At 32.8% G+C, this 114,152-nt stretch overlaps 7 protein-coding genes and 2 long non-coding RNA genes across 11 annotated transcripts; 2 read left to right on the top strand and 7 right to left on the bottom strand.

The window, feature by feature from the left end:
* The first annotated feature begins 8,111 nt into the window (after nt 1-8,111).
* LOC112755131 (protein TPLATE) lies at nt 8,112-17,389 on the top strand. Its single transcript, XM_025803042.3, has 7 exons — nt 8,112-9,751; nt 10,054-10,650; nt 11,431-11,792; nt 12,064-12,367; nt 14,171-14,293; nt 15,776-16,231; nt 16,534-17,389. The coding sequence occupies exons 1-7, from the start codon at nt 8,618-8,620 to the stop codon at nt 17,035-17,037; spliced, it is 3,480 nt and encodes a 1,159-aa protein (XP_025658827.1). The 5' UTR covers nt 8,112-8,617; the 3' UTR covers nt 17,038-17,389.
* A 1,143-nt stretch (nt 17,390-18,532) lies between these two features.
* LOC112755130 (COP9 signalosome complex subunit 3) lies at nt 18,533-23,820 on the bottom strand. The gene is made up of 11 exons (XM_025803041.3): nt 23,273-23,820; nt 22,860-22,975; nt 22,504-22,750; nt 21,654-21,711; nt 21,400-21,489; nt 21,051-21,122; nt 20,212-20,301; nt 19,900-20,058; nt 19,695-19,816; nt 18,948-19,020; nt 18,533-18,864 (listed from the first exon to the last, which is right to left on the bottom strand). The coding sequence occupies exons 1-11, from the start codon at nt 23,455-23,457 to the stop codon at nt 18,799-18,801; spliced, it is 1,278 nt and encodes a 425-aa protein (XP_025658826.1). The 5' UTR covers nt 23,458-23,820; the 3' UTR covers nt 18,533-18,798.
* Nucleotides 23,821-38,885: 15,065 nt separating this feature from the next.
* LOC112755129 (mitochondrial pyruvate carrier 1) lies at nt 38,886-43,501 on the bottom strand. The gene is made up of 6 exons (XM_072221267.1): nt 43,171-43,501; nt 42,259-42,442; nt 42,074-42,187; nt 41,593-41,647; nt 40,991-41,126; nt 38,886-39,190 (listed from the first exon to the last, which is right to left on the bottom strand). The coding sequence occupies exons 3-6, from the start codon at nt 42,164-42,166 to the stop codon at nt 39,148-39,150; spliced, it is 327 nt and encodes a 108-aa protein (XP_072077368.1). The 5' UTR covers nt 42,167-42,187; nt 42,259-42,442; nt 43,171-43,501; the 3' UTR covers nt 38,886-39,147.
* A 2,286-nt stretch (nt 43,502-45,787) lies between these two features.
* Nucleotides 45,788-56,096, bottom strand: LOC112755126 (sister chromatid cohesion 1 protein 2). 3 transcript variants are annotated; one of them, XM_025803037.3, is made up of 13 exons: nt 55,810-56,096; nt 53,246-53,501; nt 53,121-53,158; nt 52,995-53,041; nt 49,927-49,985; nt 49,090-49,805; nt 48,873-48,984; nt 48,249-48,385; nt 47,741-48,144; nt 47,383-47,419; nt 47,260-47,284; nt 47,039-47,171; nt 45,788-46,171 (listed from the first exon to the last, which is right to left on the bottom strand). In XM_025803037.3, exons 1-13 carry the CDS (start codon nt 55,922-55,924, stop codon nt 46,061-46,063), a joined length of 2,190 nt encoding a protein of 729 aa, XP_025658822.1. In that variant the 5' UTR covers nt 55,925-56,096; the 3' UTR covers nt 45,788-46,060. The 3 variants fall into 3 exon arrangements, 2 of the variants coding, with proteins under 2 accessions (XP_025658822.1, XP_025658823.1); XM_025803038.3 differs by having other exon boundaries at nt 47,260-47,281; XR_011874575.1 differs by lacking the exon at nt 47,260-47,284 and having other exon boundaries at nt 47,039-47,201; nt 47,385-47,419.
* Nucleotides 56,097-57,717: 1,621 nt separating this feature from the next.
* On the bottom strand, nt 57,718-68,190 carry LOC112755124 (uncharacterized). The gene is made up of 4 exons (XM_025803034.3): nt 67,522-68,190; nt 65,323-65,598; nt 64,508-64,645; nt 57,718-59,547 (listed from the first exon to the last, which is right to left on the bottom strand). Exons 1-4 carry the CDS (start codon nt 67,822-67,824, stop codon nt 57,994-57,996), a joined length of 2,271 nt encoding a protein of 756 aa, XP_025658819.1. The 5' UTR covers nt 67,825-68,190; the 3' UTR covers nt 57,718-57,993.
* Nucleotides 60,546-62,831, top strand: LOC112755125 (uncharacterized). The gene is made up of 3 exons (XR_003178924.3): nt 60,546-60,629; nt 60,762-61,470; nt 61,545-62,831. It is a non-coding gene; the product is annotated as an uncharacterized lncRNA (long non-coding RNA).
* A 5,907-nt stretch (nt 68,191-74,097) lies between the features above and the next one.
* Nucleotides 74,098-75,791, bottom strand: LOC140180259 (uncharacterized). Its single transcript, XM_072220713.1, has 3 exons — nt 75,702-75,791; nt 74,494-75,593; nt 74,098-74,311 (listed from the first exon to the last, which is right to left on the bottom strand). Exons 1-3 carry the CDS (start codon nt 75,789-75,791, stop codon nt 74,098-74,100), a joined length of 1,404 nt encoding a protein of 467 aa, XP_072076814.1.
* A 17,574-nt stretch (nt 75,792-93,365) lies between these two features.
* Nucleotides 93,366-93,804, bottom strand: LOC140179857 (uncharacterized). Its single transcript, XR_011873683.1, has 2 exons — nt 93,572-93,804; nt 93,366-93,483 (listed from the first exon to the last, which is right to left on the bottom strand). It is a non-coding gene; the product is annotated as an uncharacterized lncRNA (long non-coding RNA).
* Nucleotides 93,805-93,873: 69 nt separating this feature from the next.
* LOC140180258 (zinc finger BED domain-containing protein RICESLEEPER 2-like) lies at nt 93,874-95,590 on the bottom strand. The gene is made up of 2 exons (XM_072220712.1): nt 94,030-95,590; nt 93,874-93,890 (listed from the first exon to the last, which is right to left on the bottom strand). Exons 1-2 carry the CDS (start codon nt 95,588-95,590, stop codon nt 93,874-93,876), a joined length of 1,578 nt encoding a protein of 525 aa, XP_072076813.1.
* Between the last annotated feature and the right edge of the window lie 18,562 nt (nt 95,591-114,152).

Genomic DNA, 114,152 nt, shown 5'->3' with positions numbered 1-114,152 from the left:
CGTTGCGTCCCCCCATTGCGTTATTTCGAAAGAAGTCATCATCGTGTCATTTAGACTATTTGTATAAAATCTTGCAGTTTTTGTATAAGATAGATACTTGCAGCTCTATTCATATGGAAATTAATAATTAGTTAGAACTATTATGTAGATGGGGAGCAATATTCTCCCACGGCGGAGAATGGGGCGGGGATAGGGAGCAAATCTGAGGGCGGGGATGAGGAGCAGGGAGGCATCGCTCGCCCTCGCCCTGCCCCATTGACATCTCTAATTTGGATCCAGAAATGAATTCAATGTGTTTTTGTTGATGATTGAGTCTTTTTTACTACTTGTTCAAATCTGAACTAATTTCGGTTCATTTGTGAATTAACTGAGATTCACTTGATGCTGCTGTTAAGTATTAACCAAACTTTTTATTTCTTAAATTTCTCTGGTGCCATCATTAAATAATTTCATTTCATTTATTAGTTTATTTGAGGTTCATTTTGATCCAAAAATAAATTCAATGTGTTTTTGTTGATTATTGAGTCTTTTCTACTACTTGTTTAAATCTGAACTAATTTTGATTCATTTATGAATTAATTGAGATTCACTTGATACTGCTATTAATTATTGACTAAATTTTTTATTTTTTATAGGTAAGTATCATTAAACATAGTTGATCTTCTACTTCTAAATTAATACATATTAATAAATTTTTTTTAATTGTAGGAATAAATTGATGCTTTTAGGCATGAATATGGTTCAATTATTCTCTTGGACTAGATAAATAGATTGAGAGAAAAAATTATTAAAGGATCTGAAAGCATAAAAATCTCAAAGCCATCTAGTGTTCTCTCAAGTCTTTTCTTTAAATTATTATTTGGGGATATTAAAAATAAATAGGTTCAATCTTTTAAATTGTAATAAATTTTTGTTGACATTCTTAAATAGTATTTTGTAAAGAATTATAAAAAGGCAAACACTTCTTTGACTCTTTTTAAGTGTTAACATATATATATATATATATATTTTTTTTTTTTTGAAGGTATCTGATAACATTTATAAAGTAAAGTATTATTTTTTTTTTATTTTACTACAAATTTATTCTGTAAACTAAAGTTTTATAGTCAAAACTTTGAAGTAGCAGTGAGAAATGTTAATACGTTGGTCAGCCCAGATCGTAGTCCCAGTTGTAAGTCCTAACTTAGACAGTGAATCCGTTGGTTAACGAGGGTGGTTCCGTAACTCACAAAGTTCTAACCATAAAATAGCTAGTTTGTTGAGAACGATGAGTAGTTTAAATCTAGGAAAAAATAATTCTTTAGTAATAAGAACAGATAATGATGAAGCATCCACCTCTGGAACTAAAAATGAATTAGAAATAGCTAAGTTAGAAGAAAATTTTCATAATTGGAATATACCTATAATAGATAAAGATAAAGTATATAAAAAGAGAAACTTCTGGGAAGGAATGAATTATGAAATTCATAAGTTAGAATATTGCAAACCAGGTACAAGTAGTAATAAGATTATTACCATCTTAGAAGAGGATAAGTTGAAAGAACATAGCAGTAAAGGATATAACTTCATCCATATAGGATTAATACAAGTAGCCATAAAACCTAATTTTAGAATAGGAATTAATTTGCCTACATTATTAACCTTAAGAGATACCAGATTCTAAAATTTCAGTGATTCATTAATAGGAATATTAGAAAGTAACTGTCATGATGGACCAGTTTTATTTAATTGTTACCCAAATTATGCTATGAATTTAAAAAATGAATACACATGGCAAGCCTTAAAACTGCAAGTAAGATCTGATGAGACAATTATAAATGAGAAATATGATCCATTCGAAATAATCTATAGAATATATTATAAAATTACTAAGGTTAATTATGACTTTAAAGTATTAAGACAATCCTCAAAAGAAGAAACAATAATTATGCATGCAAATCTAAAAAGATCTAATATACAAACCCTTAGAAGGTTAAGACATGAAGAATTAAAAAGTAGAATGTCTGAAGAATGGGTAATACCTGATGGTATTGAAGAACCACAAATACAAAATACTAGAATAAGAGAAATAATAAGAGAAGGACCAGATATTAGAATTAGGATAAATAGATCCCAATCATTAAGAATTTCTGATAATGTTGAAACTATTAGTTATAGAAATTTTATAGATAACTCATCAATAGGAAATATGAATAATATTTTAGGAATTGACAACAGAAGGCCACATATAGCCACTGTTGTATACAAATTACCTTCAGAATTTGATCCAATAGAATCACAAGTTTTATCAGTAATTATTAAAGAAGAACCATTTGAGATTGATAAAGAATGGATAAGACAAGATTTTAATGCTGATTATAATAAACTATTAAGAGATTGGTATTTTACCAACCATTCAGAAAATGAAGTTATTAGACTAAGAGAACTATTCTATGATTTTATGAAAGAAAATAGAATTAGTTTATACTTTTTTGATTGGTATGTTAATTATTACTCTAAACCCGATAAGAAAATATGTCCTTTAACAAAATCAACTGTTGTTTGGAAAACAAGCTCAGGATCAGTAATAGAATCTGAATATCCTCCTAAAGAAACTATCAAAATACCAATTGAAAAAGACCTAGAAGTTGAAGCAACATCCTATAAAGATAGCAATGCAGAAGAAAATATAGAAAAAAGAGATATTAAGAAATTACATCAACAATTAAACTTTACTAATACCATGTTAGATATAATGAAAAATCAATTAGGAAGAATGAAAAATATGGAAAAAAGTCATTAAGGTAGAAAAATCCATAGAAAAACCTATATATAAGTTACAAAGTTTAGATAATATTAGTTTAAAATCTAAAGTAGAAGCAAAAGTTGAAGAACTAAAAGAAAAACTTAGAAGTATTAGTTTAGAAAAATTGACAATTAATACATTGCAAAAGGAAGAAGAATTAGAACTAAATAAAATATCACATAAAAGAGATTATCCTAAAACAATAAATTATTATTCTAGACCATCACCAGTAGATGTAGGCCTTGAAGAGCGAACACAATTAGTGCAACATAGCTTCATAGGATCAGACTTAGTAGAATGGAACATAGATGGATTAAGTAAACAAACCATCTTAGATTAAATGTGTAATATGACTATGGCTGCAACTGCCTATAAAATGAAAAAAGCCTCCGATAAAGAAACAGCAATTATGATAACTCAAGGATTTACAGGACAATTAAAAAGTTGGTGGGATAATTTTCTCAACATCCAAGAAAAAGAATTAATTATTAATAGTATTAAACAAGAAGATCAGTCACCAGATGCTACATCCACATTAATATATACCATTATTAAGAACTTTGTAGGAGATCCAAGTACTTTTAAAGATAGGATAGGAACTCAATTAATGAATTTAAGATGTCCAACCATGTCTGATTATAGATGGTATAAAGATGTCTTTATGTCAAAAGTTATGATAAGAGATGATGTACATACATCTTTCTGGAAAGAAAGATTCGTAGCAGCTTTACCAAAGTTATTCTCTGAAAAAGTATTACAAAAACTACAAACACAGTTTGGGACCCAGATTCCCTATAACTCATTAACCTTTGGACAATTGCATAATATAATAGTGTAAACAGGTATAGAAGTATGCACAGATACCAAGATACAGTAGAAAATAAAACAAGAAAGTATCACGGAAAAAAGAGAGCTTGGCACTTTCTGTTATCAATATGGAATAACTCTTGAAAAAGCACCTAGTGAACAGCATAAAATTAAAAAAAAAAATTTTATAAAAAACCTAAATATAATATAGACAAACTCCTTTATTATGAACAGAAATATTATAAAAAATTCCATAAAACTCCTAAAGAAAACCCTAAATCTTCTAATAAGAAAAAACAAGTAACATGTTGGAAATGTAAAAAATAAGGACATTATGCTAATAAGTGTACGACAGAACAGAAGATAAATAAAATAGAAAATAAAGAGATTAAACATGCTTTAACAGCAATATTAATCAATTCAGAATCAGAAGAAGAATTAATTTATGAGGATTCTTCTGAAACTGGAGATTATTTTATACAACAATTAGACCTTATGTCAGAAGAAGAAAGCTCATAAGGAAATAGTGGAAAAGAGGAACAGAATAATTTTTTAGGAATATGATTATGTAACTGTAGAAATTGTGAAAAAATTGTAAATGTTTTAATTAGAGAACAAACCTCTACACTGGTCAAAATAATAGACAAGTTAGAAGACACTCTATTAAGAGATGAGTTCATAAGGCAATTAGCTGAATTAGTTAAAAAAGAAGAAGAAAGTAAGTAAGAAATAAGACCGATAGAAATAAAAGAAATTTATAATCGTTTTAAAAACCCACAAGAAGAAGTTTCTCTTAATTCTCTCAAAGAGGAGATAAAAAAGTTAAAAAGAGAAATTTTAGAATTAAAGCAACAAAATATCAATATGGACTATAGATTACTAAAAATAGAAGGAAAAAATATAATAAAAATCCAAGAACAAACTTTGAAAAATAATGTTAGAAAAACAGAGGAGATTAGTAACATAACAATTCCTGAGAATTATATTAACCTGGGTACAGAAAATTACATAAATATACTAACTTTATTAGTAAGCCAAAAATGGTTCACTATGATAACCTTAATAGTGGGAAAAGAAAAATTTGATTTTATAGCTATGGTAGATTCAGGAGCTGATGTCAATTGTATACAAGAAGGATTAATACCTACAAAATATTATGAAAAAATTATAGAAAGAGTCCTAATGGCAGAAAATGATAAAATGACTATAGACTATAAGTTATCTAAAGCAAAAATTTGTAAAAATAGAGTATGCTTTGCTACTACATTCTTTTTGGCAAGACATATATCATCAAGTTATATTAGGAAATCCTTTTACTTTATTATTATAACCCTTTAATGTTGACATTGATGGAATAATTTGTACACGAATCCCCAATCATCTTGTTCATTTTGAATTTCTCACTAGACCAAAACAACATGAGCTCAATATGTTACAACACCTATCTATACAAGTTAGTGGTATGGAAGCAGAAGCAAAATAAATTAATTGTTTGAGTCAAGAGAAAATTTTACAAGACCTATCACTCCAAATTAATATTATAGAAAGAAAGATAAGACAAATTAACTATTTAAATCAGGAAGTTACACATAAAAGAATATAAGAACAATTACAAACTCCAAAAATACAAGATAAAATAAAAGCAATTGAAGAAAAAATTAAGAAAGAATTATGTAGTCTAAACCCCACAGCTTTTCAGCATAGAAAATTACATGAAATATCTTTACCATATGAAGATGGGTTTAATGAAAAAAATATACCAACCAAGGCAAAATCAATACATATGAACAAAAAATATCTATAATATTGTAAAAAAGAAATACAAGAATATTTAGATAAGGGACTAATAAGACTTTCAAAATCACCCTGGAGCTGTACAGGCTTCTATGTGATGAAAGCATCTGAAATAGAAAGAGGTGCTCTAAGGTTAGTTATCAATTATAAACCTCTAAACAAGGTATTAAAATGGATTAGGTATCCCTTACTAAATAAAAGTGATTTAATTAAAAGATTAAATAAAGCAAATATCTTTTCAAAATTTGATTTAAAATCAGGATATTATCAGATTGCAGTAAAAGAGGAAGATAGATATAAAACAGCTTTTATAGTACCCTTTAGACATTATGAATAGAATGTAATGCCTCAAGGATTAAAAAATGCTCCAAGCGAATTCCAAGAAATAATGAATAATATATTTTACCTGCATATAGAATTTACCATAGTATATCTTGATGACATATTAGTATACTCAAAAGGAATAAAGCAGCATATATATCATCTAGAAAAATTTATGGATATTATAAAAGAATAAGGATTAGTTTTATCAGAAAAGAAAATGAAAAATTTCACAACTAGAGTAAGGTTTTTAGGATATGAAATTTATCAAGGAACTATAGTACCTATTAAAAGAGCTATTGAATTTGCAAATAAATTTCCAAATGAAATAACTAACAAAAAATAACTCCAAAGATTTTTGGGATGTTTAAATTATGTAGCAGAATTTCTACCTGGAATAAGAGTCACATGCGAGCCTCTTTATAAGAGATTAAGGAAAAATCCACCTCCATGGACAAAAGAAATGACTTCTATAATAATAAAGATAAAAAATGCAATAAAAGAAATACCTTGTAAAAGTATACTAGATCCATCGGCTAAATTAATTATAGAAACGGATGCATCAGAATTAGGACATGGAGGAATTCTTAAACAAATACCTCCTAATAGCTCAAAAGAACAAATAGTAAAATATCATTCAGGAATTTGGAACCAAACTCAAAAGAATTACCCAACAGTAAAAAAAAAAATACTTGCCATAGTATTATGTGTTTCAAAATTTCAAGAAGATTTATTTAACAAAACATTTTTAATAAAAACTGATTGTAAAGTAGCCCCAAATGTTTTAGAAAATGATGTCAAAAATCTGGTTTCAAAACAAATATTTGCAAGATGGCAAGCTATTCTATCATGTTTCGATTTCACTATTGAACATATAAAAGGAGAACTAAATTCACTTCCTGACTTTCTTACTAGAGAATTTTTTCAGGGAAAGAATGGATCAAAAACCAGCCTCCAGTGAAGATTATGATCAACCTTTTACCAAATAAAAGAAACAAAATTACCTATTACTCCTGTACCAGCAAAACCATTATCATTAAGACCTATGACTATGTCACAGGTTGTAAAAGCATCATCATCATCATTACCTTCTAAGAACTCTTTAATTACTACTAATAATAAATTCACATTATTGCAACCATCAGATCTCTATAACACTCAACCTTTGAAAGAACAGTTTTCTTACTATGATATATATATATATATATATATATATATATATATATATATATATATTCGAATTTTTTAAAAAAGTTCTTTTTAATTTATTTATTGAAAATGTCTAGACTATATTAAGATCACATTAATTTGAATGAATCTAGATTCACACTCAATAAATTGAATGTATTTATTAAACCTTAACAATAGCAAAAATATAAATGAATCGAAATTTATTCTAATAAACAACTAAACTACCACAATACAATTGCAAAAACTGAATTAAAAAACTAAAAAATGACTATTCAATAAAACATAATACAAATCAGGAATTAACCCTCATTTTCATCAGGTGTCTTGAAAAGTCATCCCAATTTTTGGGATAAATTATTCATCGACAACACACCTGGACTTCAAATGAAATGAAATATGATTATAACAACACCACTCTATAATAACAAGTGAATTGAAAATTGTGCATCACATAAATCCAGAAACTCTTGCATTCTATCCAAATTTAAATTCATAAACAACACAGATTTTAGTAAAGAAGAACGAAATTATTCATGATCACTTTATTTAATTGTATTAGATTCCATTCAATTCTATTCAATTTGTCTTGGAAGTCATCCCAATCTTTGGAATAAATTGTTCATCGACAAGACACATGTACTGCAAATAAATCAAAATATGATTATAACAACACCATTATATAATAACAAATGAATCGAAAATTGTGCATTCTATAAATTCAGAAAGTCATGCATTTTATCCAAATTTAAATTTATAAACAATACTGATTTTAGCAAAGAAGAATGAAATTATTCATTATCACTTTATTGAATTGCATTAGATTGCATTTCATTCCATTTAATTCAAATTGTTGAAAAATAAAACTAGATAAAATTAATAACAATCCAAATCGCCCTTATTCAACCGATTTAAATTTGAATTATTTATTATTTTAGAACATGTAAAACCAAAAACGATTTTAATTATACGGTTTGATTTAAAAAAATGCAGATAAAAAATTGAAGAGAAAGAGAATAAAATTCGAGAAAAACACAAAAACATTAAAGAAGAAAATGAAAATTTAAAGAGAAAGAGATAATAATCAGACGAAAACATGGAGAAATCAAAGAAAAAAAAAACATTTACGTTGAAGAGAAACGAATAGAAAGATTAACGTTAAAAATCTGTTATAAATGACGCATGACTATAAATCACTTAATTAAATTTAGTTAGTGAAATCACTTCAACATAGAACATTTTTGTTTTTTAAATATTTTTTTGGTGACTATATTTTTTAAATATTTGTTATAAAAACATTTATCCCTCCAACTAAAAAAAATAGTAATAATGGACACAGAAATGGTTAGTTTTGAGCAGTGAGCACACTTTCAAGCTTTAACTATACAGTTTGCAACGTCCACCACCCCGGGTCACTCCCTTTCCCAGAGATCATCTCCGATTCTGTGTTCAAATTCCAGTCCGACACGGTGAATTCAAGCTTCAACAAATTCTTTTGAGCCTCTTCACACTCCAACACTAACCAATTACTATTATTACCAACTCAACCAAACCTTTACATAACTCCTTTCACCTTCTACTTCCAGAGAATCTCACAACCTTCTTACTCCCGATTCTCACAGAGAAAATGATATTCCATTTCACTCCCTAACCCTAAACTCCAACACTGCCCAATTTCATCTTTGGATCTGAGCCCCTCAATTTCTCAACCGTCCAGCGGCCATGGACATCCTGTTCGCGCAGATCCAGGCGGACCTCCGCTCCAACGACGCCCTCCGCCAGTCCGGAGCCCTCCTCCAGGCTCTCCAGCAGTCCGCCGCCGGCCGTGACATCGCCGTCATAGCAAAGACCGCAGTCGAGGAGATCGTTGCCGCCCCTGCCTCCGCCGTCTGCAAGAAGCTCGCCTTCGACCTCATCCGCTCCACTCGCCTCACTCCCGACCTCTGGGAAACCGTCTGCTCCGGCATCCGTGCCGACTTCCGCTTCCCTGATCCTGACGTCACCGCCGCCGCCGTCTCTATCCTCGCCGCCATCCCTTCCTACCGCCTCGCTCGCCTCATCGCCGATTGCAATAAGGAGATCTCCGAATGCTTCGATTCCCCAAGCGACAATCTCCGATTCTCCGTCACAGAGACCCTCGGCTGCGTCCTCGCCCGCGACGACCTCGTTATCCTCTGCGAAAACAACGTTGGACTCCTCGACAGGGTGTCCGCCTGGTGGACCCGGATCGGCGCCAACATGCTCGACCGGGCTGACGTCGTTTCCAAGGTCGCCTTTGACTCTGTCGGCCGCCTCTTCTCCGAATTCAGCTCCAAGCGGATGAGTCGCCTCGCTGGCGACAAGCTTGTTGACAGCGAGAATTCCCTCGCGATCAGGTCTACTTGGGTGTCCTCCATGGTTGATTTTGTCTGGAAGAAACGAAGGGCGCTCATGGCGAGGTCCTTGATCCTTCCGGTGGAGAATTTCAGGTCCACAGTGCTCCCCATTGTGTATTCGGTTAAGGCTGTGGCTTCTGGCAGCGTCGAGGTTATTCGGAAGCTGTCAAAGGCCTCCAGAGGGGCTAGTGGTGGCAGCAGCGATCAGATTGATTCCAATGCTGAGAAATTGGTGGGTGTTTCGGATGTCGTTACACACTTGGCACCATTCTTGGTTTCGTCATTGGAGCCTGCTTTGATTTACGAGGTTGGGATCAATATGCTGTATCTGGCTGACGTACCTGGAGGGAAGACAGAATGGGCCTCGCAGTCTATTATCGCAATCCTAACGCTGTGGGACAGGCAGGAGTTTGCCTCTGCTAGAGAGAGTATTGTTAGGGCAGTTGTTACCAATCTTCATCTCCTTGATCTTCACATGCAGGTGATGCCCCTTTTAATTATCTAATGTGATTTGGCTTAACGGATTTTTACCTATGAATTGTGAATAGCCTCATGATTTTACTAGTTAATGTGATATTGGTCACAATTGATATAAGTATTGTCGTGGCTATACTAGGCTTATGGTTCCTGATATTAATCTTATGATTTTTAGTGTTTAAAATGTGCTTTGTTTTGGATATTGTCTTGCATTATACTATATAATATAAATATAGCTATGTTTGATGTCACAGTTTGTTGTGCTTCACATAGCAATGCTTATTACCTATAAATGGCTGCTGGTAGGTGTCATTGTTCAAGAGGCTACTTTTGATGGTGAGAAACTTGAGGGCAGAATCAGATCGGATGCATGCTTTGGCATGTATATGTAGAACAGCTCTTTGTGTTGACCTATTTGCCAAGGAAAGTGTCCGAAGAGGGCAGAAACCTCTGGCTGGAACTGATATTGCTTCTCTTTTTGAGGATGCCAGAGTCAGTGACGATCTTAACAGTATTACAAGTAAAAGCATATTTAGGGAGGAGTTAGTTGCATCACTAGTGGAAAGTTGCTTTCAGCTGTCCCTGCCTTTGCCTGAACAAAATAACACGGGAATGGAGAACAGGGTTATTGGAGCTTTGGCATATGGAACTGGCTATGGTGCATTAAATTGGACGGAACCTGCTTTAGAAGTGGTGGAAGTTTGTCGGCCTTGTGTTAAATGGGATTGTGATGGCCGAACCTATGCCATTGACTGCTACTTGAAGTTGCTTGTTAGGTTATGTTGCATTTATGACACAAGGGGTGGTGTAAAAAGAGTCAAAGATGGAGCTTCTCAAGACCAAATTTTGAATGAGACTAGATTGCAAAACTTGCAACGTGAACTTGTGAAGGACTTGCGCGAGGTACTTAAAATTTTATACCTTAACTTCAGCAGCACCGGAATCTATAAAGATTCCTTATTTTGACAATTGCATGCATGTAGCTTATACCATCCAAATGATGATTATTACAGGTATTAGAATATTTTACAGAAGACTGATGATAATAACAAATCACCATTTTTCCTCTGTGTAATTCCCCTAAAGCTTTTCATCCCTCTCTTTTATATCTGTCCTTTTACCCCTGAACTTGATGCTGAATTTGCTAGTTGATGATAATAAGTTCTTACTCTGTTTTCTCATGAATTTCATCAGAAAAAATGTTTGGTTTAAAATGTCTTCCATAATGTAATTTTTGCATCAGAGCATGAACTCTCTTGTAGGTGAAATATAATTCAGTAAGTAACTAATAATGAATCTCTGTGGCTTTATTTAATAATATGCTTTGCTGTTACACGATGTTGTGAATGTTTTTGTTTTTTTGTATCGACTAATAGGATTGTTTAGTATGATATGATGCTTCAGTTATTTTTCTTGAGCAGAAATAATCCAAGCTGAGACCACATTTTTTCTTGTAGAGAGAAAAACAAAATTTTGAAGAGGGAAAGAAATGTTGGTTGATTGTTGGCAGGAAAAAGAAAAAATTGGTTCCCTAGCGGAACTGGTAATACTGAGAAAATACACACCTTTTTCAACTATACCTGACTTGAGCCCCTTGAAACACGTGAAATTTCATGATCTCTTTTATAGTCATGCATAAATCTGGTTTCCACAGTTGGATGGTTAACGTTTTGAATGTAACAGGTGACTACCCCAAGAATATTGGCCCGTCTTATTTGGGCTATTACAGAGCACATAGATATAGAGGGACTGGATCCACTCCTAGCAGATGATCCAGATGATCCTCTTAATGTCATTATATCAAATATTCACAAAGTTCTATTCAATGTTGATTCAACTGCTGAAGCAACCAATAGAATTCAAGATGTACAAGCAGTTCTAATATCTGCTCAGCGGTTGGGATCACGCCATCCTAGGGCTGGGCAGTTACTTACCAAAGAACTTGAAGAGTATAGGAGCCATGCTTCAGCTGATTCTGTCAGCAAGCATCAATGCCGTTTTATATTGCAAAAAATCAAATATGCTTCAAGTCATCCAGATTCTAGGTGTGAATTTTTGTTCAAGTTTACCTTTGTATCTGCAGTCATTGTTACTGTAGTGTTTGAGTAATCCATCAGTCCAACTTTTTAAAATCATGGAATTTTCTAATTGTAATTGGTATTGGTTTTAGAAAAGATTCTTGCCAGTTTCTTCCTATTTCAGAATATATTGGAATTTAATGACCATTTTGATTTTTTATGTTCTTTGTTAAATAATAAATTTTAATTCATTGTGCGGCTGTGATGACTTAGTTTGATTGTCTTGTTGTTTTTCCAGGTGGGCAGGTGTTACAGCTGCTAGAGGTGACTACCCATTTAGCCACCACAAGTTGACTGTTCAGTTTTATGAAGCATCTGCTGCTCAAGATAGAAAGTTGGAAGGATTGGTTCACAAGGCTATTTTAGAGGTGTGGAGACCTGACCCCAGTGAATTAACCCTTTTCCTCACGAAAGGGTTTGATTCTACTTTACTGAAGGTTCCTCCAACTGCAATTACTTTGACTGGAAGCAGTGATCCCTGCTATGTTGAAGGTTATCATTTAACAGATTCAAGTGATGGGAGGATTACTCTGCATTTAAAGGTTAATAAAGCCTCATTTTATTTCTTTAGGTTAATAAGGCTTCAATCTATTTCTTTCTTTCTCAATTAAGAAAAGCAAAAAATAATCGCTTCACATGATATAATTGTTTTGATGCATTGTATTGAGACAGAATAGAAAACACTAAACTCTATTTCTAATAGCACTAGAATTCTAATTCTATGCAAATGTAAAAACCATGAAATACAAGGAAATATGAAAACCAACCAATGGGAAAATTATTCTAAAGGACCGTTAGAAAGATTTAATTATTAAAAAGGACTTTTAATACCAAAATTATTAAGAAGGATCACATTTTTTTATAATATTTAAAAAGAAAAACTAAATCTTTTTGTAAGGAGATAAATATGTTTTTAACTATTTATTTATTTATTTTTTATAATCTTTAATATATGCTGTTTGATTCTCAACATTATATAATATGTATGAATATTCACTTGGGATTAATTAGTTAATTAATTTAAAAAAAATTACTTTAAAAGATCGTTAGGGAGATTTAATTATTAAAATATTGATTCTTAACTATTTATTTATTTATTTTTTATAATTTTTATATTAACAATTTTTATTTTTTCTAAAATTTTAGTAATTTTTATTATTTATTTATTTATTTATTTTTTACTTTTATGATCTTTTGTCTTTTTTTCTCGTTAGGTAAAAATCACAGAAATAAAAAATAAATAAATAATTAATAAAAAGGATTATTCTCTACATACAAGTCATTTACACATACAAGTCCATACAAGTTATTTATATTGTATTGTTTAAGAATTTTTTATGTATGTGTATTAATAAGTTCTATATAATTCAAAACTCTTCCTCTCCTTCCTTGCATTATAAAAGTGAATTTTATTCAATTAGGATTAACTTGTATAAACTTGTATGTCAAAAAGACTTGTATGTGTAGTAGGTCTCTAATAAAAATTACTAAAATTTTAAGAGAAATAAAATTTATGAACATAAAGATTATAAAAAATAAATAAAAAAATAATTAAAGATATATTTATCTCCTTATAAAAAAATTTGATTCGTCTTCTTAAATATTATAAACAGATTTGGTCCTTCTTGATAATTTTAGTACTAAAAGTCCTTTTTAATAATTAAATCTTCCTAACGGTCCTTTAGAATAATTTTCCCAAAACCGAATCCTAAAGATCAACTCTAATACTCCTTAATATTCTAAGGTATAATGTTAGATACTCTGTATATCATAAGATGTACTTGCATAGAGTACATAGTAGTGGTCATATTGTTTCCCTGTGAAAAAGGATTAGTGGTTTGACAGTTGTTATCAATTGATCTGAAGCTAGTATATTAATTAAATATATTTAACGAAGATTCACTTTACACGGCACATTTGATTTTACATACTGTTTTGTATCACTATGATATAAGCAAAGTTTCGGAGTTTATCTTTGGTGTTATTTTGTGAATGCTAATCTTTTGATATATTGGTGAGAAAGTTACTTCAGTGTGGATACTATTCTGGTGAACAGTACAATACAAATTTTTTTTAATAAATATGTTAAGTATCACATCTCATTAGGTTCCTAAATTTGGATTAATGGTTTCGTGGTAGAAATACTGATGTTAATTATGCCTACCATTATCCAGTACCTGAAAAATTAAACTATACTTCCTCGTTATTTCATGTTAGAAATGCTTATTTCTTTCACCTCTAAATTATATTGAAGAATAATGTTTTTTGGTTTTGGCTCTCATTTTTTCCTTAAAAGATCTAATCCCCAAGTGTTTCTCATTGTCATCTCAATGGAAATGCTTCAGGTCTTAAACTTAACTGAGCTTGAATTAAATCGGGTGGATGTACGTGTGGGATTGTCAGGTGCATTATATTATATGGATGGTTCTTCTCAAGCAGTGCGGCAGTTGCGTAATCTTGTTTCACAGGTTGCTTCTCCTCTAAATTGCATATTCACTCCAGTTTGATATTTTTCTAGTTTGCATTTGCATCTTGGCTGCTTTTCCATCTTTTGTTACATGTCTGGCAAGCTTAGATAGGTACATCTCTACTTTGAGTATCTCATGCTTGTATTGGATTTAGGCTGAAGTGTCAAATGGCAAGGCTAGATGAGATTGAACTATTTTTATTGTTAAAAGGATTTACATCCTTCGACCTTTGTGCTAGTCCAACCACACTTCTGAATTGCCTGAATTTTTGGACTTATGAGAACATGGCCGGCCACAATTGTTTTCCAAACTTGAGGCGCTGGCTTTAGTTGGATTTGCCCAGAAAAAAAAATGTTGGTCTAAAAAACTTCAGGTGATAAATTGTTACCTGCAGTGCAGCTGACTGTCATGATTAATAAAAAGGACACATAAAGACATTAAGATGTATGTTATAAAATTGATTGGATAATACAGCATGGAAGGATGTATTGGACAAAATTATGTGATCGAGTACAGTACAGAGGCATGCATGACATTCAAATAATAGGTTTTGCTAACCAGTTTATTTAAGGTTTCCATGGTAAATATGGTAGAAAATTTTTAACGAAGAACAAACCCAAGAAACAATTTGTTTCTAATGCATTGAAAGCTTCAACACTTTCTCCATAATTAGAAACCATACATAGTGTCCCAATGGCTAATGGCATTGGTTAGCAAAACCCTTAAAGAAGGACACTGAACAAGGAAAAGGGTGACAATGATGCTACTATCTGGTCGTATGATAGGTTTTCTTAGCACAATTCAAGCAGTTTGAGTTTTGTAGTCTAATCATTGAGATGCCAAGCACCTATATTGGACCAAATGTTTGAGCTTTCCTTTAAGTTCTTTTCTGTTAAATATTATATTATATGCAACTTTATTTTTTAAATAATTTGATTAATTGTTGTAGAAACCAAAACCTGAAATGAAGTTTTGTTTTATTTACTGGTTTCTTTTTGCAAAAGCTAGGAGGATTCTTTTTTTTAATTGATAAAAGCAAAGTGTCATTTCTTGGGTTCTACAAAAAGTGAAAAATGGAATAATCCTGAAAATTTTAAAAAATAATGTGAAGAATAAACATATAATAAACATTTGAAATGCTACTGTCCTAGAAGTAATTGTTTAGCATTTCTCTCTTTAAAAATGATTTATTATATTTGCTTCAGTTGTTCTTTCCTTCTATCCTTTCTCACAATTCATAGTTTTATATATAGAAGCGCATGTTGATCATGAACAAAAAACTATTGCTGTATTGCCCATTTATTTGGGGATAGAAAGTTTGAAGGACATTATGTAAATTTTGCTATAGATCAAGTTTGATGTTCATCTACATAAATGCATCTAACAATTGAATTTTACAAGCTTTGTTTTCTTTATTTCTTTAATATTCTATTTGCTATAGTTTCTTAATCTGTGGTCCTCATTTTATTGTTCCCAATTCAGGATCCAGTACTGTGCAGTGTCACAGTTGGTGTTTCCCATTTTGAAAGATGTGCCCTGTGGGTTCAAGTTTTGTATTACCCTTTCTATGGTAGTGGTGCTGTTGGTGACTATGAAGGTGACTATGCCGAAGAGGATCCTCAAATCATGAGACAAAAGAGAAGTTTGAGACCTGAATTAGGCGAACCTGTGATTTTGAGATGTCTTCCTTATAAAATTCCATTGACTGAGATGCTTTTGCCCCATCAAATATCGCCTGTTGAGTTTTTCCGACTGTGGCCCAGTTTGCCAGCTATCGTAGAATACACCGGTACATATACATACGAAGGAAGTGGCTTTAAGGCAACTGCTGCCCAGCAGTATGGCACTTCTCCCTTCTTAAGTGGACTGAAATCCTTATCTTCCAAGCCATTCCACAAAGTTTGTTCTCATATTATCCGCACAGTAGCAGGGTTTGAGGTGTGAATTTTTTATTTGTCATCACTCATTGTCATCATCATCTATTTGGAATATTCAAAGCATGTTCATTATTTGCCTTCCCTGAATATCCCTCAGTATCACATAGTCCTCTTAGTATCATGTATTACTAGTGTGTTTCTACTTCGATGGGTACCGTAAATATATACCCAAAGTAACAGAACAACAAATAGGATGAAGCAAGGGTGCAATTGGGATTATGTACATTGAGTTGTTAGACATTGCATCATTCATTGTATAATTTTACTGACAACTTTTATCCTGTTTCTCTTTTGCTGGCATAGTTGTGTTATTTTGCTAAAACATGGCACGGTGGCTTCTTGGGCATGATGATTTTTGGTGCCAGTGAAGTGAGTAGAAATGTCGACTTGGGTGACGAGACAACAACAATGCTGTGCAAGTTTGTTGTGCGAGCATCGGATTCATCTATCACCAAGGAGATTGGATCAGATCTTCAGGGCTGGTTGGATGATCTTACAGATGGGGGCGTGGAGTATTTGCCTGAAGATGAAGTGAAAGCTGCTGCTGCTGAGAGGCTTAGGATATCAATGGAAAGGTTAGCATTGTTGAAGGCGGCCCAACCGCGAAAGACTGCAAAATCTGATGATGAGGAGAGCGAAGATGATGACAGGAAAGAAAAGAAAGATGGCGAGGATGATGACAAAAAGAAGGGACCTTCAACGCTGTCAAAGTTAACTGCTGAGGAAGCTGAGCATCATGCTCTTCAGGCAGCAGTGCTACAGGAGTGGCATATGCTATGCAAGGATAGAACCACTGAAGTTAACTAACATTTTTATGTTACATTATTTTTTGCGTTTTTTGTTTCTTTTTCTTCTTCCTCTGGGTTGCCCGAGAAATGAATGAGTATATTCCGTGTTCCCTGATTCCATTTTAGATGCACCAATCAGGTAGAAGTAAAAGTTTGCTCGAGAAATTGTTGACTGTATTCCTTTGTTATCTTTTCCACCACATCTTGAGGAAAGTGCTTTGTATATGTACCGGCTATTGTTTGCTTTGAGAAAATGTAGAAATGTTAGTAGTGTATTTTTCTTTTATTTAAATGTATTCACATGTTAAAATGATTTTGTATTCAGAATTTCAGATTCATTCATGTTGGAAATCTATATTATTGTGGTATAACTATCATATTTGTCAATAAGATTTCCTACGTGGTATGCCAATCCGGCCTGTGTCAAGTGAAGGCCAGGATTAGAGTGAATAATGATCTAAAACTTTGTGCTTTCGAATAAGGGCCTCAATAAAAATATTACTCCTTCACATTGAGTTTTTGATATTATGTTGAGATAGTAACGCCTGACTTTTCTGGCTACATTTGGTTCATATTTCTTCCATAATGATCTCTGAATCCTATATTCCTTAGCATGTACATCAACAATTACTAAAATTTAAATTGGCTTCCCAAGTTCAATTGAAAGGTTGAGTTAGATGACTTGTAGTGATGATGAAGCAACAATAACAAATCTCAGAAGGAGGAGCTTGCCGAAACTGACAAGATGGATAAGATATCCATCAGAACAAGATCGAGAGGGAGAAGGACTAGCCAAAGGTAAGTAGGAGACAACAACTAAGGCCTTCATTTACATAAAAAGTGAAGAGCTGAGCTTTTGCAAAGGAAAGTCTTTATTTGTGGGTGTTATTAGCTTTATTTGATTGGTGTTTTTGTGAGGGGTTGTGGATTATATGTTGCATAGTTTATGATGTGTCTCACCTGTTGTTTTTGTAGGATTTTAAGCCAAAATCTTCTCTCCCTTGATTTGGATGGTGGAGTCTTTAGTCTCATTATTGAAAAAAAAAAAAAACAAAGAGAAGACATAAATTCCATTTGCAACCTTCTATGATTCAATCGTACCAAGTTACACCCAAGTGGTAGCTTCCAAGGGTCCCAAAACTTTGAAAGAAATTTTCTTGTCTCAATTGCCATCATCCCGTACCAGTCCCAAAGCCTTTCCTTAGCACCCCTTAGAAACCATCTAGCCAATACTTCCAGAACCATCAAAGAAAAACCGTCAGAATGTTTTCACATAGTCACTCCCAAGCACCTCTTCATTTAGCAGTTTTTCTGTGCATATAGTGTTCAGATGACCTAACGGTTAATATAATAGCTCCCGTTTTTTCCACAATACAGAATCCATACTCGTTTTAATAGACATTGGAACATTGTATATTCATCAGTCCCGATTTAGTTCAAGATTTAATTATTTAAAAAATAACAATGGAAACTTATTTTTAGCGACAAATAGTACTGGAGAAATCCGCAAAATATATGCCCCGTAAATTGAATTTTACTATGTAAATATGATATCACTAAGGAAATATCACAAAAATGGAAAGAATCTAGAGATAACAGTCAACAAGTTCATCAGCAAGTACAATTTAACATTCCCCAAGATAATTCAAAGATGAACTACTTTGTTCTTCCAATTGGAGGCAAAATAAACAAAAACCCCATTAACACCAAAGGGAGAATGATCAACTGAACAAATCTACTAGCATCATTCCCACCATATATAGTCTTCATCTTTAAAGCCTTAAATGTTGAATTTTGTTGGAACATCAAAGTCATCAAAGTCGTATCTCTGCCGCTCCCTTCCCACCTGTGGATGAAGCTGCTTTTTGTTATCTATTCTTACATATAATTTCTGATGACAGTATGAGAATAATTAATTAACACACAAACCTTAGATAAGTATAACTGGTCGCATGAAATTTGTTCATCCATTGCACTTAGTTTCCTTGATAATGCCATTATCCTGTGGGGCAATTAAGAAAATTGATTACATGAGGAACGGCAAATGAGACAGATCACCATCAAATCAACAATAACAATATACTGCTTGGGTAGCATATTTTCACTTTAAGTCTTCAAGCAAAGATTTAAAATATAATATAGAAACACGGAATAGAGAACTGGAATTTGAGATGAGCATCTCAATTTCAATTTTCATGTTTGAAATAAAATATGGAATTAAAATTAGTTACACATAATTATATGACATTGAAAAGTAAATGAAACAAGCTCTTTATAATTCCTAATCTATACCCATATGATTAATATCAATTCCAAGACTCATTAAATCATTAAATGTCTCTTTTCTCATTACTTTGTATATGATTCTCCCTTTGTTTTTTTTTGGAATATTATATGCTATCTATCCTATTTGTCAAAACATATTATGACATAAAAATTTAAAATCTTCATTTCATTTTGAATCTGAAGATATACTAGTAAAACTAACATTAAACATAGAATTACAAGTCATCTAGATTTTCAATGACATAAAAAATTTAAACAATTCTAATTCCAATGAATTGGAATAGAAATTGAAACTCTATTGCAATTCCAATTCTACTATCCAAATGGCAAGTTAATCTTATGAAAAATATACAGGAACTTTTTATTGACTTTACATAAAAAAGGGCTTACCTCTGGATTGATGAATCAATATTCTCAATCATCTCACAAGTTTTATACTGTTCAGGATCCTCTAAGAATCTAACCATTCCATCCCTCTGGTTAATTGTTGCATATATTTCACCATCTTGAATCTGCAATTCACGAGTGTGAATAATAAATAACAGAAATTTAATGCTACAAGATGGGCGAAAACTGAAGAGTTTAGGAGCACCACCATTTGTAGTACGTGCATCTCTGCTTCCTTGGGACTATTTAACTGAACTGTGTTGGCAATATCTTGGAGAGAAAGGGTCAAGTATGTCTGGGTCAGTCTTTGAATATTTCGCTTATACATGGACAATACAACCTGCTTAACCAACCCAAGATTGTTGTCCTGAAACCAATACGACGTGATATAATCAGTGTTCACAGAGACAGTTAAGGAGAAAGCTACCCAAAAATGAAAATTATTAGTTCGACATGGTGTAGGACTTGCTGTTTCAATGCAAATGCTTCAAGTAAAGGATACGATTGTGAAAGCACTCACATTTTCAAACTTCTCTGTATTTGTCTGGACATAAGCCTCTAATTCTGCAATTTTCTCTGTGCCATAACTACTTGCCAATTCGATATAAGGCTGCTCAAAAAAAAAGAAAAAATTAAGTTATTATTATTATTATTCAAAAAATACGTCTCAACATTCTTCAAAAGCATGTACATATATCCAGCAACGTGAAGTATATAACATAATTACATGAACTCAACATTAGGTGATGTACCGCATACCAGTATGCGCATACCCATTCACAATTTGTTTGCGTACTTGGATGCGATGGGTATACTTCCCACATAACATATATTACCTATGGCGCACCACGTACATGTTCCCGTACCAAAATGTATTGCATTTTGGGTAACTATGATATATAATAGCAAATCTATTTTGCCACACAGAAATGAGTATCTAAAATTCTTCAATGATTATAATGGAAAATCACATAAATAAACCCAGACAAGGAAATTCTCTTATCCTTCAGAAAAGTTTAAATTATAAAAAAAATCTAGTTAAACAGATATAAATATAAAATATGTAATACTCTTAGCAAACATCAAATATGTAAGCTGTCCATTTTTATCTTCTGTGTTATGTCTCTATTCTTAGGTTTTTTTTTTTGTTGGTTTTTTTGGGGGGGGGGGGGGGTAACCAAATATTTTAAAAGCAAGCAATGCACTAACACCGTATTCAAAGGAGGAAACAAAACTTAGTAGAATAAACAGTATTCTCCAACAAACATGCTTAAAATATAATCAAGTAGTCATTCACATAACATTAGGACAAAAGTTTGTCAACTGATTTGCATCCTTCCTGACCTCACTAAGTTATACCTGACAGAAGTTCTTTAGGCTTCTCTGAGCAACTGACGAGGCATATTTAGGAAGGCTTGTAGATAGCTGCCACTACACATAATGATAGTTCAGGTGATTAGTTACAATGATAAGACCTCACTTAATAAAGACTAAACTGATAAGAATGGAAAGCCTATTCGCAATGTTACTATCCTGATCACAAAACTGATAAAGCTTGACACTACAAGTGTGATCTCTTAAAAATGTGAAAGATCTAACTGAGCACTTCTTTGATTTTTCCTTCTTTATTTTTTTTGTGCTGCTATAATGTAATTTCATGCCTTCATTATGCGATGTCACCGATAAAAACAAGAATATAAATGCTTACCTGTCCATGATGAATGAGAGAAACCAATATATATTTTTTATAAGCTTCAACAGCTATAGCATTCAATGTAGACATTGGAGCAGTTACTACCTGGAAATATAACACACAAATTACTACAAGTAGACAAACTGGGAAGGTGGTGGTGGTTGTTGTTGTTGTTGTTGTTATTATTTTATAAAAAATTGGGAAGGTTGTTAAAAGAACAAACCATCACAGATATAAGCTGCAGTGATAAAAGATAAAAGATTACTTACATTATGCAGAAGGTCCAATGCCTTTTGAAATCGTTTCAGTCCAATGCATATCATGCCTCTGTCCAAAGGTCAAGTGTTAGACACAGTATACAAATTCCTCATGTTATAAACTCATGACAAGAAGCATAATCTAACAAGGCTGCAAAAAATCATTTTAAATTACCTATGTGAAGTTCAATTTAAACATGATCAACATCATATAAGAACATAATTTCCAGGTGCCAGCATGCAATTGTATAGTAGGGAATTTATAGCACAATACAAACTTCGAGAAGATGCAAGTAAAAGAGAAAACAGAAAATTAACCAACATGATTCAGGATGGGACAACCAATGACAAGATGGAAAAGGGGGTAAGAACCAAAGTGATTCATGCTAGTTACTTTGAGGGACCAAATTGAGCATATACTTAATGTCAATTTGTCAATGCAGATGCTGATTGCTGAGTACAGGGTACAGTCTTTCTGTTGTTCACCTTGAAGGTGTGTTTATTAAGAAAAAAAGATAATGAGTGAGAAACTTACAAAAAGTTGTGGAAAAGATTGGACAGAAGGATTTAATTTCTCTCACACTGTTTATATTAGTGAATGACAGGGTTGAGAGGACTGAAGCTAACTACTCATCCCCATGCTTTTCAGATTAAAAGCAAAAGAACTATGCATAAGGAAGATGTTCAAAGTTCAAACACTACCCAGATGTAAATTGAGATGAGAACAACTTCAATAAAATATTATCAAAGTCAATGGCATTTAAGCATATATTCCATAAAGTAAATTAAAATAGTTATGGACAAATCCTCACAATCCTTTTGTTTTCCCCTTTCAAAAAGCAAAGGGACGAGAGGAACACACCCATAGTAACAGTAGAGGAAAAGGTCTCTCGGCTGATCAACTTCAAAAATGTCATCCTCCAATATTGATAGGCCAGTTTTATAGCATTTTGCCAACACACAAAGCATAAGAAAGTCCGAGTGCAAAGGAGTCAAGTGTTCGGTGGACAACTGAAGTTTTCTAGCAGCGGTTAACAAGGGACCAGCGCCACGAATGGGAGCTTCAAGCATCATTACTTGGTCTTTCAGTCTCTTGCATACCAATACGACTGCAAAATTTTCAACACAACATTTTACCAAACCAAGCAATTATATATAAATAAACAACATCAGCATTGCTCAAATGCAAATTCAAACTGGGGTAACAAAGGTTAATACACTTTTCCGGCGCCAACCGAATTTGCTCTGCATTGCAAGCATTAATAAACCCAGTAATGATAGGAACTGATGTCTCAGCTTGCTGCTTTGAAATCTGACCAGATGTGAACGCATCTCTGACATTATATCATAAGCGTAACCCAAATCAGAAAAAGAAAAGAACCATATTTCACTTACATACGCACTAAAATTAAGTAGACATAAGTAAGTCATGTAATGCAACAATATCCTTGGTTCCCATAAATAGGGCTTTCAACTTAACATCGATAGTTTCCTATTCAAATAAGTTGCAACCTTTTTACTCCCCCAATTATTTCAGAAACCCTAAAGAATTTGATCAAGTGATTTGAGGGTTTTACAGAGCGAAAAACGAACAAAAGCGGAAAGAACAACTTGTGAGAGAGAGTAATTACAGGACATAGAGAAAACCAAGGGAGTGCTCGGAGGGAGCGAGTTGGCCGAGAACGGGGGACAACCGAGTCGACTCAGCACGGAGCGAGTCATCAGCTTGCTTGAGAATGATGTGGAGGCGTGCGATGTCTCCAGGGGTGCTCGACAACCCTTGGATTTGGGCAACAAGGGCTTCCAGAGGGTCCATTCCTCTCACTAAATCGTTCCAAGGATCCCAACTCTCAGTGCATAGAAGAAAATAATTAAACAACACGAAGCTCAATTCAGGGGGATTTTGGTGATTTTTTGCTTCTTCCCTCTCTGTTCCTCACTAGATCACTGGCATATTGCAGTGCTTTGCATCGTTTTAGGAATCAACGCGGGCGCTTCAACTCAGTGAAACAAACCGCTAACCCATGTTACGGGTCACCTTACCCTGGGCCTCTGGTGCCATCATCAGAGACCTACATGGCCACCACTAAGCCCAGCCATGTGTTTGTTGTGACATTGTGTACCGTGAGTGGGATAGTGTCCCAGTTATATCTTGGGCCTAATTGCAAATGACTTGAGGCTGTGGAAGGTGGCATCGCATGGGAAAATAAAGCTGGTATCTAGCCAATTGGATCAATTAAAATTCTTTGGTCCATAAGAAAATAAATTATAAAATATCGGTAAAAAAATTGGTAAGAAAATATTAGTAAACTAATTGAATTGGTCCAATTTTTTTATTGAGAAACCAGTTAAAAATTTAATTTTCATAAAAATTATTTTTTGAAAAATATATATTTTGTTACAAATATATCATTTTATTATATCTAATTTAACCACAATTAAATTTCAATAAACATTTAAATTTTTTAATTTTTAGTTTTGTTAGTTCAATAATTAATCTAATTTTCACAAATTTAATTCTCTAATAAATAGAAAGTTGTCTATTATTCTATCCTCTTTGACTTGTTTTAATTTCATTGGATGGTTTTTGTCTAGTCAACTTTAATAATTGATATAACCAGAGTTTTTTTTTTTTTTTTTTTTTTTTGGGTATAGATTGATATAACCAGAGTTCTTCATGTTTCAGACTTCAGTGTAGCTCTTGATACAGTTCTTCCTGTGCTAAGTTTCATCATGCATAACTCCCTTGACGTTGTTGCTGAAAACATGGACCTTGTGTCAGAGATCCTTCTTCAATTACCAGTGAAGCTTTCAGGTCATATATTGCACGAAGAATACCACGACGTTGTAGTTCCTATGTATGCAACCCAACCATTAACCACTCTGTTGTTAATAGCAATGAAAGTTTGGATTCTGCGTGCACCTGCTTAAAAAAAGTAGATGCTATTTGTTTTTTTTATATTATTGTTTGTCCCTTGAATTGGTGGATTCTGCGTGCACCTGCTGCTCAAGTTTTTTGTTTTTTTAAAGGTGGTTTGGGAGTTCGATGCTGAAATTAGATTAAATATAGTTTAATTTTGATTGAATTTAAGTTTCATTTTAATCATGGTCCAAGAGGCAATTTATTTTAAGCATTGTTGAATTTTATGTATCAACTAATATGGATGTACATTTTAACATGTATGCCGACGGTGTTCAAATTTTTTGCGAATAGTTGCTATTTAGTTTACTCTACATGTATATGATCAAATGGGTTGTATTCTATATGCATGGTTTGAAATTTAACTACAAAATCACAATAAATTCAGTTATCTAAACATGGTGAAACGAGGCCTTTTTTTTTCTAATTTTTTGTTTACATTTTTCTAATCGTATTAAATAGATGTTCGTTTTAGTATGTATGTCGATGGTTCTTTTACTGATTTTGTGCATGTACATGTTCAGCTAGGTGTGTTCTATAGGGTTGTGTTTGTTTCTGAGAAAAGGACAATATATAAAAAACAGAGACACAAAATTTTGTATTCTTGTATCCAGTTTGGTGATAAACTAGAACAAATTATGAAAATCTAATTTTTTTTTTCATTCAAAAAATTTGAGAAGAAAAATATAATAATAAAAAATATAATTATAAAAAATTAACAAGAATAACGAAAGAAAAAAATAAAAAATAAGTTGTGTCCCTTGTTAGTGTCTCTGTGTCCTTCCTCTCAGGATGAACACAAAATACACTAATTCAGTGTCCCTGGACACAATATCTCTGTCCATGTTTCATCTGTTAAATACAATTTTGTGTCTTCGTGTCCCTGTCTCAGTGTCCCGTCCTTGAAAACAAACGCAGCCTAGGGGTTTAAATTTTGGTGAATTGTTGGATGTTCTCTAAATTCAATGTAATTACATCGTAAGTTTCTCTTGTGTGAATAATTACCCAAAAATGGATATTTACAGCTTATAAAATCACCTCATTTGTGTTGCTGAAAAGCCAAGCGAGATAGGAAAAAAGGTAATATGCTGTTTACCATTATCGACGTCTACTTCCACATGATCCTATTTGCTACTTACAACTACTTTTTGTTATTGACAGAAATTATTAGAGGCACGATGCTCGCCTAGATACTTTCATGATATGATGAGTCATCTTACCAAAAACCACGCAGATGCGAAGCTGGCGGAGATAAAGGCAATTGGCTTTGGATTCTTGAAACATATTCCATATTGGGCGGTGAAGTAAGACATTATAGTTCATCTAGCTCAATCCTACAATTTTAGAACAAGAACCTTGATAGTATATCTTAGCAACATCCGCCTCAACGCTGAGTTAATTGGGTGAGTTTTCGACATTCCTTCTTCCGGTGAGTTCCTCCTTATATATTAATTAGCATGCCATGGGCCTATTCGTTCAAACATTGTTGTTTATATCCAATTTTTTCTCAACTGACACACGGGCATGTTGTAGGTGATGGATTTCCATCTCTGGACGATAGGAATCCAGCACATGTGGCCATCAAAAGGCAGTTTCAGAGACGAACAACCACTGAAATCTACGATTTTGTTTACAACTACGCTATGGAAACGGAATCAGACAAGATGGAGTATAGAAGACATTTCATACTAGTGGTCCTAAAATTGTTCTTGTGTCCAACAACACAACAGGTAATTTCGCCATGACACATTTACCTCGTCTTTGATGTTTCTGATCCAAGAAAATTCAATTGGCCGTCACATACTTTAAAGTGGTTGGACATGGCAGTCGAGAAATATAAGCTTAAAACGAACAAAACCTGTGATAGCTGCATGTTCGTCAGGCTGGTAGGTTGCATTAAATGAGTATTAGTAAATTGAGCATATCATTTACGTTGTAGAGCATAATTTGCCTCCATCTTCTGTCTAGGTACTGTACTTTTAGCGGCTGAAACACGGTGCGTTGGATAACTGTCATGAGCCGTAGCCATGGATCGCTGCATGGACTGCCAAAAAACTAGAAAAGAATGCGACATATATCCTTTCTGAGGTACTCACTTATGCGAGTGTTTCTTTATGTTGAATTGTGAAACTCTCTGTCAATATCAATAACATGATTCCGATATTTAACATGTTTTGCCATATGCATCTTATGAATGGATGTTAATATAACTGACATTTGAGAAAGGTTTTCTCCAGATAATTTGATTTTGATGCTGGGGTTGGTAATAGTTGTTTTGTCTTCATACTAAATGGAAATTTCTTTAAATATTTTCCTAGTTTTCTTGTGTTAAACAGTTGTGGATGTCTCTATTTCTTTGAGCATTGCATGGCCTTTTATGTATTTCCTACCCGACAGGTTTCTTTGTGTAGGTATTGATTTGTTTATGCCTATATCTACACGGATGTTGCTTCTGTTAGGTATCAGCATGTTTCTTTTTTATACTAAATGGATGTTTCTGTATATATTTTCTGAGATTTTCTGTGTTAAGTAGTTATGGATGTCTCTATTTCTTTAAGAAGTGAATGGATTTTCTTTTCTTAAATATTCCTCGGCAGGTTTCTTGGAGTATGTACTTGATTGTTTTTGTCAAGATATAAGTGGATTTTCGTTCTGTTAAGCAGCAGCATGTTTTGTCTTCATACTAAATGGGAGTTTCTTTATATATTTTCTTAGTTTTTTTTTGTGTTAAACAGTTGTTGATGTCTCTATTTCTTTAAGAATTATATGATTTTTTAACATAAATCCTACTTGGCAGGTTTATTTGTGTGGTTACTTGATTATTTTTGCCAAGACATACGTGGATGTTTCTTCTATTAGGCACCAGTATATTTCATTCTCATACTAAATGAATGTTTCTTAATGAAATCCATGTAAGTGACAAAGCAAACAGCTATCCCACGTAAGTGAAACAACAAAACCAACAACATAAGGCACATCAAACGCATGTTAGTAAAAAAAAATGGTATCCAACTAGAGAAGGAAAACCACCCATACAAAAAACATGTACAACCCAACGAAAGAAATATTACCTATGCCCAAAAGAGTTCAATAGCGACATGAATCCACCACTATCCGATGCATTCCAACCGGTAGCACCATCAAATCCTTTCTTTCCAGATGCATCGTAATCATTATCTATCCGAAGGTCAACAACATGAAAAAAGAAACGCAAAAAAACAAAAACAACATATACGAATCAACAATACTATCTCAACAAATGATCAAATATACCTCAATATAGCACAAATTGGATGTGAATTTCTCTTCCTCTCTCACATAGATTTCTTAATTGACTTGTCTAGAACTGCTATAAGCATCTTACTTTTCGGTCGATCTTTAGTTGCAACTCTTGAAGGGCCCTGCATGTCATGTACACCAACACCACCTGCGCTCGGTGTGGGCATGCTATTCTGAGTCGCAGCAACATTATTGGAACGCATGATGGCGCGGTAATTAGTCAGCTTAGACTTTGCGTCCCAAAAAGCCAATTGCAATATGGTTGCTTCCTCATCATAAGTAACGAATTCCTGAGAAACGTTATAGAACTCTGCACACAGACCCCTGAACAAATTGTGGCTTTCATCGGACATAGCCACATCATGGCTACTCTTAATGTAGGTGTTCTTGCGTAGTACGTTCTTATTTCATCGAAGAAGAACATTGCAGCTCGGTACTCTGTCAACTCTATAGTATGAAAACACAACAAGGGTGTGGTAACACAATATATTGATGGATTCAAACATGTTGCACTTGCACCAAACCTCATGAGTCAAAGGGTCAAAATCAATTCCGTATATACGGTACACAGTCTTCTCAGAAACTATCTTCTGCATGTCCACTTTCACAAAAATAGAATCACCCTGGTATATATTTGACCGAACAACACAATCAGTTTTTTTTTCTTAACTCCAGTTGAATATCCTTGAACATATTACTAGTGTATTCCCGTTGAAATTGTCTCTCGATGGTAGTGCTCGATACACATGGGATGACTCCTTTCGAGTCTGCAGCATCATCTTTCAGCTCCTTCTGCTCCTTGTTCCCAAGCACATTGTTGTATTTATGGACGAATTGAACCAAACCACTCTTGCAATATAGAAATTTTCCGTAAAATGTGTGCATACTTTTACTCCTTTCCGTACTCCTTATACCAGCCCAAAATTCTCCGTTGATGAATATTGGAACCCACTTTCATTGATTGTCATAAAGGTCTACATAGAAATAATCCAACAAAAGAGTTTCATTTAGACACAACAGAATAACCACATCCAAATATCCTAGAATAAAACAAGATATGAGAAAAAAAATAAGAAAAACATCCAGTTTACTAATGACAGAAATATTCATTTCTTTTTTAAAAGAACATCCACTAACAAGATAAAAAGAAGCATAGACTACACTCCTAAAACAAAACAACAACTAAGATATAAAAGAAAATATTCCATAACTAAATAAATAAACATGCAAGAACTCAATAAACTATAAGCAACAGATAAACTTGAAGTAAGTTAATAGTAACGAACCTGATAACCATCTATTGTGACTTAGGTCAAAATCTTTGATAAATTCAGCCCAATCAACATGGAATTAGTCCACAAAAGGAGAATTTCACACAATGTTACTCATCTTAGCAGTTAATTCTCTGTACCGAGCGTAACCCTCGAGCTTTACAAGTGTCTTCTTCAGTATGTGCCAGATGCACCATTGATGGCGAGTATTTGGTAGGACCTTCCTAATAACACCATACATGGCTTTGCACTGGTCCGTGATAATCTCCCGTGGCATAGTTCCAACGCTTTTCACCTGTTGCGTGAACATCCATTCAAAAATAGGGTTCTACTCGTTTTCCAATACAGCATAACCAAGAAGAGTATACTTTTCAAGGTGGTTAATACCGACAAGGATGCAAACAATAGTCCATGCCTGCAAAAACACCAACCATAATTACGAACGTAAAACAAATTCAAAACATAAAGGCTTTCACAATTAACCCATACGTACACATACCTGTTTCTTTTGTACTTGGTGTCAAACGACACCACATCTCTATAATATTCATATAAAACCCTACACCTTGCATCAACCTTGAGTGCACCCCTAAACATATTAGCATCGTCAACATCTATCGCATAAAAGAAGTTTGGGTTAATCTCTTTCATTCGCACGAAATGATTCATCATCTCCTTAAAGTTCGCATTCTCGTCGGCACAGCAGAGTTTGCTTGTGATGTAATTCCTGACATCTTTTTCTGAAAAACTCAAGTTCGACGACCTACCAACCTCGTTAGCCAGTGTAAGATACATCTTATTGGATCTTATGCCAGCCTTGTCGTTATCCATAATCACGCACTTAGTATGCATAATCAACTCTCTGTACTCATGATAGTGGACCGATTTCTTAGCAGAACAGGGGTGGGATACCTCAATTCTAATATCGACACCATCCAACTTTCCTTCTCCCTGTCCAACATGCCATACATCCTTGCTCTGCATCTCATAGCTGTTATTCTGTTTGCCCGAGTTATTGCCTTCACTCGAGACTCCCGATAACCTTCTCGGTTGCAATGAATTAATTGATTAATGGTATCTTTGATTCCTTCCTCGTCTTATCAAAATTCATGTTCCTGACTTTAGTTACGAACCCAACTTTCTTTGCATAATTTGTATAAAATTTATGTGCCAAAGGCAACGAATCAAAACGCATTCCTATACTTGAGATTTCCTCTTCGCTAATCCCACTATGATCTGTCAACTTTAAACAATTGAAAAAACCAAAGATTCAATAGCACCAACAATTAAAAATAGCCTACAATCGCTCATTATCTAGTGGTAACAAAAACAATAAAGTAGAATTCAAACCTCATGACTCAATTCCTACTCATCATTTTCCAGTACAATCACTTTCGTATCTTCGTTGACCTTCAATCAAACACACACAAAAAAACCTTTATCAACTCATGATTATTAATATATAATGAACTACTTCATAAAAATTAAAAAGCAGTGCAAACACATATAGAGGTCGAACAAAATAGTTATTCAAGCGTTTGTACAAAGAAATATCCACTCATACCGAAATATAAAACAAGTGTTAACTAAATTAAATAAAAAAGATGCATTCGTTGGAAAGAGTTTAACTCGCTTTAATAGAAAAAAGTTATCAATCAACAAGGACAACAAAAAATCTAACTGTGTAATTAATGAAACAGGCATTATGTTCACGAAAAGAAAAATCTCTTCATTAATCTCTCATATAACAACAATACTATAATAGAAATATCCAAATAATTGAAAAAAAAAATCAACTTAGCATACATAAAAGACATTCACGTAACACAAACAGAATATAATCCACTTGCATGCAAAAATAAATACAAAAAAAAAAAAAAATCAAAACACCCACCCTCTCCCCTAACATACCTTGGAAACATGTTGAATAGCACCATCACTTACATTCAAATCTTTATTGCCTTCCGTTGAATTGCAGTGATCACCCAAGTCAAACAATGGGCTATTTAATCCTCTTTCTGAAGTTGATTGCTCTATCGACGTTATTCTCTACCAGCGACAATGGCGATACAATTTTGATGCAACAATACCAATTACTGTGCGATGGAAGGCAAGACGGTGGCGACTGGCGAGGATACAACAGCTTAGATAGAAGAAACCTTCAACGAGCGAGAATGGCAATGGGACGATTGTAGGGCTGGAAGTGAGTCAATCTAGATCAAACTCAAGCTTAGTCATGAAAATTGAGCTTGACTCACAGCTCGACTCATTAACAATCGAGCTTATTTCTTAAGCTCAAGTTCAGCTCATCGAAAGCTTACGAGCTGAGGGGTTAATTACACCAAATCCTAATTTTTCAAAAACGTTATTAATGTAAATTATTCAAATTATGATTTAATGAAATAAATTAAAATTATTAATTATTAATTAGGTTGTTCAAGTTGGCTGATTGAAGAGTTAGTAATTCTTTCTAATCCTAATCAACGTTATTAATTCTCTCATTCCTTCACTAATTCTTTCTCTCTTGTATACCATTATCAATGATTAATTATAAATTTGACAATAAAAATATATAACAAAATATTCTCTAATTATAATTAAAAATTAAATTAAAATTAAAATTAAAATATAGCTATATTATATTACTATTTAACAACCAAAATGTATCATATGACACTCTTTTATTAAAATTGAGATAAAATATTTTTTTTTCAAAATTAATAAACTTCCTTCCTTTATCCTCTTATCTATCTCTCTCCTCTCTTCTCTATTTCTCTCTACCCTTCCCACTTTATATATAACTTATAATTTATATTTTATATTACTAATTTGACAAACCAAAATGTGTCACGAGATATTCTTTCGTTACAATTAAAATAAAATTTTTCATTCAAAATTAACAAACTTTCTCACTCCTTCTTCTTCTTCTTTATCTTTCTCTTTTTTTTTCTCTCTCGTTCTCTATTATCCTCTACCTTTCTATTCTACAAAAAATAAAATTAATAAAATAATATAATTCAAATAAATTCATAAAATTATACGAAATATATTAAATTTATAATTAAATATAATTAAAATAATTCTGTAATAATATTCACATAAAAATATATTATTATTATTATATACATACTTTTTTAGTTTTTTATTTAGTTTCAATTTTTTACTGTTTATCTTTCTAATTTATATCTTAACTTCTCTTCCTTCAAATATTTATTATATATAATTTGGAGAGAATACTAATGTTGTGATTAATAATTAGAATCAAGATTCAATTCTTTCAAAAAAATTGATTTTGAGTTAATTTTATAAATTATAACTATCAATATAAATTTTTTATACTAATATCTAATTATATTTTTATATATATAGAGGGAGAAAATATTATTTTCAAATAACAAGTATATAAAAATTAATTATTTTTATTTGTGCAGTAGACTTAACACCTAATCAAATGTAAAAATATACACATTAAATTCTTTCAAATTTTAGATAATGAATGTTAAAATTAATTAAAATTTTTAATATAAAAATAATAACTAAAAATTTTATTATTTAATCTTTTTATCTATGGAGACCCAGGTTTTCTTAGTCGACCGTGACTTTTATCTCCTACAACCTTTTTGTAAAAGTAATTTGATTCTATAAATCTTTTGTGTCATAATATATAATATCAGAACAAAGTCAACATAATTTTAAAATATTTATATTCCCGTAATATTATTACGGGTAAAAATACTAGTTGACTAATAAAATCAAGTGATTTTGCAATTAAAGAATAAAATTCTACAATTTTACACTTAATAAATAGAAATTGCAAAAAAGATTTTAAAAGAAAAAATACACAATAAGAATTCTATTAAGAGGAGGAAGATGAGCACTGGAGTGAGCGGGAAAGAGAGCTTGAGGGTGAAACACAGTAAAGTAGCCGACAATGTTGGCAGAAGAGATAAGGGGGAGAGCGGGAGAGGACTTGCATCAGGAGAAAAGGAAGATCATGCTTTTGGAGGGGCTTTTAAGCCTTTGAAGATTTCTTTTAGGGACAATGTTGAGGGTTCTAAAATTGCTAAAACTTTTGCACTAGTTGAAACTTTGTCAGGAGATAACATTGTGGTGGTTTTTGGGAAGCAAGGAGGTTTCTTGCCACCTAGTGTAATGTTTACCAAGGAAGCTAAGAATTGCTTGAAAGAACCTTATAGGAATGCTATAGTAGTGATCAAGGTGTTGGGCAAACACTAAAGCTACAATGTGTTGTCTCATAAACTCTGAGTGGTATGATGGATTAAGGGAGGTTTTGATTTGTTGGACGTGCGTGGTATTTGACTATTTTTTTGTGAACTTTGATGTGGCTGAGGAGCGAAAAAAGATTCTCTTAGGAGGTCCATGGATGATTAAGGTAAATTATGTGACCGTGAAGCCTTGGGATCGAGAGTTCAGATCAAGTGAAAAGTGTTTTGGAAAAACTATAGTGTGAATTAGAATTTCTCCATTACCAATTTGGTGCTACCAAGAAGAAGCAACGCTCGATGTTATGACAGCAGTTGGCATCCCATCAAGGTTGATTTGGCAACAAAATTAGCGAAAAGAAGACGATATGCTCGTGTTTATGTTCAGATAGATTTAGAATTTCTGGTGACTAAGATGATTCTTTTGAGAGTGTTGAATATGAGGTTGAATATGAAAGTCTTTACCTTATTTGTGACTCCTGTCTTAAGTTTGGTCATGATATAAAGGCATGCAAGAATGGCGGCAACGCGGGAGGAAGAACTAATGCCAAAGTGGTCGAAGATATAGCAAAGTAGCTAAAAAGTTCAAATTAAAAAATTCTGGTGCATGTGAAAAAGACAAGAATCTTGGAGGTAATACTGTAACTGCTGCTGTCCCGGATTTAGTGGCGAGTGATTTGCATGTTGATCATGTAGAACATGCACAACATGAGGATTTGGAAGGCTGGACTTAAGTGATTAGAAAAGAAAAGTATAAAATGGGCCAAAAACCTTCTCTTAACATCCATCAGGTCCAAACAAAAGCAACGAAGACTCCTAACAAGGCTACCAATACTTGGACAAGGCCTAATCATCAATGTGCTAATGGGTCCAAATTAAAATGAAACTGGGACATCAATATTGAAAAACTGGTTAGTGTAGCTTCTTCGAGGACTCGTCATAGCATACATCATCAACAGAAGGATGAGACAACAAATGACACTATGTGCAAGCGTCTTCTCCCGAATTCTCTGCAGAATTCGCTGGCAAAGACAGAGGCATTATGTTGAGTCTTGGATTTGTTATTGGAGCTCTCTTTTTGATGTTCTTATGGATAGTTTTAATATCTTAGCCTGAAATGTGAGGGTGCATCTAACAAGATGGTCCGTGTGCATTGCAACAAATTGGTGAGAATTTATAATTCTCTTTTTTTCCTTTCTCTTTGAGACTCATATTGTATTTAATAATTTGAAGCAATTTTGGAATAAGTTGAATTTTCTTTGTGTTGGTGTTGAGAAAGCAATGGGATACAGGAGTGGCATTTGGTTTCTCTATTTTATTGCTAATTATTGTTGTGTGGTTACTGACTAAACTGACCAATGTATTACGCTTAAAGTGAGTGTGGATAACTTAGTTTGGTACTGTAGTGTAGTGTACAAGAGTCTTCATTCAAAAAAAGAAGTATGATTTGGGATTATTTGTGTTCTATTAATTTGTGTTGTAATGGACCGTGGTTGGTCATTGGTGATTTTAATGAGATTGTGGCGCCAGATGAGAGTACAGATGTCTATTTTTCTTCTCATAGAACTAGTCTATTAGCTACTACTCTAGATGATTGTGAACTCTTTAATCTTAAAGTTATTGACAGGAGATTACTTGGTATAGAACAGTGTGGAATGGCAGGAACTTGGCTAAAAAGTTAGATAGGGCGCTAGTTAATGAGGCGCAGATGATAATATTTTCTGGGGGTTATTCTGAAATTCTTAGCAGGCTTCATTCTGACCATTGTTCTGTTTTAGTTTGTTGTTATGGTGGCTCTAGAATGAAAAGTTCTCATCCTTTTAGGTTCTGGGCTGCATGGACAACACACCCTTCTTATAAATATGTTGTTAGTAAGACTTGAAATCAAGGGATTAAAAGCATTACTGAAAGACTAAAGATGGTTCAACAGGTTCTTTGGAATTTAACTCAAAGGTCTTTGAAAATAATTGTGAGAAAAAGTAAGTTGAAAAGTCAGATTGATCATATTCAACGGCATTTGGAGGTTACCAATGTGTTTTCTCTAAGAATTAAAGAAGCTGAATTGAGAAAACATTACACTAAGCTTTTATTGCAAAAGAAACCTTTTTGGTACCAAAAATCTAGAGAGCAGTGGGTCAAGTATAGGGACAGACTAAATTCTTTCATCTTCAGACTTTGGTGCTTAAAAACCATAATAAAGTGCATGAATTATATGTTAGAGATGGATCTTGGTCTACCGATATGGATGTTCTATAGGAAGAAACACTTTCTTTTTATAAGGATCTCTTTGATACAATGGAAGAGGTTAAGGTTGATTGTTCAAGGGATGCTCTGATACCCACTCTAGGCACCGAGGCTTATACTAAGTTAACTGACCCTGTCTCCTTTGCAAAAGTCAAGTCAGCAGTGTTCAGTATGAGTCCTTTTTAAGGCTCTTGGCCCAGATAGTTTTCAAGCTTTTTTTTAAAGAATATTGGGAGATAACGGGGACTGAGATTTGAAATATTTTCCGAAGCACTTTTTTTAGGAGAGCACTTGAATCGTAGCATCATCAAAACTCTGATTGTGTTTATTCCTAAAGTTGATAACCTTACCTTTATGAAGGATTTCAGGTCTATTAGCTTGTGTAATATTATTTATAAAATAATTGCCAAAGTCCTGACTAAGTGATTTTGTCTTTTTTTTTTTTACAGATATTGTTAGTCCTTCACAGGGAGGTTTCATCTCAGGTTATGGTGCCCCTGATAATATGATTGTGGCCTAAAAAATTCTAAATTTCATGAAGCACACAAAATTCAAGAAAGACATTCTTGCTTTTAAAATTGATCTTGAAAAGTTTATGATAGGGTGGATTGAAAGTTTTTGGGGAGTGCTCTCATTATTTTTGGTTATCCTATCATCACTGTTAATTTGATTATGACTTGTGTCCGTGCGTTATCTTTTTCTATTTTGTGGAATGGGAATAGAATTGATAATTTTGCTCCTAGAAGGAGGCTTAGACAGGGTGATCCAATATCTCTTTACTTATTTATGTTTTGTATGAAGAGACTTGCTTGTTATATATCTCATAAGGAGGTTGAGGATGTGTGAAAACTGACTTCTGTCTCTAGGAGTGGCCCGAAATTTTCTGATTTGATGTTTGTAGATGATCTCTTACTTTTCTGTCAGAATACAAAGGGTCAGATCCAAATGGTCATGCATTCTCTTAACATCTTCTGCAAGGTGTCTAGAATGAAAGTGAATCTTGACAAGACCAAAGTTTTTTATTCTAAGAATGTGACTGCTTGTAGAAGAGATATTTTTACTAGTGTTTTTTCAATAAGATTTGCTTTGAACTTAAGAAGATACCTTGGAGTTAATCTTAATCATTTCCATGCTAGTAGGACCTCTTTTCAATCGGTGATTAAAAAAGTGAGGGAAATATTAGCTAATTGAAAAGAAAGCCTTCTAAATAAAGTATGGAGACTTTGCCTAATCAATTCTGTTGCGGCATCCATTCTTGTCTATCATATGCAGGTATTCTTTTTTTCAAATTGGGTTTGTGATAAATTGTCTTCTATGATGGGGCAATTCCTTTGGAAGGGTCAAGTTGATAGCAGAGGCATTTCTCTTGTTAATTGGAGGACCATGGTCACTCTAAAAAAATTTGATGGCTTGGGTGTTAAAGATCCTACATGTGCTAATATATCTTCACTTAGTAAATTAGTTTGACAACTTTTTCATTGTCAGGACAAGTCTTGGGTTGCCATATTAAAGGTAAAGTGCCTGAAGAATGACGGAGTTTTAGATGGTCTTATGTCTTGCAATGCTTTTCATGTTTGGAAGAGTATCTTAAAGACTTTTGGTGCTCTTAAGGATGGCTTCTCATGATGCATTAGATCACTTGATCAATCTTTCTGATTTGACAAGTGGAGTATTAAGGGCTCAATTGCTTAGGATCTCCCTTATATCTGATTATGTTTTGCCTATTAGAGACGTTTGGCAAGGTGGCTAATGGAATCTCTATAATATTTTCTCTAATATTCTAGAAGATGTTAGATAGCGTTTGAACGCTTATATTCCGGATTTAAACGCTGGAGAGAGTCTGAGTTGATCGTGATGTGTGGCATCTTCTAGACTCTACCCAATTAGAAGTGGATACATTTGGCTAGTCAAAAGAAAATTTGACTGGAATAAGCATGATAATTTGTTGTGGGTTTGGGTCATTTGGCAACTACATATTCCTGAGAAGTACAAGTTCTTGATTTGGCTCAGTCTTTATAATGCTTTTCCTATGGCTGAGTTTTGATTTGATCATGCCTTAGCTTTACCAAGCACTTGTTATCAGTGTCAGAGTGGTTCTGAAACCATGCTTCATTGTCTTCGAGAATGTCCCAATGCCAAAGAGATATGAAACCTTTTAGTCATGTATTTAGATAATTCAGATTTAGGTGATTGGCTCTATAGAAGTACAAGGAGTAGGGATGTTTTTATTTTCTTTTCAACCATATGGTAGATTTGGAGAAGCAGAAATTATACCTTATTTAATACATACTACTCTTGGAGTGCTAATAAAGTAGTGAGTTTGATTCGTAGTTCAGTAAAGAAGCTCCACACCATTTTTGCTATGCATTAATCTTTGTCTCTTCTTTCATTTTGTTTGCATTAGGTTCCTCCTCCTGTTAATTCTGTTAAATTGAATTATAATGTTAGTTGTTTTGCTCTTTTTGACTATGCTAGTTTTGGTTGTATGGTTCGCAATTCTGATGGATGTTAGTTAAAAAGTTGCACTGAAAAAGTCAAATGTGTAGTATTTTTTTTTTTTTTGCTGAATTGTATGCTATTTGGAGAGATTTACTTCTAGTTCGGAATAGTGGATTTCATGAGGTGATTTGTGAAACAGACTGTTTGGAAGTCCTTTTCTTGATAAACCAAAGAATGCTTGGAAATAATACTTTGAAATGGGATTTGGCAAAGCATATACAAGAGGTTATGAATTGGAATTGGAGAGTCTCTATTATTTTAATTCCGAGAAATATGAACAGTGTTGCAGATTGTATGGTTAGAGCAGTTGCTTTTAACGCGAATATTTATTCGAATTTAATTCAACCGTAGAGTGAGCTTCAATATCACATAGACTCAAATATAAATCTAACCAATTGATTTGGTTTTTTTTTTTTTTTTCTCTGTCTTTTTTTGTTTAGTCAACAAAAATATTACAAAAATAAAGATAAAGGTAACAGAAAGAATGAGAAAATAAGATAGTCAAAAATAGAACCAAAATAAAAAAAAAAAGAAAAAAATCTTAGACAAAAGAATAATATTATCTTTTTAATTTTTATTTTTGGTATTTCTCATAAATATTATAAAAAATAATCATTCTTAATAATTTTAATGCAAAAGGTCACTTTTAATAATTAATTTAACCATTAGAGTAATCGTTCCTAAAATTTACTCTTGAAGATTTAAAGAAATTTTTTGTCACATAGATGTTAAAATACTTCGCTATTTTAACCAATATACTTGAATCTTATATATAGTTCATATCATCCTCTATTTCTGCAAAACATGCTGAATAAACTTCTGTTTTTCTTTTGAAGCAATGAACCTTTGTAACCATTCCAACTGGAGATTCTTATGGAAGTGGGTTTCACCATAGGTAAAGTTACTTCTAAAACATAGATCAATATTTTTGTCACACATCAATTATCATTAAGTACTTTTGCGATGTGGGCAAGCCACAAAACAAAACAAATCAAAAGAGAAAATGGTAGAGAATCATAAAATGACTTATTTTTATATGAAAACGACCTACAAGTCATGGTACAAATGTGTTACTCTTCACCTGCAGCTTCCTCCTTTTTCTGATCATAGCCCCTATTATACCATACAAACAAGTAATTCAAAAAGTAAAATATAAAATCCCAATTCATGTTAGAGCTTAAACATATCTTCATTTTCTCATTTATGCCCAGAATAAAGAATTTCACTATGTGGAGTGATAATTATTTTATTTTAAATACATCATTTTTATGAAGTACAAAAACTAACATAGAGACATGATATGACACGATAGAAACACACATTTTAATTTTTTATAAAATATCGTAATACAACATATATATATATATATATATTATATAAAATATTTTTTAGATAAATTATAATAATATTATTTTTTAAATTATTTTTAATATCTTTTTAATTATATAAAATATTTATAATTTTTTATTTTAATAATAATAATACTATATACTATTTAAAAATTTATTTTTAAGAATACAAATTAAAAGTAAAATTAGATATATTGACAAGTGATAGTATTTAAATATGTTTAAAAAAATATTTTTTTATTAAAATACAATTAAACACAAAAAATATATATGTCAAATAAATATCACATACAAAATATATTTTATATACAAATACAATAATTTATCAAAATATCTGTATTTGATAGGTTTTAACTCTAAAAAAGTGCCTTAGAGTGAATATAAATAATTTTTAACTTTAAAAGAATGCCTCGAATTGCATTTTAGATAAAGTAGTTTAAATTTTAGAGGATTTTAAATACATAAAAGTTTAAAATGGACAGTTGTAGGATTTTTCCTTGTAACAGATAGCATTACCCCATTAGTGATCCAACTTAATCGAGGGTTAACTGGCTATAATATTTTAATTTTAAACAATAAAAAACAAATATCATTTTTTTTTATCTAATACGATATGAAACATACTAGATGAACAAAAGTTATTTTTATAATAAATCTAATTAAGTAGTTTTTTTTATTCTTATGTTTTTTTTTCTCCAATCAAAATTTTTAGTTATTAATTTTTAAATTATTAAATTAATTTAATTACTAAAATGACTTTATTACGTAGCATTATTGATGTACAGCAGATTAAAATCTCTGGTTTGTATTCGCACCAACGTATTACGTATCATATAAAACAAAAGTCTTATTAAGGAAACTCGTTAAGAAACAAATTTTTTTTGGGAAAAGGTAACTTTTAATCTTTCAATAATATATATGTATATACACAAGTAAACTTTTTAAACCTATATATATATATATATATATATATATATATATATATGAATTTATTTTATCGATAATTTTTTTTCTTTGTTTGTTTACAAGAGTACTATGTAAGGAAATCTTAAAAATAAATATTGTTCTCAATTCCAATTCTAAGTCCATTGTTAAAACATGCTAATTTTTTTAAGAATAGATGAAGACAGTGTATTATCTATTAGAATGATTAGTTTGTATGTTTTTTTTTAATATGAAATGTAATTTTTTTAAATTATAATTAATAAATTAGATTATCTGATTTAAATGATAATAAAATTTATAAAAAAATTAGATGATTCGATTTTATGTAGACTAAATTTTAAAATTTTAGAATATACAAATTAAAAAAATTCAATTTTATAAAATATAATTTTAAAATTTTTTAAATTACAAAAACATTTTGATTATTAATAATTTTTAATTAAAAATAAAAAACGAATAGTCTGATTATGAATATATAAGTATTTGATTTACATGTGACTAAATAAATGGGATGATCGGACTCCACATGGCGGTGAAATCCACCTACTCTCCATGGGTTTGCACATCTCACTTTCCTTCCCAATACATTAAATAAGGATATGTGAATTAACAGATTTACCGTTGAGCTCTGATCCACCTTGAAAGCTGGTAGAGTTGCACAGTTTCATTGGAAACATGGCACGCAAAAAGATGCAAGTTACGTGGCCGTACCACCCAAGCAAACCTCATGAATAGCGCCGAATAAATGCACATCACTGCACTATATATCAAACTTTCACTATTCATCTTCTATTCAAATTTCAACTTAATGCAACATACCTTAATGATTCGAATTTAATTTGTATATTCTTACTTTTATGAATTTAGCTATCTTATCATTTAAAGACACATGTTAAAATTATGATTTTATCTATCATGTATTTTAAGAGTATAGGTTAAAATTATAAATTAAAAATTTTTGTATTAAAACACAAAAAAATTAAATTTTTAATGTATCCTATAAAGACATATTAACTAAAATTACATTTTTTTATTAAAAATATAAAAAATTAATTTTTAATATATTTATTTTATATTTATTAAAATAAAATATTTAAAATATTTTATTAATAGCCTTATCTTATCACATGTTAATTAAATTCTTTTTTTTTATATATTGGAATCTTTATTTTAAAGAAAATTACTACTCAAAGAAAAAGAAATTATAGTATTTAAAATAACCTGCAGTCATATTGACAGAAATCGCTTCTGGCGGTTTCTTTGTGTCCATTGCCGCCTGATACAAGTTGCATAGTCATTCATAAAGCAACTAATAATTACAATAAATTAATTGGAATTAGTATAAACATAAGGGGTTTTTTCCTTTGGGTAAGATATAAATGTAAGGACTCTCTTTTTTTTTCATCATGAACTTATACATATATATATGGTGAAATTTATCTATCAACTTAATATAAGCTAGTAAAATGGAATTAAACTCTTTTAATTTGATCTTTGAGATTGGCAGTTTACACTAAAATCATCTATGACTTTTAATTGCACCATAATAATTTTCGTAATTAAAAAAATATACTACATTAGTTTCTAACGTTAGTCTCTATCATTTGACAGAAAAGAATTTAGAGACCAAGGCAGTACAATTTTCTTCCAGTTTCAGGGACATTATGATACAACTGAAAAGTTAGGAAGCTGAGGAAGTTACCGCAAGTGGAAGACTCCAATTGAAGGTAGGACCCCAAAAATGAGTAGTCTTTGGGCCAATTGGGCTGTTCCAAAACGCTCGAAGGGTGTTCATTTTCCAAGATACTTTCAAGTCCTGCAGGGTATAAAGTGTGAAATAGTATGTAAATACCTGAGGAGTGATTATTAAGGAGAAATCGAGAGTACCTGGAGAGCAGGATTATTATTATTGAGGAGATGAAAATATGCTATCCTCACTCCTCTGGAGTCTGGAACACACCAATACAAGAGATAGAAGCCAATGAAGTCAAGAGAGGAATATCCTTTGATTGATTGAATCTAGATATCCAGCCCCATAAGCTATCAGTTCACTGATGTCACAGCTACCTATCTATGAGTTAAAATCACAACTTTATGGGCTTATTTGGACGAGGTTGCGTCAAAAGATTATTTTTTGAGTGATTATTTTTTTAAAAAATAAAAATAATTTTATGTTTAAATATTTTATTTAAAAATAATTTTTACTTTAATAATTATATTTGAATATTATAAAATATTTTTTATTTATTTATAATGTTAAGAATATCTTTTTTAAAGTAAAAAAAAAATTAAAAAAAATTATTTTTTTTAGTATTTTTACTTTTATTACTAAAATTTTATAAATACACTAAAAAATAAAAAATATTTGTTATTAAAAACAATATCTTTTTTAATTTAATAACATTCAAATAAATTTGATATAGAGAGATAAAAAATGTTTAATCCTTGATACAATGAATAAAAAATACAAAGATTTGTAGAAAGAAAAAGAAAAATTGATATAATTATTGAATATTTAATACGATTCATTTATTATATTCTTATTTTATCTTTTAAAATTTTTTTATTTTATATAATATATTATTTTATTTTTCACGTATCCTTCAATTCAACAAAATAAATATTAATTCGTTGCAGATAAAACTCTAGTTAAAAATTTATCGTTAACAAATAAATTACTATATATAAGACAAATTTAAATTTTTGACACTTATTAAAGTTGAGAATAGAATTAATCACTAAATCAACTTTATAATATAACTGAACACAATAAAATAAGAAAAAGATAAAATTTAATACCTATATGACCCTTGACTTTGTCTTCCTAATCCCATTCATTGAACACTACAGAAAGCAAGAGTATCTATATTGCAAGCTCTTCATCTACTACACGTCTTGGTCCCGCACTTAACAAATTTAAAATGAATGGTTGATCACAAATTTTGAAAAGAGATAGCTATGGATTGACAAAAGAGATAGCTATACCCAATAAGAATTCCATATTCAATATTGTTATTAGTTGGAGGCTTGGAGGTGACTAATGACGATCGATGCAGCTGTAATATTAAATGACAAAAGAGACTCCTCGCTCCAAGGCTGCAACTTCTCTCGAAATTCGAAAACTTACCCAATCCAAACACATCTGTAGACCTTATCCCTTTGTTTTTCTTGCATTAACTTATTTAAATAATAAGTTAATAATCAAATTAATCTTAAAAAAATGAGATATTTTTTAATTTATTTTTAAAAATTTTTATTTATTGAATTAATTTTTTAAATATTAAAAATTAATTATATTTATTTTTTAGTTATTCTATTAATAATTTTTTTTAATAATTAATAATATAAAATATTAATTAATAATATATATAACAGTTAATATATTCAATTGAATACTAACCAAATATGTTTATAGAAATTTATTATATTGAGAATAGGATTTATGCAATTTAAAAAAATAGCTAAATTAATAGATCATATTTGGTTGATATTTAATTAGATATGTTAAATATTATGTATATTATATCAATTAATATTTTATGACATCAATTATAAACAAAAATTATTAATGTAGTGATTGAATAAATATGATTAATTTTTAACTTTTGATGGACTAATTTAATTAAAAAAATCTTTTAAAGATAAATTTAAAAAATACATCATCTTTTAAAAATTAATTTAATTATTAACTCTTCGAATAATACAATATCTCAAAAAACTTATACTATAATTCAGCAGTTTTTCATGCACGAGAATTTGGTATTTGTCTATTTACACGAAAGTACACTTAAAATGATTATCCATCAAATATGATAGTATATCTAGTTTTTTTTTTTTTGGTGACTAATAGTATATCTAGTTTGTTTTTAAATTGGATTTTTAGAATATTTTTTTCTCAAATTTTTCTAATATTTCCCATTTAATTATTAACTCGGAATTTTTTATTGAGTGATACTAAATTAATAATTTATTATTTAACCAAGTTTTCAACAAAATCTTTTAAAATAATCCATAAAAAAATTACACTCACAAGTCACAACTCAATATTTTTCTACTTTTTCCTGTCTTCCTTATGCTACTAGATTTTTTGTTTCACATTTTCCTCTTTTTATCCTTCTTATTTTTCTTTTTGAGAAGAAAAAATATAAAAAGAAAAACAAAAAATTCGTGTGGTTTTATTCAAAAAGTTTCTATATTTGTAATAAGAATTTTTTATGTTGTTTTATAAATTTTAAAGTTAAAAAATTAGAAAAAACTTATTCACTTAATTTTCTTTTAAACAAAATCGGGATGCTAGAATAATATAATATGCTATTAACTCAAATGAATGAGTAAACCTGGCAACTTTAATTTGACAAAAGTTATTTGACTGAACAATCTTCTCTCTCAAAATAATAATGGCTGCTTAACCTTCGGATAAGCACGTGGATATTTGCTTGTCAGCGCCAACTAGATGCTTTATCGGTTTATTAACTTTTGTTTGCTTTCCTTAACTTCTTAAGAGAAGCAGCCAGGAAGGGGCCACCAGCTAGGGTATATTATAAATTTATAATTCCTTTACTTAAACTAATTTGTTTAAGATCCATTTACATATTAGTTTATTTCCCATCATAAGGGAACAAAAGAGTGAATTCTAAAATTATAAAATCAATTTGTTTTGACTAAAATACCCAATTCCTTGGTACAATTATAAAATAAAATAAAAAAATATTTCTTATATATAATTTTCAAATAAATATTATTTATATTAATCAAACATATACAAATTTGGAATTTAAATCCTCTAAAATATAGAAATAGATAAACTGAAAAGTTAATTACTATTGAATTTGTCACTTCTATTTACATGTGAGTTTCTATTATCTTAATTTAATAACTAGAATATAACTCGCACAATATAAACTCAAATAAATTATAATAGTGATTAATAAATATTATAAAATAATAAAAATTTAATCACATGAAAATATACATTGTAAATCTATAAAAAATTTAAGATTTTATAATTATTTATATAATGTCTAAGATTATTTTTACTAAAAATACTATATATACATAAAAAATTAGTTATTATGTATTTGCATATAAATATTTATGTCGTTTCATTCTCAATATGTATTTTGTACTTTAATATATATTTTGAGTAATTATTTTTTGTGTACACGTAGCATAGTTATATCTTTATTAATTTTTTGTTCAAAAATTAAAATTTCATATGTCTATATTATTAACTATTTTGATAAGTACAAATAAGATACATTTTCATTGAATAGAATTAAAATATAATATTAAAATAAAATAAAATAACATTAAAGACTACTTGAATCAATTCAAAAATTAGCTTTTTAAACTAGTAGTTACTATTTCTAATAATTTATTAAATGTGAATTGATTTTTTAAATATCTTTGCTAATAATTTCAACATAATATTTTTCATTCCTTAACATGCAATGCTTTACAATGTTGATTTTTTGAATTAAAAAACTCTTCTATTAGTTTAGTTATCTAAAAGATACTATATACATAATGCTCTGCAGTAAACATTAAGACTGATACAAGGCCAAAATAAAAAGCAAAAGAAAATTACAAGAACTGTCCTAAAGAAATATCTACCGGAGTCCTACAAACTTGGTATTTCTAAAACTAAAATTCTAAATTACCTGGCATGTACTGATGTACCTATGTCGCTTTACAAGTCAATAAGTCCAAAAGCTTGATCCAATTTTTGGAGTTTAACCATTAGTATGTCACCATAAGCACTATTTTGCTCGACACCCACATAACTTGTGGTTCTCAAAACCTGAAAGGCAATGGGAAAATTTGTAAAAGCCGTTAGTTTTGAGGCATAATCAGGTCACTGCAGTCTTGCTTTCAAAGCAAGAAAACTATGAAGAATCAACTGGTTAATTTCAGTCTGTTTTTTCTTCTACGAACCCAGCTTGTTTAAGTAAATACTAAATAACCAACTGGTGATTTCGTCGTCGTTGTTGCTACCCTCAACAATGACAACGAAAGAGCGAAAGGGCAAACATAAGTTTTCAGCATCATTAGATTTTATAATCCAGTTTGGTATGACAGCATCTCCCTCACTCAAAGGTTACAAACGTACACAACCACCAACACCAACACCAGCCAAATTGAACCCTAAGGTTCCATTTTTTTACTACTATTATTATAAATTAAATAGCTATGTTTAAAACAGAGCTTCCCCCCTTTTTACAAGAAATAATTGCATGCATGTGGAGCACATTTAATGTGAGCTCCATGACCATGCATAACTACTCGTTCTTTGTTTTATAGATAAATTTTGAATATTATAAATGAATGAGTGCTATGCATGTTTCTAGGGAAAAAAGACAGTCCACAAGCATCCCACGGTAATGCATGCTCCCAAGAAGGGCTTCACCCAAAGGGTGTAATGTACGCAGCCTAAACTGATAATAACATCAGTGGCTTTCATTCTACGGCTTGAACCCGTGACCTTGAAGTCACGTGGAGACAACTCAACCATTTCTAAGAGTACACACTAAATGTGCTCCAGGAGCATACGACAGCATCCGCCATCTATGGAACCAAAAGATTATTAAACATATGAATCCACATTTTTTACTGCTAACAGAATGTCTTCTAAGCATGGATATAATCTTAGAACCAAGAATGCACATACCAGTAATTCATAAAAGAGCCTTGCACATTCTTTCCTCACGCGTCCTTCCAAAACTTGTGAAAAATTCACAACTTGCTCGTGTGTCTGTTTCCTTAGGCCCAGATAACTCCGGTGCAAGTACCTCGCAACTCTCCTGTGCATTATGAAAGAAACCAGTCATAAACTAACATTGCAGACAAGCAATGTTTTGTTGACATTCAAAGAGCCAACAACCATCTCACCTGGTTCGTTCAGACCACCCAGCTACTGTATGAAAAGATTAAGGAAACCATGTAATATTAGGAAGAAAATAGTTTTTAAAAAATTATGATGAATTGTAAATGAAGATTTTGAAGAGTGCTCACACAAGTCTGAATTCTCCGTTTCACATGAATTTATCACCTGAGACAAACAAAGTACACACAAGGGCACATCATATTAGTCACATTGTGTGTGTGCGCATGAATGCATGTGTGTATAATCAGAGATCATGACATTTCGACCAATTACCATCATGCGCATGAATCATCATATTAAGATCTTCATCCCTTATCAAAATTTGCTTGCTAAGTTTTCATATCCACATTAAAATGCTTTATGGTTTTTCTTGGAGTAAGTTGTGAAGAAAATTAGGGATCTATAATATTGCAGACAAAAGTAGTAATATTACTCTCAGTACACTAAACAGAAGTACAGTACTTTTGAGGCATAGTCATTCTTTACCTCTTCCATCAGATTGAGTTCATCGTCCCTTCTCAAAGGTTGCTCTCTATCTATAGTTCCATGTGGAATTGAAGGTTCTAAATTATCACTGTGCTGAATTTCATTTCTCTCCAGTTGCTCAATTGGTCTAAGTTTTGTCTTTTGCAACTGAGGAGGCGTTCTCGGTGCAGTTTCTATCTGCTCTGGACTGCCAACATTTTCTGACACATCTAACCTCGCTGGAATTTCCAAAATTTGAAGGGGAACTGGGCGCTGACAAGGGGTTTGTGGAGCTATTGCTGTATGCACTGGACTGCCAACAGTTTGAGAGTTTGATACATCTAAGTTTTCTTGATTTTCCACAATTTTGAGGGAACTTGATATTTTGCTTTTAGAGAATAAGGAGCAAAGATCTAAGGAAGAACCTGCGGGGAAAAAAAAAAAACACAAAAAGAAAACGAAGATTAGTAAGATTGCAGAATTTATGAATCCCTTACTACCCAAAAATATAAATAAAAAAAAGCCTTACAAGGAAATAGAGGTCTGTGGAATCCATCACAAAGATTGGATATGCGAGATTCTCTCTGCACAGACAATAAAGTACGGCGGAATTTTCTGCGGTTAGCAATTAAGTCACTTGTATCATAGAGACTTTTTTTAAGTACCCTGAAATCCAAGAGTTCAAAGTATCACTTTGCTGAGGACAACAGTACAACACAAGGACTTGAAAGTCAAAAACTGAACTGAATTGACATTATAAGATGAGTCGAATGGCTGCTATTTATTTCAAATAGAAGGTAAAAAAAAAAACAAATATAACTTGGTGCAAATAAACGGATCATATATAGGATATTGCAGATTTTAACAGATTCTAAAAGCCTATATAGATTCTATGAAGACTATATAACAGTCAGATTATGCCATCAATCTGGTGATGATAAAAGTTCATTAATTAGTAAAATGTTGGTAATAGTTTCAAATCTTAGATACTTGACAAGTCTATCGTTTTGAATCACTCTTGTTCATAATGAAGGGTAAGTACCAGTTGAGATGTGTATCTATACATTGGCAAGACAGTTAATATATGAATGACTACGATAGAATAGTAAAAAATAATTGTGTCTAGATATTGCTTATAACTATTAGCACTCACTCATTAGGCACCACTACCATTCCATCAATAACAATTTTTCTTTTCCTTGAAAAGGATGCACGCTCCCTTAAAGCCGGTGTCGAAATATGCATAAACTCTGGTGAAGTAGCTCCTGTCCAAAATGAATTTTAAATAGAGAAGCAAAATTTAGATGAAGGAAATGTAACTACATGTCAAAAATGAAAAGGACAAAATGAAGTATGATGGTCTTTTATACCTTGTTTTTGTTTTCTAACTGAACTTCCTTGAAGCTTAGACTGAGGTGTTGCATCAAGATTTTTTGACTCCGCTGAAATAACCTTAAGCTTTTCACATTCAAGTAAAACCTTTACTTGACACATAAATTTGCTCTCTTTCTCATGCTCTTCAACAGATCTTTTAGTGTTTTCTTCAAGGTTTTTCTCCGCACCAGAAGATTTACTGTGGTCCATGCAAAAATCTTTCTGATGGGATTTATCTTCTTGGGGCATTTTTGTATTTTCTTGAAAATTTCTTATTTCATGAACTTCATTACTTTCTTTCTGCATTTGGCACAATGAGCTTGATGTCTCCAGAACCACACTCTGTTCTTCATCAACTTGATGAGATTCATTAAGTGCTTCAACAGATAGCACAGGTTCCTTTACTCTCCCAGAAAATATACTGGTATCCACCCATTCATCTCTAGATATTCTACTTCTTTCTTCAGGTAATTTGTCCTCGCATGATGCAGCTTCATGAATTGCCAGAATTTCATTAATTTGTTGATCTTGACCAAATAAGTCAACAGGTTCTTTTTCTACTCCTTCAGCTAACAAAACCATGTCAAAGTTCATTGGCTCACCCACATGGACTATGCTCTTTTCAGATATATTCTTGTCCTCCATTAAATTAGTAGGACTATTTGGCAGCAAAAATTCATATTCCACGTCCATCTCATGTGATTCACAAAAACTGCAAGACATTACAAAACTAAATTTCAGTGAAGAAGGTACCATGCAATGATTCTAAAATATTTCCCCTGGCAACTTATGTTGAAATGAAAATTAATATTCTAAATATTTGACAAACATACTCTTCCAACATAGCATGATCATCAATGCAGATATTTTGACAAAGATCAAACTTCTCAAACTGCAAATCAGAAAAACTAAGATGAATAAGAGGTGCAGAGGTAAGAACAAATAAAACTGTTTACATAGTGTAAGAAGTTAATGAATCCATACCATCTAGAACACGAGAATATCCATATCCAAAAGGCCAATAACTTTTCAAAGCAATGATAAAAAATTTTCACTGCAACTAATTTTTATACCAGTATTAATAGAAATGACATAATAATTAAATAAACAAGTGCACTTTACCGTGTTATTGTTGAATTCATAAAGAGTAAGAGGAGGAAAAGTGAAATAATATCTATGATCAAATAGCTTAGGTTTTAGGTTGCCTGTGTAAAGACATCCATCAGCGCTATACATAGTGCAATAGGAAATTAAACACAATTTACAGTTTCAATAACAATAAGATGTACTTAATTTCTTATAACTCTGTGTTCCAAATAGGACTCAATGTTATGTTTGATAACCAATGTGAAATTCTCATATTATACTAAAAAATGGAGTGGCTATTTTTATTAGGGAACTCGACAGAGGAATAGTGACAGATAGGTCACAAAGGAAAGTACAGATGATACCATGTTGAATATGGACACCCAACAGTACTATATATAGTGCAATAGGATAAAATAAAATTTACGTTTTCAAAAACTCAACGAATTCCTATTACTCTCGTTCAAATGGCATGATTTTATACTATTTTCAATGCAATATTCCTATTATTCCCAATACTGTACTCATCAAATGGCTTAACACACTAGTCACCATGAATCACAAAATCAGTTCTAACACACTAGTCACAAATCACAAATGGCTTACCATTTATTATTTTCTCTCTTCCTTTCTCCTTCTTACTTCACTGAAATTAATAGTTAAGATCTCTCCAGGAGCTTTGGAGCACAAAGCATTTAATCCATGGAGGATGAAAGAATGCCTTGTTACACAAGAATCCCTTGGCATTAAGAATAGAAAAACATAAACTGAAGTCCATAAACATCTAGCAAAGCAACTCAAAGATGCTGGATAAGTTCAGAAAGAAAAATTCACAAGAAAACCGTCAGAATGGACATCAACATACAGAGGTAGTATTCTTAGCGGATTGATTCAGGTACTACTTGTAATAGAAAAGTGTTCCTAAGTTAGTATTTGGTTGGTGTCCATATCTGCCAGAGACATGGTTACACACATCCACAGTTTGTTTTGTTGAGACACAAGGCTTTCGAGATCGGGGAGTACACAAATGGACACAAATACAGAAAATTTGTGTACCACCTTTGTAAGGTTTCTAGGTATAAGCCAACCCAGATCAAGATGCAGTTAGCAGATTGGGGAGAAGATGAGAATAGGGGAAGAAACGGAGAAAGAGAGGGTTGCTTGAGAGTGAAGAAACAATATTATTGATTGAATGAATAAATCTCTCTCATGTAGTTTACAATACAGCTATATATACTCCTTACACACACCCTTTAAGCAGTGAACATAACTACCTCTCTCAACTACTTACTCCTAACAACCTTAAAGATAAGACACTAAGACACAGACATGAGAGTTCTTTTCCACGTTTGTCCTTGACTAATTTTTAAAATTTAAATTTACCCAACCTTTCTTCTTCCGCCATTCTCTTCTCTTCTCTCTTCTCTCTTCCTTCAGTATTCCTCCTCCACTCTCTTGCCCCTGTCTTCTTCCCTTCCCTTTTCCCTCTCTCCCTTTTCCGTTCTACCTCCTTCCTCCACCCTCCACCTTCTGCCCCCCGTCGTCCGCCTCCATCTTCTCTTCCCTCTTCCTCTCCCTCTATAATCTCTCACGCCTCCAGATCTGAGACAATGCGAGCTTCCATTCGCCGTTTGTTTTTTCACCATCTTGGTCATGCTCCTGTCAGCCATCGTCTCATTGCTCTGCTGATGCTAGTCTTGCTGCCGATCTTGCCGCTGCTGCTTGTGTTGCCGCTTCTTGTCATCAAAGACCTTCGCCGCCTCTGCCGTGGATCTTTGTTCTCTATATTTTCTGGTTTCATTTTTATTTTTGAAAAGAAAAAAATGTGGTCAAGAAAAGAAAGAAGAAATACTGAAACAAATTTGATAATGGATGAATATGGGTGTTTTTTGTTGATTTTTTATGAATCTGGTTTTATATCTTCTGCTTGATTTTTGTTGAATCTGGTTCCTGATATTTTTTGCTGGAGGTTGAAGGAAGTGGTGAGAGGGGGAAGTTAGGGTGGAGAGAGAAGACGACAGTAGTCTCCTTTTTACATGGACTTTCTTAAGTTTTACCTGTCTGGCCCATCTATTTTACCAAACGCAATACATAGACAAATATTTTATGTCCATCACTCAAGTGTCTGATGTCTGTGTCTGTTGTCTCTGTCTACGTCTATGTCTATATCTATATCTATATCTATATCTATATCTCAGGGTAAACACTAACCGAATGCAGCCTGAGTTAAAGGAAAAAGATTTACACACAACTATAAGATTTACAATGTTATACGAAACTAAATGTTGGGCAGCATAAACCTAGCTAAATATTGCAGAGATGAGAATGTTTTATAGGGAAAGTGATAACTTATCAACTCAGATAAAAAAAGCTGTGGATAAGATCAATTATAAAAATATGGTAGAAACTACCGTTACATGGTTTGTTCAACTATGGAGGAAACATATAGAAACCCCAGTAAGAAATGTAGAACAAATAGAAGGCACTATTATAGTTAAATGTAGAGAAAGAAAAAGAATTAGAAAAAAACTAAAGGCAAACCATTAGGAATGACCTTGATTTATATGGTTGGTCCACAGACAGTTTTTTTCAAAGGGGAGAAAATAGTCTCATTTGATTAATGCAACTGAACCCACTTAGTTTTAATAAAGCTTTGATGAGGTAAAAGTATCAGTGAAGATCCCAAGATTTAAAAAAATAAAATAAAATAAAGAGGGAAAAAATTACTCGGTGAGGCAACAACAACAATAAGAATACGAATAATAATGTGGTGCGTAGTTCAAAAGTAGAACTATGGAACACATGGAAGACATACCTTGTCTAGAGAAAACAGCCCAAATCCCTCATTGCTACACACAACATCTGTTTCAGAACACAGCATATTACATAAACTAACATTAATCTTACTTTGACAGGAAGATTTTCAAGCAATTATAGGTACCTTTAAGAGTAATTTCCTCCTGTGAAGCAATATGGCCTCTGTAATGAACAGAAATAAAAAAAAAAAGTGCAAAATGTCAATAAAATTCTATCAACATGAAACTTGTAAAACTAATAATATCTTACCCGCCAGCATCTTCAAGTATGTCTAGATCAAAAGCATCCAGCTCAAATCTGTCTGGTATAATAACAGACATCCGCATTGTTTCCATGGGTGCTTTGTCTTTTGTTTTGATCACGAACTTATTGATTCTAACAAGCATCCCATTGCAATCATCTAACAAATATTCAGCCTTCTTTGAATATATTCTGACAACACCAAGAAGAAGATAGGCAAGCACTCTATAGGAGATAGCATTCATTTCATCCTGCAAAATCTTGTCTGCAGAAAGTTAAAAAATACCAAAAAACAAAAACTGAAGTCAGCTACATAACATACTCCCAGATTCCGCAAGACAGTTTATTTCAGCACTTAGAAATTCATAAAAATTATTTCAATAAGCACTAAGCCATGTGGCAAACCTCAGGTTTAATTAGATGAAAATAATCATTTTGAAAGGCAAATAAAATAAAAGAAATCAATATACATTGCAGTCAAGACTCGAGAAAATTTAAAATCTTAATATTTCAGTTACATCACATCATTGTCCCTTGGCCCCAGGACCATTCCAATTGGCAAAAAGAGTGTCCTGGGAATCAGAGTTGAAAATATAGCCTCACACAACCAATAGGAGTATAAGAAGTCCATCATCCAAGATAATCTACAACCAGTAGAAACAATAGAATAGAAGATCTGACAGTAGATTATTCATTGAAAACAGAAAATACATAGTGGAGAAAGGTCACATACTATCTAACCTAAATTCCTGACTCGTGTAATAAGGATGCTAGGTTCAAGCAAAAGGATCACACAAGTTATATAATATTAAAATATCAATTAGGATACAGCATTGAAATAAAATTGGATTAAACATACACAAACAGTTTAGGAAAGCACTCAACCAGTGAATAGCTAATGAATAACAACTAGGGCAGTTAAGTGTCATGAACAAGAACTATTCTTAACAAACAAGTACTTGTTTGCATCTGATTGTTAAGCTTGCTTTCACTGAGAAATTTGATTTTCTTTTTCTCTATTTGGAAACAGTTACTCAAATCATTAACACTTCAACAGCCAAGGAAATATATTCAGTTTGATGTGATGAGGTAAAAATTAATGGACAAGGTATCAGATTTCACACCCTTTGCACCTGGAATTGTTTGAGTGCAAGATCCACCTTATCTTGGCATCTTTGAACAACATAAGCATTCACATTTGTGAGTCCCAACCAACAAATTGTTTCACACCATACGTGTGTAAAAATCAGGTCACTGCAACATGCTTTCCTTTTGCAAATAAAACTTTAAGTTGTAACCAATTTTACCATACTGCTAAGTTGCTAACAATAAAATCTAAAAGTTATAAACCAATGGGAAAAATAAAATAAAATAATTTATAAAAACAAAATAAAAAACCTGTATGATAGGTAATCAGGGGAAGGAAAAGGAAATGTGCTCCCTCATTTGGCAGCTTAAAACTATAAGAAATAAAAAAGAAAACAAACCAAGGAGGATCTATTCCCCCTGAAAAGACTATTTTAGTTTCCCCCCAAATTTGAGGTCTATTGGAAAACAAAAAATTACAACTGGAAACTATATCCTTCTGTCCCAAACTCCCAATATTTATAAACTAACAAGATTAAAAAAAAAATGTTTTAATTTCATTCCCTTTAATAACCCAAATAATGGAGCAGGTAACTTTGTTATACTCCTCCCCTCCCTTTCCACGGTCCATTTTCAGTCTTCATATGAGTTTCTTCATATTTTACCATAACAACTCAACGATTTCACCTAAAGGGGCAAGACATTCTGTTATACCAGGCTACGTTTTGTTAGGTTAGTGTCTGAGAGTAATGGAGGTAGATGTTTGGTAGCAGTGTAGCATTGAGACAGAGATGGATGGACTAAAGTTTATTGTCAGAGTAAGACTTAGCTAGCATTCGTGAAGCAAGAGGAGCCATGAATGTGCAACAACTTGATTTTAATGTGTGTCTATATTTTGGTTGAAACTTGGCTCCAAAGAATTTGTTAACTCTAATGTATCTCTCTGTCTTCAGTGCCACAGTCTCAGTGTCCTATCTCACCCTATTTCTCTCGTTCCAAACGCAGCCCCAAAGATCAAACAGTAAACGAACACAAGTAAAATGATTCAGTACCACAACCATACACAAATTTCTTTGTCCAGCATAACAATTTCACCAATTTTGCAACAAACCCTATCTAGAAACAGCTCCTTTGTGACCAATTTCCCAAATTACTTACATACACACGAAAATTACACACGAAAAAAATAAATAAATGATAATAATAAATAAACACGCAAACAAACACATACAAAAATGTGTAAACACACTCTTACCTGCCACCATTGTTTGTGCGGAAAAAGCATAGAAACAAGAATTAGGATTATTCTAAGCTAAGAGTAAGGGAACAAAAGAAAAAAATCAAAGAAAGATAGAAGCAATGAAGAAATGAAACCATGTTTAAAAGTTCGGGTTTTGCGAGCTTAGGAAAATTTTAGAAAAGGTTTGTCCTTCATTTCTGGAAGGGGTTGGAAGAGCAGAAAGAAAGAGAAGAATAAGAGGACTAACCAACAGAGGAAGGAATGTGAGTCTGAAGGATTTGAGCTTTCTTGAGGTGCTTGAAACAGTAAGCTGCAACCCACAAAGGGCCTTTACTTGAGCTGAGGAACCTTGAGTATGACATTCTCTCTCTCTCTCTCTCGTTCTTCTCGCTGCTTTCGGTGGTGTGTCTGAGTTTTCTGCTACCATGTACGAAATATCAGAGAAGGAAGGAGCTGTTAAAACTTAAAACAGCGCTCGCTCACACCAGAGTGCCTCCCAAGATTCAGACAAATTAATATAAAAATCTAAACCACTACAAAAATTTACTAAATCAGTTATTATATATTTAGACATGAATATATATTATTTAAATTATTTTTAATATATATTTTATTTTTTAATATTTATTTTAGATAAATAATTAATTTAGTAATTAATTATATATATATATATATATCAAATATAATTATAATTAATAAGAATAATAAATGACAATACTCACTTATCTCTTTTATTTATAAAATGCATATTTTTTATTTAATTATTCTGATAATTCTTATAATTTTTTTAAATTTTAATTAAATTTTATAATTTAAAAATTTGTAATTGAATCTTTGTAGAAGATAAAAGATTTTAATTAAGTCTTTATGAATTTTTTTTGTTAAAGAATATTTTTTTTGTTTAATAAAAAATAATTTATGAAATATTTTAAAAGTAAATATTTTTAAATTAGTAAATTTTTCAGAAAAATAACAATAAATAAAGATATAATTACAAATATTTATCTAATATAAAAATTGAATTACAAAATTTTAAACTATAAAGGTCTAATTAAAAAATTTGTTAAATCATAGAGACTAATAAAATAATTAAATATTTTTTTGCAAAATTAAAATAACATATAATTTAATTCATTTTACCAAAATACCATAATTATTATAATATTATATATTATTAATAACTATTTAGTTGATTTAAATAATGATATTAATATAAAATACATAATTTAAATATATATTTATGTAATTAATCTTATTTATTTTTATTATTTGATCACATTTTATAAAATATTTAATTTGAATTTTTATATATTTCCTGATTAATAATAAAATATTAAAATAAAAAATTTATTACAATAAACTATAAAATATATACAAAATTTTTAATTTAATATTTTTATAAAAATTTAAAATATTTTATATTATGTGATAAAATTAAAATGAAATAAAATTTTTACATTAATAATCATGACATATATTTATAATGTGTTAGATAATAGAGAAAAAGATAAATAGATCCCTAACTTTTTAATTTAAAGACACATAAGTCTGTGATTAATTGAAAATATAAAATCGTCTCTAATCTTCTAAAATATGAGATATTTAAATTCTTCCATCTAAAATATATTGGAACAAATCGGTCTCCAAAGGAATTTAGATGTCTCGCGTTTTAAAACTTATTTATCTTCAAAATAAAAAGTTAGAGACATATTTATCGTTTATACTTTATTTTAAATAATATTGGTGTTCTAGGAGACTAGTACCAGTAGTCTAGTCACTTTTTAATTTAAATATGGAAGCAAAAGTAGTGTTGGACTCGGATATAGAGAATACAGGTGCTTCACAGCCATGTGGTGTCAGTGGAACAGAACTCGGACCATACGAGTTCTCCATCAGTAAACGGACGGTCCGAATTGCGTTTGATATTCTATTTCATAAAAAAATTGACAACAACAAATAACTCGGAGGGTCCGTTTTCTAACTTCCCGAAATTCATATTTGCCGAACCACAAGTCGGACCATGCGATTTCTTAAGCAAAATTTTAAAATCAAACAACTCGCATGGTCAAAAATTACTATGTTAAAGTATATCACTCATTTTCCTTCCATATCAAAATTTTTTAGCCTAGCCTAGTAGGGGAAAGTGGGAAACCTATTTGAGTAATGAGTATTAAGGTAAATCTGGTAAAACTTGCAGTGTTGGAGGTGTGACCTTAAAACGAAGCAAACACAGGCTACACAGCACATGCAATCAGCATCTGTAAGCCAACACGTCCTAAAACAAACGAAATAAAACAAAAGGATGTACAACTGCTAGAGATTAAAATCTCTACAATAATAAAGAGCAGCTAAAATACTTCGAGAAGAAGTATTAAACTATTAATTCAAAACATCTATACATCCTAAACAACCCCCCTCCACAATGCTATACTTATGAGATGGATCCCTTAACAAAATAAGCCTCTTTCGTTACAAGTTTTATACCTCTGACCCAAAGCTCAGCAACTTCTAAACCCCCATCACATACAAAATGCACTTCCTTGTTCTTGTTCGTGAGCACTCTAAACATTCCAGGTTCATCTGCATCACCTTTCTTGTACCTGTTTCTACGCAATGTCGAACTTGCCCCTAACTCTGCCTCACGGCACATCACGTTTCTGCTGCTTGATTTCCCCCAACAAAGAACACCTGCAGATCCTAACATCCTTATTTGTTTCCCATGTGGGGAGCCCTTCCCGCATTTTGTGTGCTTCAATACATAGGAGCCATGTAGCACCAGTTTTCGCGCTAATTCGTCTAGAATAACGGCCTGTGCTTCATTTTTACACCCTCCTGAAGATTTCCTTGCAAATAGAAGTGGAGTTTCCCCTCTAGAATTCTTAGCATTGCAATGAGCACCGCACGAAATCAGAAGTTTGCAAATGGATGCATGGCCTTCCCTTGCTGCTAACATAAGAGGAGTGTAGTCCTCCCCATCAGGGACATTCACATCATAGCCTTTGTTTGTGAGCAATTTGACAGCATCCAAGTCGCCACGACGAGCTGCACAATGTAAAGCGTAGAAGCCACAGGCATTGCGATTGCCCTTTTCAATTGCAAATTCAAGCATGACCTGTTCAAATAGGTCACAGTTCTGATTCAGTTTAGATAGAGTTATTGCTGTTTCACCATATTTATTGCATAACTTCACATCAGCACCAGCATATACAAGCAACCGAAATGATTCAGCATGGCCATTTAGAGCAGTAACCATAACTGCAGAGAAGCCTCTCTCATCTTGATAGTCAAGATCAAACTCTCCAGATTCAACTAGAGTTTTCAGTGCTTCCGCATCCCCAGCTTGAGCTGTGAACAATAACGGCGAAAACACAGAAACATTGCCGGATTTTGGTATCTTGCCTTTTCGGATTGTATCTAGCAATGCCTGTTGAAAACCATGTGACCACTTGTTTGCCTCTGCAATTGAACATGCAGATTGACCAGAAACATTCACCAAACCAAAATCAGCACCTGCCCTTGTTAGTACTTTGAGACACTCCTCTTGTTTATATTTTGCACAGATCATCAAAGCTGTGTCACCTGAGTCTGTTATTGAGTTCAAATCACAACCAAAATCAATAAGGCATTGAATGATTGTTGGAAAGCCAAGTCGGGATGCCATGTGTAAAGGAAGGAACTCAGCCTTGTTGGTTGTTTTGACTGGAGATTCCACGCTATCACCGAATTCTAAGAGTGCTCTGACGGCTTCATCATTGCCGCAAAGGACGGCATGGTGCAGAAGGGTTCTTCCATGGTGAGGATTCTTGGAGGAGATATGTTGTAGGATCAACCGCAATATGGCACCACTCCTTTCAAAATACTCAACTGCACACCAGGCAATGTCATATGGTTCTCCCAGACCAGCACCGACACGAAGCTCTTCACCAGTTGAAATGTCCCATGACCATGCTCCAAGCCTCACCTCAGAGTCTATCCTAGCACCATTCTGTAGTTAAGTTTAAGAAAGGACTTAGTGAAGTTCAAATCACATTTAGGATCAAATCTTGATATTGAAAGATATCCAGTTAGGAAACCCGTAAAGTGAAATAATCAAATGTTAAAAATTTAACCATAGAAATCATTTTGTTCCTATTTCCAAAAACCAACATAATTTTCAGTATTAAAATTACTGGCAACTTGTTGGATACTCGATGCCCATCAAATCGTATTTACTATTGATACATTTATATTGATTTTGGTTTCAGTATATTTTTTAATTCAATTTTTTTTCCAATATATCAAATAAAAAATGAAATGGAGATGCAACAATAATTTAAGTCTGCGGAAGAAAGAAATATAACCAGTAAAGCAGTTATATGATATAAGGGTAAAAATTTGGACACCAAACTCAGTTTGGTATCCTTGTTATATATTGTTTATAGATATAGATATATAAATATTGTATATAAACGCATATTGTATAGATATGTGATGGCTTCTTACATATAACATGCTTAATTATAGTTATAGCTTAATAGAAGTAAGTTTGCACAAAATATTAGCTTATAACAAACATAAGTTCACAAAATGCATCCATCCATCCATCTATTATTCTTATTATATAAAAATTAATATCTAAGTTCTTTTATATCATGTTTAAGTTATATTTCCCTTTCTAATAATATTATGTTAACAATTTTATTTATTTGACAAAACTTGAAAATTAACCAATTATCTTTCAATAATAAATTAAAAAAATTAAAAAAATTATCTATTATTATTGAATTAAAATATAAAATACTAATTAAAATATAATAAATATACATTAAAAATATTATAATAATAATTATAAAATTATTCAGTTATAAATATTAAAATTTTACAACTTATACATATTAATACTTGTATTATTATTTTATTTGACCTATTTATACATGCTACTATTATTATTTTGTATGTCAGTGTTGGAAGATGCATATAAATGAAGTGGCTAACAAAGGACTCAAGGTTAGAATTCTTTTCTAGAAAAAAACACACACACATTTATATCTCGATCGACTTTCTGAGTCTATCACAAATTCTTTTTCTGTAATTTTTTTTATGCTTTCTTCTTTACCATTCCTGTAATTTTTATTTATGCAATTTATTTTTCCAACAAATTTAAATTCAGTCATTTTACCCTCAGAATTTGTCATTATTTTCTTTTATTTACCTTTGCAGGAAATTTTATGTTCAGAAGAAAGGATTTATTTGTTTGTTATATAGATGGCTGGAAGATAAAAGAAAATAACGACTCCAACCGATTGACCTTTCGGTTTCGTGCTGAAAGATAAGCTCCTCTTGCATCCCTTGTCCGCAGTCCGCACCATGCATTGCCTATGCCTACGACCCCCAAACTGACACGTGGCATAAACTGGAGCGCGCATTTCTTTCGTCATTTTCACCGCCTTGTGCCCGTGTCGTCTCTTGGGGATGTAGGCAATTGCAGTATGGCGCTGACATGAGACGTGAAGAGTTCGCCCCGGATCTCATGTGAAATATGACTACCGATGAAAATGCTGGTGGATAATCAAGATTATTGTGTTCGTCGCCATCAATGCCTTGATGAGTTGTGTGAGGCGATCCAACCATCCTCCTTTAATGGTTTGTCCGCAGGAGTCAACTTGGTTGACTTTGGCAACAGCAAAGTATGCGTTATCATCGGTGGTCTCGCAGAAGGCATTCCAGCCCTTTGCATTTTAGTAGTTGAATTAGGGTTGGTACAAGAGGAGGAGCAAAGGTTCTTATCTGTGCGTGTGCTCGTGAATCAAGTCTACGATATGTTGCTACACAGAGGACCGCCGTCTTGTAGTGCTCGACACCTCCTTTATTTTCTCTCTCAGCAAGGGAATGTCGGACGTAGACAAGGATGCCGTGGAGGATCATATAGGTAATGAGATTGATAGGGTGTAGTGTTTTTTTTTCGTGCTTATGTTCTCATGGTTGTTTGATTTATATTGCTAGGTGAGAAAGCTCCCACCCTGACTTCGGCATCTCTGGAGGCCTTTTCCAGGAAGAGGTCATCCGGGAAGGGCGACCCTTCTACAGAAGGTGATAAAGATAATGTGGTCGAGGTTGCTCAATCTAGGGAGATTAGTTTAAAGAGAAGAAAGCTAGAGCTGTAGGTCTTGAGAAGTGCGTGGAGGTTTCTCAATTGAAGGATAAGGCTAGAGAATTGGGTATGGAGGAGATCATCGCTTCACAGGATTCTCAGAAGGCATTACACGGTTATTTGGGGGATGAGGACTCGAGCTCGTTATGGTCCGAGCACTTTCCTTTTGGGGGTGTGTGGTTCAAGTATTACTTTGTTACTCAGATTCCATTCCCATGGGAATCAAATATACCCAAGGGGAAGGTGGGAATTGAAATGATGGTATTTTGATTCCCTGGAATCAAACTTGCTTAGGAATAGCTTTTCAAACTTTGAACCAAACATGGGAATATGATATTCCCATCTTAAAATTCCTAGGAATTATTTATAATTCCCCCAACTACACACATCCTATGGCTCTTGCTGATGACCATGATCAATCCCCAAGAGATGTGAAGTTGATAAATGAGATTGGGGATGTAGGCATAAACCGGTACTTGCAGGTTAATATGTTGTTTATGAAAGTAGTTTATTTGTGCATAAGAGTGTCATTATTGTTGGTGTTATTTGTGCTTTCTATATAGGTGATTGGAACTCGTTTGTTATGTGCGGGAAGAACTCGAGAGCTAGCTTTGCTTAAAGAGAAGGAAAAAACTAATGTAGATGACTTATTGAAGATTGTTAAAGAGAAAGAGAAAGTTGTGAAGGACATGACCGAGGCTTTCAAGGCGAAGGAAAAAGAGTCAGAGGAAATGGTAAAACAGATAACTAATTTGCAGTCTCAATTGAAAGGAGGCAATGAGAGGATTGAGGCATTATCTGTAAAGGGGGGGTGAGCTGGAGAATGCATTAAAGGATGCTAAAAATTCAAAGGAGCCAATGGCTTTTGAGGTGTTTGGGAAAGGGTTTGATCATGCTATAAGTCAAATTAAGGCTCTTGCGCCGGAGGTTAATGTGGATGATTTGGATGTATCCAAGATTGTGGTAAATGGAGTATTAGTGGATGCTGACATCCCGGAGGAAGGTTGTGAAAATGCTGCAGATGTTGAGAAGAAAGACCCATAGTGTGGTTATCATATGTATTTTAATTATTTGCTATTAGTATGGATGATGTAGTATGTTGATTCTAAGTATTTTGCTTCTAGCTTTTTGAAGTTGAATTGTCTACCTTTTTACCTATCTCCAAACTTATGAGCATTGAGCAGTTCTGTTTGCTGAATAAGTTAAATTCGAAAGTCTAGTTGAATGCACCGAAGATGAAGGAAAAGAAAAAGGATGAAGAAGCCAGCATGATTCTTCTTCATTGGTACCCTAATAGAAGAATCGTGTACCACGAAGAAACGTCAATATGTTGGAGAATTGGTCTATTATTTAGGAGGATGTCTTATCCTCCTTTTTACTTCTACTCTTTCTTTCTTCTCTTTCTCTATGATAACTTTGCTTCTTCCATAAAAGAAGGAAATAAAGAAAAACAGTTTAGCAAACTAACTAATATTATTGATCAACTATAGATTTTCAAAATGTAGGAGTTTGTCTATTTTCTATATTTTTTTTAAATAAAATTGATGCAAGTGTTGATATGCTTTCTATGTCTCACCTGCTTGATTTAAAATAATACATATGTGAAATGTAGGCAGGAACATTTAGATTTCCCAATCCATGAAGTGATATTTTCCACCCTTGACAAACCAAAGCTTTTAAGCCAGGTGTGTTTGAAAAGTTTACCTTGTCTTTTTATAAAGTAAAATGTATATATTTTCTTTACTTCCCCCAGCTCTCTCTTCAAAATATCCATTTTAAGTTTAGCTTGGTTTTAAGTTTAGCTTCCATAGTTATATCAACTTAACTAATAACGGGAATAAAATGGAAACTCTATCAAAATTAAGATATAATGCGTTTCAACACTAGGAGTGGTTTATCAAGTGGTAATATAGAGCATGCTGTCATTCTAAGGCTGGACAAAATGTGTTACTAGAAGCCATGGGGTGGGGTGTTGGATCCCATTGTTTTCATAATTCACAGATAGTTTTCTTACACTAAACAGTGACAAGTGATTCTTGCAAAAGTATTCTGTCATAATCTGGACACAGTTAGTACCAAATATAAATTACTTCTAAAGGAGACCAGGTGTTGACTAAGAATACTGGTGTGAATTTTACATAAGAGATTGGAGGTGGAAATTGGGATTCCCTTTGTGTAATTGTTGTTTAATTCGGTTGATTTTTTAAGCAGGAAATTATATTTCTGTTTATGACTGGAAATTTACTTGATGTATTGCATGGTTTTTTGATGGGTACTGTTTTCTTTAGCTGTCAGCTTTGCTGTCCGATATTGGGCTTAACAACCGTGATGTTTTCTCCACCACTGATGGCTACTCCCTCGATGTATTTGTGGTGGAGGGATGGCCAGTAGAGGTGAGATGCCACTTGCAAAATATGCCATTCCATGTTTCCACTTCCTTGGAAATTTTATCATTGTTGTACTCTTGAAGTTTGTTGCTTTTTTCCATTTAAACGTTATAAAGGTATCTATGCTATTGTTTATGCCTAATGTCTCTCTAATTGATTATATATAAGTATTCCATGTACATTTCTATTTCTATTTTATTCTCTGAATTGCCTTGGGGATTCAACTGTATTTTTGGTGGTGCTATCATCTGACCTTTAGTGAACACCTTGTACTGGCAATGGCATTGGTTTATACCCTAAATTTTGTAGCTGCATCTATCCTAGTTCTTAAAAAGCAAAGAACTATAGGCTGCTAAACAATAGGAACTATCGGGCAGATAAGCATTAATCAAATTTAAAGGTTTGAAAGGGTCCAAGTAAAAGGTTACCTTCAGTAGCAAATCCACAACAGGAAGCTGCCTGTGAATTACAGCTGCGACAAGCGCAGTACAGTCCACATTTGCATGAAGAGAAGGCTTAAGTGACTGCAAAAGCACCCGGTCTGTTGCATTGATATCCACACCGCGCTGCCAACAGCAAAATAATATTTATCTTTAGTTTAGCGTTTTGAAAAAAGCAGTTACAATAAACTGTACGCCTTAAGTTCCAAAAGTAATTCTTGAAGTACATAAAAGTTTTAGTTAATTTCTCCCTCCAGAGAATGGACCTAAATACCAAGATTACCCAGCAGACATTATGTTAATTGGGAATCTGTTTGTTAAACTTGTTGAACTCTAAGAATGAGAGGCCAACTTCTTTAAGATAAGATGGACCAATAATTTCAGATGCTATTGAGTACCATGAAGAAATTATTGGGTAATCTTGATTCCATGTAACATCGGGTTGTATATGGTTACAACTAATTAAAAGATGACTTTTTAACGTATAATCCAATACTTATCTCATATCTTAAAAAGCATTTTCTTATGAACAACGATAAATAAACCCATGTTTTTGGTGTTGAAATATAGAGTATAGACACTATCATCTTAACCATTAATTTTGATCATGGGACCCATAATCCAATTCTCATACAAAATGAGTGGTTAAGATATTGGTGTCTATAACTATACATAAAAAAAGTAGGTTAATATCATTCATTGTCTACAATATATGTGACGTCAGTCTTGGAAATATCTTAAGAAGTTTTCATTGACAATGTATATCCAGGGTAGCATGTTTGAATCATTGGCAGAACACAGACCTTTATAAGCATCCTAATCACATCAACGAATCCTCTACAGCATGCGGTCACAAGAGCATGAACAGCAACGTGCGGTCTGATCAAATCAGTGCTCATGAGTAACTCAGCATACCCTGCTTGCCCATGGCAGCTTGCCTCAACAAGAGCTTCTTCACATGCTGGTTGTGATGCCCCTGCTTTCAATAACATCTCAAGGATACTAATATGGCCTTCCTTTACTGCTGCAGTCGTTGCAAAGCCCCTGAAGAGCTTCTGGTTTACATCAGCTCCCTTACCCTGTCATTTTTTAAGAAAAAAAAAACTAAATAAAACCAAAACTCAAGAAGGAAAGAAAAGGGTTATAGCTAAAAAGAATTTAGTTGTCAAGTGAAATACATGTTTTAACTTTTTAATGTAAGTAACAGAAGTCAATCAAACAAAACATGAAAACTTAGGGAATATGATCATGAGCCTTTGGGGGTTCAATGACGCATCATGCAGGAATTGCATTATTGTGTAAAGAAAAATAATTGCACTATGTACAATTGTCGGAAGCAACACAACATGGGGCACATAAGATATGTTTGATGCAATGATGCTACATACTATGCTAGTCAGGAAGAGAGAGAAAGTATTCGACTCATCACTATTAAATTACGGTGATATATATACTTCTGCTTGTGCTTCTGGCATAGAGCAATAGTATGTCATTCTAAAACTTTTCTTAAAACATTAAACGAAACAAAAATTAATATTTTTAATGTCACTTTTTCTTGTGACATTTTTCATGTCTTAAAGTTATTAAGAGATAATTAATTATTTTAAAATTTAATTGTGTTAAAATATTTGAAAAAAGTTTGTCTGCAGCACAAAAATTATGGTAACTGTCTAACTGATTTTGTAATGTAAACGGTTTTTTTAATTCCTTTATTCTTTTGGTAACAAATCAGCTCACTATCTTCTTTTTATTTATTTATTGGGGGAAAAATAAAGCGACTGCCGCCAAAATATCTTGTATCTTGCAAAGCAAAGAGGAACAGACCAATTTATCCTGTCTCTAGCTTAATTCGGAAGTCCCATCATCGATGTAAATTGAGAAACAATTAGGATTTTGAGGGAGAGATTTTTTATATCTTACTAATACGTGTTTAAAGCCATTAGTTAAAAATATTATAAAAAAAAAGTTATAAAATATAAAAATAAATTTTAAATTTTAAATTTTTTATGTATTTAATATATTAAATAATTAATTTTTATCTCTCACTCTTAATCAATGTTCTGATGAGAAGACTCATTAATTCAACCCTTTTTTAAAATTTATAGTATATTAAGTTATTAACGTTACATGTTTTGCATTATACAAAATTTTTTTATACTAAAACTAAAGTAATTGTGCACATCACTCGTTGCAAGAATCTCTCCAGAGAAAACGGAGAGATCTTTTGATAAGGTCAAAAAGAGAGTATAAGTGGGGATGACTATGGAGGAGGAAATGTTGACTGAGAGAATTAAAACCCCAACGGTAAAATAAAAAAGCAATGCAATAATTAAGCAGGAGTAAATAAGTAGCAACTAGCCAACTAGCCAGCCAATTACTGAAGCTTATAAAAAAGCAGCATCACTGAAAAATGAGGAGGATTCAAAATTTCAAAATCGAACATCACCTTTTTAGGTTTCCTCGTAAATGAAGACGAATTCCATTTTAATTCACAATATATATATTAGAACCTAAATATTTTTTTTTTAGTTTGAAACTTTTACAAGGAAAAAAAAGCAATTCTAGTAAATAGTCACAACCAGCTTTAGCATAAAAAGCAACACATCATTCCAAATTCAAAATTCAATTCGGAAGCAGAAGGCAACACAAAGCAACAAGATCACTGTTAAAACCACCATTTTCAGTAATAAAATCACAATTAAACTCTGTTATTAGTAATTGCCAGTTAACATTAAGAGCAAATAAATAAAACAGTCTAAATTCCAAAATATTAGTGAATGCTCAAATTCTCCATTTACATAGTTGAAAAATCACAAAATATTTCAAAAGTTAGAGAAGCAATAACACAGTCTCAAAGTCAGAGAAAGAAAACCACAGAGAAGATAACAACAAAACAGTGAAATGAAATTCACAAAACTTCGATCACCGATCTGAAAAAACATAAAAATAAAATAAAAAATAACCGCGAAACGAGTTTAGAAGGAGCATTTCAAATTTGTTACCAGTAACTTCCTGACGAGTGTGGCGTTCCCTGAGTGTACGGCGAGGAAGAGCGGCGTGACGTCGGTGACGAAGTCGTGGAACTCAACGCGGACCTGGCTAGCGGATTCCGGCAAAGGGACGAGGTCCGCGTGGCGAGTCCTGAGCGTGACGGCGCCGGCAAAGTTGACGTCGACGGAGGGATCAGCGATGCAGTAGAGCGCGGAGGTCAGATCGCCGGAGTTAGAAGCTTCTAGAAGGCGCTGCGAGACCTCCGCCTCGAAGTCAATCGGAAACACTTGCCTGCTGCCGGAAAACACCGTCATTATTGTACGGTTTTGGTTTTTGGCTGCTTGTTATATATATTATTTTCCGTTTCAGGTGAGGTTGGTGGGGGCCAGCATACGGCCGCGTCACACCGGAGTATTTTTCGGTGTATGTTAAATAGTTAAATTTTGGTTCCGTGCCCGTGGTGTGTTCTTTTGGGAAGAATGAAGGGAGACGCGAAAGTCGAGAGAGAGAAGCAAGGTTGAAAGTTGAAAGGAGTTAGCGCCAGGGGAGGGGACACTGATCACTGAAGCAGGGAGTTACTACTTACCAGTGTAGTGAGCAAAAATGAGCATATATTTGTATTTATTTATTTATTTTTTTTATTAACAGATTTAGAGAAATTTAGTATATAATTTTGAATTTAATTTTGATCTATTGTCTAAACTAGTTTTATATGTATATTCAATCACATAACTGTCACATCATAAAAAATAATTGTTATTTTTATAAGTTGTGTAAATAATTATTTAAAAAGACAAATGTGATTATATAACGATGTAAAATAATTTATATCGTTGATGTATCAAAATTAAACTCATATAATTTAACATATAGACTAATCTCAAAGTTATTGTATTTTATACATCTAATAAATAAAAAGATAAGAGAAAGAGGAATGATAGAAGGCAAATTTATTATTGTTGGTTGTGAATTAGTTATTAATGTTTAAAAATATAAATTAAAAATATATTTATTAAATTATTAGACTAAAAAAATTTAAATAATAACTAAAGAAAATGATAAATAGGTCCCTGACCTTTTTTTCTGTGGACATTTTCGTTCCCAAGAATTGGAAAATACATTCATGTCCCTGATCCCTCTAAAACATGAACAAATTTATCCCTCCATTGAAGTGACTCTCTTGAACCCAACGGAAAAGTCTGACGTGGCTCCTGTGGCGCTGACCTGGCTGTTATGGGAGCCCACATGGCATGTAACTTTTGAAAACAGGACATATTAGTCCTCCGACACAAAAACGACGCCGTTTCACCAAGGACATATTATTCCTCCGACACCAAAACGATGTCGTTTCACCAAGGACTCTCCAGTCTCCAGACACACTTTAATCCCCTTATGCAATACCCATAACACCCATATCTGAGTTAGAGAATTAACTAGGTTATGGTGAAAAACCCTGCTTCAGTTGTCTCAAGCCTCAACTAGTTTCACCCTCCGCCACTGATGGCTGGGTTCTATATCGTTACACCCGGCGGTAAAGGCTACTCCTTCTCCTCCACCATCTCCACCGTCACCGCCAGCCTCGACCATGTTCGCATCGACACATCCGCCCTCGACAGGCTCTCCGCCTCATCGTCCTCCGCAACGCCGTTGTTGAAGCACCATCGCAATCCCTAGCTTCCTCTCCCTCTCGGAAACCAGAGCCTTCCTCCTCGTACTTCTCAATAAGCTCCTCCTCTCTCCGCCCCCTGTCGTAATCCTCGAGAAATGGCTCGGTCTTCGAGGAACCCCGGGGATTCCTTGCAATACTGCTGGCTCTGATTCCCGTTATGTCGTGGTTTTGTTCTGCATTTCGGGCACTACACCCGTTTCGCCATACGGGAAAGAAAAGGAAAATTTCAGGGGCAAAATTCCCAATATTTCCTTGGGATTCGAGGTTTTTTGAAAAATACGCGTTTCTAGGGTTTCTTTGAGCTGGTTTGAAGCTGACTGCGATTTTGCTGAGGTGTTTATCTCTGTTGGTCCTTTTTTTTCTTTTTTTTTATGACTCCGGAGGTGGTTTTGAACTGCGAGGTTCATTTCTCAGCTATGGGGTAGGCAAATGCAGCTTTTGTTTTGTTTGCTTGAGGGTTTGGAAGTGCCGAGTTGAATTGAATTGGAGTTTTTCATGGGGATAGGCTCGAGGTTGGTTTACGGCGTTGTTTGTTTTGATTTGAGGTGTTGTTCAAATGGGTATTGGATTCATTCCTTGGAAGCACATGTTATTGCAACTTGAATGGCTGATCCTCAGAAAGCTGGTCCTGTTGAGAGGGATAGAGCAGGATTGGAATCACTTGCTCTTCATTTTGTGGGCTTCAATTTTTTCGGGAGCTATAATGAATGTAGTTGATGTTAGATTCTAGTATCACATTTTATTGAAATACATTATTCATTAGTGTGCCATTGTTATTTTGTTGCTTAAATAACTTGTAAGTTGTAATTGATCTTCTTTGCTGACTGAGAAGATAATGAAGCTTGAAGCTGTAGTCTTCTTTCATGCTTCACGGTTTTGCAGTTGCAAATTCATGGAACTTTGAGGGAGCAGGTTAAATGGGTGTTATGGGTATTGCATAAGGGGATTAAAGTGTGTCTAGAGGGTCCTTGGTGAAACAGCGTCGTTTTGGTGTCAGAGGACTAATATGTCCTGTTTTCAAAAGCTACATGCCATGTGGGCTCCAGAAACAGTCAGGTCAGCGCTACGGGAGCCACGTCAGACTTTTTCGTCGGGTCCAACGGAGTCACTTCGCTACCCGGTTCTGAAGAAGTTGCGTGCATGAAAAACCGCGACACCGTAGCAGTTTCTTCTCCCAAGTATTGTCTCTTGCTCTAGCAAATATGCAAATGAATGATGGATGAGATCACTTAATAATAGAGTGATAACTCCATACTTCAGAGAAGTTGAGTTGTTGAGTTTGAATCCAATTATATGTACTATAAATTTTTTATACAGTATCATCCATTAAGCCATGTTAATGTTTTCAGGTTTATTCCATTATGCGTTCAATTGTGAGTACAATCGGAGTTATTTGTGTTTTTATATATCATCGTTGTTCCATCTTGTTTAGTGTTTTCACTTGGAACTTTTTCTTTTGATAATGGCCTCAATCTTTTCATATTTTAATTTTTATGTTTTTTTGTTCACATGATATATGTTGTTGGTTTTATAGAATTTTTATTCTTTGATGTACTCTATTTTTGTTTTGCATAAAAAAAATTTTATTTTTTATTCGATTTTGTAAAATCTGTAATTGTAATTATTATATAATATGTTTATTATCAAAATTTTTTGCATAATATAAATTATGATCCTATCAAAAAGATAAAATAAATGAAAAACTAATTATAACTAACAATAGAATCATAAATAATGAAAATTTATAGTTTAAAATAATACTAAATTAAATAGTACTGATAGTACTAAAAAAATTATAGAATATTTTCTTTTTGTTTGACATCATAAAATTTAGGAAATATATATTTTTTATAATTAAGATCAGCGGTTTAAAATCATTGAATCACTGGTGTACCAGTACACTACTCTCTTTCATATTTTTATTTTGTATTGTATTTATTTTATTTATATGATAAATAATTTTTATATTCTTTTTTTTAGTATTCTGATTTTTCATGTATATTATTATTTTTTGCAATTCTTATTATTTCTTTGTTCATATTAACTTTTTTTATCATTTACTGTTCTTTATGTCTAATATTTTTGTTTTGGTTGAAATTTTTTATTTTTTATTCTGTTCTGTAAAATTTATATTATAATGCTCGTATACTATGTTTTATTGTAATTTTTTTATAATATAGATTATGATCCCATTAAAAAATCTCCAAATGAATATTCTGCTACTGCCTCAAGCAGATTTATACTCATCCAATTTCTGAAGAAACCGTTAGAGGGTGTCGCAGTTTCTTCATGCAGTCATTTTGTTCAGAAACCGTTCTAGGGTCACTACAACAATTTCTTAAGATAGCGACGGTTATTTTGCAGCGGTTTTGTGAAACCGTCGTGAAAAGACAAACTGCAGCGCATATAGCGACGATTAGAGGTTGGGGCTGCAACCAGGCCGACATTTAGCGGCGGTTTCGCTTAAACTGCCGCTATATTCCCATCAGGTTTGTATTTCGCGGCGTCTTTTCTAAAACCGCCACTAAATATTTACCAGGTAATTTATTGTTTTACATTTTGCGGCGGTTTTGTTTAAACCGCCGCAAAATGCGTATTACCACATATTGCATTGTTCTCTTTAGTAATAACCATATAGGTATAATCTAGTTAAGTAAAGACTACTATCTGAAGCTACATATGTTTAAATCATTGTTACTTAAACTCGTAACACTTTTTCTTCATTCGTTTTACGTTTAAAAAATTCACAAGTTACTTGTAACCTTTATATGTTAACTCATGTGAACAAATTTACCAATAAGATTTTGTTGATTGCATTATTGGCATTTAAAAATTGCATTCAATCATGGATGTAAAAGAAGAAAATAAAATCAAACTCTGATATTTATGAAGTTAAAATAAAGTTCTAGAGAGCATAAATCAAAGTTACTCCTCTTTGAAGTTATGCCTTACTAAACCTAAATTAAGAATAAACATGTACAACTGCGACCTAAATCGTTAAACTAAGGAAATCAGCATAACTGTTATAATAAAAGATCAAAATTTCTCTCCAACATCGTATTGACTGGCGAAAAATACTCTGTTATGAATTTATGGGCTTCACGTTTTAGAGGATCTGATATTTCATCTCCATACCATGACATTTTATTCAGATCAAAACAGCTTTTCTTAACATGTATATCATCTTGTTTATCTTGTTGGTCTTCTAAAGTTTCATCCTCTTCATCCAGAACCTTATTCAGATCAAACTACATGGATCTATCGATTGCGACAAAGGATACATCATCTAAAATGTCTTCTGAATCAGACTCTTCTTCGTCTAGACTGTCAGGAACTATTTCCCCAGAATATTCAGGTAAGACTGAAAATATCAACATGCACATAACAGAATGAGTATACATAGAAGAAATTGAGAACTCTGGAGTCATTAAATACTGACTTAGAATAAAAACCAAACTACAAGATGCTAAGACAATTTTAAAACTAAACACAAATTTTTGACAATTACTATCACTCTTGTTAGTAGTTTGGGCAATTTTCTTAAACAAAAGCTCTGTAGCAATTGTTGTGCTTGCAGAAGATGACGAAAAGTCCTCATTTTTCATCGATCCTGTTATCAGGCATGTTATGTTCACTATTGTTTTCAAAACGTAACACTAGTGAAATTATATTGCGTAATAAACAGCAAGATTATAAAAAATGCAACCCTACGAAAAACAACAACTGTAGAAGGAATAACGATTTAACGTAAACTAACTTTTTCGTATTAAAATCATTGAAAGAACCAAAAAGTCTGATTTTACTCATGAGAATTCATAATAACATAAATATTTAACTGAAAAAAAAAACTACACAAGTCTAAAGTAACCAAAGAAAACAACGTACAATGCTGAGTTTATTTAACTTAGTTTATGACAGAAAGATCATTTTTAAATTACATTAAAATGCTTCATACAATGCATTACGCGACATCGTCAAAATTTTCTGAGGCATTTTCTATGAGGTCTTCTATATCTTCCTCCCTTGTCAACAGTAAATCTCCAATCTCACATTCTGCTGACATGTTCAACCCTGGCTGTGGAGAAAATCCAACTTCAGCTTTTTCATTCTCTTCTCCCATGTCATACAAATCCCTTGGTTTCACATGAACCACAACACTCCATTCTTTAGCTACTTCATCATCCACGTAGAATACAAGCTGAGCTTCTGATGTCAATATGTATGGTTCATCTTCTTCACGATTACCAGTGTGTATTGGACGAGAGAAATTAACGCTGGTAAGTCCCAAATGGTCTTGTTTGATGCCTCTACTGGTAGTGGTATCAGCCCAAACACATTTGAACAATACCACTATGAAGGAACAGTTGTAATTCAGTTCAATTATGTCTACAATTTTTCCGTAATATGAAACACCACCAACAGCCACTCTATTATCACGCATGCTTGCATAACTTCTTGTATTAGATGATACATATACTCCACTATTTTGTGTTTTCATCCCATTTTCCTTTGTGATAGTTCTAAACTTGTACCCGTTAACATTGTACGCCCCAAAATGTCTGGCCTGAATCATGGGACCCCACGCAAGCAACTTCAGGTCTTTCGATTGAAGCATACTTTCCATAAGAACCTGGAACCACATAACATTCATGCTTTATATTAAAATCGGTTTTCATATAGTACTAATTCCAGGCTAAGAAAACATTGGTTAGGTTAATATTCTGTCAACCTTATGCTTGAACCACTGAGAAAATTCTGCATGGACGACACTATCTATCTTAGCTTGCGACCTTGTCTGATGACGCAAGCTTCGCTTTGTGTTTTCCCTAAATGTACTTTATTGGAGAGAAGAAAATTAGTCCAACTAGTCACTGGGAGAAAAGAGTTATATTGGTGTTTTAGAAATACATGCGTATACTTACTCAAGAAACGGAACCACGGCATCGCAGTTGACTAGCACATGACGATGAGCTTGATGTTTTTCCATTGGAGTGAGTTTGAAATGCGAAACAGCCCCTAATGCCTTTCCAATAGCTGGGAACATACTTTCCCCTGAATTATGAAGAACGTCAACAGGCTCATCATCAACTCGCCCTGGTTGGTTGATTCTAGTCTCAATATTATCCAAATACCTAGAACAGAAAGTCAGGATTTTCTCAGATAAATAGCCTTCTGCAATTGAGCCTTCCGGTTGTGCCCTATTATGAATTGCTTCAGACGTCCTAAATACCTTTTATATAAATACAATGAAACGCTTATTATATACACAATTAATTGAACTAAATGAACTAAAGGGGTTTATCAAATAGCTAACCTTTCTATTGGATACATCCACCTATAATGTATTGGTCCACCAAGAGTAACCTCATCAACGAGATGCACAGTGAGGTGAACCATGGCGGTGAAGAAGGATGGAGAAAAAATCATTTTCATCTGACACAAGATTTTCACAACATGATTCTGAAGCTCAGCAAGCTGCATAGGATTTATGGCTTTCCCACAAAGTTCTCGGAAAAATGACGACAAATTTGCAATCACATTGGACACCGAACTCGAAAGTGCATTCTTCACTAAAATTGGGAGTAATTGTTCCATCAGAATATGACAGTCATGACTTTTCAACCCAGATAACTTGCGTTGCCGCAAATCAACACAACGAGTAACATTGCTAGAGTAACTATCTGGAAAGACCATATTCTGCAAAGTCTTCAGGAATATATCCCTCTGTGAATTCAACATCGCAAATATCACAGAAGGATATTTACCACCTTCCTCCGGCCATAATTCAGGCCTTTTTCCCATGCATTGTAAATCTCTGCAAGCTTTAAGATTGTCTTTTGATTTGCCGCTATCGTTTAAGATAGTGAAGACTACATTGTCACACACGTTTTTTTCTATATGCATCACATCGAGGTTATGACACAACATCTGATCCTCCCAGTACGGGAGGTCAAAGAAAACACTCTTCTTCTTCCAATGCGAGTCATCTTCATCCATATCCTGGCCATTGCGTCTTTTTTTGGATGTCACACTTGAACTCTTCTCAAATGAAATGTGCACATTAGACTGTTGCCTCAATACATCTATTCCGGATAACTTCTTTGGCGGATCTCTACCTTCGACCTGCCCGTCAAATCTATTCCGGTCTAGTCTGTATTTATGTCCCTGATTCAAAAAGCGTCGATGGCCCATGAAACACCATTTTTGACTGTCTTTCAGTCGATGTGGATTAGCATCCAAGTTACACGTAGGACAGGCTAACCCACTGTGCATATTCCAGCTGGATAGATTTCCCAATTCTGGAAAGTCACTGATAGTCCACATCAGTGCCGCACACATCTTGAAAGTGTTTCCCTCTTTGGCATCATAGGTTTCAACGCCATCCCATAATTGCTTCAACTCATCTATTAAAGGCTACAAATAAACATCTATGTCGTTACCTGGTATTTTTGGCCCAGGAATAAGTGTGGATAGAATGAAAGATGTAAGCCAAGGTGGTAGATTATACGGAATAAGAATCACAGGCCAGATGGAGTACTTTGTGCTCATATTCCCAAAGGGATTAAATCCATCATTTCTGCTTCTTTGCTTCGCACCGTGTCCCACCGTCATTGCTTCTCCGTCATGGCTTCTCTTTTTCTCGTGGAGTCTCACAGTCAAACCGGCTACCTTTTGTCGTGTCTCAAGTCTCTAGTCTCTGCTTCAACCATCGCAGGTCTCAGATCTCAAGTTTCAAGTCTCTTCTTCTCTGCTTCAAGCCTTCAACCCTCTCAGGTCTCAAGTCTCAGTCTCTAACACTCCCTGATTATATTTCCCTGACTCTATCCCTCTGAGATTTCAAATTTAGTCTGAACATGCATATGATGTATTATTGATGATTCTGCTGAATTTTGAGATATTAATGTTTTGAATTTTTCTTTCAATTCAGTCTGTTCATATTGAATTAATTCTACTGATATTTTGTAATTCTACTGATATTGAATTTTTGATATTGACGTTTTGCTTGATTTGTTCTCTTAATTTATTGTTGATAATATTATTTGAGCTGCTGGGTTAAGGTACTGATCATGAATTGTATTAGACTTTGTGAATTTTGTTAATTTTTATATGCTATTGTGAACAGGTTTTGTTAGTGATATACTTTTTTCGGTTAAAGATATATTTTTTGAAGGGACGTTTGTTTTGATTTAGACTGAGTTTAGGAAAAGTATAAAAAAAAGGTTTCAAATAAAACATACATAAGATGCAAAAAAACAATGTTACTTACCCGTTTGAAGATCCATATAATTGGCTTTTAGTGTGAAAATTAAGGACTTCAACAAACTGAAAAACAAAAACCGAGGTTCATCATGAGAAATGAAAACAATTTAATGTGAAACAGTTCAAAGTAGCATACATAAAAATATTTAAAGAGAAACCCAAATAGAGGAGAACTAGATAGGTGAATTTGGCTTCAGAAATGATTTGTGCTGAACTTGTGTAAACTGATTGTATTGCTTATCAGTGAAATTTATTTAATTGAATAAGCACGTTTATAACATTTGAGAATCACAGATTTTTATAACTGATTATTTTAACAAACTTTTGAAATTAAACCAATATTCTCTATTTTTATGTTATCCTAACCGTTTAAATCCATTTAAATTATGCAGGTGGTTCATTTTACTTTTTTAAAGATACAATAGTTAACTTGTTTAAGTTAATATGGTAACTTAATAATAGATTTGGTGCAACAATAAAGGAACAGGTACATTGCATAATAGAAATTTAAAAGTGATTTAAAAATACTCTAACAAACTATTTGAATTTATTAACGTTAAATCTGATTGTTAAACGTTGTTGTGATCTCATCCTATTTCTCCTCGTTTTCTGTTTTTTTCATACACCCCAAAATTTCTATATATCTGAAACTCTCCCATCAATTTCAAACCAGTTACGTGAGTTCAGTTCCCTTTCTCTTCGAGACCATTTTCCGTTGCTGGTTAAACATAAGATTGTCTTTCCACAGGTGAGCCAACACTTTCGTGCTTATTAAATACTAACACTCAAATGAGTGGCATGTTCAACACAACTTCATATAATTAATTATTTTATTTTTGATATAATAAATACTGGTGGTTCGTTTTTTTTGTTCCTTTTTAAAATTATTTTTCCCTTTTTGTTTCATTCTTCCAGCTAGATGTTTGCATTATTATGAAAAAAGATTAATGAGAAACCTTGTTTCATTGTTCGCGTGGTTGGAGCTTGTTTATTAAGTAAACTTCTTCTTCGTCATCTTCATCTTCTTCTTCACTCTATATTCATGAGAAAAGGGTTTTAGCTTTCTGAAGGAAAACAAAAGGGTCTAACTTTTTTAACAAAGGTCTTTCCGAAACCCAGATTGTGAAAGTTGGCTCTTTTGTGTGAGAAAGTTTCCTCTGCTTTTTTTATTAGTGTATATGTATATATATATATATTTTAAAAATGGTGATTTGTTATGCTTCTTATTTAAACTGTTATGAACTATTTTAAAATGGATATTAAATATAATGGAAAAAAATTAAGCAAAAAGTCAAAATTTGAAGTAGATGCCGGTCCATATTTAGTTAGCAATTTTTTTGCACCAGAATTTACACACAGTTTGTGGACTTCTTTTTTAATATTGTTAGTTAGCAATTTTTATTGATATTCCATGTCAGGTTGTCTATTTCTTTGCATAGTCTTTAATTATTGGGACCCTTTGTATTATTGACTGCCATGCTTTGTAGGGCAATTATGTGTGGTTGCATATGGTATGGCGGGATTGTGATAGCATCATTGTTCATCTTGTTCATGGTTCTGCTCCTTAGATACAGTTTCATGAAATACCCTAACGGGACAACATATCTAACTCTAGTTCCTGTTTCTTTGAACAATAAAACTGATCCTATAAAGTGGATTGATCCTATGGTTTCACCTATGTTTGTATATAGTTATATATATAGTAAAATATCGCTGTGCTTGTATAGAATCCAGTGATACAAAACAGAAATTAACTGCATCAATTTATTCAATGTTTGTGAATTTGTGCACGGTCTATACCATGATTTGGGTGTGCAGGACCTCACCGTGCAGGCTGATCATACATGACACTTCTTAATTTCAACAAAGCTACCTTTGGTTATGAATGAGTCATGAGTACTTTCTTTTTGCTGCTTCTTCATTTCAACAAAACTACCTTTCTATAACTCTTAGGTTCGGCTTTTATTATTATTAGACCCCTTTTTGTTAATTTTAATTCTAATTTTCCTTTTTTTAATATAGTAATCAATAAATAATTACCCTAATCCATATAAGTGCTGTGGAAAACGAGGAAGTCACTGAAGATTGTACTTTATATGTAAGACTTAACATATTTTTTGGTTTGTTTTGGAAAAGGAAAGATAGAAGTACTGTGGATTCTTTTGCATAGGGTGGTGTTGTTTTTGTGGCTAGGATGAAGGAAGGAAAAAACTAAAAGCTTGGATTAATATAATTGGTTAAACAGACTTATGAATTATGCAGTGTTTGTGTTTGTGTTATTGTCTGGTTTTCCTATTTTTCTTGAAATTGGATTGATAATTAAGTCATTTAAAGGGTTCCTATTAATCTTTTACTACCCTTTTCTATGTTGGTTTTGGTCCCTTCACTCTCCTACTACTACGATATTGGAAGAGGCATGTGCATGTGTGAATCCAGTTCTATTTTTATTTTTTAATTTAATTTCTTCTTAATCATAAATATCTTTCTTCTTCATCATGGTCAATAGTGGCTCTTTTAGTCTTTAAGCTAAATAGCTTATTCTTGTCAGCACCATCTTCTTCTGTTTCTTGTTAAAGTGTTTGGGTCTTTTCAGCTGATAGCTTTTTGCAGTCTTATTTTGAAAGACACATAATTGAATTTTTTATTAAAATATCTGGTTTGAAAATTGGATTTTTAAAAACTAGTTTTAAAATTAGATTTTTGGTTGAATACACTGGTTTTAAAACTGGATTTTCAAAAATTGGTTTTAAAACTGGATTTTTGGTTAAAAAATCCGATTTTAAAACTGGATTTTATAAAAAAAACTGGATTTTAGATTTGGATTAAAAAAAAAAATCGAATTTAAAACCAAAAAACTGGTTCTGAAGTGGATCCAGTTTGGATTTATAAAAATTCAAACCATGCCCACCCCCTAGTTTCATATATAGCATCTTTTTGTTAGAATGGATGATTGTGCTTTGCTTTGCTTAGATTCTATTTGCTCATAAAAGTTTATTTGCTTTTGTCATTGTCTTTGTCTTTTCTCCCAATCCCAATCCCACTTTTGATGCTAAATTTAATTTATAGGTATATTTATTTATTATACTGAATAAAAAGTTAGGACTCTAAATATAAGAAATTATATTTTATAAATGTTGTATTAATTAATTCTTATTGTTCAAATCCGTTAATAATATTTATTTGATATTAATCCTAAATTATTAAAAATACAACATTCATATATTCTAAGTTGATTATACATACACACATGATGTATAGATATTGATCGTACATGATATATGGTACCTTAATTTAGTTATCTTATTATTTTGAGTTGAAAATTTTGGTCTATTTTTTTTATATACATATATATAAAAAGATTATATATCAATATGTCATTCTACTTATCATATATACAGTCATATTAATCAAATCAAGCCTTTCATTAAAAACATGTGTTAAGTAGATTTCTTATGTAATTTCCCTTCTCTTCTTTCATTATTTTAGACTAATCATAAGTTAGTTATGCGTATTTTCCTTTCTCCTCTTCCAGTATTATGATTACAGATAAGTGTAACTTCCATGATGTTTTTATTTTGTTTCTTGAAAATAAATGAAGGATCTAAACGTCATTTTGGATACCAAAAAACAAATAAAAAGGCCTGGTTCAGGAATCCAACAGTCTCCCTTATTCTCCCGTAGCCGCTGCTCTTCTTTCCTTTCTCCTGCCGGCTGTCGTGTGTTTTTCGTCTCTACGCCGTCCCTTCATTGGTTCGTATTCTTGCCTTTTTTGTTCGTGTCTTTACTTTTTTATACTTTTCATTGTTCGCCATCCCCATTTGTCTGATTTTAGTTGCTTTTGTTCCGTTCCTTCTGTATTTTTTTTCTTGGATTGCATATGTTAATTCTGGGTTAATTTTGTTGGTTGTTGCTGCTGCTATGTTATGGCTTATGAGATAAGAACTTCTTGATATGGTTTACTAATTGTCGTTGAAGTTATGTTATTAGCTAATTAATTTGGTATGGTTGCTGCTAATACTGTGAGGAAGGTGTTATTACTGTGAGTTTGACCTTGGTTGATGGATTTGGATTATTTATGCATTCTTGATTTAAATTCTACTCCCTTTTTTATCGCCAAATATAAGTAAGGTAAGTAGGGAGCAGGGAAGAGTTTCAATGCAAGATTCATTAGGGAACCCACCTCTACATAACAACTCACCTTTATATTTATTGTAATATTATACCATACCACTATTATTTGTTTATATATTCGAATATTGAATATCCAATTTGGTATAACCGTTGCAGTTTGTCAAGCTTGATTATTGGTTTTTAGTAATAAATAATTTTACACTTATACAAGTTGTTTTACTTATCGGGTCAAGAATTAAATTGATACACACATTTTTAATTTTGACACATTTAAATTTATTGAGAAACCAGTTATTAATCCTATTAAATAGTAAGACTTCAACTAACATTAAAACTAATTAATGTTTTTTATTTTAAACTAATTTAATTAGACTTAGTTGATTATGTTGTTAATTTATTTAAAAAAAATAAATTCTAATATTCTATCAGTCTATGATGTATCATGTAATGTGCCTTATAGTGTTCCATATAGATTTCATAATTTTTTATTCCCTATTTTTGGGGTATAATTTGTATTCTCTATTTGCTTTAAGCGTTTTTTTACGCTGTGCTTGTCATTTGTCTACTACTATTGTTTTCTATACAGGTTTGTAAGGATGCCTAGGAAACCAAGGTACAACATTATACGGGAACCCCCGAAAGATGCCGGAACTAATGCCGGTACTGAAGAGACAACGGTTAGTGTTTGTGGTTAACATTTCTTGACGTAACCTTATGTGAAAATTGTATGTCCTTCAATTGTGTCATCGAACCGCATTAATTTTTCTCCCGGCAAAATTATTAGTTTATGAAATAAAATAATTCTCAATATTAATTCATTCTCTAAGATATAGTTCTAAATGGTTTCACATTGCGTTAAGGTTGTGTCCACGACTAGAGGATCTCAGACATCACGGGAACAACCACGTGATAGGGCTCCTCCGATTTCATCCTCAGCTAATAGAGCTCCGACAACCCGTATGAATGAACCGTTTCATGCACCGCGCATCGATCATAGGAATGCACGGTCGAGTATTGTTGATGACCCTCAAACTCCAACAGACAACATAGAGACTCGGCATCGCGCGTAAGTGGCTGGTCATGAATTAGGGGATGAGGATTACGACCCAGAGGTGGATGAAGTTCCGTCGTTTGATGACCACATCGACGACTTGTTTGCTGCCCAAGAAGTCGAAGGTCAGCATAACAATAAGAAAGCCAAAGATACAGATTTCTGGGAAGTTACTGTTATCGATAAACATTTTTTTTCTTCCATTTTCGTAGGCAGTTATCTTCATAGTCCTTTACTTCTATTTTTCTTTTGTGCAATGATTATATAGTAATTTTGTTTCCCATACACTTCTTAGAGGACGGCGTGAGAAAAGTTTCTAAGCTGAGCGTGAAGGAGGCTATAGCCCTCCCTTCCAATACAAAGATAGTACTCCTATTTAACAGTGAGCTGCAACCGATTGGTCAGGCGGCAGGATTATTGAGTGGTTTCATCGGGAGTTTGGGTGCGGATTATTTCCAGTTCCCCATACACTTACACAGTTGGAAGCTGGTAAGCAAAGCAAAGAGGGAACATGCGTACGACATGCTTAAGGTACAGCTTTAAGCTTCTACAATTTAAGCAATTTTAGTATTTGGTATTTTTTCTAAGGTCTTTTGCATGGGTAAATTATATGGGTAGTAAAATTTTCATATTGTGTTTTTCACATCATCATTTAAGCACTTCTCATGTATACGTAATTGCGACTGCTTGTACTGGATTTAAGGGTCATACTTTAACAATTTAAATTAGCCTGTAGTGGTTGTGGCATTTCTTCAAATTATTAGTCTTATACTTGTTCGTTGATCTTCGTTAATGACAATGTATACTAATTGCAGCGGGACTTTTACTATGAGGACGATGCCGGAGGAAAAATAAAGCGCGATATTTTGAAGAGAATAGGAAAGAACTGGAAGGATACAAGGCACCACTTGTTTCATAGGTGTTACAAACAAATAAGGACTTATGAGGAAAATCTTCAGCATCACCCGAAAGGAATAGACAAAAATGATTGGAAAAGGTTCGTTGACTATCGCCTGAATGAAGAAACACAGGTAAGCCTTGGTATATTTTATTATTTCCACAAAAAAAAAACATGTTTATACAATTTAATTCCGTTACATTTTATATTCAACTTTTTCTTTCTCATTTACATTTGTTTTGTTATTTGTTCATAGAAAAAGTGTAAACAGAACACTTTAAATCGGAGCAAGCAACTGTACACACATACTGGGGGTTCCAAAAAATTGGCAAGAAAAAAAGACGAAGTGGTAATAAGTCATTATTTGCATTAGATTTTGATTAAGCTTCCTGAAAAATGTTGTTGTTTACTAAATTGTGTCAATATTAACGATATAGGAGAGAGAGCAAGGAAGGCCCGTTGGTAGAGGAGAGTTGTTTATCATGACTCATAAGAAAAAAGATGGCTCGTATATCCATCCCGATGCGTGTGTTGTTAGTGTAAGTCATGTTTGAAAATTTGAAGCAATATATAGCTTACTGTATATATCGTGCTATTTTTAACTTCTTCCTTTCCAATGTTGTATATTTGTAGGAAGCAATTGCGAATGTTGAGAGGCAGGATGGATCCTGTAAGCACCTTTCACAAAATGACTCGCTAGCACAAGTTCTCGGAAAGGAGCACCCAGGACGAGTTCGTGCCCTAGGTGCTGGACCATGTCCCACCCAAGTCTTTGGTAACGCTGCTGGACAACCGTCGGGTTCTGAAGAGTCCAATGCAGAGGATAAGAGGATGATTGCAGAATTGACGGCTAAGTTAGAAGAAGAGCGGGCAAAGAGACAGTCAATACATAAGGTCTTGGGATATATAGTCCAACAGTTAGGAGGCAATTTGCCAGTTGAGATTGCTGAAGAATTGGCTTTTGTGGGCGGTACACCGGACTCGTCATGCACAGGGCCATCTTCATCTGGCAATCACAACCCGCAACAAAAATTTTGAACTCCAATTATTGGTCTTGGATACCTTTACATTTAAGTAGGTTTAGTACGTTATGCTTATTTTATTCGACTTGAGCATTCTTAGTTTATTTTGGATGATGTTATGACAATTTTGTTATATATGTTATGTCTGCATTCGTTTAATAACTGCGGCGGTTAATAACCGCCGCCAAACCCAAATTGCATTTTGCGGCGGTTATTCCAGCGGTTGACTAAAACTGCCGCTATCCGTTTTGCCGCGCTCTATCTTCAGGCGTTTCATAAAACCGCTGCGAAATGTTTTGCGGCAGTTCAAAACCGCTGCTAAACGGCTCCAGAAACCGCCGCTAAATGCCGTTTTTGTTGTAGTGGATGTAGCGGTTTCTGCATGCACGTCATTTAATGTAAATCGTGACAGGGTGTAGCGATTTACCTACAATCTTAATTCGTGGGAGGGTGTCGCAGTTTCTATAGATGTATAGAAGTTGCATTTGCATCTGTATTTTCCAAAAATTGTAATCTGGTAACATAATTCTTCAAATAATTTAAATAGGTAAATTGGCCGTTGTTTTATTTTTATACAAATAAATGCAAAAAATGTTAAATGTACAACTAAAAGTTTACTTATTGAAGAAGTATGAAATTATTACTATTCAAAAAAAAAATTACTTGCAACAAATGTTGAGATGCCATGCTATCAGATTCGAAGACAGAAATTCAAAATATATCCACCTGAAGGCTAATGGTAGAAAGAAGCAAAACAAAATCACAGTGCTTAAGAACGAGAAAAGAGAATGGATGAATAATGTGGACATTCTTAAAATTTGAGGTGTTAACCTTTTTAAAAGTCTTTGTTGGTCTAACTCAAATTACAATTCCTTTGCGGTTTCTAACCTTTTCCTTGGTTTACAAGACTCGGATTATGAGACTTTAACTAAGGAAGTGTCTAATTAGGAGATTAGAGATGTTGTTTTTTCTATGAGAAGCTGAAAGTAAACTTCTAAAAATTGGATCGATAATCAAATCACTCTAATTAATGGTTTATTGATTAATTGGTTTAATTAGTTCGTAGTCCAACCGAAAAAATAGTAAATAAATTATAAATAAATACTCTAAAACATAATTATAGTCTAATATAAATTTTAAAATATTTTTTAAATTTAAAACAATACATAAAAAATCATCAACCAAACTTTGTAGACAAAACAAACATTGATATTGTACCTTTCCATTCACTATTTATAAAACAACATATTTCCAAGTTAGATATGTTTTTTTCCGTATATTGAAAGAAGCTTGTGACTGACTATCATTAGAATTAGAAGCACTAAGATCAGTCGCATCATTCGAAACAGGAGGATTAGCAGTCAAATTATTATCAGTAAATACTTCTTGGTTGATACTATTATTCATAACTGAAACCAATAAAGCTGCGTTTGTTTCTGAGAACAGGACAGGACAAGACACTGATGGACATAGACCCAAAATTTTGTGTTCTTGTATTCTGTTTGGTGATAAACTAGAACAAATTATGAAAATATCATTTATTCTCATTTTTTTTCATTCAAAAAATTTGAGATAAAAAATATAATAATAAAAAATATAATTATGAAAAATTAACGAAAATAATGAAAAATAAGTTGTATCCGTTGTTAGTGTCCCCGTGTCCTTCTTGTCAGGATGGATACAAAATACACTAATTTAGTGTCTCTGGACACACTATCTCTATCCATGTCTCCTCTGTCAAACATGATTTTGTGTCTCAGTGTCCTGTCTCTATAAACAAACACAGCCTAAATCAACAACACAGTCACAATCTAAATACAATTAAATCACAAAACAAAATAGCAAAAAATAACGTAACAAGCCAACAACAAATCATTAATCAATAATAACAAGATATTCAATAATTAATAATCAATAAATTAAAATAATAAAATTACAACACACAAAACAGCAACATAGCAGAATCAAAGCTAATCAATAATCACAACTCATTCAATAATCAATAATAAATAAATTAAATAATAAAATCACAACACAGTGACACATAAAACAGCAGCATAACAGAACCAAAGCTAATCAATAAGCAAGTAATAGTTCACCAAAAAAAAATAACGAAGAACAAGCGATTGAGCCACTGACCTTCGAAGATGACGTTGACAGACCATTAATTGACGGATGCCAACCAAATGACGTCGAGAAGATGCAGACGACGGCGAGAAGATGAAGATGACGGATGGGCCGAGAGCTCGCAGAAGAAGAGTGCAGGGGCTGGAGACTTGGGGGCAGTGGTTACATGAACGGGTGATGGCTGAGCTCGACGGACGAATGATGGTCGAGCTCGATGGACGGACTGGCGGATGCAGCAGCTAGGGTTGGAGAAGGGGGAGCGATTCAGAGTTTTGCAGCTTGAGCGAGTGAGAGAGTGAGATGTGAAGAGAGCATGGTCGAATTTTCTTCGTTTAACCAATTAAGCAAAAAACGACACTGTTTTTTTACCGGCCGATTCTTGGTTCGATCCAACCAGCTAATTTTTCGGCCGATTCAACGATTCTCTACTGGTTTTTATTTCAACGATTTTGTATATCTGATTGGATTGTTAATGCTGCCAGTTTATAGTTAGACTAGTTTGACCAGTTGGTCCAAGTTTTCAAAATCATGACTGGAAAGCATTCAGTAGTGATGGTCTACTTGCCAAATTCTATCAACAAGCATAGGATATGGTGGCAACTTCACTTATAACTTGGGGTGAAGGGAGTGTTTCGAACTGAGATTATTGCCTATGTTAACAAGACTTTAATAGCCATTATCTCAAAAGTTCCTTCATCGAAAAAAAAAGAGGTTATTATTTTAATAGACCAAGTAATAGAGAAGCTGGCTATTTACTATGGACTGTGACCTTCGCTCAAATATCTTTTGAAATGTTCAAAAATTGAGAATTTATTTATGAACAATGTTAGATGGCAAGTAAATATTATTATTTTTTATCCGTACTTGACTGAAAATAATTTATATTTATATTTACAACGTTTTGCACACATAAATTAATAATTTACGCTCATATTTTTTAGAATTTGCACACATAAATTAATAAAATTTATTTATTAAAGATAGTTTAGTATTTGTGCTGACTAAATAATGACAAAAAAATACTAAAAATGACTAATTCTCAAGAATTTCTCTTTATTTATTTATTTATTTTTGTTATAAATGTATTATTGTAATCAAATTTATGTGTTGAATTGATAAGTTTAGTTTTCCAGATGTAACTTAACAATTTTATTAGCGTTATAAATAACTCTTATTCTATATCAATTTAACTATGTATTTTTTAAAAATGGTACAATATTCAACTTTTTATTATAATAATTTAAAAAAAAGTAAAATAAACACATTTAAATAGATTTAGTGTCTTTTTAAAATTGAATACACATATAAATACAAACTAAATAAAACTAAAATTTAAAATTTCTGTTTCAGTTTTATTATTTTTAATTATTAACAGATTATCATTTAAATACACTTCCAAAAATATAAATTCAGTAAAATTGAAGATTTTAATTCGTCCGTGTGATTATTCGTTCGCACCGCCGTCCTCCTCGGCGCTGCCGCGTCATCCTTAGCGCCGTTCTTCCGCTTCGCCATTTCTCTGCAACGCCGTCGTCCACCTCGCTCGTCCTTGGCATCGCCTTCCTCCTCGCCGCTCAGTCCGCAGCCTCGCTTAGTCCTACTCCTCGTCGCGTTAGTCCTCATCAGCGTCGCTAATCATTCTTCGTTGGAAGTGGACTCATGTATTTTGGATGTGTTTAAGAGAAAGTGATATATAGTTAACCATATGTATCTGTTTAGTTATTCAATCATATTGATTTTACATGTCATATACAACATCTTTAATTTGCATTGGAGAATGATTTAGGTAGAAAAACAACTTAAAAAATCACAATCCTCAAATTGTCAACACTGTAAGAGTTTAAATTTTTTTATTTATGATTTTGAATGTGTTTTAGAAATATTTTGTGTATCACTTCATAATTTTAGATGTGTTACAATTATTTTTTAATGTTTAAATTTAAATTTTAGATTTATGATTTTGGATGTATTTCAAAATATTTTCGGTATAAGTTAATAATTTTAGATGTGTTACAATTGAAAAAGAAATTACGGTCACTATAAGAAAGAAGCGGAGAATGAGATAGAAGAATAGAAGAAAGAAGAAAATCGTGTTACAGAGAGAGAAGGAACGTAAAAGAAGGAAATAATAACTAAGTATGAAGTGTGTAGAAAGTTAAAAAAACTTTAGTTTTTAAAATTTAAATTAATTTTAATTATAAATGTGTATCTAAAAAATAGAAATATATTTTAATTAAAAAATAATTAAATAATATTAAAGACAGACCAAAAACTGAATTTTATTGTACAAGTAGCATTTTCCATTCTATATACACTACTATTATTCTTTGTCCGAAATGATTTCTTATTCTTCCAACTTAATTTTTAGTTTTTACTTATTTTTTCTCTAGCTAAACCATTCTTGTTTTCATAACATGTTTTTACACCAGAACGTTCTTGTGTGTAAGATTTTTTTTTTCCCACTTTTAAGTCTCTATACTTAGTTAATATTATGTAATCCATCTATCTTCCCTTCTTCGCCGTCTTTTTTTTCCACTTAATTAATTTCATCTAGTTCATATTCACCCCACATACAGAGGGAATGTGTATTGTTGGATTAAAAAAAATTAGGTTTATGGGAAAAGGGATATTCTTCTCTAAAAACCATGTACGGAACTACTTTTTCTGATAAAATTCTCATTCTTGATTTGTGAGAAAAACCTCAATAAAGATATTTTCTAGCATGTCATTCAACATAACGGATGAATGTACCAATAGGCTTAAATATAAGTTTGGCTCAGCTCCTTTAGAAAATAATCACAGGAAGTTAGATGATTGAAAATATTAAGAAGGCAAAGTTAAAATAGGAGTAGAATGAGGCTAGCTAGTATATGTCAAGCAGCCCCAATGATGTTTTACGACCATTGCTGCCACCACAAATCGAGTCGGACGAGGATGAGAACAATGGCGAGGAGGAAGATGACTATTAAGATTATAGTTGGCGTTTTTAGTGTTTTATTTTGAAAAATGTGAGAAAATCAATAAAATTTATTATTTATTATTTTTTATTAGTAATTAGGCATTAAAGTTTATAAATGTGGACTAAAAATATATTATTAGATTATTATACTAAAAAATTTAAGTTGATGATTAAAACAAAACTGGCTAAAAAATAAATTCTGAGTTGAACATTTTTCTTTTATTTTATATGATGTACTAATATATTTCTTTTTTGCTGCAATTATTTATATGTATAGGCATGGGGACATAGAGATATAAAATCATGTTTGATAGATAAAATATGAATAGAGACATTGTATTTAGAGATATTGAATTAGTGTATTTTGTGTCCGATAAAAAGAACACAATGATACTACCAAGAGATATAACGTATTTTTTATTTTTATCAAGTTTTTATAATTATATTTTTTATTATTATATTTTTTCTAAATTTTTTGTATGAAAAAAAAAGAGTAAATTAAATTTTTATAAATTGTTCTAGTTTATCATCAAATAAAATACAAAAATATTAATTTTTGTGTCTCTATTTTTAGTGACTTGTTTTTAGTGTTTTGTTTTATCTTATTCTCCGAATCAAATGCAACATTTATGTTAATCCAATGAAGATATTATATATATCTAAATTATTAATATCTTTTTTAATAATTATACAATAAAAAATAGCTTAGATTATAAAATATTTATTTTTAATAATTTAATTTTATGAAAATAATAAATCTCTAAATATAATAAAAGATCTTACTCTATTAATGCTTTACTTGAATATTATATATAATAGTAACAATCAAATATTCAGCGTATATGATAAATTAGATTGTGGTAATTAACAACAATAAGGTGTACAAAAAATAATTATTATATGGATAATGTCAGAATATATTAAGGCTAATTAACATTCATTAGAATTATTTAATATATCTGTTTATTATAGAATATTATGTCTTTATTATTACGTTTTTTTTAGCACCTATAAATACTTTTTTATATTGTATCATTCCAGACAACTTGAATATACTCAATAATACACAAATCCTTTTTCCAGTTTAGTCTCTTGTTTCTAACATGGTATCAGAGCTATGGTATCTTTCTTGAAGATGATAGATTGTTTTTCTTCTGGTAAAATTATCGTATTTTTCATATTTTTCTTCCGTGCCATTTTTTTTTCTTCTCTTTTATCAATACTTTGATACTTTCTCATCTAACCAATAAGCTCATTCACTACTTATTTATTCTCGTGGAGAAACCATATATTTTTTGTCCCCTCTCGATAGTTACACTTTGTCACTTTTTCAGTAGTTTTTCGACAGTTTACCATCCTTTCAGCAGTTTTTCGGCAGTTGGCCACTCTTCCGATAGTTCTATTTGCGTTTTCTTGTGATAGTTCTGTCTGCGTTTTTTTGTGACAGTTCCGTCTGCGCTTCCTTCCGGCAGTTTCGTCTGCGCTCCTTCAGACAGCGGCAGTTCCATCTGCACTTTCTTCTGACAGTTCCGTCTACATCCGTTTTATCAGTTTATGCATTTTTTTATTTGTATTTTAAATAAGTTTCAAACTCAGGTGAGTTTGAGGGGGATGTTAGAATATATTAGAATCAATTAGCATTCATTAAAATTATTTAGTATATCTGAATATTTATTATTACGTCTTTATTTTTACGATTCTCTTAGCACTTATAAATACATTTTTATATTGTATCATTCCAGACAACTTAAATATATTCAATAATACATATTTTCTTTTTCCAGTTTAATCTCTTATTTCTAACAGATAAAACAATTATAAATTTAACAAGCTGTAACAAAATGATCACTACAACAAAAGCGGCACTTGGCGGCAGTTGCTGGAGCTGTTTAGCGGCGGTTTTGAACCGCCGCAAAACATTTCGCGGCGGTTTAATGAAACGCCGGAAGATGGGGCGCGACTAAATTAAATCAAATGGAGGACCAAATTACACAATTCTACTAAATTGAAAAACATTACCACGATCTCCCAAGAGCACATTCTTATGTAATTCGAATCAGTCTCATTCGAATTAGACAAACCAACACTAATTCGAATTAGTCCTATTTGAATTAGTAGTAATGCTTGTAATTCGAATTTGTCTAATTTGAATTATGCTTGCATGTAGTCTTAGGGTAGTTTGAATCAGGGTGATTCGAATTATGCACGACGTTCCTAGTAATTTGAATGGGTCTGCTTCGAATTAATTTTGGACCATAGTAGATCGAATTAATTTACATCTATTTATATATGATCCAAGCATATATAAAGAGTACAATAAATAGTACATTTAATAATATCCATAATGAATTCAATAAAAAGAGTATATTCAATCATAAATAAAAAAATAATTATAAATATTTTTTTATAAATTTTTAAAAGTCAAATATTTTCTAAAAATATTTATTAAGATTTAAAATTTAGTCTTTAATATTTAAAATTAGTGAAATATTTGCGAAAAATATTATATTTTGTTGGTCAGTTAGCATTATTGAATTTATTAACCATGATAATATGCAGATAATTGATTGGTTTTCATATAAAAATATTTTTATTCTATTTAATATTTAATTTTGATAAAATATTAATTAATTTTGAATTTAGTTATTATGAATTCTTATATCTAAGAATACAAGTTAAGATTGTTATTAAAAAAAATTTAAATTTTTTATTTTAATAAATGCTCAACAAATCATTAAAAATAAAAAAATTATAATTTAAAATTATAACGTTTTGAATTTTTAATAACTTGTAGAAAATATTTTTAATTATTATTTTTAATATTTTATAGAAAATATTTATAATTATTTTTTTAAAAAAATGTTTTATTTTTAATTAGTCCAGAGTATGATTTTATTTTCTTCTTTTACATCCATGTTTGAATGCAAATTTAAATGCCAATAAAGTAAACAAGAAAATCTTATTGGTAAATTTGTTCACATGAGTTAACATATATGGCTTTTTTACCTAAATACGCATGTAAAATGTTTTAATTCCCAAAATGCACATGGTTTGAAATTTTTCTGAAAATACGCACTTCCATTTCTTGGCCGGCGTCTGCGAAATGGAATTCAACTCCATTTCACTCTAGGTGCCCACAAAATGGGCAAACATATCAGGTTTAGCTCCCACGAAATGGGTTGTCCATTTCCTTGGTGGCAGCAGCAAATTGGGAGGAACAACTCAGGAGCGCCAGGCGCGAAATGGGGGCACTGCGGAAGTGAGTTGGACACTCCATTGATAACAAACTTATTCTGCTTTTCAAATTTATTTTGTTGCATCAATTTTCAGTTTTTCTCAATGCTTATCTATTCTTTTTTTCCACTTGATATATGCTCTATTTCAATCTTTTTTTTCCTTTTTGTTTGACATATATATATATATATATTTGCTTTTATAATTTTTTTATTATTTTTTTATATGAATTCTTTTTTTCTATCTTTTACTATATTGTATTTATGTTGTGTATGAAATTTTTTTATTTTGTTATTTATTTTATTTAATTTTTATTGTATTTTTTTGTTCATATGATATATGTTGATGGTTTTATGAAATTTTTATTATTTTTTATCTGTATGATTTTTTTTTCTATTCTTTGATGTACTCTATCTTTGTTTTATATTAAATTTTTTATTTTTTATTTTGACTTTGTAAAATTTGTAATTATAATTATTATATACTACGTTTATTATCAAAATTTTGTATAATATAAACTATGATTCTATAAAAAAAAGGACAAAATAAATAAAAAATTAATTATAAATAACAATATAGCCATAAATAATGAAAATTTATAGTCCAAAATAATACTAAATTAAAGAGTACAGGGTAATATTAGAAAAATTATAGAATATTTTTTTTGTTTAACATTATAAAATTTATAGTACTCTCTTTTATATTTTTTTATTGTATTTATTTATTTATATAATAAATATTTTTTATATTATTTTTGTTAGGTTCTATTTTTGCATGTATATAAAAAAAATAATTTAAATTGATGTCTCTTTTAGTAATTTTTCATCTAAAAGTGATTTTGAGTAGTATAATTCAAACAACATTTATTTTGCTATAATTAATTTTGATACAAATATTGTCAAACATAAATCACGTTATCCCAAACTTACTTTTTATCAAAATCAATTTTATAAAATTAATTTTATGCAAACTCACGTTTGCAAACTGAAATCCAAACACACACGAAGCTAGATTAGTCAAAGTTTTGCTAATAAACAAAAGGAGAGGCAAATCCACAATTGACGTAACTTTAGTACTGAAACTAGGGGAGTAGTGAGAGAGCTAAATGGAATTGGGCAACTCACCTCTAGGGGTGTCAGGCGGGCTGGCCCGCCCCGCCCCGCCTATTCAGGCGGTCCCAAAATCCTAGCCCGCCTAATTAGTTTTTTTTTTTTAATAAGAACATATCTAATATCTTTTATTTAAATCAATATAAATCGGGCTAAGCCCGCCTAATTAATTTTTTTATAAGAACATATCTAATATCTTCAATTTAAATCAATATAAATACAAATATTAAATATAAATAGTCTTCAAAGTATATAAATAGTCTTCAAAGTAAATAAACATAATCCAATTATCCAAAATACTCAAGTCATAGTTATAAATAGTCCCATAGACAAAATAAATATATAATCCAAAGTCCAAAAACATAATTATAAATAGTCTTCAAAGCAAATTAAACTTAATTCAATACACTTAATTTTCATCTTCATCTTCATATAAGTCAATAACATCATTGGAACCAACTCCTGAAGAATAGCCTTCTCCTTTTGCAATATCTTCCTGATCTTTATCTTCCTCTAGAAAAAAGTAAATAAATATATTAGCAAAATAGTACATAATAATGTTCAAAATAACTCAAGTATGTATGTCATAAATATAATATACCAAAATCATCATATCCACGTATCCAATTTCTGGTGCAAATCACCGCTTCAACATTATCTGACAACAAACGACTTCTATACTTATTCAAAACATGAGAACCCATGCTAAATGCAGATTCTGAAGCCACGGTAGTAATAGGAATGCTCAACAAATCTCGTGCCATTAGTGATAGTGTTGGAAAACGATGATGATTGTCTTTCCACCATTGCAAAACATCAATGATTGCATCATTGCAAAATAATATTGCCTCACTCAAATAAATATCCAGTTGGTTCTTTCCACTTTTCACTTCAGCTTCTTGATTACGGGACATCAAATCCTTTGCATTACAAACAATATATGAATAAAAAATCATGAAAAATAAAAAATACATATAATCAAGTAGATAAAAATACTTACACCAACAATTTTAATAAGCTGAGTTCCAATTGCAGAAGATGTTGCTTGAGAAAAATTACTTGAAAATTGGGAAGAACTCTCCACAGTTGTAGAGGAATTTTGGTCATAAACCTCAAAAAGCTTGTATAACTTACTCTTCACATGCTCCACTTTGTCTTTAGCACTAATAGGATCAATCTCATTATAGCAATGAACGAAAGTGTTGAGTTTAAATCTAGGATCAAGAACTGCCCCAAATGCAAGAACAACACTGTATTCTTCCCAATATTTCTTGAACTTAATCATCATTTTTTCTCTCATGTTCCTTATAAGCACTTCATCATTCTTCAAACTATTCATTAAAATCAGCTGGATTTGCCAAACTTGTAAAAAATACAAGTTGGATGTTGGATAAGAAGTTCCAAACATCAACTTGGTAGTTTCGTAAAATGGTAACAAGAAATCACATATCTTTTCAGTTCTTCTCCACTCATCTGATGAAGGACAATACTCCCTAAACCCAGCTTCTTTTACTTTATACATTTCAAAAGCTTTCTTATAAGGAATAGCACTTGCAAGCATTGCATAAAGTGAATTCCACCTAGTAGGAACATCTAAACATAATGCAGTCGTATACTCAAGTCCCTCAATATCTTCAAAACATTCTTTAAACTTAACCATTCTACTTTCAGATTTTCTCAGAAACTTAATACCCTCTCTAATCTTACACACTGCATCACCACATATTTTCATTCCATCTTGGACAATAAGATTTAAAATATGAGCAGAGCAACGAACATGAAAGAATTCACCACCACACAACAATGAACCATGCACATCCAAAGTACTTTTCAAGTGTTCAACACAAGTATCATTAGAAGAAGCATTATCCAAAGTAATGGAAAAAATCTTTTTATCAACTTTCCACTCAGTCAAAAGCGTAAAGATTTTAGAAGACAATTCAAATCCTGTGTGAGGAGGAGGCATATGACAAAAATTGAGAATTTTACTCTGTAATTTCCAGTTCTCATCAACAAAATGTGCAGTCAAACATATAAACCCCTCATTGGTACTTGAAGTCCAAAGATCAGATGTTAAGCAAATTCTATTTGGAATGGAAACTAAATTTTTTTTAAGTTTCGCAGCTTCTCTCTTGTGGACTTTCACTATGTCAGCCTTAACCGTATTCCTAGAAGGAAGTTTCAAAGTTGGACTAATATATTTCACCCAATTTCTAAATCTCCTATCATCAACCATATTAAAAGGCTTATCCCCAGCAACTACATACCCAGCAAACATATCTCTAGCTACTCCTGAATCAATCTTAAGTGAACCCATTTTAAGTTGCAATTCTGCTATAGTCTGACCAATATCTTCATGCTTAATTTGAGTACAACTATCAAGATGCCGTTTTATAGTAGAAGTGTCATATCGCTTACCTCCAGCTTTAAACACTTTCTTGCATCCTTTACACTCAGCACGTTCTACTCCATCCTTATCTGGACCGAGCTTTTTGAAAAATTTCCAAACATCGGAGGTTGCTGGTCTCAGCCTTTTCGAACTAGGTTCATCAATCTCGACCGGAGCAGCCTCAGAACCAACTCCAGTAGTAACAAGGTTACTCACAGTTTCAGAATTCATATTTCCTGAAATAAAAGTAAATTCTCTTTAAAGATCAACAGTTTCAGAATTCATATTTCAGAATTCAAGTATTTAACCAACAATCATTATTTCTCTTTAAAGATCAACCCTATAAAGAAATTCCCCTCATGATGGCATGAGATGATGGATCCATAAACATTGAGCAATTAATCTATTATCAAATTCACCACTTGGGTACTAAAAACTACACTAGCAACTTCATAGACAGCTGCATTTGATAAATAACAACACCATTTGATAAATAACAACACCATTTGATAAATAATAACTTCATAAACAGCTGCATTTGATATCTTTGGTACTTTTCGTAGTTTAGTAACACCCTTTTCTGTACATAATAAATAATAACACCATGCATTTTCACTTAGCAACACACACTATAAATTACAATCATCAAGTATATCATATATCAACTTGTGTTAATAATTTGAAAACAAAGAATTAGTTACAAATATGTGTTCAGGTAATAGCATTGGCAAAGGTTAGAGTTGTGGAGACCTTGAAGGATCAGAGCACAAAACAGCCCAAAACACAAGACCCAGAGCGTGGAGCAGCCGTGACCGAGAACGAGACCAGCAGAGTCAGAGGACAAGTCACGACTCACAAGACCCAGGAGCCAGGACCGAGACCAGCAGCGACGACGGCCAGACGGAGCAGCAGCGGTGGCTATAACTCAGTAGGCCACGACGACCAAAGATCGACGGTGAGGAACTGACTCCGACTCATGTAACCGTCAGGGGTGACCGGGTGAGGATGGAACTCTGAAGTTCGAGCTGAGGTCGATGGACGATGGAAGTGAGAGACTGAGAGTGACGGTGAGGAGCTGAGGATGACCGAGTGAGGAACTGAGGAATTGACGGTGAGGTACTGAGGAACTGAGACTGAGGAACCGAGTGAGAGGCTGAGGAGCTGAGGATGACCGACTGAGGAACTGAGACTGGAGACGAGACGACTAAGTGTCTGAGTACTGCCGAGGAACTGAGAGGAGTGAGACATGAGAGTGAGGCAGCTGCAAATCTGGAATTAGGGATTAGGGAGTGGGGATTCAATTTAGGGTTTCAGCCGTTTCGCTGGGTGGAGAATGGGGATTGGGTCGGGTCGGGTCGGGTGGGCCTGGATTCATGGGTCTGGGTTCATGGTTAATGGGTTCAGCCAAAAAAAAAAGCTTCAGCCCGCCGGGCTTTTGTCTTTCGGCGGTCCCAAATTTCCAGCCCAGCCCGCCTTTTTTGGCGGGTTACGCGGGCTGACCCGGCGGATTAAGGCCCGTTTGCCACCCCTACTCACCTCTGCAGTGCCCCCATTTCACGCCTGGCGCCCATGAGTTGTTCCTCCCAATTCGCTGCTGCCACCAAGGAATTGGGCAACCCATTTCGTGGGAGCTAAACCTGATATGGTTTGCCCATTTCGTGGGCACATAGGATGAAATGGAGTTGAATTCCATTTCGCAGACACCGACCAAGAAATGGAAGTGCGTATTTTCAGAAAAATTTCAAACCATGCGCATTTAGGTAAAAAAGCCTAACATATATAGCTTATTTAATTTGTGAATTTTTTTTACGTAAAACGAATTTAGAAAAAGTGTTACGAGTTTAAGTAACAATGATTTAAACATATCTAGTTTAAGATAGTAGTATTTACTTAACTAGATTATACCCAAATGGTTATTACTAAAGAAAACATTGCAACATGTGGTAATATGTATTTTGCGGCGGTTTAAACAAAACCGCCGCAAAATGTAAAACAATAACTCACCCGACAGTGCATATAGCGGCGGTTTTCAGAAAGACGCCACTAAATGCAAGCCTGATTGAAATATAGCGGCGGTTTGTGAAAAATCGCCGCTAAATGTGGTCCTAGTTGCAGCCTCAACCAATAATCGCCGCTATATGTGCGTAGGTTGCCGTTTTGCGGCGGTTTTATAAAACCGCCACAAAATTTTCACCGCTATCTGCCGGAATTGTTGTAGTGGATAAAAAGATAAAACCTTAAATCAAACAAAATAAATCAAATTCTAAGATCTATGGATTTTTTCAACAAGCTTAATAAATCGTCATTAGTTCAACAACACAAATATTAAACATAATTAACAATATAGTTTTGTGTTCACACACACACATATCGCAATTTTTTTTATTTGTAAGTCTTACCAATTAAGTGTTCTAAAAATACCTTCTAAAATGGTCACAACATAAAGAGTTTGAATAAGAAATATAAATAATTGCAATTTTCTATTAAAGGTTTGGCTGTATTGGAGCTAGGCAGCTGATCCCTCTCCCATTTGCAATAATAAATGTTTACGTGCATCCTAAAATTCGGTGCTACTCAAGAAGCCGACAACTATAAATGGAACAAAAAGCATCCAATGAGGGCACAAAGCAATGTGCCAAGACATGCATGACACATATATGTCGAGGATTTGATGGTAAAATCTCATCAAATTAAAAGGTATCCAACACAAGGAACTTGAGTGAGAATAATGATCAATTTATTTATTCATTTAAGTTAATATCAAACATTTGAATTTTATTTTATTTATGTAGTATTATATATTTATATTAGTTAATAACATATTTTTAAATAAAATTTATTTTTTTTGTGTGGTCGAACTATAAATTAGTAGGATGAATTTTGTTTTTTGCGGGATAAATTTAAACTTTTTTTTTTTTGCAGAGTTATACTTCGACTTTGAATACACAGAGAAGTGCAGGTACCTGTAAAAGGCACCCCGACACTCAAATTAGTGTATAGATTATTAGGATGTACTTGTATGAAAAAGTGTCTTACCTCCCCTCTTTACAGGGCAGAGTATCTGATGATCGTATTTTGAATTTTTCTTCTTTTATGAAAAATAATGATGTATAAAAACATTTTTATTTGGACGACCATTTTGCTGGTAACCGATCTTTTAACGTCTGTCGCAGAGTTATAACGTATTGGTCGAATTATAACAGTCATATCACAGCCTCCAAACTCAACCTGGTCAGTGTTTTAATAAATTAGGTTAAATTTTAAATAATGGGACATTAACTCCGCATGTTATAACTAAGGAGTTCCCAGTTCAACATATTTTATTAAAATAATATAAATAAATAATTGGGTGAAATAAATGATAGAAAAGTCAAAGTCTTATCAATCAGAAAGGTGAAAGATTGCAGTTACCAATGCATTGGTAGCCGTTGATTTGAAAGAGTGGGAAGCGATTTTGATTTAGTGTATAGAGAAACTCAACCGGTTTCATTAATTGAACTTTGCGCTGTGTTGGAATTCTTGTGTGGTCAAACTATAAATCAGCAGGATGAATCTCGTCTTCTGCTGGATGATGAATCCGAACTTTTCTCTATTGGCAAGAGTTATATCTCAACTTCGAATATCCAGAGAAGTACAAATACTTGCAAAAGGCACTCCAACGTTTAAATTAGTGTATAAATTATTAAGATGTACTTATATAAAAAAGTGTCTTATTTCTCTTTTTTATAAGACGGAGTATCTAACGATTGTATTTTGAATTTTTCCTCTCTTATGAAAAATAATAATGTATGGAGATATTTTTATTTGGAGAACTATTTTATTAGTAACCGATCTTTTAATTAATATATGTTGCCGAATTATAGTATATAATCGAATTATAATAGTCATATCAATTTATATTTATAATAAATTAATTTTTAATTTATCAAATTAAAAGATATCATGATAAAAAAAAAAAACCCCAATAAATCTCTTCTAATAATTATCTATACCAAAGGGGTCATCATGAATGTCAACTACATGGTTCTCTTACCGTATTAATTGAAGCTGCAAGTATATGATACGTAGTTAATTAGTATATATATGGACAAGATCGACATGTGTACGGCAAAAAAAAATGATTGTGTCTGCATGTGATAAAAAATTAAATGATTCTGTCTTTACATACATCGGAGGAGAAAAATTAAAGATGAACAAAGGAATTGAATGATACGAGATCGATTACTTGACCAAGTTAACTAATACAATTGTGATAGTTGCATTGCTTTTTCTTACTATGAGGGAACAGGGAGCATGCAGCTTGTGCACTTATCCACGTGATCCTCGTAATATATAGCAGCCATGCTAATTTGGAGTTACCTCATTTGACGACTCCACATAACATAAGTAGCAAAAAATTTCATTTGAGATACTCTTGGAGTTGGTAATTTTTAGTATTATTTGATTAATATAAATATTAAATTATTTTTAATAAATAAATTTTATTAATTTATATATAAAAATTTTTAAAAATGTATGTGAATGTAAACGGTATTGATTTATATTTATAAAATTCTTATAAATATAAGTATAAATTGTATATATTTTGTATATAAAATATCTGTAAATACGAGTGTAAATTATTATTAGTTAAATAATAGTAAAAAATAATAATATTTATTGGCTATATATATAGCATTATTTATTTCATTTAGTTATACTAAGTATAAGTTTTTATTATATAAATGATTTGGCAACCAATTTTAGAGATACTGTATAACTAAATTATTTTAGTAACCAAATTTAACTAAGTTAGTTCATTAAGTAAAAAAATGATAAAAAAAAATTTTAAGAAAAAAGAAAAAATAAAAAACTTAATTAAATTTAATTACAAAAAATTAAATAACATATTCACCTAGTATTTCTTAATAAATTATATATATAATCATTTAATGCATTGCGATTTCTATTTAGTTTTGTTTATGTCATCCTTAAATTTAAGTTAACACCTCAAATACACACTCATTTAGATAAAAAAGAAATTGTTTGGAAGCTAAACAATATATAGAAAATCAATTCAAAGCATTCATAAATTATCTTATTTTATATTTTTAATTATTATTAAAATAATTATATTGAATAATATTATATTGTAATAATTATATTGAGTTATATTAGCTAATTTTAAAATTTGGCTTTTATAATTCAAGATTTAGAGTTAAAGATTTATAAATTAAGATCTAGAATTTAAAATAGGCAAAATAATTTAAAAAAAAACTAATATTAACTAAAAAAAACTAGTTCCTTAGCATTATATGATTCGACCCTTCATAAATTTTAACTAACTTTTCCATCTTTGTCGTTGGCACTAGTATTTTGTTTGACAAGATATTATGTAAAGAAATTAATCCTTAAATTAATCATTATATATTTTATATATAAATATATATTATTTAATTTATTTTTAATATAATTTTATATTTTAATATATATTTCATACGAATAAACTGATTTCAACATGGTTTATTTAATTGGTAAATATTATTGTACCTATCATATTATACTTAAATTACTAAAAAGAATAAATAAATAATATTTAATAAATTTTACATAATTTATTTTTTATTTTAAATATTTTATTTTTTATTTTAAAAAATAAATTAGATAATTTAAGCACCATAACAAAGTCACCGCAAAAGTGTCACAAAAAAAAAGTCACCCCAAAAGTCACTTATTTAATTATTCTGAGAAGATAGTAGTTTGTTTCTGCGAAGTACAACAGGACAAATTTATGTATTTCAGAACCCAACAATGTGTGGCGTGAAATGCTACCAATTAAGCTTAGTTAGATGCGACAATGGCTAACTTATTAGTCGTCCCATACTACATGGGCCTGACCATCTTGTCTTGGAGGACATTATTATTACATTTATAATTATTAGTAGAAGCTAAGAAGCATATATAGCTCATCAACAATAATATTAATGAATTTAACAGATCCGTCCTAGATGTTCTATAACGAATCTCTATGCTAGTTAGTTCAATATAAAGTCAAAGTTGTATATACGTTCGCCGTTAAAAAATACATTAGCATCTTATTAAGTTATTAGTAAATGGGAAATGTACGTTGACAAAAACAAATGACTGAAATTAATAACTTGACCAACGACTTTGGCAAAATACCGAATCTAGAAGACAGAGATAAGCAGTTCTTTAACTTGTGCCTTAAGAGTTCATGATATAAATTAAGCAAAAAAAAATTTTTAAACACTTAATTAAAAAAATTCTAGCAGAAAAAGAGTATATATTCCGTATTCAGGGAGAATGAGAAAAAGAAAGAATGGGAGCGAACGTTTAAAGATGAAACATGACGAGAAAGATAGTCATGCCGTCAAAAAAGATAAGGGAGAGAGCGTGAGAGAGCATGTATCCGGTGTCAAGAAGGGTTCTTGTCCAGAGAGTTTAGGAAAGCCACCCATCTTTTAGACATAAAGTCATTGGTGCAGAGAAGTCTAAGGTATTTGCATTAGTAGGGGGTGGGATAGTATCGCCATAGTGACAGGTAAGCAGGGTGATTCTCACCCACCAAGTGTCAGGTTTACGAGAGAGGCAAAGAGTTGTCTATCTGAATCATATAAGGAAGCCATCGTGATCAAGGTGTTGGATAAGCACTATGGCTACAAGGCTCTTATGCATAAGCTTCGGATAGTATGACACATCAGAGGAGGGTTTGATTTATTGGACGTAGGGTTTGGGTATTTTTTGGTTAAATTCGATATTGTTGTGGATCGTGAGAAAGTCATGCTTGCTTGTCCGTGGTTGATAGACGGTCACTATATCGCAGTAAAGCCATGGGATGTGGATTTTAGGCCATGCGAACAATCCTTCCAATTGACGCTAGTATGTATTCGAGTCTCGAGACTTCCGATTTTGTGCTACCAGAAACAAGCAATGCTGCGAATTGCTTCTGCAATAGGAGTAATAAACCATTATTTTATGATTTATATTGTGTTTAATTGTGTGGTTTTATCAAACCTTTATCCACTTATTCATTAAATTAGCATGCATTTACAATTCCTTCCCAAAAATTACTCCATGATTGAAAACTTGCTTCCTAGAGATTTTTAATTCTCCTTTATTCCATTCGATGCCATGATCTGTGTGTTAAGTGTTTCAGGCTTTATAGGGCATGAATGACTTGGAGATTGGAAAGGAGGCTTGCAAAAATGGAAGGAACACAAGAAATTGAGGAGATGACCAGCGAGAAGTGACGCGGACGCATGACTCACGCGACCGCACGAAATAGAGGAAACTGCAGTGACGCGCTTGCGTGCCTGACGCGAACGCGTGAATTGGAAATTGCACAAGTGACGCGAAGGCGTGGACGACGCGCACGCGTGGCAAGGCAAGACGCTGGATGACGCGAACGCGTGGATGACGCGATCGCGTGACGTGTGCGATCTGCAGAATCTGCAGAATTCGCTGGGGGCGATTTTGGGCCCTGTTTTGACCCAGTTTTCAGCCCAGAAAAGCATATTAGAGCCAGGGAGCATGGAGAGACTAACAACAACATTCATTCCGCATAATTTTAGTTTTTAGATCTGATTTTAATCCTCCTCTAGGTTTTTCTCTCTACACATTGATAGTTCTTAGAATTTTGATTTTATTGCTTTTTGGATTGGGATATTGAGAAGAGTTATTACCTCCGTCAAGACTTCATCATTCTAGTTTGTTTCCTTACTTGTCACTTACTCTTTCATATCCTTATTTTATTCAGAGTTACTATTGGACTATTTTTAGAATTTATTAATACAAGAACTATTTTATTTTTAATTGATCCTTTTGGTTATTATTTATCATGTCTTTCTTTATTTTTCCTTCTTATTTCGTGAATTTCACAATCATAATGAGCGAGTAGTTCCATAACTTGATTGGGAGTTGATTGAAAGGAGGACCGTGAGTTGGATGCTCAAGAGTAAAATTATAATTGGGATTAGCGTTGGGTCGCCATCTAATCACTGACACTAGTCCTTCCCAAGGAAGAGGATTAGAACTTGTGAATAGAAACTGACTTCCAACTTGCTTGACTTTTCTTTATCCGATAAAGGATAACTGAGCAGACAACCTTCAATTATCAATTGATCTTGAGAGAACTCCACCAAGGATATGGCTTCCAACTAATCTACTCCCGGTCAAGGTTTTTATTTAAATTACATAAATTCTCTGATTTAATTTCCTGTCTATCAAACTCAAACTCTTTTGGAAAACATCTGATTAATAAAATAGCACATCTTTCTGCAACTCGTTGGGAGACGACCTGGGATTCATACTCCCAGTATTTTAATTTTAATTTTGTGACAACCCTTCTAAATTGATAAGCGGAATTTTGGTTGGTTGAGAACTATACTTGCAACGCATCTCTTATAATAATTTCTTAACTCGCCAATTTCTGCCACGTCAAGGAGATCCGGTGAAAGTAGACTTGGCCACTAAGCTTGTAGGGAGAGAAAAATATGTCCAAGCTTGTGTTCAGATTAATCTTGGGTTGACAGTAATCAAACATATTATCGTGGAGGGCATGACTCATGAAGTGGAGTACGAGAGTTTACAGTTGATTTGTTCTATTTGTGCATGGTATGGGCATGATAAATCGTTGTGCATGGAGAAGGAGTCCTCAGAAGGGAAGGGTGACTCTTTCGGTGATGAAAAAAATCATGAAACCCCGACACTAGTGCCCTATAACGACCAGGAAATTCAAAAAGAGATTGAATCGGAATCTCGTGATTTGGGTGAGGATTCTTGTGATTTAGGCGAGAAATTAGGAGTTGTTAAAGGGAATGATACGATTACGAAATCATTGGCTCCTCACGAGCATCATGGTCATGTTAATGAGACATGCATGGATGATGGAGAGTGCTGGCAACAAGTGCTGTGTAAGAAAAAACTCACAATGGGTCATCCATCACTCCGTTAGGTTTGAAGGACCAAGATGGAACGCAACATAACTATGGTTTGAGAAGATCCCAAGGCCCAATTTGCATGGTGATTGAGGCAAATCAATTGACATTAGGATGGGGCAGCAAGAAAAACATGAAATTATGCCATCTCCATCGCACAGAATTTCTGCACGTCGTGGAATTTCTCTCCGAAAGCGTCTGCGGCCTTCCTCCTTGCAGAACTCGCCAGTTGATAAAAATGGTGGCACAATGAAGGGAACCATAGTAGATGGAAGCATGGCGGGTGCAGCGTTGGGGGTCCAAGGGTGGCAATTATTTAGGATCAGAGTGCGCTAGTACCACAGGACAAACCACCTATTGAGGTTGTGATTCTATTTAGAGTATTATGTTCTTATTTATTCTGTCCCTATTATTTATGGATAGTTTAAATATGATTGTTTGGAACACTAAGGATGCTTCTAATAAGTTAACCCAGGTGCATTGTAAGAAACTTGTTAGAAAATTTAAACCTGTTTTCTTTATTGTGGTTGAAACTCACTCCTATTTTCAGCATTTAAAATTGTTTTGGAAAAGGTTAGGGTATCACTTTGTTGGTATAGTGGAAGTGGAGGGACATAAAGGAGGTATTTGGTTTCTATCCTCTATACAGGGTGTTTATTGTAACTTCGCTTTTGATCAGGGTGTTACTGTTGAGGTTCAATTTGATAATTTGATTTGGAGGTGTAGTGGTATTTATGATAGCTCTCAATTTAATAAAAGGGTTCTCCTTTGGGATTATCTTATTGCACAATTCATAGGTTTCCAAGGACCTTGGATTGTTCTTGGTGATTTTAATGAAGTCATATTTTCTCATGAATCTAAGGGCTGTCAATTTTCTCATCAAAGAGCAGGCAGGTTTGCTACTTCATTAGGGGATGATGGTTTGCTTGATCTGAAGACTATTGGGAGACGATTTTCTTGGTACATGAGGGTGAAAAATTATGTTGACGTAGCAAAAAAGCTTGACCGAGTCTGTATAAATAGTGGTTGGTTATCTATCTTTCCAGAGACTTATGCAGAAGTTTTAAATAGGTTTTAGTTTGATAATTGCCCTATTCTAGTGCGTTGTAAAAGTCACCCTCAGCCTAAAGAAAATTGACCTTTTCGATTTGTTGCTGCTTGGGCTACTTGGTGCACAAAATTGTGATCTCTGAAACGGCACCAAAAACTTGGTACACACGATCGTATTCTCAACTCTTTTTCACAACTCCGCACAACTGACCAGCAAGTGCACTGGGTCGTCCAAGTAATACCTTACGTGAGTAAGGGTCGATCCCACGGAGATTGTCAGCTTGAAGCAAGCTATGGTCATCTTGTAAATCTCAGTCAGGCAGATTCAAATGGTTATGAGGTTTTGATAATTAAAATATAAATAAAATATAAAATAAGATAGAAATACTATGTAATTCATTGGTGGGATTTCAGATAAACGTATGGAGATGCTTGTTGCTTCTGAATCTCTGCTTTCCTACTTTCTTCATTCAATTATTCATACTCCTTTCCATGGCAAGCTGTATGTTGGGGGATCACTGTTGTCAATGGCTACCGTCCGTCCTCTCAGTGAAAATGGTCCAAATGCGCTGTCACCGCACGGCTAATCATCTGTCGTTTCTCACTCATGTTGGAATAGGATCCATTGATCCTTTTGCGTCTGTCACTACGCCCAACACTTGCGAGTTTGAAACTCGTCACAGTCATTCCATCCCAGATCCTACTCGGAATACCACAGACAAGGTTTAGACTTTCTGGATCTCAAGAATGCTGCCAATTGATTCTAGCTTATACCACGAAGACTCTGATCTCAAGGAATTGAAGGCTCTGTTGTTAGGAGAGACAATCAAATGCATGGACCAGGAATCCAAGAGATATGCATTCAAGCTTGTTTTCATGTAGAACGAAAGTGTTTGTCAGGCACGCGTTCATAAGTGAGAATGGTGATGAGTGTCACTTGATCATCACATCCATCATGTTCTTGTGTGCGAATGAATATCTTAGAATAAGAATAAGCTTGAGTTGAATAGAAAAACAATAGTACTTTGCATTAATTCATGAGGAACTGCAGAGCTCCACACCTTAATCTATGGGGTGTAGAAACTTCACCATTGAAAATACATAAGTGATAATGGTCCAGGCATGGCCGAATGGCCAGCCCCCTAAACGTGATCAAGAGATCAAAAGTGATACAAAGATAGTCTCAAAAATGATCTTTAGATAAAAATAAATTACTAAAAGTAGTTTTTATACTAAACTAGTCACTAGGGTTTACAGAAAATGAGTAACTAAGTGCAGATAGTACAGAAATCCACTTCCAGGGCCCACTTGGTGTGTGCTTGGACTGAGCATTGAAGCTTTCACATGTAGAGACTCTTCTTGGAGTTAAACGCTAGCTTTGGTGCCAGTTTGGGCGTTTAACTCCAGCTTTTATGCTAGTTCTGGCGTTTAACGCCAGAATAGGGTAGAAAGTGGGTATTCAAACGCCAGTTTGCGTTATCAAAACTCGGGCAAAATATAGACTATTATATATTTATGGAAAGCCCAGGATGTCTAATTTCCAACGCAATTGAGAGTGCACCAATTGGATTTCTGTAGCTCTAGAAAATCCATTTCGAGTGCAGGAAGGTCAGAATCCAACAGCATCTGCAGTCCTTTTTCAGCCTCTGAATCAGATTTTTGCTCAGGTCCCTCAATTTCAGCCAGAAAATATCTGAAATCACAGAAAAACACACAAACTCATAGTAAAATTCAGAAATGTGAATTTTGCTTGAAAACAAATAAAAATATACTAAAAAGTAGCTAGATCCTACTAAAAATTACCTAAAAACAATACCAAAAAGCGTATAAATTATCCGCTCATCACTACTCATCCCAGGTATAAGAATATTGTGAATCAGTCATGGTGGTCTGGTAATAGAGGGATTCATAGCAAACTTTCGGAAGTGCAGAAGAATTCCTTAGAGTTTAACTCGAAGGTGTTTGGTAACATTTTTGTTAAGAAATGTGAATTAGAGCAGCAGATTAATTATTTGCAAAAGCATTTGAAAGTGGTGGATAGCATTTATTTGCATCAGAAAGAACAACAATTACTTGATAATTATAATAATACTCTAATGCAAGAAGTGCTCCTATGGTTCCAAAAGTTCAGAGAGCAGTGGGTAAGGTTCAGAGATAGGAATACAAGATTCTTTCATGTTCAAACTCTTGTACAAAGGAAGCATAATAAGATTCATGACCTTTTTCTTAAGAATGGAGAGTGGGAAACTGGTCCGGAGGTTCTGAAACAGAGTCTTTCTATAAAAGCTTATTCTGTCGTTTGGATGATATTGATTTGGGTTGCCTTGGTGATGTGCTTCTTCCTTCTCTGAATGAGGAAGCTTGCAATGATCTTACGGCACCAGTTATTATGGAGGAAGTCAGAACAGCTATTTTTCACATGAACTCTTTTAAAACTCTGAGTCCTGATAGGTTTCAAGCTTTCTTTTTCAAGGAATATTGAAAAATCATTAGTCTTGATGTTTTGAAAATGGTTAAGCAGGCATTATCCAGTGTTGCTCTTGATCCGAGAATGAAGGAGATTTTACTAGTTCTCATTCCAAAGGTTGAAACTCTGGTATCTATGAAAGATTTCAGGCCGATTAGTCTCTACAATGTAGTTTACAAGATTATCACGAAGGTCCTGACAATATCATTATTGCTCAAGAGGTCCTCTACTTTATGAAGACAACTAAATCAAAGAAAGGCACACTGACCTTTAAGATTGATCAGGAGAAAGCTTATGACAGAATTGACTGGAGGATTTTGGCCCATACTCTTAAGAGGTTTGATATTTCCAGTCCTACAATTAATTTGATTATGAATTGTGTCAGTACTTCCACCTTATCTATAATTTGGAATGGGAATCATTTGAATGGCTTTACTCCTAGCCAGGGTCTTAGACAAATAGACCCTATGTCACCCTATCTTTTTGTGTTGTGTATGGAGAAATTGGTACGCTTTATTAGTCATCAGGTTGATTTGGGATTATGGGAGTCGGTTGCTGTTTCTAGAGGGAGACAAAGAATATCCCACTTAATATTTGCGGATGACTTACTTGTATTCTGTAAAGCTAAAAAGAGACAAGTGCAAAATGTGATGGTGGTTTTAGAGATTTTTTCAAAGCATCTGGGATGAAGATTAATGTGGAGAAGTCTAAAACGCTTTGCTCCAAGAATGTCTATGCAACAAGGAAAGAGATTTTCACTGGGGTGTTCTCTATCAGATTTGTCCAGGACTTGGGCAAGTATCTTGGGGTTACCCTTAGCTATTCTAGGGTGACCCGTTCAGCTTTCAATGGTGTCCTGGATAAGTTTCGGGGTAGACTAGCTTGCTGGAAAGGAAGTTTACTCAATCGAGCAGGTAGACTCTGCTTGGTTAATTCCGTTGTAGCCACTATTCCCACGTACTATATGCAGGTCTCTATTTTTTCAAAGGAAAAACTGGAGTCTATGATGAAAAATTTTCTTTGAAAATGACAAGTTAATAGAAGAAGATTGAATCTTATTAGTTGGAAGGTACTGGTTACTCCAAAAAAAATATGGAGGTTTGGGGATTAGAGATTCTTATTGTGTGAATATTGCTCTTCTTGAAAAGCTAGTTTGGACTTTTTTTCATCAACCAAATAAGTTATGGGTCCAATTGTTAGATGCCAAATACTGATCATCTCAGTATGACTATTTTAGTTGTCCTAAGAACAAGGACTCTCCCATTTAAAAAAGTCTTTGCAAGGCTTGAGAAGTGTTGAAGGATGAGTTTACTTGGTGTATTGGGGATTTGAACTAGAATTTTTTGTTTTCTAGTTGGAGGAGAGAAGGGCAGTTATCTAATGATATGGATTATGTTCATATTTCTTATTCGAATCTCTGGATACAAGATATCTAGTCTATTGGTAGGTGGCATTTAGATACTCTTTATTCTCCTTTATCTCAAAATCTGAAAATTAATATACGTTCTTACAATTCAGATGTGTAAGCAAGTCCGGAAGTGGGTTGATATTGGTCTGGGCTACTGCCAAAGTCTATGACTCACGCAACGGTTACTTGTGGTTGTGTAAGCAGCTGTTTGGTTGGAAGAAGTGGGAAATTAGCTTTAGCTTTGGCACAAGCTAGTTTCAGAAAAGTACAAGTGTTTGGCTTTGCTGTGTCTTAAGGAGGCTCTTCCTACTGCAAGTTTTCGCTTCAGAAGAGGGATGTCGTCATCGGATAAGTGCTCAAGATGCCTTTCTAGCCAGGAATCAGTTTTACATTGTATTCGGGATTGTCCAAAAGCTCAGCTTATATGGCATAAGTTGGATATTTTTTGTCATCCTATGAATTTGAAGAACTGATTCTTGTATCTGTTCATGTTTATTTTCAGGACTTTAGTGGATATGGTGTGCAAGGAATAATAACATATTTAATCCTCATGAGACTTGGCCTAAAAAAATGATTTGTCTGGCATTAGCTTCAGAAAAGGAGTTTAGGAGTATTTTTGAATTACAACGTATATCCCTCCTATCTATTCTAAATGGTTCTTAGAATCCCCATCCATTGGTACTTTCAAGATTAATTGTGATGTTAGTTATCCTGATTCTGGTGATAGTATTGGTTTTGCTTGCGTTATTAGAGATTGTAATGTGAGTTGGCAAAGGGGGTGTTTCGGAATGATTGGGAGTAATAGTATTCTTCAAGGGAAATTGTTTGTTATTTGGAAAGAATATTTCTTAGCTTGGAATGTGGGTAGAGGTGGAAACAGGCCAGGTCAGGCCAGGCTTTGCTCTTAACAGGCCTGGCCTGTCATGTAGTTGATTGGCCTGAGCCTGGCCTGTAGCCTGCTATAGGCTTTTTTCAAAGTACTAAGCCTGGCCTGTTATTCAGCCTGGCCTGGCCTGAAACCTGTTAAAAGGCCTACTAATTTTTTTTTATAAAAATAAAAATATTATTTAAAAACATATTTTTTAATAAACATATTTATATGTAAAATGTCATATTTAATATTTATAAGAATTTTTAAACTTTAAAGTATTTAAAATATACAAAAGTATTTATAATTAAATATAATAAATTTAAAATATCTCATAATTTTGTTAATAATAAAAAATTATTTATATATGTAATTATGTATTAAAAGGCCCATACAGGCTTGACAGGCCAGGCCAGGCTAATTAGTGAGCTTGGGCCTGGCTTATTAACATAATAAGACTTTTATAACAGCCTGAGCCTGTGCCTATTTTATCACAGGTCAGGCCAAGCTCCAGGCCGCCTGGCCTTTTTTCACCCCTAGATGTGGGTCAGCGAGATATTATTTGTGAGACGGATAGTGTAGAAGCATTTAATCTTGTTACTAATCACCAAGATGGTTTTGGGTTTATTGATCCGTTGGTGCTCAAAATAAGGGATATCATGCATTGGAATTGGCATGTTGACTTTCGTTTGATTATGAGAGATGCAAACACGGTGAAAGACACCATGGTAAAGATGGCGATAAGGTTACAACTTCATCAAGTGGAGCTTCCTTCTCCTTGGGAGGAGTTTAAAAATAGTCTTAAAGGGATTGTCCCTCTATTTAAGCAGTTCCTTTGTTTTTCTTCTTTTTTTTAGCTTATTTAAGTCACTAAAAAATATTTAAAAATATAAAAAAATTTATGTTTTTAATATATTTATTTTTTATTTATTAAATAAAAATATTTAAAATACTCTATTACTAATAGTTTTATTATTATGTATCTTTATGAGATTTTTTTAAATAAATAAAATAATATTTTAATTACTGAAATAAATCATTTAAAAAAAATTACAATGTAAACAAAATAAGTATAGTCGTATGTCCTCTACAGTGTAAACGAGATAAGGCACAAACCTAGTTCCACGTATCATGTGTGCATATGTATTATGTGGGGAAGAACAAACTCCAAATATCTCATTTATACTGTAAACGAGATACGAACAAACTAATTTTATTTATTGTGTAAACGAAATACGTGCCAACTTAAAACGTTGACATTGTAAATGAGATATAGTACGACAAAAATCAATCAGCTATAAAAGGATCTTCTCTTCCGTTTCTTTTTTTTTTTAAAAAATTAGTAAAAATGTCTAGTGGTAGTGGTTTCTTTGTTGTGACAGTGTATCCTAATTTCTAACTGTCACATAAGAAACAGTGACAGTAGGAATTATATTTGAGTGTGAGAATCCTACGCTACTGTGCACTCGGAGAGCAAATTCTTTGTTCGGGTTAAAGAGTTTGATATTGATGCACGTCGGTGGCGGGGAGAGAAAAGCAGTTAGAAGAATTGGGTATACAGGATGCTAGTATAACAACCCGCATTTTTGAAAATCTAAATAGGAAAAAGATTATAATTTATCTTATTAATTTGAACTTCTTATTTCTTTAGAAACTAACTTATTAAAAATAATTAAATTGATGGTATGAATATCTTGAATTTAAGTTAATTAATATTTTTATATAATTTTATTGTAATTGAATATTTTACATAATTGAAATTAAAATTTAAGTAATTGAAAAACAAAAACGATGAAAAATATATAATTTAATTAAAATAATTTGTGTTCTAGAATTAAATTTTTATTTTATAAAAGATGATTAATTAGATTATTTTAGATTTTCAATTGGAAATAGTTATTTGAATTTATTGGTATATTGATAAATAAATTGTACTTACAAAATATTTTTTTACGGTATTATATTTCAATCCTAATTATTATATTATCTCAAAGATTTTGTAAAATTGTTATACTACTAGTGTGTATTTTATCCTAATCTTAACCTAGAATTAGCCATACAAAACACAGACACGCACTAATACACGAGTAGCTTTTCCTTTCTTCCCAGAAACACGCGTTCTTCTCCTTTTCCATAGCACAATGACTCACCCTTCCTCCATACAGCAGCTACCTTCTTTTCAAAACTCACACACACACGCATAGAAGAAGAGAAGGAGAAGAGGCGCCAATCAACGCTGGCCAGGGCTCAGCCACCATGCCTGGTTGTTGTCGCAAAGAAGAGAGAGAGAGAGAGAGGGGGACAAACGAAGTGAGAGAAAGAGATGTTGAGAGAGCGAGAGAGAGAGAGAGAGAGAGTGAGATGAAGATGAGAAGGGAGGGAGTTGTCCCAGCACCGTCATCGTGTCCCATCACCGCTGCCATCAAAGCCTCCATTACCGCTGTCACTAATAATCTCAAAGAGAGAAGGAACTCGTGAAGAGAAGAGGAATGCGATGGCTAAAGGGAGAAGTAGTGCCGCTGTTGTGGCTATTAGGGCGAGCTGCTGCTGCAGCTGTTCTGTTGAGTTGTTAACGCGATATCGAGGTAGAGGATTTGTTTTTAAAAGCAGATGTTTCCAATTATAAATGCCAATAAAATTAAATGAGTAACTGCAAATAGTTTATGGATGATTTGTATGACTAATTGATGAAGTTGGGAATTGTTGGTGATAATGAGAATGTTTGAATATGATAAAATTGATTTTTGGTTTGTTTGATTTATAGCAAGCACCGATGGGAGGTGGTGTATTTCGGCTTCGTCTGTTTTGATTCAATGGCAACGAGTGTAACACCTTTACTTTTAACACCTCATGATCGTACTAAAAGCTCAGGCGTTACTTACCTCTATTCCTTTAATTTCATACTATATTTATTTAATATTGAGCTTTTGTGTATATAAATCGAATTCTTAGTTACGAAATCGAAAAGTCTTTATGTTAATTCACTTAATCACATAATTATATTCACATAATAATAAATACATAAACTTAATTAAAACTTCTTAAATACAAATCCTGCCCCTCTAAAATCTCAAAATGACAATTGACGAGGGATAAAGTCTCAATTAAACTAACAAACTATATATATAAAGTTTGTAGATCAGTCGCGGCTTCACACCAAAACTTCCTGAACCTGTCACTGAAAAAGAAATTCTGTAGTAGGGTGAGAACATCGTCCTCGAAAGGGTTCTCAGTAGAGGGTTTAAGAATTGTCATAAGAAGATACGTATAAAAAGAAGAATTGATTTTAAGGCAGTGATTATCTTTTAAAAACCAACGGCTAATCATCCAAAACCCTTTTCAAAACCGATATTTAAATATTCCAGAAAACCAAAACTTTTCTTTTCTTATAAGAAAATCTTAATCAGTTTTCTAGACCAGATGAATGACCAATCTGTTCCAAGCATAGGTTCATTAAGTCTATGCTGAACCAGCTTGATTTTTCATACTTTTCTAAAATCTCAATCAGAAATCAATCATGCCCCCAAGCTCGAGTAACTCAAACAAATTCAACAATCAAATCATCATCTCATCATCGATATCTAATCTCAAAGGTACCACAACAAAAACAAACACAGGCAAAATAGACAAGAAAAATACAGGTATGATAGCAGTTACAGCAAATAGCTCAGGTAGTAGTTCATAACAGTTAATAAATTAGGCAAACCCAAAAATATTCAAACTCAAGCAAAGCATACAAATGCATATGATGAATGCCTGTCCTATGGCTAATGAGCTCATTTGTCGGTTATATAGCCAAACCTGACATGTCCGGTAGCTAACCTGAACATTGTCTCTCTATTGCACATTAACACCGTTAGAGGGAATATGTGCCCTGTTACCATAAGAGGGATTATGTGCACTGTCACCCTTAGAGGGGATAGGTGCCCTGTCACCCTTACAACTAGAGAGAAAATACAAACATACTTGTTATCAATCATCCTGAATCATGTCTCATTTATCATAATCATTCAATTTCATAATCAAAATCAGGGTCTCAATGATTAATCAAATTCAATTTCATT

Source organism: Arachis hypogaea, chromosome 16, assembly GCF_003086295.3.
Source record: "Arachis hypogaea cultivar Tifrunner chromosome 16, arahy.Tifrunner.gnm2.J5K5, whole genome shotgun sequence".
Taxonomy (NCBI): Eukaryota; Viridiplantae; Streptophyta; class Magnoliopsida; order Fabales; family Fabaceae; genus Arachis; species Arachis hypogaea.
This window is presented reverse-complemented; position numbering and strand designations above follow the sequence as displayed.

What these genes read in the sequence shown, in the direction of transcription:
- LOC112755131 (XM_025803042.3), top strand. Translation starts at nt 8,618, where the DNA reads ATGGACATCCTGTTCGCGCAGATCCAGGCGGACCTCCGCTCCAACGAC. An exon ending in TCCTTGATCTTCACATGCAG is followed by an intron (nt 9,752 to 10,053) that starts GTGATGCCCCTT and finishes GGCTGCTGGTAG; the next exon opens with GTGTCATTGTTCAAGAGGCT. An exon ending in TTGTGAAGGACTTGCGCGAG is followed by an intron (nt 10,651 to 11,430) that starts GTACTTAAAATT and finishes TGAATGTAACAG; the next exon opens with GTGACTACCCCAAGAATATT.
- LOC112755130 (XM_025803041.3), bottom strand. Translation starts at nt 23,457, where the DNA reads ATGGACCCTCTGGAAGCCCTTGTTGCCCAAATCCAAGGGTTGTCGAGC. An exon ending in TCGGTTGGCGCCGGAAAAGT is followed by an intron (nt 22,751 to 22,859) that starts GTATTAACCTTT and finishes AAAATTTTGCAG; the next exon opens with TCGTATTGGTATGCAAGAGA. An exon ending in GCCTAAAGAACTTCTGTCAG is followed by an intron (nt 20,302 to 21,050) that starts GTATAACTTAGT and finishes TTTTTTGAGCAG; the next exon opens with CCTTATATCGAATTGGCAAG.
- LOC112755129 (XM_072221267.1), bottom strand. Translation starts at nt 42,166, where the DNA reads ATGAACACCCTTCGAGCGTTTTGGAACAGCCCAATTGGCCCAAAGACT. An exon ending in TTCTGTCAATATGACTGCAG is followed by an intron (nt 41,127 to 41,592) that starts GTTATTTTAAAT and finishes TATATAGTGCAG; the next exon opens with TGATGTGCATTTATTCGGCG. An exon ending in AGGTGGATCAGAGCTCAACG is followed by an intron (nt 39,191 to 40,990) that starts GTAAATCTGTTA and finishes ATGGTATAATAG; the next exon opens with GGGCTATGATCAGAAAAAGG.
- LOC112755126 (XM_025803037.3), bottom strand. Translation starts at nt 55,924, where the DNA reads ATGTCATACTCAAGGTTCCTCAGCTCAAGTAAAGGCCCTTTGTGGGTT. An exon ending in TCACATTCCTTCCTCTGTTG is followed by an intron (nt 53,502 to 55,809) that starts GTTAGTCCTCTT and finishes AACTTTCTGCAG; the next exon opens with ACAAGATTTTGCAGGATGAA. An exon ending in GGAGGAAATTACTCTTAAAG is followed by an intron (nt 53,042 to 53,120) that starts GTACCTATAATT and finishes GTTCTGAAACAG; the next exon opens with ATGTTGTGTGTAGCAATGAG.
- LOC112755124 (XM_025803034.3), bottom strand. Translation starts at nt 67,824, where the DNA reads ATGACGGTGTTTTCCGGCAGCAGGCAAGTGTTTCCGATTGACTTCGAG. An exon ending in CACTCGTCAGGAAGTTACTG is followed by an intron (nt 65,599 to 67,521) that starts GTAACAAATTTG and finishes AAAAAATGACAG; the next exon opens with GGTAAGGGAGCTGATGTAAA. An exon ending in TTGTGGATTTGCTACTGAAG is followed by an intron (nt 59,548 to 64,507) that starts GTAACCTTTTAC and finishes ACTTAACTACAG; the next exon opens with AATGGTGCTAGGATAGACTC.
- LOC140180259 (XM_072220713.1), bottom strand. Translation starts at nt 75,791, where the DNA reads ATGACGGTGGGACACGGTGCGAAGCAAAGAAGCAGAAATGATGGATTT. An exon ending in CAAAGTACTCCATCTGGCCT is followed by an intron (nt 75,594 to 75,701) that starts GTGATTCTTATT and finishes GTTTATTTGTAG; the next exon opens with CCTTTAATAGATGAGTTGAA. An exon ending in TGGATGTATCCAATAGAAAG is followed by an intron (nt 74,312 to 74,493) that starts GTTAGCTATTTG and finishes TTTCTGTTCTAG; the next exon opens with GTATTTGGATAATATTGAGA.
- LOC140180258 (XM_072220712.1), bottom strand. Translation starts at nt 95,590, where the DNA reads ATGAATTCTGAAACTGTGAGTAACCTTGTTACTACTGGAGTTGGTTCT.